The sequence below is a fragment of the Perca flavescens genome, chromosome 18 (genome assembly GCF_004354835.1).
Source record: "Perca flavescens isolate YP-PL-M2 chromosome 18, PFLA_1.0, whole genome shotgun sequence".
Classification (NCBI taxonomy): Eukaryota; Metazoa; Chordata; class Actinopteri; order Perciformes; family Percidae; genus Perca; species Perca flavescens.
In genome coordinates this window covers 24289689-24411584 of record NC_041348.1, presented here as the reverse complement: position 1 = coordinate 24411584, position 121896 = coordinate 24289689, and the positions used below count along the sequence as shown (strand labels likewise).

The window sequence follows — 121896 nt, the reverse complement described above, 5'->3', positions numbered from 1 at the left end:
CAGGGTTTCACGTCACTGTCAGTACCCGATCCGTTCCACCTGCACAATCCGTTCTGCGCATGCGCAAGATGTTCACGCATGCGCAGATGATAATACCGTTTTACGACCTGCCCGATCTGTTTCACGCTAGCCTCCACCCAAGCTAACGTTAGTTTAGCTAACAGCTAATTTGGCTAACCGCTAGCCGACAAATAACGCATGCGCAGAACGGATCGTGCAGGCAGAACGGACAGCTAGATTCAGTCTAAAATAACGTTAAGTCAAACATAATGGGAAAAGCAGGCTACAGCAAAATTAAGACTTTACAGTAACAATAAAGACAAGCATTGAGTGATTGTATTTTAAATGAGAACAAGTAAAGCAGAACTGACGTAACCGCTGTTATATATGTTAACGTTTGTTTTGAAGTTTTATTTTGAGGGTCTTTTAAAAGTTTGCATGCTGTCTCAGCTAGCAGTTAGCCAAATTAGCGGTTAGCTAAACTAACGTTAGCTTCCCAGTGGAGGCTAACGGATGGCAGACCACTATAATCACCTAGCAGTCCGCCCAAATTAGCTATTAGCTAAACTAACGTGAATGAGCTATTAGCTAAACCAACGTTAGCTTCCCGGTGGAGGCTAGTGTGGGAACAGATCGGGTAGTGTCGTAAATCATCGTACCACAGCGCATGTGCGAACATCTTGCGCATGCGCAGAAAGGATTGTGCAGTTGGAACAGATCGGGTACTGACAGTCACCTTCTCGGCTCGCCTCAGCTCGCTTGGAACCTCGACTGAGCAGGTACTAAAAAAAGTACCCGTTAGCAGGTACCAGGTACTTTTTTTTGTAATGGAAAACCAAAAAAGGCGAGTAGAGTCGAGGCGTGGCGAGTAGGTACCATGTAATGGAAAATCGCCATTTGTCAACCAAAAGCTCCACTCCATTCATAGCAGAAGTATATAGTAATCAACTTTAACCCAAAAATGTTAATCACAATAAATGAAAAATTAGGACATACAAAAAACAAAACTATCAGCTTTTTCATGCCCACTACAAATCAACACATTCCAATCATGCAACAATGCGTGCCCAGTCTCAGTTGCACATTTAAAAAAAATATATACAGTGTATCAAGTGTTTCAAGACTTAGATTAGTCAGAGAAAACACACCGCAAAGCAGGTTCAAGGCTTCAAGTGTAAAGATTTTATTTCTCGCAGCGTATTCCACAGTAACAGAAACCTTTATTTTAGGAATGTGTTATTGTCAATACAAAAACAGACAGTAATGACACACATGAACACATCATGCAGGCATCCCAATAGTTCACAGAAATGGCTCGAGGTATTGGGACTGCTCTGATGATAACTTTCTCCTCTTGCCAAGTGTTAACTTGTGCTGTAATTTGCATTTATGTTCATCTCACTCCAGTGCAACACACAGCAGGATAACCCTAGATGACAGTGATGCAAGCAGCATGGTTTATCCTCACTCTTGCTTTTTCTCCATTATTTCCATAACTTTTCAGACCTCTACTTAGCCTATTGTTTCGTATTCTGATGGTTACATTTTGTTTTCTAGGCTTCATTTCAGCTTCATTCATAATTAGCATATGATTAAGCTCATTCTGATTTCCTGATTTTGACAAATTTTGGATCCATGATATATGCCACTAATGCTGTTTAGAGCACAATCTCCTATACGGTTCAGAAAAAAAAAAATAACATAATTCAAGTCAAAGTAAAGCAAAACAGACCCCACCTGAGCCTAAAAAAATCAGGAAAGTTAATACAACAGCAGTGAATGTGAACAGGGTCTTATAAAACTTGCAGATGAGGCAACCGGTGATTGCTTGCCTCTCTTCTTTGTGATATTTATGCTTGATATTATGCAGAGTAGCACAAAAAGCTGCCACGTAGGAGTTGTTACATTCAGCCAAACACTTGGAGATTGTTGGTCCTTCTAGTGTTTATCCAAGACAAATATTTCTTCTTGCATCCAAATACATGCAGCCACTTATCTAAACTATGGAGACCCAAAGTGGTCAAAATTAAATAAATATGATATTGTGAAATGTATTATGTGAACAAACTATAGGAATAAAGACAAAATGACAATTCGAACCATTAAATTGTTAAATATTCCAGTACAGTTCAATCAAAATAGGATTGTTTTACAAAATAACAAAAAGAAAGTTTCATCACAAAGTTTTTATGAAAAGACACAGGGCAGAGCCAGGTATTTGATTGGCTGATGCTTTGCTCTGAATGAGTGCCGGTCACGTAGCTGAATCTGCCATGCCAAATTCTTTATGATCAACAATGAGATTTTGAAATAAAATGGTCACTTGGAAAAATGTCATTTTGAAGTTAAAAACAGACTTTTTGAAAAGGACATTTTGAAATAAAAAAAAAGCCTTAGAAATTACCTAAAATGTTATTGTGGCGTTCATTGATCAGAGTTTTAAAAGGAAATTGGATTATTTCATGTTTTATTACATATTGTCTGTATTTGTTCATATTATTATTTACTTCATGTCGTATTTTAATTCATTTTAATTTTGACCACTTTGGACCTCCACACCACAAGCTGAAAGTGCTTGTTCAGCAAAATGAAAAAACAAAAAGGACCTTTGACGCAATAAAACAAGTGATGAGTTTTGATAGTGGAAAAATCAAGCAAAACCAAAGTAGGCACACCTGATCTGCAAGCATCATTTGACCTACAGTACAGAATAAATCGTGGTAAATAAAAAATAAAATTAATAAAACTATAAATGCACAACTTGCGTCATAGGTGAGACACCTAATTTAAGCTACAGGACAATTAAACATATTTTGGTTGTGTTGATTTGGTCCTGAGAAACATCACAAATTCATCTTTTTTGCATTTGGCACCAATTACCCTGTAATTATTATACACTAATAAAAATTGCGCACAAAATACATTCGCCATTTGCTCATCAACGGTTTCTTACGAAAGGCAGGTTTTGAAGTTTGTTTAGCAGAGAACATTCACTAATGACCACACCATATGTAAAAAGATGGAATAAAAACTACTCTAGCAGATTGCAACGAGTACAAAAAGGTGCAAAAGTCTTTCTTGAAATGCACTTGTCTTTGTAATTTCTATGAAGGAATTGTTCTCATAGATCCAAAAGCACTGGTCTAACAGCATCTTTTTACAAAGTCCACAAGAGGTAGTAGAAATGGCTCATGTAAATAAATGGAACTGCCATTTTTTGACACGGTTGGTGGAAACGCACTACCCATTGTCTTAAAGCTGCACTAGATTTAACGTGAAAACACATTATATGAATTTAAGGTAATGAGATCTTAACTCCCATTGCCACTTGAGACTGATAAGAGAGACTAGTACAGCTTTAAAAACAAGTACCCATCACAAACAATCTGTCAAGATCAGAGGGCTCTAATTAAAAATGTGAAGAAAAAGTTTGTCAAAGTTGCTAAATCTAGCCAGTGTCTTGTTCTGTGCTACTGTATCCTGACACTGATACCATCAAGAGAGGCATTTGGTTGTGATATTTACCTTATATTGTATACTGTAATTTCTCCCAGAAATGAACAAAATATACTCAAATGAATGCGTTACACAAAGAATTACATTCCTGATTTGTGCGCTCATAGTCTTAAAAGCGTATATCAAAATTATATTTCAGACTAGTTTTTGATAAAACAGCAGCGCCTGAGAAAGAGATTAACACCATTTGTCTTTGTCATATGAAACTATGAATGTGGCCGTAATTCAGCCCCTGAGAACCTAAAATATTCTCAAATTAGTTTTTGTGATATTGTTTGGCACAGTGAAATCAAATTAAATCCTATGCAGACATTCCAGCTGAGCCTGTAAGTATACTTTTTGATCTTATTTGCTTGGTCATTATGTTCGAATTCAAATACTGAGCCTTGCACATGACGGAAGAGAACTGAAAACAAGCTGGTACACTGCAGAAGCTCAGTATTTGACTAGGACTCAGTGAGTCGCTAGAAGGCCATCTGGTTCAAACTTTAGCCTCATTCCTAGAGCAGGACGATATCAACGTCATCGTGGACACCTTGCAGTAGCAATTCGCCCTGGAAATTGACCACCTTCTTCCTCTTGGCGGCCTTCAGGGTGCCCACCAAAGCCTCGAAGATGTTGGCACACTGGTCATCATTAAATAAGACCCCGAACTTCACGCTGGTTTGACCATCAGCATCTGAAATAAGAGAGCAGAGCAGATTGATAAAGTTAGTTCCACATAGGACGGATTATTATCTTAAAAGTAGTAATGATAATGATAATAATAATAATAATAATAATAATAATAATAATAATAATAATCTGAGTCTTCATCCATCCATCCATCCATCCATCTTCGTCCGCTTATCCGGTGTCGGGTCGCGGGGGGAGCAGCTCCAGCAGGGGACCCCAAACTTCCCTTTCCCGAGCAACATTAACCAGCTCCGACTGGGGGATCCCGAGGCGTTCCCAGGCCAGGTTGGAGATATAATCCCTCCACCTAGTCCTGGGTCTTCCCCGAGGCCTCCTCCCAGCTGGACGTGCCTGGAACACCTCCCTAGGGAGGCGCCCAGGGGGCATCCTTACCAGATGTCCGAACCACCTCAACTGGCTCCTTTCGACGCAAAGGAGCAGCGGCTCTCTCCCGCTCCTCACGGATGACTGAGCTTCTCACCCTATCTCTAAGGGAGACGCCAGCCACCCTCCTGAGGAAACCCATTTCGCCGCTTGTACCCTGGATCTCGTTCTTTCGGTCATGACCCAGCCTTCATGACCATAGGTGAGGGTAGGAACGAAAACTGACCGGTAGATCGAGAGCTTTGCCTTCTGGCTCAGCTCTCTTTTCGTCTAACGGTGCGATAGATTGAATGCAATACCGCACCCGCTGCGCCCGATTCTCCGACCAATCTCCCGCTCCATTGTCCCCTCACTTGCGAACAAAACCCCAAGGTACTTGAACTCCTTCACTTGGGGTAAGGACTCATTCCCTACCTGGAGAAGGCATTCCATCGGTTTCCTGCTGAGAACCATGGCCTCCGATTTAGAGGTGCTGATCCTCATCCCAACCGCTTCACACTCGGTTTGCGAACCGATCCAGTGAGTGCTGAAGGTCGCAGGCCGATGATGCCATCAGGACCACATCATCTGCAAAGAGCAGCGATGAGATCCCCAGCCCACCAAACTGCAACCCCTCCCCACCCGACTACGCCTCGATATCCTGTCCATAAATATTACAAACAGGATTGGTGACAAAGCGCAGCCCTGGCGGAGGCCAACCCTCACCTGAAACGAGTCCGACTTACTACCGAGAACCCGGACACAGCTCTCACTTTGGTCATACAGAGATTGGATGGCCCTGGTAGAGACCCCCTCACCCCATACTCCCGCAGCACCTCCCACAGTATCTCCCGGGGGACCCGGTCATACGCCTTCTCCAAATCCACAAAACACATTTAGACCCGGTTGGGCATACTCCCAGGCTCCCTCCAGGATCCTTGCGAGAGTAAAGAGCTGGTCCGTTGTTCCACGACCAGGACGGAATCCGCATTGTTCCTCCTCAACCCGAGGTTCGACTATCGGCTGAACCCTCCTTTCCAGCACCTTGGAGTAGACTTTACCAGGGAGGCTGAGAAGTGTGATACCCCTATAATTGGCACACACCCTCTTGTCCCCCTTTTTTTAAAGAGGAACCACCACCCCAGTCTGCCACTCCTTTGGCACCGTCCCCAGACTTCCACGCAATGTTGAAGAGGTGTCAACCAGGACAGCCCCTCCACACCCAGAGCCTTGAGCATTTCTGGACGGATCTCATCAATCCCGGGGCTTTGCCACTGTGTAGTTGTTTGACTACATCAGTGACTTCCGCCTGGGAAATCGGCGACAATCCCCCGTTATCCTCCAGCTCTGCCTCTAACATAGAGGGCGTATTAGTCGGATTCAGGAGTTCCTCAAAGTGCTCCCTCCACCGCCCTATTACCTCCTCAGTGGAGGTCAACAGTGTCCCATCCTTACTGTACACAGCTTGGATGGTTCCCTTCCCCCTCCTGAGGTGGCGAACAGTTTTCCAGAAACACTTTGGTGCCGACCGAAAGTCCTTCTCCATGTCTTCTCCAAACTTCTCCCACACCCGCTGCTTTGCCTCTTTCACGGCAGAGGCTGCAGCCCTTCCGGGCCCTTCGGTACCCTGCAACTGCCTCCGGAGTCCTCCGAGATAACATATCCCGGAAGGACTCCTTCTTCAGTCGGACGGCTTCCCTGACCACTGGTGTCCACCACGGTGTTCGTGGGTTACCGCCCCTTGAGGCACCTAAGATCCTAAGACCACAGCTCCTCGCCGCAGCTTCAGCAATGGAAACTTTGAACATTGTCCACTCGGGTTCAATGCCCCCAGCCTCCACAGGGATGCACGAAAAGCTCCGCCCGGAGGTGTGAGTTGAAAGTCTGTCGGACAGGGGCCTCCTCCAGACGTTCCCAATTTACCCGCACTACACGTTTGGGCTTACCAGGTCTGTCCAGAGTCTTCCCCACCCCTGACCCAACTCACCACCAGATGGTGATCGGTTGACAGCTCTGCCCCTCTCTTCACCCGAGTGTCCAAAACATACGGCCTCAGATCAGATGAAACGATTATGAAATCGATCATTGACCTTGACCTAGGGTGCTCTGGTACCAGGTACACTTATGAGCATCCCTATGTTCGAACATGGTGTTCGTTATAGACAATCCATGACTAGCACAGAAGTCCAACAACAAACAACCACTCTGGTTTAGATCAGGGAGGCCGTTCCTCCCAATCACGCCTCTCAGGTGTCTCCATCATTGCCCACGTGTGCGTTGAAGTCCCCCAGCAGAACAATGGAGTCCCCCACTGGAGCCCCATGCAGGACTCCAGTCAAGGTCTCAAGAAGGCCGAATACTTGAACTCCTGTTTGGTGCATATGCACAAACAACAGTCAGAGTTTTCCCCCCACAACCCGCAGGGCGTGGGGAGGCGACCCTCTCGTCCACGGGGTAAACTCCAACACAGCGGCGCTCAGCCGGGGCTTGTGAGTATCCCCACCCCGCCCGGCGCCTCACACCCTGGGCAACTCCGGAGAAGAAAAGAGTCCAACCCCTATCCAGGAGTATGGTTCCAGAACCGAGACTGTGTGTAGAGGAAAGCCCCACCAGATCTAACCGGTAGCGCTCCACCTCCCGCACCAGTTCCGGCTCCTTCCCCACAGAGAGGTGACGTTCCACGTCCCCAGAGCCAGCGTCTGCCGCCCGGGTCTGGTCCGTCCGAGGCCCCTGACCTTCACTGCCACCCATGTGGCATCGCACCCGACCCCAACGGTTCCTCCCACAGGTGGTGGGCCCATGGGCTGGAGAGATGGGAGCCACGTAGCTTGTTCGGGCTGTGCCCGGCCGGGCTCCGTGGCAAACCCGCCACCAGGCGCTCGCCCGACGAGCCCGCCGTCTGGGCCTGGCTCCAGGCGGGGGCCCCTGGGCTTCCTCCGGGCAGGGTCACTCCATCTCTACCTTGCTTCTTCATTGGGGTTTTTGAACCATTCTTTGTCTGGCCCCTCACCTGAGACCACTTTGCCTTGGGAGACCCTACCAGGAGCACAAAGCTCCAGACAACACAGCCCTCAGGTTCACAGAGACACACAAACCTCTCCACCACGATAAGGTGATGGTTCACGGAGTCTTCATGCATAAGATAATTCTCATTTTTCCGATTCATTTATTAATCGTTTAGACTAGAAAAAGTTAGAAAACTCTGGAAAAGGCTCATAACAATTTCCCTGAGCCCATGATGATCTCTTTACATTGCATGTTTTGTTCTAACCTATTGTCCAGTAACAAAAGATATTGAATTTACCATGACATAAACAACATTTTTGCTGCTTATTTCACTGTCGATCAACTAATCGATTAAGCGACTAATCGTTTCAGCACTAGGTGGCTGGCTACCACAAAGACAGAGTATGAGATAAGTTATTAAAGAGTTATTGTGGGACTAAATACAATAAGTGAAGACTGAAGGCAGAACTTATCAATATCCCATGTTTGCGGTTCATTAGAACTCATGGCATGAACAAAGCTTCCAAAGCGTCCAGCGAGGACTGGCAATATATCAATATTATATTGACATCGATATATGAGGCTATACATCGTTTTAGTTTTAGGATTTTGTAATATGACACAAGTGTTGTCTTTTCCTGGTTTTAAAGGCTGCATTACATTAAAGTGATGTCATTTTCGGAACTTACCAGACTAACTGTTTTATTATTTGCCTTTACCCACTTAGTCATTGTATCCACATTATTGGTGAATATTTATCAAAACTTACTGTATTAATATTTTGGGAAAACACTAATGGTCAACGTCGACATTGATGTATTTGGTCAAAAATAGAGATATTTGATGTCTCCATATCACCCAGGTCTATGTTCAGCTATGCCAAAGTACCTCGAGATGAAAACACACCACCCTCCAATTTAGAAAAATCATAGCACAGACTCACTTTTACTGCCGAGGCGGTTAATCTCCTGCACCAGCAACTCGATTTCATGAGTGACATTCATTGTTGCTAGAAGGGAAAACAAAACAAAAAAATCAAGAGAAAAATGTATTAACGCAAATAGACTGTTTTGGCTTGCTGCTTATTTTCTTAAAGCATCAAATACATCGTGTACAGGATACATGCCACTCTCTTGCAGGGAGAGACCACAACACTAAACTCCGTTCAAAATGGTGTCATGTTCGGTTACTTCCAGGAAATAATAAAAGCCTTCTTAAATGGTCGATCTTTTTAAGAAAGGTCCATACCTTAATTCGGTATATGCCTAATCCACCATCAGCGCTTATATCAATTTACATTAAATTATCCTAACTGATATGGGCATCTTGGACCAACGATGATAATGTGTATAGGTATTTATAAAAAAAAAAAAAAAAAAGGGTAGTCATTTCTCCCCCCATTGTTATTGATTATCAGCAAGGCCATTCCAATTTTGCCAGATTAGTGAACGGATTTTGGAACTAGGATTCTCTTCTTACAAGAACACGGCTGATATGACCATAACACCAATACAAATGCAATGTTCATTAATCAGAGATACACAAAACACACTATCCTAGTCAATCTAGTTAATTAAAAAAGAAACTCGACTGCACCATTGAGATTAATGGCACAAGCAACAACATGAACAGGGCGGACTATGCAATGCGGAAATAGGTGGATTAGCACTCCCAGCTAGCCATCATAGAACACAGATCCTTATTGTAATTCATTCATTTTTAGTGATAAGTGATGAGTAAGTCATTTTTCGGTGCGGATTAATATTCACGATGCAGATATGTTTTACATACCTTCAGGTACAACAGAAAGTATTAAAATGTGCAGCAGAAGAATGTACCGGGTGAGGGAGGACCAATGGGGAGGACGGACGAGTTTCAGACTGCTAGTAACGGATGAATATGTGATGGCCAAACGATGTCATAAAAGTTGACCACAAAAAACTGTTAGAAAATGTAACATTAACGTGAATATATTTACCTTTTAACTCTTCTTGATTCTAATAAAACGATGGACGACTTTCTGGTAAATCTGCTCCGGTGGATAATGTTGATGCGTTCAATGTGTGCTCGGAAAAGTCCCTCCTCCTCTTCCTCCTCTTCCTCCTCTTCTTCCTCTTCTTCTTCTTCTTGTGTTTTTGAATGGCGGTTAGCAACCAGCTAAATCCCTCTTCTTCTTTGCATTACCGCCTTTAACTGGTATGGAGTGTGCCATTCCATGCTGCGGATTGGTTGGCTTTGGCTAAAGGAAGTCCCGCCTAGTTCCTGGGGTTCCCTGCGATGGTGACGCTGATTGGTGCGAGCTCCAGTGAAGTCCGCCTCCTGCTCAAATAGCCTGCTTGACTGGTAGTCCTATTATGTCTGGGTAGTTCAAGGCAGCTGTCAGACCTGATTAGCTTGTCTCGTTGGTGTAGCCCAGGGGTCTCAAACTCATTTTCCCAGAGGGCCACACTGGAAAGAGAGAATCCCACCAAGGGCCAGACATGGAGACATTATTGATGTGCTTTAGTTACTGCATGTCACTTTTTTTTTTTTTTTTACATTTTGGTAGCTTTTTTCCTCATTTTTGTTGATTGTGTTCCAATTTTCTTTCTTTCTTTCAGAAACCTAGTGCACTTCTTCTCCTTCTAGGGTTTAATGGTAGCTTGCACCTGTAATGTTGCTACTGCCATCTTCTGGAGAAAATTAACTCCTACAGTGTCCAGTATGTATGTATATTGTATACAGATTTGAATGTATTTGTTCAAAGGTGCTGCATGTGACTATTCAAAATAAAACACAGGACCATGTGGCTGAGAACTTCAGAAAATTTCAGTAAGTGATCTTCTACTAAAGTGGCAATTGTGAGATGTCAAAATGCACTTACACTTTCCCATAACACCTGAAGGCACCATTAAAGCTCAACTGACTTCATCGTGACACAATGCGTTAGGCTACTTCCAAGCACTACTCCATATATGGCAAGGAAGGGGGGACGCCTGCCTCTAGAAAGAAAGTTACCTTTTCTAGTCCTAAAAAAGTGTCTGGCGAAGGAGTCTACATCCAACTACGAAATAAAAAACGTTTTTTTTGTTTGTTATCAGGCCTCCAGAGCAGTGTTCATAAAGTTAACCAGTACAATAGAGACATTTCCTTCATACACAACATTCCCATCCAACGTGTAGGCAGCTCAATGTCTGATCCTTTTGCTTATTATCTCCATGTTTACCTCCCCCCCTCGCCTATATCCCTTCCTCCCCATCACTTCTTTTGCATCCCTTCTCCTCTCATTTTTATCTCCCCTTCCTGTTTTTCCCTCACCTAGGCTACTCCTGCATGACATTCCTGATTAGTTTCAGTATCAAGTGTCATGATGAAGACCTTAAGATGGTTTGAGGCATTGTCTTGAAGAGGGTCCCTGTGTCAAAAATGTAGGCTAGTTTTAACACCTTCTCAATTCCCGTTTTGTGCCTACATAGTGCATATTCCAAAACTAACCATACAGGAAATCTGGGCCAGGTAGTATTCTAACAGTAAGACAAAGTAAACACATTTATTTTGGCTGTATTGTCACTACAGTAGTGTCTCGTCTGTCATAAATTGTGTATGAGTGTAGCTTTTATTTTGAAATGACTCATCCGGGTCCCTGCCCTGCAGGCCAAGCAAGCTCCATAGAGCGAGCTCGCACTGACCGTAGCCCATTGGAGAGACGCCGCGAGACATCAAGCTAGCCGTAAGCAACCTGAGATATGACCGGAAATTTGTCGAGTTTGTTTTTCAAAACAAAAACTTTATGTTTTTTTTTTTTTTTTTTTTTGGAGCGCTTAGTAGTATTTATTTATTATCATTATCATAAAAACATAGGCAATTTAAAACACTCAGCTGAAGAAAGAAGTTCTAAGAGCTACTCTAAAAAATGTTGGCTCATCACAATATTTAGTTTTTAACGAGATTAAATGAATTGTTTTCTTTGTAAATAAAGACATGACATGTGAGCAAAAAGGAGCTGCAAGGCCCCTACTAATCTACATTTCTTTTCCTGTTTTCTGTGTAATCAAAACAGTTTTTCTATGCTGGAATACTAATTGGTTACAATACTTTGACGTATTGTAACTTTAAACACAATTACATTTTTTACAGATTAATTTTAATGGTACACGTTCCATACATTACCACTTAGCCTGGATGATGGGTGTGGGGCATTCAATGGAGATTGCCTGTGAAAATGTTATTATAACTTGGGGTTGAGTAAGGGGGGTAAACTTGCCACTATACATATTTATTTCTATGCCCTACTTGTATTTGTTTAAAATGTATATAAACACTTGACTTGCATATAGACATTGTATATGTGTTGGTCATTGTTGGTTTATATATGCGTCTTTTTCATCGACTTCTTGATAGTTTTATGTTAATATTCAGGGCCGATCCTGACTAATTTGGTGCCCTAGGCAAGATTTCAGCTGGTGTCCCTTCTATCACAGCCAATTCCACCACCAATCATTGTGTTCATACACTCAGACAAGAAACTGCATATCTTTATGTGTTCCGGGTCATTTTTATTTAAGAAACATAACAAAAGAGACTATTGATGAAGGTGCAGAGGGACCAAAACATTAGTAATGTCAATAGATTGTGATGCTGAACGAGAGCAGTGTTCTTTTCTCAATACTAATTCTAGAAAAAAAACACAAAAACAGGAGTCAGAATTCCTTGTAGTCTATACATGTCAAATGAAGCTGATTTCGATTCTGAAGTGCACGTCAACGGGTGTTTAATTTGAAAAATCCTACCGGAAGTGTTACTTTAACTGAGTAGCTTGACACTGGTGGCAGGAATGGCGGCTAAGATTACTAGAGGAAGGAACCAAAAGAAACTTTACTTCTAACGGCCCCACTGAGGAATTTATTTTCAACGACACGCAGAAACACCATCCCTTAACGGATTAAAGGGATACGAAGTGCTATAACGTGAGAATAACGCGGTAGATGTCCATGCTAAGGAGGTGGACGCACTTTGCGACTTGCTAGTTAGCTTAACGTCAGTGACACTGACTTTGATTCAAGGTAGCTGTTAGCTCGCTGTGCTACTAGCCAGCTGTTGGCTACTGGGCTTGGCTGGCCCAACAAGTTAACTAGCGTTAAGTGATTAACTGTATGAAAACATTCCTTATTTGACTATTTGAGCGGTCATCAGCTGTCGTTGTCAACAGATAGTGTTAGGGTCTTAACAGAGCGTGGGATTAGACGACAACAAGAACATTATTACTGCTGACCTAGCTGGTGCAGTAACGCCTGAAGTCTCGCCCATTTTTTGGATCCTGCCCCAGCCATTGGCTTAGGGCTAATCAACAGCCAAGTAGTCTGGTTTTCAGGGTCGATTTGTACTACGATGGAAAGTCTAACGCTGACTGATGTCGAACAGAAATATTACTCGGATTTGTTCGTCTACTGCGACACGGACAACACCAAAAAAGTGGCTTCCAATGGGAGAGTTCTTGACCTTTTCCGGGCGGCCCAGCTACCCAGCGAAGTTGTCCTGCAGGTAAGCTAGTTTCTGAAGTGTTATCATCAGACTGGGAGGCTGGCCACGAAACGTAGCGCTGCTTAGGGATATTTAACAAACTTGCCTCGGCTGTCAGTGCTGACCTGTCATCCACAAGAACAGTTTCTTCCCGACTGCGGTGGGCCTCATCAACAAGGCCCACTGACTGACAGACAAGCTCCTAAACCCACACCCACAGTCCTAATACGTTACAGGCAAAAACATCATTTTTCAATTTCAAGGTTTTGAGCTATTTTGCTTCCATAGTCTGCTTTCAGACTAGTGGGGGAAAAAAACGACATTTAGAAAAATACACATTTAGGTGTTTTATTTTTCTCCACTTTGTCTAGTTGTGTCTGTAAATTCTTCTCCTAAATTCACTAAAATGTAGCATTAGACCAGGCCTCATTTACATATTTAAACATACACATTTCAGAAAACTTGTAATGCAAAAAAAGAATGGTCTTACTGTAAATGATCAACTGGGGAAGTTCCATGGTGAGATCTATTGGTTGAAATATGTTCCCTATTCACCTGTAATGTCTCCCCTTAACACACATCGTTGACTTCTATCCCTGACCATTGCACATAATATGGTGTGACTTTTGTACATTCCCTGATTTATAGTTTTGCTTATTTTTCTGATATTGGGACGATTTTGTAGGGTTGACTATTGGTGCTTTCACAAAATTATTTACACAGTGAGATTTTTTGATAACTAATTAGTAATTGGGATATAATGACCAAGTGGGTGAAGGCAAATAATAGACCAGCTAGAGCAGTCAGGTGAATTCACAAAATGACTTCACTTGACTGTAATGCAACCCTTAAAACCAGTTAAAGACAACACTTTGGTCATATCCAAAAGCTAAGACGATATAAGTGCCAAATGCACATAACATTGGAGCACATAATGTCCTCATCAGCCTTGTGCTTCAGATTACTGCCCACTCTTTCCTGTCTTCTCACTTCATTGAAATCTGTTGTTTTGCTCGCCACTAGGTTGAGCTGACATGATGGAAATGCAGACCTGAATGTCACAGTGTCCACTTGTCAATGTGATGTATAAAAGTTGGCACCTTGCTCCGTTAACCTACGCTGTATGATAAATGCACGACTGAAGAATCGTTCAACCAGCCTTCACACAGACCTTGTAAATAAACCCACTGATAAATTTGCCACTTGTCAGATCACTTTGACGTTATGGTCACACCAACCACGATGCCATCCACGATGTTAACTGTGAGTAATGAGCAGCCAGTTCACTTGCAGCAGCTCCATTTCTTCGGGACTCCAGGTCTCTGAGCAGACCAGTATTTGCAGTTTGTGAGTCAGAATCCTGATCAAGGTCAACAAGGGGAGCTGTGCAGTGGAAGAATCAGGCAGTGTTGTAATCCTCCACTTTCCAAATGTAGACGGTGGTAGCCAATGAGACACACACGGCTACAGTGTCGTGTTGTAACAGGCGGAGAAAAGTGACTGGTGCTTTGTATCCCGACATACTCCGAATAAGTCCTTTGTCAGCAAGAACGGGATCAGTCTGCTGTGGCGGGCTGTCGGCGATGTGGCTCTCAGCACTGAAGGACTCATCTTAACGTTATGAAGTTTAACTCCCTGGCTGTTAATCGTCCACAGGTTCCTGGTTTCCGCACATTATTCATACAACCACGCTATGTACAGTATTATACACTCTCACCAAAAAATCTCTTATGTGTTTTCTGTACACATTTAAACCCCTGAGTAGTGTCTGTTGTGCCGCCCATTCTACCATTCTGGACAAATCCGGTTCAGCATGACATCAAGTACAACAAAATATGTGATAATCAGGCTTATTAGTGGCAAGACCCACTGAACGTCTGCCAATGAGCTGAGTAAATGAGATTGTTGCTTGTGCTGTTTTTTTTTTTTTTTTTGTGTGTGATTTTAAAGCAATTAAACTACATCACATTCAGTCAGTAAGTCTTTGGGAAACTTTAGTACAGCATATCAAGTGTTTACAGTGTGACAGTGCTTGTGACTACTGATAAGAAAACAATGTAGCCTCTTGTTAATGTAAACCCTAAGTGTTAGTTATATATTGTTTATTTTGTTGTTGAACTATTCCATGTAAAACTCATGAATTGACAGAAGGAAGTTTGGTCTTCTCTTCTCTCAGTAATGGTTGATATCAAGAGTTTCAGGTTACAATGTTGTTAACTGTTCTCCCTTGTCCCTGTTTGTGGGTTTAGATCACCGAGCTGTGTGGAGCCACTCGGCTGGGCCACTTTGGGCGGAGCCAGTTCTACATCGCTCTGAAGCTCATTGCCATTGCCCAGTCCGGTCTGCCGCTGAGGGTGGAAAGCCTCAACTCAGGTGAGAGTCCACTAGTTGAATTTTTAACCATTGATGAACCTCCTCTCTACACAAGAAATAACACATTCCCTCTCCGTACCATCATGTAAAACAAACCAGGTTCTCAGACAAGTGGCACTGGACTCAAAGCTTTTTGGTGTAACTAGTTCAGAATCTTGTTTTTTGTTTAGAAATTATAGCTTAAGGCATTTTAAGGAGGTCATGGGACAGTAAGCAAGGGGCCAGTATGGAAGTCTTTTAGTTTAAACTCTCAACGAATGCAGTCTTTGTTGCCTATTTGGGCAAATGTTTGTTGATTAATATCAAAAAGAACGTAAAGCTTTTTATTCTGTGTTTGATGCTCAAAACTTGCAGGCAGCGGACACATTGATTGCCAGCTAAAATAATGAAATCACAGTTCATCTTATTGAGTTGGTGTAGAGGGGTCGACCAGTATTGTTGGTGGTTCGACCCCCTCCTTCTGTCGCTGTGTGTGTGTGTGTGTGTGTGTGTGTGTGTGTGTGTGTGTGTGTGTGTGTGTGTGTGTGTGTGTGTGTGTGTGTGTGTGTGTGTGTGTGTGTGTGTGTGTGTGTGTGTGTGTGTGTGTGTGTGTGTGTGTGTGTGTGTGTGTGTGTGTGTGTGTGAGAGAGTGATGTCCTGCCTGGTTCCTTAGGCAGGACAAATCGCTCTGTGTGGGAGGGGGATATTTGTTTCATCGTTACAAAAATGTATTTGATACATTCTGCATTGTGTGGTGGCAGTAGCCCAATATTTGTGTTATCAGGTACTTGACTATAAGAGCTGTTTCTACTTTGTATTTACTAAATAGAGTCTGTTGTCTAAGCCCTCAAAGGGCGTGACTCCTCTCAGAAAACACAAGGGATTATGTTACTTGTTTGGCCTGAAATATTGCAACATGAAGTTGCTGACCATGATTTCGTAATTTGATGTAAATATAAGGAAGCACGGAGGCTACTTCCTCATAGCAAAATGGACGTGATGTACAACGTGATGCTTATTAAATTTGGGGATGTTTGGAGGACTTAAGAAACCTTTCCCTCTTAAAGATAAGGCTGTCTCAGAAGAAGTTGTTATGATATGAAAAGATGATGCTCAATCTCTATGATTTTGCACTCTACATCTTACCTTTTTTTGTCTGTTTTACTCATTTATGCTTTGCTTATTTTATTCTTGTATTATTTGGTATTGTATTATTTTGGTATTGTTTATTTTGTAGACCTTGTAGCATTGTTTTTTTTTAGCAGCGATTTACAAGATGGAGATAATAAAAGATGTTTTCAGTGCTGCCATGTTAGAAGTTAAATGTGGAAAAAAAAGCACTTGCCTGAAACGGGAAACCTGTGTTGTCAGTTCTATGGCAAACCAATAGTGAGGAATTTTTATATGTTTTTACTACTTCGTTCTGACATTCAAAATCATACAAATCCACTGTAGAGGAGACAAATGCACCATTTACTGCAGCGAGAGTGGCTTCAATAGACCAGCACTCAGTGCATGTTTTATTTTGAGGAAAGCAGTACTCTCATACTGTCCTCATTATACAGCTGTCACTCTCTTCACAAACACCTATAAACCACAGCTGATTACAACAAGTCTATGTCCCTTCTCTAGGCATTCTGGGAAATGTAGGAAGTCATTATCTGAAGTAGAAGCAGATGTGGCTGGGCGCCTGGGTAGCTCACCTGGTAGAGCACGCACCCATATATATAGAGGTTCAATCCTCAATGCAGTGGCTGCGGGTTCGAGTCCGTCCTGCGGCCCTTTGCTGCATGTCATTCCCCCTCTGTCTCCCCTTTCATGTCTTCAGCTCTCCTGTACACATAAAGGCCTTACAAAATGCCCCAAAAATAAGAAGCAGATGAGGCCAGACAAAGGAAAGTGGCTACACCAGAAAAGTAAACCTCACAGACTGATGACATTTGACAATTTCGGTGCAATGGAGAGTGATTTCAGTACTCAAGTTTATTGCGTTAAAGCACCTGACAATCAATTTGAAACTAATCTGTCCTCTTAATCCTGTGAACGGATTCCTGTCTCACCAGTCAAAGACCTGCCGCTGCCCAGGTTCGTGGTGGGGAAGAATGAGGCAGAGGCGAGGCACGCAGCGCTGTACCAGGACGCAGACGGTCAGGGGTTGTACCCAGCCTCTGCCGCCGCAGTAATGCCCAGACCACCAGGCCGGGGTTTCCAAAACAAGAAAGCTCCCCCATCGTCCACTTCACTTCCTGCCCACGAGGTCATCCAGCCGCTGGCACCCAGCATAGACCCACAGGTTAGTCGTTTTACTTTCCTCATTCAGACACTTACTTAAATACTGGCATTTTGTACTTTTTTATGTTTTATATCCTCACGTGTCTATGCACTTTTCCTTTTAATTGCCTATCCTAGGATATGGAAATACATGTATGTGAAATGAAGGTATTGGGTCAGGCTTTGGGTTAATGTTTAACGACAATCATGCCTTCTTCCCCCACCAGTAGTCCTGCAATAACTGCATTAAATATGGACTTCTATTCTCTATCTTTTGGGGAACATCATACACACATTGTATTTCCTCCTGCAGCATAACCCAGCAGTTAATAGAGATATGCCACTGGAAAACTGCTGTGTTTCCTGTGTTTTTTCCCGTGCATGTTTGTATACAGAACTTCTAGCTCAAATGACACTGAGGTTTTCTGCCGCTGTCTGTTGCAGCAGTGTGTTGCGCGTCGGTTACGTAGAACTGTAATCTATTTGATTCTATTGTGAAAAGTGCATTTGCTGGTTGCTTGAACGTCCCATATCTGTGATGAGCAGATAAAAAGCTTTGAGGCAGTATTTATTGGCTCAGAATTGGCGCGTTTGAGACGGGAAATCTTGCAGTATTTGAGATGGGATCTGCTGAAAAGTTCATAATTACACTTCTGCACACTGAACTGTTTCTTCACTGTGTGTAAACTTTTAAAGGATCGCATGTCTGAAGATGTTTATTTTCATTAAATCTGCAGTCGTTTACTGAATGCCTTTTTTTTTTTTTTATCTACATGCATATTTTATTTGTTTGATTGTATTTATATGTGTTACCAGCCCGAACCGACGTCCCCCGTGGTCTCCCCTCACCAGTCTCCCCCCACCTCCCCTCCCTCGTGGAGGAAACACAAGCGGCAGCCCAGTGGAGGGAACGCAGACAGACAGCCGGTGGTGGTTCCAACTGGAGCTGTGTGGACGCAGTTCAGAGAACCACAAACAGGTAACATCAACCGACCCCGCCACTGCAGAATAGCAGATGGTGATGATGAATTAGAAATTAATGAATTAAAAAAATGCCCAAATTCTCTAGTGTCAGTTTCTCCAGTGTCTCATATTTCCTGCTTATCGCTGTTATATAATGTTAAACTGAATATCTTTGGGTTTTATATCGATGACTAGATATCGTCTTAGATTTTGGATATCGTAATATCGTGAAATGACATAAGTCTTGTCTTTTCTTTGTTTTAAAGGCTGCATTACTGTTAAGTTATGTAATTTTCTGAACTTACCAGACTGTTCTATTATTTGCCTTTACCCACTTAGTCATTATATCCACATTACTGATTATTTATCAGAAATCTCATTGTGTAAATATTTTGTGAAAGCACCAGTAGTCAACACTACAATATTGTTTCGGTATCGATGTCGAGGTATTCGGTCAAAAATATAGTGATATTTGATTTTCTCCATATCACCCAGCCCTATTGGACAGTATGTTGGTCAGACAAAACATGACCTTTGAAGGTGTCACTTTGGACCCTGAGAAACTGAGGTGAACATTTGTCACCATTTAACAGATTAACTGATACTGAAAATTATCATTAGTTGCAGCCCTGTATTAAAGTCAATGGGAAGAGGTAAATGAATTGCTTCATTGAGAGTGTGTTTTGTAAAGTTGAAAGCAAAGAAGAGGCAGGGTTTCTTCTAGGGGTGGGAATCACCAGAGGCCTCACGATACGATATCATCCCGATACTTATGTCACGATATGATATTATTGCGATTTTAAACATATTGCAATATTCTGCGATATATTGCAATGTATTACCTTTTTTCCAACTTCAGATTTTCCCCAATTTTAAATGATCTCCCGAAAAGGACAATTTTGTCAACATCTGTTTAATCTAAAATGATAAATTTCTCTGTTTTGTCATCTCACTTAAATTTTATTGCTGCAAAATGTGATTGTCAAACAGACAGACTGACCAACACATATGTCATAAAAGATCGATACTTGGCATCTGTGTACCGATAAAGTATTGCCACGAAAAATATCGCGATACTATGCTGTATCGATTTTTTTTCCCCCCACCCCTAGTTTCTTCTCTTTTTTGGGCCATGATCACAACGGTGGAAATGTGGCAGACTTGGCAGAAAAGCCAGCACGGGCCATATTGGGTTGTTTTTGTGTGACTTCCTGGTGTTTGCAGCTTGTACGTACATGATGATAGTTGAGAAAAGCAGTTACTGCAGTTAGTCATTAGAGGAACAGAGGAGTCGCCATGTGCACAGAATGTGGTGGAGATATTACAAAAAAAACAAATGATATGAAAACGATCTTTTTAGAGCTGCAACGATAAATCGCTTAGATGATAGTTTGCAGTCCTTATCCTTTCCTTATAACACTTGCAGTATATTTATTTGTGTTGCGTGGGATGTCCTCCCTCCAGGTCCAGTGCCCGGTGAAGGCATGTGGCCGTCCCACTCGCCCCCGCCTCTGAGTCAGGAAAGCTGGGTCAGTTTCACAGCAGACACCCCGCCATCCAGCGCGATCCCAGGAATGCATCCCTCGTCAGTCCAGGTAGGGCAGTGTGACGCTTCTCTCCCTCAGTACTATGCCGGGTCAGACGTACTCTTTGGTGCAGCAATTTAGCTTTAGAATCCTCAGTTGACATGCACACCCCCTTTCTTTCTGGCCCTGACGCTTGAACATGTTGGGGGATTTACTCAAAACTACAGACTTCTGTTCATGCAACAAAAGAGGTTGCTGTCAAACAACAACCATCAGCTAATCCCACAGCAGAAATGGGGCCCGTGCTGAAAAAGAAAATCGAAAAAAAAAAAGCTTGCATACTGTTGCGACAGGAGGTAACACGATAAGTCATAAATATAGAGTATGAGAATGACTAAGGAAATGTGCTGTGTAACCATGATGGTAAACATCGTCAACCTCGTTCATCAGATGAAAAGGCGCCAACACACATTGCAAACATAGATCTTGAGATATCTCACTAACCACAGTGGGTTAGTGAGTGCTTTTACTGCCTTCGCTGCTCGACTAAAACTCAAGCAAGCAACTTGTGCGACATTGCTCAGGCAAAGCCAACAACTGGGAAGGCCTCTGTGTCTGATTTTAGACAGGCGTCATGCAGATGTTTTTAGTTTCTTAGATAATGTTATTTAATTTGTCAATTTTTTTGTATTGATGGATGGCATCTGATGATGGGCTTCTGTTTGTCACACTAGGCCAAATTCCCAGAATAATGTGAAGTCTTTGCTAGAATAAATGTAAAAACCTTTTGCAATGCAACACCACATTTATAAGAATTAGTTTAAACTAGTTTCAAGTGTGACCAGTCCAAACTGGCCAGAAAGAAGCATACAGTATACAGCCACTGAAATAACTGCACTTGAGTACATACAGGTTTTATTCTAACCTGATTTACTTAATTATGTATTTAATCATATATTACTTTAAACCAGCACTCTTTTCTTAAATGTTACTGTAAATGTCCCATGTTGTTTCCCGTAGGAAAGCACAACAATACGAACTGTGGCCTCAGCAGCAATGACCAATGAGATCCAGCGACAGTCCAGCGGCTACGACGATCCGTGGAAGATCACGGACGAGCAGAGACAGTATTATATTAACCAGTTCAAAACCATCCAGTCAGACCTCACCGGCTTCATACCTGGTAGGAAAAAGCAAACGCACGCACGCACGCATGCACACACAAATATTCAAATAAATCACCTTTTTCTTTGTTTTCCAGGTTCAGCTGCAAAAGAGTTCTTCACAAAATCCAAACTACCGATTTTAGAGTTATCACATATTTGGTGAGTCATCACTATTCTGCTGTGTTTGCCTGTCTTAGAGACATTCAGTTTAACCTGTAGATGTCTGAACCACCTGTGCAGCTAATACTTTATTTATGACCATCATTTTAAAAGTTGATACTTTTCTTTAACATGATAGGTTAGGGCAGGATGACAGTAGATGCAGATTGCAACCAACTGATTACCCCTTCCCTCACCCCTCCCTTTTCAAGTATGTATGGTGGCCTTCATGTAACGTAATAATGCAAAAGGACCTCTCTAGAGCCAGTGTCTGTTTTGTCCGTTTGGGGCTACTGTAGAAACATTACGTTGCGACATGGCGGACTTTTTGCAAGAGGACCCGCTACCTATGTATATATATAAAGAGCTCATTCTAAGCTAACAAAAACACAACTTCGGTTCTTACTTTCATTAAAATGCTATAATGGATTGGGCAGGAACCAATCATGACCAGTGTATGTTCAATAGGGCTGAGTACCGAACTCAATACTTTTAAGGCACCGACCGAATTGCCTCTATAGTATCAATTGCCGAAAAATGCCTTGTCATTCAACGCCCAATTTCAATACCTAAGGAGTAAATCTCCTCCGCGTCAGTGAGCCAATAAGCATGCAGCATGTTTCTACCAAGATCCAATAATGCTGGTGATTGGTTGCCTAACATTACATCTTGTAGAGGCATGCAGGAAAAACTCTTACCCGGCCCTAAAAACATTAGTTCCCCCAGAACGATTCCCAGCCCTAATGTTCGATATGAGATAAATGGAGAAATCAGCATTTTCTGATGAATTAGAAGCTGTAGCTTGATAAATTACATAAATGAATAATTAAAAAAATATATATCAGTGTCTGAACCCCAATCAACCATGCTGATGTTGTTTTGAAGGGGAATACAATGTTCCTGGATCATTGCTCAGTTAATTACTGCATATCAAAAACCAACTCTTATATGCTCATATGTGTAGAAGCAAACCTTAATTTTGGTTGTTTTGAGCAGGACTTGATACTATTAATATCACTCACTCACTCATAACAGTGTAAATGTGTCTGTATTCATCACAAAATGTTGTATTCAACTCTAGTGGGAACGGGCCATCTGAACTATCAAGACAAGACTAAACTTTTTGAATGATTCCGGGAAGATAAAGTCAGATTGAAAGGCATCTGAATCCATTTTGAGAAAAGCTCCCTTCTGCGGCTACAGTTGCCATCGTGACATGTTTTGTGAGGACTGCAGACTCACTGATGTCTAATGTGTGTTTTGAAGGGAGCTGTCAGACTTCGATAAAGACGGAGCGCTGACCCTGGACGAGTTCTGTGCCGCCTTCCATCTGGTTGTGGCCAGGAAGAATGGCTACGACCTCCCTGAGAAGCTGCCTGAGAGCCTGATGCCAAAGCTGATTGACCTGGATGACTCAGCAGGTATGCAGTCTCTCTCTCTCTCTCTCTCTCTCTCTCTCTCTCTCTCTCTCTCTCTCTCTCTCTCTCTCTCTCTCTCTCTCTCTCTCTCTCTCTCTCTCTTCCCCTAATTTCCCAACCTCAGGCTTCATAAAACCTGTAAGGTAACAGCACTGCACTGTGCTGACAGAAATTTGAATGTAACCTTTGCTGAGCAGCAGCCACTCTGGCCACAGACTGCACTTAAAGCAACATGTTAGATGCCTAAACGTAGTGTAACCGTAGCACAGCCATGAGGTCAACAAACTGACTGTCAGTTACACAGTAGTATCTATCTTAACTTTACTTATCAGCTATCTTTAGCTATAGTGTGCTTCCGGGGTCACTTCACAGTGTGCGACTCGAGTAGGCTACCCCTCCTGTTTGGGATTCTGTGTTCTAGTTGTTTATGACTGGGTAAGCTGCAAATTAATTGATGATATAAAATGTTTGGTCTTAATACAAGACCAGTTTAAGCTTTGCTGCAAAACTCTTGAGTGAATTGAATTGATTAAGGGTGTGTTTTAATGATTTATAAATTAAAATGTTGATTTATAAGAGGAAAACTGTGCTATTTCTTATTTCAAAAGTTACATAGTCTCACTGTAAAGACCTATACAGAAACACAGCTGATGTTTTATGCAACTTTCTGAAGAAAAAAGCCTAAATACACTTTTTCAATACTATTTATTGCATTTTGTTTACCATCTGGGCCTTTAATATTTGTATCCTTGGTTGTGGTTGTTGTGTTTGGAATTGTTGAGGAACCTGGCTAACCTGTGTCTAATTTTTGGTTTTCAGAGGTTCCTGAGCAGACTGCTGATGTTGGATACTCGGGCTCCCCGGTGGAGGTCACCCCCAGCAAGTCTCCCTCCATGCCTTCCCTCAACCAGGCCTGGCCAGAGATGAACCAGAGCAATGAGGTTCACGACACGCATACAACACACACGATCACTTATTGTATCTTCACACATACTGTGAGCTCCATGCTTGTTTGCTTTTGCTGTGTTTGCATTTGATTCATTGTAATGAATTGCTCAGGTTTTCTTAAGTGCTTTGTCTTCATCCATCCATCATGGGTTGACTGCCACTTCATCCTCTTCATTATCAAAACATAATCGCTGCTAATTCAGCACCTCTTCTCTCACTTCCTGGGCTGTGGCGATAGCCTGCTATTCTGTATGAAAGTCTGTTTTGTTTCCATGCCCACCGATGTTGTCACATCGCCACGTCGTCTGGCCATGGCTGATGATGTCAGATGAGGGCAGCGGCTCAGGCTGATGATGTATATGTGTGATGTCACTGCACTGGCTGACTGACATGTTTTTTCTCACTGTCTGTCTGTCTCCTGCAGCAGTGGGAGACGTTTAGCGAGCGCTCCTCCAGCTCACAAACTCTGACCCAATTTGACTCTAACATTGCACCAGCTGACCCTGTAAGTCAATCACTTAGTATGCATGGTTTCACCATTAATGGACAGACATTAACCCTCTCTGGATCTCCATGCCTCCTCTCTTCCTCTATCTCTCTGTCTCTCTCCAGGTCTTATGCTATTGCTATTTCGAGAAAGAGTTGATGCGCTAAATGGGATATGGAAGCGCCTTTGCCAAAAAAGTTCTGACGTAGCGAACATTTAACTAACAGGACTGATCAGCGGTTTCTGCTGTCAGCATCTTTCCACATATTCCCATAACGTGTCTTCATCTCCAGACAGCATAAAACATGGCCAATACTAGCTGACATGAAAGAACAATTAAAATTCGCCCAGTTTAACCAAATTCCTGAAGACCTCTCTCCATCTTTCTCTCGTATATGGGTTAGATGGCTAAGGTGATTTGTTTTGTTTTTGGTGGGCAACCTCTACTTCTTCTACTTTGCGTGTAGCTTATAGCGCCAAATTGTGACGAAACTTCCCTGAAGCCTAATTGTTAATTCACTCCAAACCAGTTGATGGAAACGCACATAATTCACATTTCTTCAAAAGTTTGCTTCTAATTCGCTTGACAATTAAATGGAAACACATCTTTTCTCTCTCTCTCTCTCTCTCTCTGTGCATGATGTTCTTTCAAAGTGCAGTCTGCTGCATCAGCAGTGGCCAGTGTGTGTTGTGATTTGGCTGGCTTAGCTTCTATTGGACATCACCTTCTTTTTCTACAGTGATCTCCACCAATCGCTAGTGCATTTTCAGATTGTGACAGATATATTTTTCCATTTATGGTCAAATGTTGTTAGTACTTAAACTTGTGTGATGCTTTGTCATTTACTGTTGAGGTGTCCACGTTTTTTGCCCTTCAGGCAGAATTTCTTTTCCTTACAGCAATAAATGGCTCACGGATAGCTCTGCACTATTAATCTGGCGAAATGTGCAGTATTGACGACCACAATATGCCTTATTGCAAGAGTGTGCATCTTTTTCAGATTGCTTTTGAGTGCTCTGAAATTCTGGGCAGAAATCCCAGCAAAAAGAACCAGAACAATGATGTAAAATGTCCCCCTTAAATTTTTGGAATGGACAATAAATTAGCTGTTTTTAATGAAATAACAGACGTTTTACTAAGATGGTGTGGGTGAAAGATGTATTCAGATCTTTTACTTGAGTAAAACTTGCTATACAGCATTATAAAAACACTCTATTAAGTCCTGCATTGAAAACGTCACGCAAAGGTACATATTATAATCTAAATGTATTTAAAGTATCAAGAATAAAAGTTTTCATAATGCAGAAAAATGGCTATTATCTATATAGTTATATATTATATCATTGGATTATTATTACTGATGCATAAGTGAGCAGTGGAGATCATTTAAACTATTTCAGACACTGTTGGGTACTTCAATCTATAACATAACATATTTTATAAAATCATATGTTTTGTGTGTAAAATCTTAGTCTGCATAGTAAATATTAACTAAAGCTGTCAAATGACTGTAGTGTAGTCAACCATACATTTGTATATAAGAGTTCATATTGCAATATTTCAATTAGAATATAAAAAAAATTAGTTAAATCATTGTCCTCTCAAATAATGGCAGTTGAAGCAAATATTAAGTCAAATCTTCAGATTGTTTGCATTTGATACACACGCTGTTATGTATCAAACCAATTCAACTGACAGATGTAACTCCAAATGTATCTCCTTCTGTGAAACTTGTCTCTTTCCCTTCATGAATCTGTCTGTCTCACCCCTTGTCCCTTTAATCTGCCCTTCAGGACACGGCCATCGTGCACCCAGTTCCCATCCGGATGACACCCAGTAAGATCCACATGCAGGAGATGGAGCTGAAGAGAACTGGCAGCGGTGAGACAACCCCTGGCTTTAAGGCTGACTGTCCACATCATAGTTTACAATTGCATAAAAGAATATAATCAGTTTCTGTCATTAGTGTTCAGCAGCAAGCTTTTTGAAACACAAGCTTTTTATTTGCTTATTGGCTTTTTATGGATAGCATTGTGAAGGGCTTGAAATAACTTATACGTGTGAGTTAAAGCTTATATGCAAAGTAAATGTAAACTTGCATAAGAGAAGCCATATCAGCACATTTTGGAGATGTAAAAAAAAGCAATCTGATTTTGAATGGCTTGCATAGGATTTGTGCGGTACATTCAGCACGAGTACATGTCTAACACCCCAGAACATTGTGTCTACCTATGGTAGAAAGGTTTTGGGGGTCACGTGTTTCTTAAGCTGCTACTAAAGATATTTTGGGATGAAAGTAGTAAGACTGCTAACCAGTTTCCGTTTTTGTCATCACCCTGTTAAATTCAAGATTAACTTTATTGTCCTACATCGTGGGAAATTTGTCTTGAACACTTAACCCATGCTGCAGCCATAGTAAAAACAAATAAACACAGACAGCATGCACAAACAACAGATACTGTACAATACCATACAACAGACTGTACTATGGTCCTGATGGTGTATAAAACCCAACATGGTGTCATGCAATGCATTAGTTAAACATTACTCAAAATAAATAAATAAAATAAATTAAAAAAGAGCAATCACAAGTTCAACAATTACAAATCTCCATCGTCATGCAGGCCTGTTCTGCCTTTTACTTGGGGCTATTTAGGAGTTAATAGACACTGGGATAAACGACTTTTTGAAACGGTTAAGTCTGCAGCGAGGAACTCTACCGGATGGCAGCAGCTCATATTCTGCGTACTGAATGTGGGACGCGTCGTTAACAATTCTATTTGCTTGTCGCAAAGAAGCCTGTTCATAAATACTTTGCATGGATAAGATCAAATTGACTCCACACTTATGCCCTCCCTGTTATTTCTCAAACCTTTAGACCACAACCACCCGACCAGTCCACTGCTGGCTAAACCTCCCGAACTGTCTGAAGAAGCCCAGTTACCTGCCTCCATGAAGTTTGTAGCCGCCAACACTGTAGGTGAGTAAAGGAGTGGCTTCACCGTTGCATTTCTAAAACATGTGCATACTCACCATAGGAAATTTCAATTAAAAAAGGATGCACTAGAATCATAGATAATGACTTTTTTTATTCCACACATTCTTACTTGTCAAAACCTGGCACCTACGTTACCCACAATGCAACTCGACCGCAGGCCGTTCAGTCTGAGGTTCAGGTGTGTTATGCTAGTTGCAGCTAATGTAGCTTCAGGCAGTAATGAGCAGCGGGCTACAGAGGTCTGCTAATCTCACCTTCTCACTCATACTTCCTGACTTTTTTCATTTTTAAACTTGTGTTCTTCAAATTACCTGAGACCTTACAAAAAAAAAAAAAAAAAAAAAAATAAATATATATATATATATATATATATATATATATATATATATATATATATATATATATATATATATATATATATATATATATACACACACACACACACACACACACACTCCTGTTTCTATACTTTCTGTTGTGAACTGCACATATTTGGGTTTTTAGGTCAGTACGTTGATCCAGTGTTTATGGGCTGTTGTGTTTTGTCTGCCATGAAGGTGATGGTTACAGCAGTTCAGACTCCTTCACCTCAGACCAGGAGCCAATCACAAGACAACGGTCAGTGGCTTTCACGTGATTTAAATTTTTGTTTATGGACAAGTGCTGTGGACATGTCTTTGCATATTGTATCTGTTTATCTGTATCCTTGACCAGCTTTCCACTTTGTTAACATCTTCTCTGACAAATGGCATTGTAAATAGATTAAGTATAAAAATGTATATCCTATCCCTAATTCCCCAAAACACAAATGCTTGTGTTCAGGTCTCAGTCGGGAACGTCTCCAGAGGCTCTGAAGGTGGTAGCGCCCCCTCCGCCTCCCCCCCCCCCACCCCTCTCACTCTCGGTCCTCGTCTCTCGACATGAACCGCACCTTCGCCGCCGCGTCTGCCCCAGGACAACCACAGTCCTCTACGATAGCTTACCCGCCCGCTGTGCCCCCTCGACCGCTACCCACACAGGTAAGACAGACAGAAAATCATGAGGTCTAACTGCATCATCATCATCATCATCATCATCATCATCATAAATCCTGCATCAAGTGCAGACCTTGACAATATGAAGGGGCTTCACCTTCACTTCTCCCTCTCTCCAGACGTCAGCACCACACACCGGGCATCGTGCGGAGGCAGAGGGTGCATCAGGAGGCGGAGCGGCGCTCACCACCACCTCCCCCCAACAGATTCCCCAGCAGCCCAATTTCGCCGACTTCAGTCAGTTTCAGGCCTTCGCTGCATCTGAACAGCCTTCCAGCCTGCCGGAGGTGGACATGCACAGTGAGCCTGGACAGGTGGGTTGTTGCCTCGACTGCGTGCGTCTCTATTTCTACGTCGTCGTTTATGGTTGTAACGTTTTACAAATGGTTTCATAACTCTGCTAGCCAGTTTAGTCCTGTGAGAAACACATCGACATCTGCTATTTCTTTGTTATTAAACTTTTTATTTAAAGAAAAATAAGTTATGCATGTTGCTCTTAAGTCTGTATACATGCCATTGATCAAGAAAGAAAAAGTCACATCATTACAAAAGCACCCACACTCTCTCCCATCACAGCTTAAGAATCCCAAAAATAAGAAGTGATAGTGATAACTCAAGAGTAAAAATAGAATAAATAAAATCGGTAAATATACAGTAAGTAAAATAGACAATAACCGCTGTAAAATTAATACATTTGTCTGCTCCATATGTACCTTTCTTCATTCATAAACTTTTCCTGCAAATAATGACATCTGCTATTTTATTGACAATGCCATTCTATGTTCAAAGTTTTCACAACAATGAGTGCTGATACCAACATTGAGCTGTTAACTGTGAAATAAGACTGCGTATTTTAACTTTATATCTACCAAAACAATAGCACTTAAGCATTATTTAGATGCTTTACATCCAAAGTAGTCTAAGATATTTTTATTTAGATCAAATTCCAGTGTGTTCTGATCATAAAAAAAGTAGGTTTTGATGTGTAAAAATGTACTTTTTGTCATGGTCAAAAAGGACATCTGTGCATGAAATAGTACATTTTCACAAAAAGAAGTGTGGTGTCCTTTACAATTTTGTAATCATGCTTGAATATGAATCTCACCAATTCCTCTCGCAAGAGCCATAATTCTATAGTTTTTACCCAAAGGTTTTTCATTGTCTGGTGCTGTGTTCAGAGGTCCGAGTTTGACCTGTCCTGTTTTTTTGTGTTTACAGGTGGAGAAGTCCTCCGAGGGAGCCGGCCCTTTAAGAACAGTCAAGAGTGACGGCCAAGTAGACGATCGAGTCTCAGCTACTGTCAACTCTGTAAGTCAAGACCTTCGGAAACTGTCAAATATAAACTGTATGAATGGTCAAATACTTCCAACAATTCACTGCACAGCTAACAAATATCTGTCTTGTCTTGAGTAATTATTTTTGAATACACTGTGAGAATAGGCATACATTTTTTTTTTAAATTGAGACCAGTGTCCACCCATGCAATGAGCCCTTCACAGGATAAAATAAACACAGTGCACCCAGAGTATCCAAAGAGCACCTGTACAGTAAGTGAACACAACACCAGAAAGACCCAGCAGCGCTTCCACTCTTTGTTTGCACATTTGATAATTACAATTTTTTTTAAATGTATTCCTACAAGTTTTTCATTTTTTTTATGCCACCGATTGAATCAATATTTTTGTCGACTTTTCTCTTGGTTTTGTCTTCCCATCAGGCCAAAGGTTCTGTGTCTGGTCCACTAGGGCCTCCTCCAAAACCCGTGCGCCGAAGGTTGAAATCTGAAGACGAGCTACGACCGGAGGACGAGCAACACGGTCCACAGAAGTTAAACGTCATAGCAGCTGTCCTGGCGACTCAGCCGTCCATTCCCAGGTAGCAAACTTGGTTGGTTGGTTGGTTAACAAGACTTTGGAAGATTCTGTTAAAAGTAAGTTGTTGTTTTATTTTTCATTTTTTTTATCACGCTTGAGTAAAAAGTGTGTATTTGTGTGTTTTCAGGTCAGTAGGAAAGGACAAAAAGGCGATCCAAGCTTCAATCAGAAGAAACAAAGAGACAAACACAGTGTTGGCACGACTTAACAGTGAACTGCAGCAACAGCTGAAGGTACGTAGGATTACAGTGTTTTCTTTCCGACTCCTGTTTCCACACACAAAAAAAGACACATAACTTGTCCTTTTCCAGGACCTTCTTGAAGAGAGGATATCCCTGGAAGTCCAGCTGGAGCAGCTCAGACCTTTCTCTCATCTTTAACCAACGTGAAGAGGAAAACTCAGCTGTAGTCCATCTGAAGCAAAGCTGTGGCCCTCGGCGTGACTCTCCCTCCATCCCTCCCTCCTCCTCCCACCATCTCGGCTTTCCCTGGAGCCTCCGACCTGCTGCAGGGCGCTACGTTAATACTCTACTGCTCAACTAACACGTGTATTAATCATAAACCGGAAGGACATGAGAGCAAAGTCTTGCCAAGAGGAGGAGGTGACAGGAGCATGTGGGGGAGGAGAGGGGAAGGGGGGGGAAATTTTACAAACTGGCACTTTTCAAATTTCTCTACAGAGAGGTGAACGCGAGGACAACAGCGGACTGAGAAACTGTTAGGAGTGACGGACAAGACGCTCCAACTGCGAGTGCCGTCTGAAGACAAACTGCTGGTGTCTGATGACTCTCTGAATGACTGAAGTAGGAAGGCGGAGTGTGTTTGTCGTGTGTGTGTGTGTGACCGTTTGTGTATTTGTGTTTCTGTTTAGTGACTTGAAGCTAGCAACAATATGTTTATTCTGTCTTGGGGTGCTCTGTCGCACAAAACTCCTAAATTAATAGAAGCAGTTTAGTATTTTTTTCGGTGGGAAATGCGCTTCTTCGCTTTCTTTTTTAGAGTTGGATGAGAAGATCCATATCAATCTCATGTGTGTTAAGTACAGAGATGGAGGCCGCGATTAGTTTAGCTTAGCTCGGCATAAAGACTGGTAGCAGGGGGAAACAGCTATCCTGGCTCTGTCCAAAGTTCAATACTACACCTACCATCACCTCTAAAATGAATATGTAAAAACAGAGCAGTAAAAATGACAATTTGTAATTTTGGGCAGAGTTAAATGCTGAAACTGCTGGAAATGAAGGAAAGCGTATAAGTGTATTTCCAAAAAAGTTGAACTGTTCCTTGGTCTTCTCACTTATTGGCGTACCTACTTCTCTACTGCTGATAATACCTAGTCAAAACTAGGCAATAATTGTGGAAAACAGGACTCTAAAAGCATTTCTGCTTTAAATATCATCAAAGGCCGTCTCTCTCCTGAACATTTGCCTCCTGAATGTCACCATTTTCAAACAATCTGTTAAAAAATGAATCACAGAGACATGCTGCAACACGCTTTAGAGGCTTTGAAAACATGAAAACTTGTACACCAGGAATCTGCCAGTAAGCAAGGAATGTAAAATTGACTTTTTTTTTTTTTTACTGGAGTTTTGGTGTGGTCAGTCTCTCCATAAAACATACTGGGCTACTTCTGGACAGGATTTTTTTGTGTATGTTTTTGTGAGGCCTTTAATGGCCAAATCATTATGGTGAAGGCTTTTTTCTTTTTTTTTTTTTTTTTTTTTTTTTTACTCATCTTGTGACACAAATTTAGCCCACCTCTCTCTCTCTCTCTCTCGTCTTACTGCCCCTTGAAGTCTACATATGTGAGTGTTGATGGCATGATGCGGTGAATGAATGTCTTGTTTTTTTTCTTTTGTTACACAGCGTTTGGGGTTTGATGTGACTGAATGGTTTAACTTGATGCCAAATGACTGAACTATCACTCTGCTCTTTCACCAACCACCTGGGCTTTGTTTTAAAAAAAAAAAAAAAAAAAAAAAGAAATGACAACTCTTTTCCCCTTTCTTTACATTTCGATTGATTCATTTCCAAACATAGCTGTGTGTCAACATCTCAGCTTTCTTTTTAAACATGTTCTACTAGGGTTGCTGCCGTTATTTCCCCTGTCTTTTACCTTCACCTGGATGGGAAACCATTTAGCCAAAACAGACATTTACTTGAAGGGTTTGAAGATATACCAGCTGCTCGACTGCAGGAGGCGGCAATTACTGTATGAAGAATTGTGCTGCTGATCAGTGAGAAGTTTTCCCTGTGACTTTCCGATCAGCAAAAACAAATGCACAAATCCAAACTGATGGTGCAGATATGAGTTTAAGATATTCAGCTGTTTTTTCCAATCGGGCAGTCGGCACTATGCAAGTACGGGCGATGCATCCTCACACACCACCTATACTTAGCTGTTTGTACTTGGTCATTGTCATTGGTTTGTACTATGATAGTAGCAACTGTGTGAACAGTATACTCTGGTTTTTGTATCTTAGATCTTCCAGAACAACTGCTGTATGCTTGTGATTCATTTTGCCTGTTACACACACACACACACACACACACACACACACACACACACACACTCTTGCACACACACTCTCACACTGCAAGATGTGACCCTTGCTGGGTGTAGATGAAGCTCAAAAGGACGACAGACGGAGACCAGTCAACGGAACGGGAGACCTGAATGACCCAACTGCACTTTGAACTTAACCTCCCCACCCTCCTTATTTCTTTTTGTATTTTTTTTCTTACATCCCTCTTCTGCTTTCTTTTAACATTTGCATTCTGTTCTTGTCTTTCACATGTATTTAAAAATAAGATGCTTTAAGAAGAAAAAAAAAGAAATAATGAACCACTTAAGTTTTTATTTCTTCAGTACATCCTTGAAACTAAGAGGTTTTTATGCCAGTACTCTTGAATATCCCGTCTTGTTTGGTTAGGTATTTTTAATTTTTTTTTTTATAAATGTTTTTGTCCCTGGAACTTCCCGTGTTCTTCTGAAGCCTTACTGCCCCCCCTCCTCCCCCCCCGTAAGTTGTTTCCATGGTGACTGGCTGACCTCTCTTCCTTGTTGTATCAAGGCTTGCCTTCTTTTTTCGAGTGTGTGTGAGTGAGGTGTGTGAGTGAGTGAGTGAGAGCGAGTGTGTGTGTGTGATAGTGAGTAAGTGTGTGTGTGTGTGTGTGTGTGTGTGTGGTGGGTGATAGTGAGGTGAGAGTGTGTGTGTGATAGTGAAGTGTGTGAGAGAGTGAGTGTGTGTGTGTGATAGTGAGGTGTGAGTGAGATAGTGAGGTGTGTGAGAGTGTGTGTGATAGTGAGGTGTGTGAGAGTGTGTGTGATAGTGAGGTGTGTGACAGAGTGAGTGTGTGTGTGATATTGTTTCCAGACCTGGAACTAATACCATTTAAAAACCTTCATGTTTGCTAGCACAACAGCTCCCCATTCATCCTCAAACCCTAAAGGCAATCCAGGCAGGCAGAAGCAATCACAAAGTCTTTGGTGGGATTTTGAATGCTATTTGAACCCAGATCTGTGTTGTATATTGTACATGATACACACTTTTGGACTCGTGTAAATTTGCATTAATTGCTGGCTAACAGCGAAAGAATATTCTATTTAATTCCTTCTATCTTGGCTGTGGGATCCTAGATGTTTAACTGCATGGATGTACTGTATCTCTGCAGAGTCAACTAGCAGCTGTGTGATTTTTACACAAAAATAAAAACGGCACAATATTTTAAATGCTGCTCTCCTTTACTGACTTCTTTGTTCGAGGCCCTTAAAACATGTCTTCTCAAAACACTTCTTTTTATGAGCAATGAGATACCACATGAACGCAACTCAGTGCCAAAGTTAGAACCGTTTTTGAATATTTTACGCGAGTGATTTCTTTCTGTGCTGTTTTGTCTTTTTTTTAAAGTGGACCGGGCTAATTTGAAAAAAGTAGTTGTAGCCTATGTTATTTTCTTGCAAGTGCACAGTCCTGATGAAGCAGATTAGCTGAGTTTCTGACTCTAAAATTTGTGATGTTTTTGCTTTACTAACTTAAACTGTGTTGCTTATTTAGTCACGGATAATAAATGTATAAAAATATTTAAAGATAGAAGGAACAGCCAGACACTATTGTTCGTTTAAAAAAAAAAAAAAATTCACAGCAATATCTTAGATAAGGGAAGAATTTGGTACCACAGTGACAACAGTCGTTTTTCACAGCAGACATTTTGGCCTGTTATAGTAGGAAAAGCACATGATAGCTGTATTCCACTTAATGGAGGTATTCATGCTGGCTCAATGGAAAAGCTTACTGGCACACTTAATGGAACTGAGACATCAATGTTATGAATTGCACCTGTGTTTTTCCTACTATGACAGGTCAAAATGTCTGCTGTAAAAAAAAAGAAGAAAAAAAATGAAGATGCCAGGGTAGTGGCAAGAAAACAGATGCTGCAAAATCTTTGACTAAAACTAGTCTAATTATTCATCAAGTTGTATCTCAAATCTCAAGCATAATCAAAGCAAACAGAATGCACCTGAGCTTAATTTGGAGCTCCATCACACAAAGGTGAGAATATTTAAGTTAGAGATTTCAGTTTTTGACCTTTTTAAAAGCACGTTTTTGCTTTTTCATTGTGGATTTCTGTGTGTGGCCTAAAAAGTTGATGAAATACATACATACATACATACATCTAAAACGCACAATAAGGTGTGCAAAAAGTCAAGGGATTTGAATCCTTTACAAGTCAATCCAAAATGTGTCTCAAAAGTTGCGTGTTCAACTGTTTTTACTGAAGCCATCTAAGACGTCAACTTAAAGCGACCGCCTGAACTCCTTTAAATTTAGTATTTCTACAAAGCATTTCTAATTTTGCTAAATATCTTTTATTCTTGAGATTGCAAGATCCCTTTTTAGTAGTCCAAAATCTCCATTTTGGCAGTTTGATAAATACAGTCCCTGGCCACCATTTTGTAGCATATATGTATTTTGATTCCATACATGAGAAAAGCTTTGTTTGACAAAGGTGTTAATTCCTCTTAAATGCTTAAATCAACTAACAAAATAATCCCAAATACCGGAAACTGTCAATAACACAAAGACACTGAATGGGTTTGAGCAGGTTTTTATTAGATCTGTATGCATTGCTTCATTGTTACTGTTGTACAGAGGGGCTCAAAGCAAACCTTAACATGATCAACTCTTATTTCCTAACTTTAATCTCTCCAATCGGTGAATTTAACTCCTACAAACCAACCAACTCAGATAACAGATGATCACAGATCTGTAGAAGGGAACATCCGGTCGTTAAAGTCACTTAAACAGCTTAAATTTACTCACTCTAAACTTTTACTTTAACACAAATCTTTGCAACAAACCAAATCTCTATTTCATTGAACTGTGGTGGAGGAAATATCAGTTTAATCTGCATGTGTTAGAAAGTCTAAATGCAGAGAATAAACCCTTTTTAGAGCCAATTACATATATTTTGGCTTTTAACAGAAACTCAAGCAGAAGTCCTATGGCTCCTTTTTTTTTGCAAAAGCCCAGCTCACATATGATACAAGGCCTGCTATCTACATCTACTGAATATCTTCTCTTACAGCAGGACAAAGAGCTCTAATGTAACAATATAAATATCTGAGGTTAAACTGTATCATTTGCAAAAGCAGGACTTGGAGGATTTACAACAGAATCAGTGTGTTGGCTTCAGGTTTATTTCCCCCAGGGTGTGTTTTTGAGAAATGCAGAACATTCACTTGTCAGCAGACAGTGCAGGTTGGGACCTTATTTAACCACACTGTGAAAAAAACAAAGAGAATGAGATCAGAGATTGTCAGTGATTCTTTTATATCCCATCGTCCTAAGAAAGTTATTTTTCATTCCATACAATCCATCTTTTTTTTCCCCCACAATCTAAAGTCATATAAATAAGTTACAAGGAAACATACAAATGCTTAAAGCTAGTGTGTAGTTTCTGTCTCCCCCATGAGGAATTCTAAGTAATGACAACAACACTGTCGGCTCGTCCACATGATACAAGCTTTAAGTGACAGCGCACAGTTCACACACAGTTCAAACAGTTGCTAGTAGCCAAGGAGGACATGAAAGACCTGCTCGTTGTAGCTTCATATTTACCATACAGACAAGAGACTGGTATAAATCTTCTCTCGGCAAGAAAGCAAATAAACGTGCACGCTAAAACCATTCTTTTTTAAATGTGGTTACATGTGCGTGACACTCACACGCTGGTTTCCTTGTAGCGGTCCAGAGCCTTCTGGGCCACCACCTCAGAGAACTTTGGATCGGTCCAGGGGATGTCGCCCGGCAAGCTAAAGGTCATGGGTGGATTGTCGAAGAGCTGCACGGACACGTTTGTTTCTCCAGGCTGCTTCTTCTCCCCCTCACTGGGCTTCTCATCATTGTCCCTGCTGTCCACCTGCAGTACAGGGACACTGCACATCTTAACAGCCGAAACATAGCTGCATTTCCAATACTGATATACTGTATGCTGTGCATATGCAGATAAACTGGCTTTTACTGCTCCAATTTTGGTCATTTGGATCTTTTCACTTTAGTTGAGTTATTGCTTTAACCGGTACAAAAAAAGAGAAGTAACTGTTGATAGCATAAAATCCAACTTGCGAGGTGGTCGCCAAGGTGAAAGTAAGATTTCATTGTCTCTTTAAAAGAGGAAATTGTCATGATTTACAGGTAGCAAAGAAAGCAGGCATGTCACAAATAGACATTTAGACTGGCAATCATTTGAAATAACCACTTAATCCCCAGAGTATGACTTAGTTTGTAGGAAAAATAGTTCAAATGGTTTTCCATACGGCGACGTAGGGCCGGTGGGCAAACGCTCAATATACAACTTATTCCCGCCGCATTTTGATTAGGGCCACATGTAAAAACATTTATTGAGTTCTGAGTTTAAAGTCAGAATTCTGACCTTTATTCTCAGAATTCTGACTTTTTTTTTAAACTTAAAAACAACCACAGAAACCCCCCCAGGTCTACGTACCGTCTGAACCCGGAAGATGTTGTCCTTGGTGTTGGTGTTGTTGGCCAGAGATGACACCCAGCCGAACTCTCTGTTGAGCAGGTCCAGGATGGAGGAGGTGTTGAACATCTTCTCCTCGAACGTCTTCAGGAGGCTGTTGTACTGCTGAGTGAAGCGCTCGGCCATGGCCAGCGCCTCCTCCAGCTCCTGCTTCAGTGGGCCCTCCAGAGGTCTCTTCCCGGAGCAGTCTGTGAAGGCAACATTATCACGGCGCTCGAGTGACGTTAGAAAAATCACTTTAATTGGAAATTAATCAGAGCAGCATGGCAATATGTCAGGGGGGAAAAAAACTACTTTTGGAGGTTTTACAAGTTTGGGGGAGGCGAATAGAGACTTGATACCGTCCTGATAGTATATTGTTAGTTTTCTTGTTGAGGGGACAGAGATATTTCAGGCTACAGTGTTTATACCAACTTTATGAAGCATCCCTCTGAATGTAAAATCAGTATAAACCTTATTATATTTCCCAAATGTCCCAATATCTCAAATGTAGACAATGTTTATGCTGTCAGAGGAACAATAATATCATTAACACAAAGGAATAGATTACATGATTAAATCACATTCATTTCAAGCCCTTCCTGTTTCCAACATGATCATGAATCCTTATGGTATTGCTTTAATTAAAAAAAAAAAAAATCAAATAAAACAAATCTCTGGATTTCGGTTTCCTGCATGAATGGACACAGCTGGATATAATTTTGCCCACTTAAGCTTTTGAACTGTTACGATTAGTTGTTTCATGACATCTTACATAATACATTTAATTAACAAGGATGTTATTCATATTTGATTCTGATTAATTTTTTCCTCAGTATTACTTGTCATTTGTTTGTTTTTGCAGCTTTACACATCTTACACAGTCTGTATCATCCTCATCATCTCTATTATCATACCTTTCTTGGACTGATACTAAAAAAAAGAATATACTTCACCAGAGCGTCATCTTACCGATATGCTGGATCTCTTTGCATTTCTGACACTCTTCGCGGAACTTGAGGCAGCCGGCCGAGTTGCGGCGAATCTCTCTGCAGGTCATCCTGCCGTTGCCAAACGGTTTGGTGATGACCACATCCTCGTTCACACTGCCGTCTGTGACCAGACACAAACACAGAGTTTGGAACATTTTTCTTTTTTCAAAAACAAAGTGATCATTCTAACTTTACATGCATGGTTTTAAATTAAAGGTGCCCTGCCATACAAAACCGTTTTTACTTGAATTTTTCAAAATATGTTAGGTCCATATGTGTTTGTGTTATGTGGTGAATGTGAAAATGAACTGCTACCTCCTCTGTCAGCTCTAGCCACTGAAAAGAAATAAGCAGAGAAATCAGACCAATTACAAAAGCTGGTCAGTCTGACATCATATTGCCTGAGCTCATTACTATTCATGAGCTCGCCCAGTTGGGCTGGGTAAAGGATTCTGATAGCCAGGCTCTCATTGGCTAGCTGTTAGCCAATCATATTCAAACAGCTTAGCTTGTTGAATATTAATGAGAACTGGCAGAAATTTAGCTGAGTCTTCCTATAGGCTTTCTATACCGCGCTAGAATGGCTTGAAACAAGGTAACCAAGGCATTTTTCCCACAAAAAATGTTACAGAGTCCATGGTAGAACTTCAGACATTACTACAAAGTAATGAAATACGTGTGGCAGGGCACCTTTAACTGAAAAACTCTGCAGGAACGCTGACTTTAATGGGACGGATTTTTTGTCACATGAAGTAACGTTTTAACCAATTTATCTACAGTTTGGAAACGGGTAGTTTCGGCCTCTTTTAAGCTCTTTTTTCTTTCATATTTATTTGAAAACTCACCTACTACAGTGCTAAATGTAAGACAAATTTTATAGCTGATACAGCAAATACTATTAACAGACATTACCCTAACATGACCTGATCTTTGTAGCAGCAGTGTTTGCAGATGACTTTTAGTTTTCTCGATCTAAATCTCTCTTCTTCTCTTCTACGTCTTTTTTTTTTTGTTTAAATCTACTTCCTGTATAAGAAAATGTAAAAGTTTACCTAAAAAAGATCTTTTAGACTTAAAATAACAGTCAAAAGACAAATAAACCACATGCGAAGCGCCCGAAAGCTTTCTGAGTACTGTTGTAGTTGTGATTTAAGTAGAATATGTCAGAAAATGTACCTTCGTTAGGAGCTGCGTCTGAGTCGATGTCCATCATGGAGCCCATAGAGCTGAAGAAGTTCCTGCTCATGTCCTTCATGGGGGAGAACAAATCCTGGAAGCCGTGGAACGGATTGTGGAAGAGAGAGTGAACGCTTCTGCTCCGGCGAGTGTACGGCCCCAGGAAGTTGGGAAAAAAGAACACTGGAGGGTTGTAGTGCACGTGATCAGCCACCTGAGACACGCCGACAACACAGAGAGACACGGCCTGTTAATGGAGTGCTCTGCAGTGAGTGCGCTGTTGTGTCTGTTTCACTAATGTTGACACATACAAATACCTGGGATTCAAGATCCATAATTAGGATTCACATTTGTACTTTTATCTAGGTAAAGTTTGCATGACCTTTACTTGTAACAGAGTAATTCTACACTGTGGTATTGCTACTTTTACTTAATTAAAATATTCAATTTTATTGTCCTTGACACAATGTGCAGGCACATATGTAACAAAATATAGGTCACTGCCTTTCAACAAACAGTGCACATACACAGTAGATTTAAAAAAAACACTAACATTATCAACAGTAGTTACAGACTCAGAATTATTGCAAATTACATTGTATTATAAACGTGCACATTTTCGAAATGTACTTGTGCTGATGGCATAGTATATGGAAATATAAACATATAAATGTGCCAATGGCATTGTAAACATGGCAGAGAATCATTAACGTGCAGTAACAGGAAGAGGAAGGGGCAGAGGGGAGGGACCTGGGTGAGATTTTGATGGGTAAATAAATATCTGAATAATCTTTCCACCACTATTTATATTATTTTATATGCAAAACGCATTGAAGGTAGATTATTTATTCTGTACAGAGATTCTAAAGCTTTTAATTATCAGACGTTTTTTATGACTTGTTAATTCTGTTAAATATTGTTGCCGCTTCAATGATGATCGTCTGAATTTATATATATCAGTTATATATTATTTAGGTTGTCTCTATTTAGGGTAAAAGAGATCCTCAATGAGGTGATTTGATTTAATCTCAGTGTACTGTATTCCCCTAATGTTAAAGTTAGTTTAGTTTATCACTCCTATACATACACAAGCAAATCAGTATCTTTGTGTCCAGTGTTTACCTCTCTGGTCTAACAGGTCAACCCTACCTTCATGCTGTCTGAAAATATGCTGTCCACGCCGTCGGCCATCTCGGAGTATTTTTCCTCCAGGATCCTGAGCTCTTTGCTCTGCCGCTGCCCCTCCTTCTGCAGGACGTCTATGTTCTCCCCGTTGATCCAGATGGAGAAGGGAGACGTTCTGTTGAGCACTTCCTCCAGCTGCAGGTAAAAAAAAAACCTTTTGATTTTGAATCTCAAATATTTCTACTTTTTAGCTGACTAATCAGTAGATGGAAAAAGAGAGAGACGGGATGGGTAAGAGTGTTGTGGTAGGACAGACTATTGTTTTTGTGTTTGTAGAAGTAGCTTCTGGATTTGTGCCACGCAACATCCTTACATTTCACTATTTACATGCCACTGAAATTCCAAAGTATTTGCTATGTTATGCTTGCCAGGAGAAGACACTGACACTTTTATTTGTATCTAGAGATACTACTCATAATTTACATATTGATGCACACTACACACTTACATACTCAAAGAAAAGTTGCATTAGAGTCACTTTAGTTTAAGGGGTCCCTATAAATACCCAGCAGTATTGATTGATTCTCCAGGCCATATGTAATCAATGACTTTTCAGTTATGTCGTCGGGCCGGTGCTATTATGTTCCTGCACAGAAAACTAATTGGTATGCAAATTCTTTCATTCTTTCAGCCATTAGGCCACTGAACACAAATTGTTGATCTGATCTATGCTCTTGTTGTCACTGGCATGTTGATGTGGATGCTGACTGCATCGTGTGGATTGTACTTATTTATTACATGGATGGGATAGACTGTACAAATGAATTGCGTTTTGAGTTTTCTGAATCTGAAACTGCATATATCCATTATAAAAGATGGCATTGACCAGCTAATAACTGGATTATAATCACAGCCCCGTATATATATATAATCTAGTATGAATACATGTATGTGTACATGCGATGGTCTGACCTGGCGTCCCACCAGTCCAGACCCACTGCTGCAGGTTCGGGAGTAGTATTTAACGCAGGTTTTCTTCAGGCAGGGCTTACACTCCTCCCACAGGGCCATCATGGTCTCGTTACAAACCTCCTCTTCCTGCTCCAGCTTGGCCTCCTTCTCCTGAGCCACGCGCAACGCTTCCTGTCCAGAAACAGAAACAAAGACTTCAAGAGGCAAGCTTTTATTTTGGTGGGATCCTTAGGACTTAGTGGTTATTACCAGTTATTATCGTTGCATCATGTTTTCTAGGGATCTGTATTGGCAGATTTTAAACCCTTATTCACTTCAGATATTGTTATACAGCATAAAGAGCTTGTCTTTTTCTGTTTGCCGTGTGAAAGTGTTTAACTGTTGCTTCCCGGCAAATGTTATTGGAAGCGAAGCCGTGGGATTCAGCCTTCAACTCTTGATTCCCAGCAGACAGAAGCAAGTGTTGATTAAAAGACACCTGCAAAACTTGAGCATAAGGGATGTTTGTCTGTGTAAGTGCCAGCATCTGAACTTCAGTATCTCTCAGCCGAGCGAGCTCAGTGGTCCATCTGCAAATGTTTGACTTAACACTGCAATAAAGCTCTGAAAGACAACTTTCTCTTTGCGAATTCATCTTTAAAGTGCCACCACAGATCAAATTTCAGTAAGTTTGACATTCTGTAGGTTAGAACAAAGCTTTTATTTGTTTGCGTGTAAGACACTTCTTACTACAGCTGGTTAACCAAACACTAAAAACTTGATAACACCTTGTTGGTCTTTCTTGTTCTATGTCGCCAAGAAAGTGGGTACTGTACTCAAAAAATGAAAGATATAACATTTCTTCCAGTTGCTTTGCCGTAATTTCCCATTTTGGGATCAATAGAAATCTATCTATCTTTATAAAAAGGTATATACGACTGGATGTAGCACTTTGCTGTGACTTTACAGTCACTCTGCTTTGTCAAAAAAAACACATAAATTCTTCTACAATCAGCTCTATCAGGACAAACTAAGCCTAATTCTTTTCCTGTGGATCATATTTTAACACTTACTGTCTCTATGTATGACAATTACTATCTAGCATCAGTGCTGATACTTGACACAAAACGCATCGTCAGTCATGTTTCTACCTCTTTCTGCTCCTTTGTTTTCTCCAGGGCGTCCAGAAACTTCTGGTGTTCCTCTGAAGATTTCTGCATCACGCTCTTCATCTCCTTCACTCCGTTAACGGCGTTTTCAATCTGTTTATCCAGATACTTTTCTCCCAGGAGGGAGATCTCTGCAAAAAAGAAAAAAAAAACGTATCGCATATTAATTTACTGCAGATATTCCTGTAACAGACTTGCATTTCTGCCCTCTTTGACCAAAATGATAATGTAAGTAAATTGAACAAATATGTGGGTAAGATATTTTTGTTGTGTTCTTTTTTGGTTGAACTTGATTCATATGTAATATTATTTGTAAAAAAATACCCTTTTACTTCTTTCTGCGCCCTCTGATAATGCCACATCCCCTAATTTCCATTTTAGGCATTTTCATATACACATGAAAGGAATAACACTTGCACTTTAGGGTATTCATCTTTTATTTCGTAAAAGCTTTATTCATTTCTAAAAGTTTGAGTTGTTTTAAAGGACCAGTCCAATCAAATTGCAAATGTATTGTTTTCTTTATTCAATATTTTGCATTTACTTATGATATCTAGTCATTAAGTAGCCTACTGTAACTTTAGTTTGTAGTTATCCAGGCTTTTAGATAGTTTTCTCTGAGAAAAAAAACAGCTGCTTGGTATTTAACGACTCTGGATAATGCAAAGACTTCACTTTGTACAGCTTTTACTGAGAAATTAAACAAAAACAATAACAAAAATGAAAAATACTCAAACACAAAAAATGTTGTTTGTAAATTTGGGTGAACTTAAGTTTTCTGATGCAGGTGCGGAGAGACACTTACGGGTAAGATCTTCTTTTGATGGAAGGAGGATACAGTTGGCTGAGGCCAGAAGAAGAGCCACCACGGCCAGAAACTTGGACCCCTTCTTCTTCATCATCATCATCATCATTAACATCCTCTCTGACTCTCACAGGGCCAGCAGGCAATGATGAAAAAAAACAGCTGAAAAACATCCAGCATGAATGAACAGATCTAAACTCCTGACTGTAGGGATGTTGTTATTATGCCTCTCCATTCTCCTCTAGAGGGCGACACAAGCTGTAAAGAAACCAGAAACCTACGCAGTGGAAAATAACCATCATTGCTCAGCAGTTTTCCGCCCTTGCACAGCAAAACATAAAAATAACAGCTCTGATCAACACTTATGAATAATTCAAAGTGATGTCTGCTGTATGATCATTTCCTCGTCTCTTGTTTCATTCGCTAAAAACCATCAGCAAGGACATTATCACCAAACTGACCTCAGACCAGTGTTTCCTGTGACTTTGACCAACTGTGCATTATATAAAGAGAACAGCAGGCCCTTTCTCTGTTTACCCATTTTTTTCTACTAGCGTGTGCTTGGTCAGCTGCCCGTATATTCAACAATGACAGCTTCAACAGAGACCAACTGTAGCTTTTCTTTTTTTTTTTTTTCCCGTTTGCACACACACAAGAAATAGACAGAGAGAGAAAGTCATCAGACAGATGGACCGGCCTTCTCTCCTCTCTGTGCAGCTTTCCCCAGGCAGTATACGCCTCTCAGTCTCTGCGAGTCGACTCTCTGTTTATTTCTGCAGACGGATATAATCCTCCCTTTTCCTCTAAAAACGCAGCACGGCGATCACGTCATCCTGCACCAATCCATACGGCCTTCTTTTCTTATTGTTAAGCAGTTAGGTTGTTCGGTAACACTTTACTTGAAGGTATCTACATAAGAGTGACATGACACAGTCATGACACATTAACCCTAACCCTAACCCTAACCCTAGCTTCTCATGACAAAAAACGAATGACACTTACTAAAAGAAGCGTTATGTCATAAACGTTTATGACTTGTTCATGACAGTGTCATGTCACTCTCATGTAGATACCTTCAAGTAAAGTGTAACCGATTGTTCATTTGTTTATTTATGTTATCGTCTCTTTTACATTTATTGTTTATTTCCTTTTAATATGTTTATGTTTATGTATGCACCATCCACGTGTTACTTATTTGGCAACTGATTCTGAAATGCACCAATCTTTTTGCCATTGTTTTATTTTATTATTATTATTGTTTTAACATGCATAAGACCATGAAAAGCAGAGTGGGAAAGTGAATAACACTTGGTTCATTATACTGTATAGCCAAAAGTATGCGGACACCTGAACATTACACCCTTACAGTATGCGATTGTTGCATCTCATTCTAAAACCATGGGGCATTGATATGCTGCGATAACAGCCTCCGCTGTTCTGGTTTCAGGCTTTCCACCACATTCTGAAAGCTGGCTGCAGGGGTTTGCTCCCAATCAGCCGCAAGAGCGTTAGAGGGGTCGGCCATTGATGTTGGTTGGCCTGGTTCGCAGTTGGCGTTCCAGTTTGTATCCCAAAAGGTGTTGGATGGGGTTGAGGTCAGGGCTCTGTACACGACAGTTACCGCGGACCTCACTGTGATTTCTCTTTTAGCCACATGGGACACAGCATAAACAAGCTCTTAATGTAACACACAACACTGACACTGTATTAAGATTAAGTTGATATGGGGAACCTTTTAGCAAACGGTCGCTTATTTACACATCCAGCCATTACAGAGCAACATAATCATTCATTTAGAGTTGTCCAATATTCACTCTCCTGTCAGCTCTGTTTTTGGTCTCTGCCAACTCCTGAGGGGAACAGCAGGCTCTGTCAGGCTGCTAAATGCTCCACTATTTTCACCATAGTCGCTGACTTTGTCTGTCTGCTGTTTGGTGTTGAGCAGGTAGCGTCTACAGTGGCTTTATTAGAGCTTTGAGACTGAACCAAAACAGTAAACTTGCCGGAAAACATCCACTTATGTTTAACCAGATAGTGTTGAGTTAGGCGTAGCTCATTATATTGTTCAAGCTAAGAGGGCTGTTGACCCATATAATAAGAAGTTATTGGTTTAATGTTCGATCTGTATGTTTGTGAAATGTTAAAAATAAAAAAAGTCCTGAAGACAAAATATATCTTATGCAACTTTGTTTTTCAGATTCATCCCCTGCTCAGTGATGTTTGTGCCCACCCACAGTCTCCTGTTCCTATGGAAACAAGCAAAGTACAGTATGCACAGCATGTCCATTCAACACAAAAGATGTGTAACTTTTACATGTATTTGTTACTTGATGTATTAACATACGAGTTCCAGACATTGTTTCATCTTATTCCACACTGTCTGACAGTATCACACATAAGTATATTCAGTATCGTCCTCTTCAATCTTTACATTGAAGCTCTACGATGTTTACACATAAAGACTCCATGTTTTTATAGCTGCACCATTCTGGATATTTTTTGCATCATTTAATAATAAATTATTATTATAAATTTCAGCCTGACATATTCGGCATCTTTGGAAACGTTTGGATCCCTCGAAATCCCTTAAAACTGTGGGTTTGAACAATTGATTTTCTCAGCTTTCAGATAAATCTAGTAGCAACTGTTAGAAGTATTATAAGGAAGATGAATTCAATTTAATGATGGGTATAACCTCTTTGAATCTCTGTCCTGTTAATCTGCAGTAAAAAACCAAAACAAAAAGGACTGGATGCCCATCTGGGGGCTAAAAATAAACGTCCCCCTTTCTCCTCTCTATAAAAGCTCATGTGCTCGTGTTTAACACGTACTGTGCGGCAAACTGCATCTGCTTACACAAGGAGGTTGTTAATCATGTGACAATAAGCCTCTTGCTGTAATTACATCATAGCTGTTCCAGGAAGGTTTGTATACATGGGGGCGGACTGTGACCGCTAAAACCTTTTTATGAGAAAAAAAACAACCAGAATGAGTAAGACTTGAGGTGCAGGGGGAGAAAAGAATGAGCAATGCATTAAAAAAAAGCAGACACACACAAAGACAGAGCAAGTTAAACAGTCAGAGAAAGGTTGACAGAGAGAAAGTTAAAGAAACGGAGAGAAAGGAGAAATAAGCAGCTGCGAGGATCCTGTTACACAACTGAAAGAATGCAAACCAACCCACCGTCCAGATGTTGCCTGCAGTGCCTTTCTAGAAAGTTCAGTTTCAGCTTCATAAAATCAAATACAGTAAAACATCTGCATCGGACGCTGTCCATGTCTAAAACCATATTACTGTTCTGAATTGTATTGTATATGTGTGTGTATATTACACATAATGCACATATTATATACAGTTTAAGACAAAGCTGAAACGTTTTGTGGATGAATTGCTTAAAATTTATTGGAAAGGATTTTGGTAATTAATTTATCATTTTTAAGCAAAAATCTCAAAACTTCCCTGGCTCCAGCTGTTCTTATTCCAGATGTCAACACTTTGTTTTCTTGATTGTTTCCTGTAATATCTTTGAGTTTGGGACAGTTGGTCGAACAAAACATCAAGACGTGCCCTTGGCCTCAGGGAAACGATGGTTTGATAACTGACATTTTATAAATCAAACAATTAATCGATTGATTGTGGAAATAAGCATTTGTTGCAACCATACTCTGATATATTATTATGCATGTGTTATTTATTATTCATACTTATATTAGGCTATTGTTTATGCATCATGGCTGCCAGGAAGTATTTGTGCAATTCACTGATGTAGTCTGAAGTACCGTATGTATATATTGTACGATATGCAGCTTTTTAAATGTAATTTGTTGTTATAGTTCCATTTATTTCATTTAAATAGTTCTTTATCTGCTTTCGTACCTCTCACTTCATATCTGTGGTGCTGTGACATATGAATTCAGTAAAGTTTTATCCTATCCTATCTTATCTTATCTCATTCTCTCTCTCTTTTAGAAGCTCAGACTTTCCTAATGCTAGAATGAGGAACATTTTTTTTTTATCTAATCTGGATCATCTGAGCACCATTTACAACAAATGGGACACTGGCACGTGTGGCCTAATTTTGGCCTCATTTTAAGTGTTAGGGGATTTCTGCACCCAAAGGAGAAATTAGGGTCAGTTTAAACTAGAAAATGTACAACATTTTTTTTAGAACTGTCAAAATTGCAAATAGCTATACTACAGTAGCCTATATTTGGATTAGAATATTGAGAATGTGAATGTGAATGCTGTTTCACTATCAAAATGTTCTTAAAACCCTGTATTCCTTCACTAAATTATCAAAAGTTCACAATCAAATGATATTACTTTATATTATATTAATATTGTTTATATTACAGTTAGGATTGCTGCTGGGTGTGCCTAGCCTAAAGTGCATTAAAGTGAACCAACCACAATATGATGTCATCTACCCTAATCCAGTTGTTTTGATCCAAAGATGAAGGTCACACCCATGAGTAAGCAAAACAAACATGGCCTTGTCAGCCATGAATAAGTCATCATAAAGAAAACAACTGTAGGGACCAGATTTAAAAAAAAAATATAGAATAAAAACATATAGCCGAATTAATGTTGGAAATGTCGACATTTCATAAACTTAACCTGGAAAATGCATTTCATTCTATTCTATTCTGAACTGTCAAAATAGCATCATCACAACTTGCCTTTGAAGAGACTATTTTCCTCTGCATCACCCAGCTGCAGATTCTCAAAAAATAAAAGCCCCTCTGACTCACCTCTGTTTGTTTCCTGAGACTCCAGACCGTCTGAAGCTGCTCCAGTCTCTCTGCTGCTCGTATTTATACCAGCGGATAACTGGGACGGTGCAGACGACATGTGGTTCATGCTGCCCCCCGCCGCTACAGTCAAGCCACAGCAACAAAAGACAACTTCCTGTATTACCCTTCAAAATATATCGCTATTATGAACGTTTCTTCCAAAGTTTGGACAGAAATTGCCATATAGGGGGAAATGAATTGAGTAGGTTATCTTAAATTATCTTATCTTTTCTTATCTTAGCTAGTGTTAGCAGCAAAAATTACGGCTTTAGTGCTAGCCTAGGCCTACTGAGTAACTTTGAAATTATTTTATTTTTTGGATTAATGCATTTCAGAAAAGAAAACACCCTCAGTTACTGCTGTTATTTTTTTTTAATAATTATTCTACCTTTTAATGTAAGTGTAGTTTTAAAATATTTTTAAATTCTTGTCAAGTGCCTTGAGACTAACGTAGGAAGACAACAATAAGGCTGATTGTCTGTTGCCTCACTGCAATTTGATTGGCTGTTTGCCAAGTACTTTTGTCGTAGTAGGCAGACGTTCTTTTAAAGAAGTAACTGCGGTTGATATGGATTATCTTTTATTGCATATATTTTAAAGTCTGCCTTTTAAAGAAAAACTTGCAATTAAGCACTCAGTACTTACCAGACACAGTATATTGTTATAAACAAACCGCTTGTAAAAAATAATCACATTAGCTAGTGGTTCCCCAGGGACAAAATGGCTAACTGCTAGCTTGTCAGAGAAGATGTTTTTATTTTATTTTTTTATTTGATTTGTGTATTATTATTTAGAGGGGATGGTACCTGGTCAAGAAAAGACTTTCAGGATCTCAAGCACTTTTCTGAGAGGATTCCCAAACATGAAAGCAGCAGGACAACAAACATAGCTGACATTACCCAAACTGACAGCATGGGGCAGTGCTCGGTCGGATTATCACCTGTGGTAAACTGTTCAGAAAACTGTAATATTCTGGTTTTGCATCTGTCCAAAGTAGTTGTTAAACCCACCACTTTTTCAATCTGAAAGTCACTGTATAGGTAACATTACTGTAATATACTGTTATTTACTGTGGGACTACGGATGGAAATTAGCCCTTGGCTACAATCCGGCATGTTTACATGCATGTATTCCATGTTTGTTTATTAACATGCACTGTCCCAATCAAATATATATATATATATATATATATATATATATATATATATATATATTTTTTTTTTTTTTTTTTTTTTTTTTCTTTCGTGGCCGTAGAAATGTTTCACTGAGGCTACATACATTATATAAATATGGATATATATGGGCTTTTATTTTTGGGTTTTCCTGTCGTATAGTGTAACTCTGCCTGACTTGACCGTGGTGAGCCTGAGGACTTTTCCAGAAGTTTTGTAATTTATTGGCAGCAGCATTCAGTGCTGCAGAGTAGAGAGACAAACAGCATGGACCGTGACTCAACATTAAATAATTTAACTTTCACGGTTCATAATCTTAACCATTTAGTGATTGCAGGAAAATCAAGGCTTTGAGAAGCTCCAGCTTCACTTCACTTATTTCACAGCCGACATATCATATCAGCAAAAGCACAGTTGTAATTAATATCATTAACAATGGTTCTACTAACATAAATGCAGAGCAGCCATCTTTGAAGTTATTAATTACACCTGTGCTTTTCCTGTGTGACTGTGTCATAAGGACGGACACACACACACACACACACACACACACACACACACACACACACACACACACACACACACACAGCCAACTTGTGATATTTGTTATGTTTGAACTCTCTACTGTTGAAACTGTTACGCTCTTTTTTTTTCAAGTAAAGAAACCCATTCTTTGAATCTGGCTGCTGTTATAGTCATTACAAAGTTTAGTCGAAGACAGAAAAGTTCTCAAAGTTTCCCTTAAAGGTCCCATATTGTAAAAAGTGAGATTTCCATGTCTTTTTATTATAAAACAGGTTGAGGTGCTATATAATAACTGTCAAAGTATCAAAATGCTCAATCCACAGAGAAATGCACACAGCCTGTATTTAGAAACTGTGCCTTTAAATGAGCCGTCAGGACTTCTGTACGGTTGTGATGTCACAACTAGACTATAGGTAGAAAGTGCAATGACGGTGCAGAGGCTCTGACCGTGCATTCATGGACATCGGAAAAACATTTTTCCGAGTGATAACGTCACCATTCACGTCACTTCCTCTGGGAATCAGAGGTGGGAAACTCGGGCTGAATTTTGCTAACCGAGTTTCCCAGTTGGTGACGCCTCCATCAAACGTCAGTTGTCAACAACGCGTCACCAACTGACGTTTGATGGAAGCGTCTTTGGTTCACTGAATATATTTCAATGACAATAAATTGTTTATTGTGGACAAATGCCTCTGCCAAGAAACATACACAGACATAACATGTTTCAAATTATTCATAAATAGGCCCATGTATAAAAAAACCAACACATTATCCGTGTCCTTTCCCGTTGGTTGTCCTGCAGATAACACAAACAAACACCTGTCCATGTGCTGTTTCTATGCTCGTATAAGAAAACAGCAGAAAATCTTTTGTCATTGTGGCCTCCATGTTTTCACACACCTGATGCTCTAGGCTACGGCCAACCGTTGGTGGCAGTCATGCAACAAGTTGTTATGCCAAACGCCAATATAACAGAAGAAGAATAACACGCATGCCGACCATGTGAACGCTGCCAGTCGGAAAAACAATGTAACCAAGGGGGCGGTCCCTGTTATTCTGAGGTGGCATGAACGCGCCATGAGAGCGCAGATGCAGAAGACTTGGAAATGCTGACCAATCCGAGCAGACCGTGTTTTTTCTGGGAAGGGAGCTTAAAGAGAAACGCTAAAACGGTTTGTTTCTAGACAGAGGGCGAATACAGGTATATTCAGACAGAGAGTATGAGGAAAAACTATGTGTTTGTTTTTAACATTAAAGCATCAAACATGTTATAGTAGAAACCCCAAATACAAGTATGAACCTGAAAATGAGCATGATATGGGATCTTTAATTGTTATCTTCTAGTCTTTTAGAGCATGTTTTTTGAGGGATCGATCTGGCTGTCTTGTTCCACAGTGCAAAAGCCAAATGTGACACTAGGTGGCAGGGGCTCCATTCTTATACAGTAAAATCTCCTCCATAGAGATCCCAACACTGTATAGGCAACAACTGATATTTATTTTGCTACACAGTACTTGTAAACATTTTCTGGAGATATTTAAGTCCAAAAAGAATAAAAATATTTTACTGCTGTTAACATTTCAGTGTTGTTCATGCGCCACAATGAGTCAGTTTGAGCCTGTTAAAAGCATCTCACTGGCTCCAAATAAATCAGCAATGGTGACCAGAACTAATGTGTAAAGATAATGAGGATTGAGAGAATTCTGGACTTATAAATATGAGTGAGACTGTAAAAAGCCCTCTCTATATTTTGCCCCTATGTGTGAAATTCTAGCCAGCCGTGACACAGCATCCCTTGTTTAACAGCGGCTCGGCTATTGGCACAACAGCAGCTTTAGTTGATTCAATCTATCAAACAAAGTTTCTATCCTTTTAAGACATGGCATGGAAATGTGACAGTATTTAAATTACAGTGATCATGTGGTGAGGAGTGACACCAGGCTTTTTCCTCTTTTTCCTCCCTCGCTGTCTTTATTTCTAGACACGTATTTGCTTTACGACACACTCTGAGTGGAGCTTCAACAAACCAAGATGGATGTTGTCACAAAAGAGAAAACTGCTGTTAGACAGCAGTGCAGAAGATGGGATTCTTGGAGGATCTTGCAATGTTTATCCTTTTAACCTGATTTACTGCCACACTCAACTCACACACACACACACACACACACACACACACACACACACACACACACACACACACACACACACACACACACACACTTACAGCGTGGAAACTCCTGAAAGGTGCTCTTCATCCCATACATGCATACCTATATAAAAATAACTGGCTATAGTTATTTAACAGACACATTAAGTGACTTAGTGTTGTCTTTACTCTGTCTTTTACTCTTCCGGTATTTAACTGGGTCAGAACTACAGACTTCTTTCTAACACCCCACCTCCAGATTTTTTCATTTTTAAACTTGTTTTATTCATCACACCTCACACAAAAGGTGCCAAAAACCCACAGTATACTTAAGTCTAAGTCTTAAATCTCTACAAGTCTACAGATCTGGCTGTAGCACTACCACTGATGTGAGAAAAAGGTGACAAACCATTGGCTACTAGTTCCTTTGGTTCTGTAGTTATCAGTCAGCAATTTATGTAAGCTAGATTTTAACATCACACATGCCAACAGTGCACATGTGGAGCAACAGTTTGCTGGCCCCCAGGTGTGTGTTGATCAGTGCTGACAGTTTACCAGCCACAAATCCAGTGTGACTAAACTAATTATCTGTTACGTGACCCTTTGCAAACCTGTGTTTTGCTCCACTTTATCACTGTGTGTGTGTGTGTGTGTGAGTACATCATGTGCCAAGCTGCTCCAGGATTAAATAGGCCAACTAGTGAATTGAAACCATGTAGCTCTGCAGCTAATCCTCAACCAGTGGCATGGATTTCAACAATCAACACACACACGCAAAGAGAAAAAGAGCTCTGAGTGAGCTGCTCTACTGGCTTCCGACACAAAACATAATTATCACCAGGCTTAATTGGTCCCATCGGTGGTACTTAACGACCCGTGGTTGACAGGCCGCAGATGAACTTCAAACATTTGGATGATTCTGGTATCAATTTAGGGGAAATCGTGTGGATGCATGAGTATGAAATGTGTTGGAATGTGCATGAGCCGAGCTGATTAAGAAACTTCACGTTCTGATCAAAGGATGGTGGCTTCGTGATCAAAGTCCAGCTGGCTGATGTTGGTCATTAAATTGCCTCATGGGATCCTCATTTTTACAAACTGTAGCATCCAAAGTCCAAATAACGTGTAAAGGGAAAGATGGGATGTGGCATCAAAGCCATTCAGGGATGTAGAAGCAATCATCAAGGGGGCATTAGTCACTCAGTTTACAGTTGAGATGGAGATGTAATGCCAAACAATTGGCAGCACTGAAATGTCGTGGGAAGAGAATCTACAGTATATTTACTAAAAGGAATGTTCCTTTGGGGCTGGAATGTGTTTATCTAAATAGTTTTTCTTGATTTGTTGACCATTTGTAGACTGTATACCTTGTCCTTTGTCATGTTGGCTATTTGCCTGATGAAGACCTGGTCGGGCTGGAAGTGGCAGTATATAAAGTAACATTAGCTCCACCTTTACCAGCTGCCACATTAAAGTGATACGTACGTACATTAATCTATTGATGATTACAATCCGATAATATAATATGTTATTTGAAATGGGCCATTCTGCATAATGACTCCTTTTGCTTTTGGGTACTTTACAGTAAGTACAATTTGATGCTAATACATTTTTACCTCTACTTACTTTCTACACAGTGGTTTTGCTACTTTTACTTAAGTATCCTAAATTGAGTACTTCTTCCACCACTGCTTAAGTCTGAAAAAACCCAGCAGCAGAAATATATCTACATTTTGTGGATTAGTATGAATACATATATATACACTGTATATTCAAGTGTCATAGTGAGTGCAGGAGAGGAAATGAAGGAGCTGAAACATCACAATGCCAGACCTCATCAGCTGGATGTGTGTGATGGTGAGAATATTACACCTGCTGCTAAGTCTTATACAGTGGTAGTCGAGGTTAGCAGTGAAGACTGCGAGCTTGTGTGTGTGTGTGTGTGTGTGTGTGTGTGTGTGTGTGTGTGTGTGTGTGTGTGTGTGTGTGTGTGTGTGCGCGTGTGTGTGCGTGCGTGTGCTTGTGCGTGTGCGTGTGCGTGTGCGTGTGTGTGTGTGCGTCTGTTCACAGAAACTATTTTCCTATCTCGCAGGCCAAGGCCACAGATATTCAAGGTGCTCACTCCACAATGTTCAAACATTTGTTAGCAATTAGCCTCGGCCACAAAACTGACTTTCAACAAAACACACGGACCGTCCCTCCCTCTCCCTCCCTTTTCTCTTTTTTCACCCTGTCCCTTTTCCAGTCCCTCCCTCATTTTCCAGTTTCTTTGTTCCCCTCCCATGTCTCTCTCACTTTCTTACCACCCTTCTTCTTTCTCTCCATCCCCTCTTGCTCCGTTTCCTCCCTCCCTCTCTAAAGTTGCACATGGTTTCTGTCTGAGGAGGTTTAGTTTCCTCAGGCTCTGGATGGGAGAGGTATGATGCCAGAAATCTGCAGGCAAACACACATGTTCAAAACTTTAGAGGAGCTTTGACCTAAAGCACTGATAGACGAGCAAGAATATTTGAAGTAATCTAGAAAGCAGACTGTATTTTAGGTTGCAGAGGTGCATTTTTTGCCCATATGGAATACGATTTAATGTGGCTGTATCTTGGAGTGTTTGCTTGTTGTTCACCAATTTTCAAATATGTGGAAGTAAGACATTTTTGGACTTTTGGGCCTTCTTTGGAAAACTGGAAAACGTTTCACGAATGAGTTTGCTGGCAACGTTGCAGACTACCTTTTGTTGTTGTTCCTGGACACTTTCTTTTTGAAAGAGAAACGTACAGAGGACTGCAATATCACCACTATCAAGTTGTACATCAGCAAACTAGACCACAAGTTGTTTGTAAAGGATTCTTGAACAAGGAATCATGAAAGGTAGTATATTTTTACTGATTACTTCTGATATATTGTGTTAACTCTGAGCACCTACAAATCCCATCTTCCTACTCTATTCGTACAAAAAAACATTTCTTACCAGTATCTGGTGCATTTGCCAAAATTACAAAGAAAATGTAGACGGGAACAGCATCTGTCATTGTGGCATGCAAGCAGGCACCTGCGCAGAGCACTAGTAACCACATCTGCTGTGAATCTTGGCAGTATGGATCCTGAGAAAGTGTCGGTTTGTTGTTCTTGGATGTGAGACTTTGATCAGTCAGCTTTAAATCTCTATGTGTGTGCGTATACACACACACACACACACACACACACACACACACACACACACACACACACACACACACACACACAGTCCCGTTTCATAAAATATATTTGTTCTCTAGCCCTGCCAATCTGCCGCAGATTGACTTAATATCCCCCTTTTAAAGAGGGTGAGTGAAAGCATAACATCTGAATTCAAGCTTTTTCACAACACGGCATGAAAGGAGAGCTGCCACCGGCTTTGAAGAGGGCCGGGGCTCGTACATGGTTCCCAGACGTACAGTATGAGAAGTGAAACGCTGGCAGAGATGGGGGGATACAGTGGGAAAGATGGGAAAACAGAGAGGTAGCAGAAATTAATCCCACATGTGGGGTAGCAGCTTGAAAAGATATCAAGAAGTGTTGCCATATTCATTACCGACAGTCATTGGCATGGATCTACTCCTGTATTCTAACAGTATTGTTTTCCCTTTTTAAACTTGGTGTGTCGTTTCTTGGATCTTGTTGTTATGGTGTTTCAGTGGAGTGCCATTTTAATTGACCCTTCACTAAACCCAAACAGCAATTATCCAATCATATAGCAACTGTAACTACACTCCAGCAACCCCAGCCATAGTTACTTGAGATAGCATTACTCATGATCATTTAGTCATCATCCTAAGTGCCATATTTCTCTTGTAACGTTAAATGTGAAAATTGTTAGAATGAATCGGCAATCTGATCTTACATTTTTTCCTTATTATACTTGGACAAATTGGCCCTACACAGCAATACAAGCACAAATTTTTATTTTTTATTAAACCTTTATTTAACCAGGAAAATCCCATTGAGATTAAAAACTTCTTTTTCAAGGGAGTCCTGGCCAAGAAGCAGCAAAAGAGTTACAAACATACAATACAATTACACAATGCTGTTTCTTTAGTTGGCGTTAGCTTCAGCGTAGGGTAACTACTGTGGCAATAAATTGCTTTCTGATTCTTACATGTCGTCTACATAGGTCATCAAGTGGTAAAGATGCTTACTTTTGCCCGGGACGTTGCTTCAGCTATTGCCTTTTAGCCCAATATCATGTATGTGCCCATCAAGTTTATATTTAAGATCCCTTTTACAAGTCAGCTGGAAAAATTTAAAAGTCAGCTGAAGGCTGTGTTTGAATAGTTTTGCTTTGCCAGACCTTCCTCCACACGCTGCGGAGGAGGGTCTGGCTAGTCCACACAGCATTCTGGGATGGGAGAAAAACGTGCTCTGGTTTATTGGCATTTTTCAATCACAATCGTCATGGGTGGCGCTAAGCTCCGCACGGAGCCACTGCAAAATAGCCTCGGGAAGGAACTTGTTTAGGTGGAACGTGTAATTCAAAAGTTGTTTTATTCGTGCGAGAGAAAACTCGGACAGATAGTCTAGCTAGCTGTCTGGATTTACCCTGCAGAGATCTGAGGAGAAGTTAACCATAGTCCTCAGAAATCCACCAGAGTTTAAAATTCCAGGTTACATGCTGCCAGTCCGACATGCCGCCACTACGACATGCTTCTATTCAGACATGCCGCTATTCCGACATGCTGCTATTCCCTAACCCTAACCCCTAACCCTAAGTCGGACACTCCGACAATTAGACGTCAATGTCGGAGTGGGGGTATGTCGGAATGGATGGCGGAACCCAAAATTCCAATACAAAGAAAGCAGAAGTAAACGGACATTGGTGAAAAGACATGCATCCGGTGGAATTGAGCAATCCCGGAAATGGGACGTCGTCGTGGATATAGACTCAATTCTGCCGGCAAACTTGATGGTTGAAATGACTTCCTCTGTTGGAAATTAAGGAATTATTTTTTACATAGTTTCTTCTTTTACTTAGCTTTTACAAAATAATGTAGTTGTAAGTGTTTTATTTCCGTCTGTGGTAGAAAGTTGCAAATACATGTATTTAGGTGCAGGTTAATACTCTAGTTATCAGCATTTAATAATTCAGTTGCTCAATATGTTTTTTTTTATTTGTTTATATGATGTGGGTTCTTGGGGTTTTAGTGCCGTTTTTTAGACTTTGAAGAGTGTGTAGAATTTTACTTACTTTACATGACCAATTACAGGAAATAATATCAAACTAAAATTCCAGTTGACACATTGTTTCTCTTCAATTGTGGCTCCTGTCAAGTCTTGAGGAGACTCGTAGTTTAAGCTGCCTTAAACTACGAGTCGAGGCTACGGCAAATTAACTCCGAAGAACATATACAGTACTCTCCTCAGCCAAACAGTACAGGAGGTCTGTTGATGTGGTTTCCAGTCTTGCTGAGAGCGGGTCCAGCCCTGCCCGACCAGAACTAAACATGCTGCCTCATACATTCCTGACAGGGCTGGAGAGGAGGGGGGAAGTGAGAGGAGGTGAGGCAGGTGTATGGCTGGCAAAGGAGAAGGAAAGAGTGAGAAGAGAAAGGGAGGTACAGTACACAAAGAGACGGATTTTCTTGTTTTCAAATCCACTTTTGCTGTGGCAGCGTTATAAATTTACAATCAAATTGAAAAGAGAAAAATGAGAATGTCATATTGACTTGTTCTCTCTGTATGCAGTGTGCACTTTTTCATTTATTTATTTATGCTCGCTTGGATTCACTTTCTGAAATGTTTCTGCTGGACTTTATCCTGTTGTTACACCAACTCCAGCAGCATACACATAACATTATTGAGTGTGCAGCAACTCAATACTTAATTAAGAAGGTAGTGATGTTATTAGCTTGGTTAGTGATAGCAGCTGTTTATTTTTTACTAGTTTTTCTTTACTTTTACATGTAACTTTTATACCGATAAGGCAAAAGATAAGTGGAAACTCCTGTCCATGTATAGTTCTGTGTACTTTTGGTTTTCAGAAAATTCTCTGCTTTTAACTTGGTGTCAACAGTGTTCCTGTTTCAACATAGCAATGCCCCCGCGCACAAACCCATTATTGGGTTGGTAGTAGTTATTCATAAATCCAACTGTGTGTAAAGTCCTTTCAAAGTTCTTCCTAACTAGTAGCTAGTTTCAAATTAGTGGCTAACTGGATGAGGTTGCTTCATGAAAACTTAAAAATCAAATACAATCAACTATGTACACAGGAAGTTACAGTAGCACCCATCATTTGAGCTGACCATTTGTTGAACATATAGAGTACAGGCCAAAAGTTTGGACACACCTTCTCATTCACTGTGTTTCCTTTATTTTCATGACAATTTACATTGTAGATTCTCAATGAAGGCATCAAAACTGAATGAACACATATGAGATTATGTACTTAACAAAAAAGTGTGAAATAACTGAAAACATGTCTTATATTTTAGATTCTTCAAAGTAGCCACCCTTGGTGTTCTCTTAATGAGCTTCATGAGGTAGTCACCTGAAATGGTTTTCACTTCACAGGTGTGCTTTGTCAGGGTTAATTAGTGGAAGTTTTTCCCTTATTAATAAAAAAATTTGCCAAAAGTAGCCACTACTTTGAAAAATCTAAAATATAAGACATGTTTTCAGTTATTTCACACTTTTTTGTTAAGTACATAATTCCATATGTGTTCATTCATAGTTTTGATGACTTCAGTGAGAATCTACAATGTAAATAGTCATGAAAATAAAAAGGAAACGCATTGAATGAGAAAGTGTGTCCAAACTTTTGGCCTGTACTGTAGGTATTACTGTTTTTTATAAAGTATATGTCTGCATACATAGAGAAATGTGGGTGTTTCAGAGTGAGATGTATTCACGCAGTTTAGAGTGAACATAACTTAACCAACGCTATTTGGTCATTTAGTCTGACCGTGCTAGTAAAAAATAGTTAGAGGCGTTAGAGAATATTGTACACGCCCTTTGTCCTCGAAGCCCTGTAAACCTAACCAGGCTTGTCTTTGTGCCTCAGCCTGGCGGTCCAAGATGGTTTTGGTCCTGAGAAAACACGATAAATTTATGGGATTGTGAAAATCTCCCGTTTCACTGCCAAACCACAGAAAAAGAACAATTTCTTGTAATAGCTTGTCCATAATTTCAGATTTTCAATCTGCAGCAACACATACCAGGTGTTTATAGTTTTGAGAGGAGACCACACATTCCATTCAGGGGGCACCTTAATGGCTTGGATGTCAACAGAGATTTGGAAAGGGACTCATTTGGCTTTATGAGTTGTGGTCCAGACCGCCACTCTGATCTGGAGCAGGGCCCATCTTGCGACTCCTGGTTTCACTGAAAGCTGGGACTTGCTGAGGTTCTTGAGGGGAATTTTCTGGTCAAAAGAACTTAAATGAATTAATGACAGGAACATGGAACTGCGTGACATGTTATATATATGCATCTTTATATGGAGAGGGCATCTCTATTTGCACGGACATTCAAAGTTCCTTGCTACTCACCAAGGATAACATTTTGCACAATCCCCTGGCGAAAGGAAAGTCCAGAGGGGAATAAAGGGAGGGACAGGCTGGGGAAGGGGTTTGGAAAGTCCAAAAACCCCCTGAGAGGAACCACCACAGAGGAACCACAGATGAAGTGGTGCTGATGGTTAGCTGACTCAACTACAGGCCTGGCGCTGCGCTCACAAACACAAAGGTCCAATGGCGGAAGACAATGGAGGGAGAAGGGCTGAGTGACTCCATATGGGTGAAGAACAACATCCTGATACTCTATACTTTATGAAGTTTCTAGCCTTGCCTTCGCTTGCTCCTAACCCTGTGGATAATTCTGTAATTGATACCCACATTCACCTGTACATGTATCCATATGGAACTGATTAGAAACAATCAGAAATGTTTAGAAAAGCTCTGTAAACTAACCTGTAACATGTCCCTCTCATATCCTGTGTGTGCTGTTTTATGCTGGTTGCCTTGATATTTTCATAGGTGTGGTGGCTGGTCCACTGTACACCATCTGAACCAGCAATATGCAGTACAGTATACTGACTGACACAACAAAAAGCTCCTACCTGAATGGTTAAAAATATAATGTTGCTTTGAAAGCATTTTTTGAGAGGATTTTGTAGGGATTATCTTTTTTTAGAGATCATGTATTACTATTTTCTCTTTTTCTTTTTCTGAGGTTTGTCAAATTCTTTTAGCTACATTGTTCTACTTTGTAATGGCGATTTGACTATATGCCTGACAAAGATCCCAGTTAGATCAAAACGTTGCTCTATTAACTTTAAAAAGCTAGGAGCTATCAGTACAGTGTAAAGATCTTTTATCTGATTTTTGCCAACAGTTTGGGGAAGGCGAACAATCACATATGGGTGTAATGTTAGGGTGTCAACATACTTACGGTTGTGAAGTGTAGTTCTTATTTCATCAAATACTACGTATAATGGTATTGTAGTATTTTTGTGGCAAGCAGCAGTGTTATTTTCAGTTCAGGGACCTTGACCAGTGCAGAGTGGTGAGCTGCTTTTAAGGTTAATTACAAAACCAAGGGACCAGATGTCAAAACCGCACTTAATAGCTTTATGATATTATTAGTATTCTTGGTAGAATTGGGAAATGTGGCCATGTTCCTGATCTTGATGTACTGTTATTGAATTATCCACTGTTCATTACTACATCCTTTGGAGAAAAAAAAACTCTTGAAAACCCATTTTTCAAGCCACTCCACACATCCCTACTGATTATTTACTTCTTGTCACAGCACAAGTGCATACTTGCTGCAGTGTATTCAAGCTGCGAACATTTCCATCCTCAGTCTGCCTCACTGTCTGGATAAACAGCCAAAACATGTCTAGCTTGGTCTTTCACTGCTGCAAATAATCCAAACATTTCATATTATAATTTATGTTGCATTACAGGTTTGTAATGTAGAATGTACTGTATTTCTCAATTTGTCAAGAACAAAGCTTTTCTATTGTCACAGATGTGCATTCTACTGGTTAAATGTTAGAATATGTTTTATTGTCTATTACATTCTTTTCAAGTTTCTTTACTGCATAATTTGGTCCCAAAAGACATCAGAATTGCTGCTGTTGTTTGTAAGTAGTGCATCCCAGTAGTTCCTACTACTACTACTACTACTACTACTGCTACTACTACTACTACAAAAGTAGGTACATAGGTTGGTGTATTTGTGACTTATTGCATATGTCTTCTGCTACTTCTCAGAATGCCCCTTTATATTTCAATAATTTTAGAGCCCCAAAGAGGTAAAATGATCCAGTAATCCTCAGGAATAAAGGCACAGATTAAAAGAAAAAAACTGTCCCTTGATGCAGATTGTTTAGCAAAAAAGAACACACAAATCCAAACCAGTTGGAACTTGTTGATGGTGGTTTTGAATTGTCTGATCCCACTCAGGAAAGTAAAGTGTGTTATCTGTTAAACACGTCATGAAGTCATGAAGGGCAGATGCTCCGTGTTTGTGCTTTGCTGCGCCAAATTCCTGACCAATGAGGTTGGTGATGAAGTACAACTCACTTGAAACGTTGAAACATAATCAAATTGAAGTGTAAATTTGACAAAGAAAGAGTATGCCCACTGATTTAGTAGTTCGGTGTTGCCATTGCCTGACTGTATAGGTGTGACCTGGCCGTTGTTCTGCTGCTGTCAGATCAGATCAGTTCTGCTCTGTGAGTGTTGGACAGGTCCACTTCCTCACTAACGAGACAGACATGAGGGTTCTTTCCACAGAGAGCAGGGGAAACATGAGGAGAGACAGAAAAGGAGAAGTAGGGAGGTAAAGGAAGAGAAACATAAACGAGGAGCAGCCAGATATTTGAGGGTGGATACTGATGAGGATATTTTGGAATTTCAGCTTCCAATAGCGAATAATGTGCTGACATTCAAACCTTTGAATCCAACCATTTTTATGCCACAGAAGTCCAAAAATGACAGGAATTCAGTTTTCCCCCCAGAACTGTATTTAAATGAGGGTGGGAAAGTATCTGAAACAGGATTTACACCATATGGGACATGGAAACTCTCCACTGGAACACAGAATAATGATATCTGTGTTCCAAAATTGAAAGTAGTTAACTTTTTTGGCCACTTGGGTTGAGCAGAACAAGCCGTAAACACATTTTCAATCATCTTATAAAGTTGATACCATTCCAGGAGACACGGATCAACATTAGCATTCATTTTGTCATGCTTCTGGCAAGCTGGCCAACGAAAGTCCAATATTCAGGCTGCGCGTTGGTCTTCACTCTCTTTAGCTGCTAAATTTCTGCTGTTTGTTGTTAAGCAGGTAGTGTATAGTTGGTTTATCAGAATTTGTTTCTGCTGAAACAGCTACTGTGAACCACAACAGTAAAGTCAAAGCCCTCCCCTTGTACTTGTGAACTATCATGAGATGTTTTGGCAACACCAAAGCAACGACTGAGTTTTCTGAATTTTTCACTTTAAAATATTCTGCGTGGACATGCAATTCTTTCTCACTTTCTATCTTTAACGTACTTTCTTAATTCCAGTCTTTTAGTTCTTTGAAGATGGCTGCCTTCACCTCTCCTACTTTGTGCTCTCCTCCCTCCATCATAATGTCAGCCTCAGTGTTTTGTGACTCAGACCCCTCAGCTGTTCCACCGCTGAATGAAATAAACATTCACGTCATTGTGGCATTTGTATACTTATCTAAACTTTACTAAAAAAAAAGTTAAAAGAAGATTACATCATGGGCTTTATCATTTCTTTTTCTTTGTTTGGTTGAAGCATATTTCTCAAATAACATCCCTGTTTGTGTCACCACCTATCCCATAATGCTACAGTACGTGCAGACTGTAATTTGCTTCTCACAGACACTGAATGAAGGTAAACTTTGATTACAAATATGCAGTTTAAGGTAAAACATTTGCACTAAAACAGTCGTGTAGAAGTGTGGAATACATGATGAATACAAATGTTTTGAAAAATCTTTATTTATGACAAATGATGTCTTTGACACTTTATCAGACATTGTGTGCAACTCCTCCTGGTTTTATTCACTTCCCAGACATTTTTTCTCTTGTTCTCTCCAAAGGAGAGGCCAGGCTTCTCTTCATTTTGAACTGATTATGTGGTTAACCACAGATATTGATCCACAGCAAACATTTTGGTTTCAAAAATGATTTTTTTTTTTTACTGGCTTGAGAAATGAAATAAAACTGAAAAATAAAATATCCTTTTACAACTGAATATGAACTGTAAACGAGTAAATCCACACTTACAGTTACACCAACTTTTCACTTACATAAAAACACACTAGAGGGAAGTTAAGGTTGCACAGTGGGAGTGACAGACAACACAAGTCACACTTTATGCATCTGCTCATTAGCACTTTGTATCCCTTACATTGTGTATCGCACCTTCTGATGCAGTCTTTTCTTCAAAAATCTGTGTTTTGAGCACTGCCTCTGGGGTCTGGGGTATTCAGCTTGGATTCAGAACGACTACAATGGATTCCAAACCAGCGACCCAGTTCCTTTCAAACCATCGTATGCTTACTATCTTCCAATATTTAGCCATATTTTCACCAAAATAGGTAGTAGATTATAAAGGCTGCTGTATTAACAGTGTAACTATTATTGGATGTTATCAGTGAAATGATGAATGAGCAGCTGATACCAAGCATGGCGTCAGTTCTCTGCCTGAGCTAACGTGAAGCTCATTAATATACAACAAGGAGAAATCTTGAAACCTTTCAGAGCCATCTTAAAGCTTACAGTTGTTGACTATTTGATGATTTTGGTGGAATATTCCTTTTAGATTACATCACATCTGTCTAGACTCAGTCAACACATTTTCCACATTTTCACGATCAGAAACGCCATTGCAAAGTCATTTAGCTGTGCTCATTTTCAGAAACAGGTCGGCAGTAACGTGCAACCATATACAGCGATGTTTCCGCAGTCTGACATTGTTTGCTTTAAGGCCAGCTCCTTTGGCAGTGTCAACACCATTGCAGAGTGTCCAACTGCAACCTGCCAAACCTCTTTTTTTCCTGTCTATGAGTCTATATGAATGTGTTACCCAGCTCTTTTCCTTCAGGAACAGCCTCCCCTGCAGCTCCAAGTGTTTTTGCTTCCTTAACATAAAGGGCCCTATTTTAACAATCTAAGCAACTGCATTTGTACCCCTTTAAAAGCCAGGCACGTTTGTACCTTGGTGTATTGCTATTATGATGGCGGATTTGCTAAGCAGGAATGAGAGATTTTCAGGAGAAGAAACTGATCTGCTCGTACGTGAAGTGAAAGCGCCAGTAACCATAATAACATAACAATAATACTATTTCACATTGTAATATTTTTAATCTTTTTGTGTGCTGCTGCGTGTCCCTGTGTGTGTAACAAGCATAGTGTTTGTGCGCATTTTACTAATGTGCTGTTAAAATAACAATGAAATGCTGCGCTATTGACTTTAGACCAGGTTGGTCAATGTCGTGATCATTTTCCGCTGGCTCAAGATAGCAATACGCTAAGAATGCACCTAAACACACCTCCCTGTAAGACCAGCACGCCCATGGGCGCACAGATGGGTGTAGGTGCATTTGCTATTCAAACGACGTGGGCGCTGGACGGGAAATTGACAACTGCGTTAAACCAGCAAAGAAACTTGCGTTGGGCTTTGCACTGCGCCAGGTGCAAGATAGGGCCCAAAGTGCCTGAGGTGTGGAGTTGGGTACCAGTTTGGGTGGTGTGCAGTTAATGACATCTTGCATAAAGTCCATTACTGTTACATACAGTTATGAAAACATGACGTTGAATGTATCCTTCTAGGCCTTGTGTGGTTTATTAGGCCCTCTGGTTACATTCTGTGGACGTCATGCTTCTTATTTCAGTCCTTTTGAGCAAAGAGTGTGTGATGACAACCTCCTCAGACACACAATACTCCCACCAGAATCAGCACACAAAACCAACAACTGTTCTCATACTTTCCACCACTGTGGGGCTGATTCCTCCTGAGTGAGCAGAGAAAACATTTGAGCAGAACAAAAACCTTCCTTTTTTATTGTGCTGGGATAGCAGCTTCATGCTGAATATGCTCAGTAAAATGCAGAGACTTCAGGGGGAGGCTGTGGGAGATTGTGAGGTTTGTATGATTAATGACAGGAGCAATACATCTTGTTCGTGGCTCCAGCAGAATTGGTTTCAGTCAGTTAAATGCCTTTAATTTTTTCTCTGTTTCTTTCTTATTTGGCAGACAACTATGGAGGATACGAGAACCAGCTTTTCAAAGGTAATGATCACAGTTCTATTGTCTAAGAAACATAAATGTCAACAAGTTTGTCATACGTGATCATCAGCCACATGATAAATGTGGTACAGTCAAGTGAGAAGTTACACTTTTGAATTTTCACAATCTTTTGTTAATGTTTGCCTCCCTGATCTTGCAAGATTCATCTTGATAAGTTTCAGAGAAAAGTAAATGAGGTTTAGGCATGCTTTTTCCATTATATGTTAAAGTGCTCATATTATGCTCATTTTCAGGTTCATAATTGTATTTAGAGGTTGTACCAGAATAGGTTTATGTGGTTTAATTTTCAGAAAACACCATATATTTGTTGTACTGCACATTGCTTCAGCTCCTCTTTTCACCCTGTGTGTTGAGCTCTCTGATTTAGCTACAGAGTGAGGCATCTCACTTCTGTTCCATCTTTGTTGGGAGTCGCACATGCGCAGTAAGTACTGCTAGCTAGTCAGTTGCAGAGTATGAGGGAGTACCACGCTAGCAGCTAGGCGAACATAACGTGTGTTACAAAGTGATGCACGTTTGTCACGGAAGTAAAGGCTGGACTACAATAGAGCTGTTTGGAGCAGTTTGTGAACAGTGTTTTCTGTTGGAGATGGTAAGTCCCTTTGGGGTGGACTTTGGGCTTTTTCACTTTGTAAACCTATAACGTGCACAAAAAGATATATAACAATAAAGGAAAGGGGAAAAGCCAAAAAGCATAATATGAGCACTTTAAAATAATTTTGGGACATTTTGTTTGCATTCTTTACAAGAACTGTGCTGCTGAGTGAATAATGTGACTCCCTTTTAGGTATTTCCAAAAAAATATTAACGTTTTTATATTCCATGAATATTTGGTCAGTAGTAGAACATCGTGTTTTCAAATGATCATGTATGAATTGTTTTCCTTGTTTTTCAGAGGAGGATTTCACTGGAGAGGAGGAAATGCCTTCATTTAGAGGTTAAGGACACACACACACACACACACACACACACACACACACACACACACACACACACACACACACACACACACACACACACACACACACACAGCCATGTGTATGCATTATTTGTGTATAAATGCCTGAGTGTGACTGCAATGACAACACACCAATACATTTCAGAAGGAAATAATTACTCAACTACATTTATTGATTTAATAGCTAAAGTTACAATTTCTCAGATTCAGATTTTTCTAACAAAACATCTGATAAAATATGTTGCATCATTAGAGATTAAAGTACTACTAAAGCTGTTAAAATTAGCTCCACTTCAGCCATACATCATTAAAATGCTGCTATCAGTGAAAATGATCAGATATACATTATAGTATGAAAAGGAGCAACAATTGTAATAATAGATTAATAATGTTTAAGGAACAAATGCATTTGCTCAGTATTCTATGATAGTAAACTAAATAACTTTTGGTTTTGAGCTGTAAGTTGGCCAAAATAAGTAATTTGAAAATGTCAACTTGAGCTTTGGGAAATTGTGATGACATTATATAGATCAAACCATTAATTTGGTCAATCAAGATAATAATTGGCAGATTAATAAATAATGGAAATAATCAGTACTTCCAGCCCTAATAATAATGTTACATAACATTCTAAACAGGGCCATTCTCCTATAATGAGTACTTATACTTTTACGTCTGATACTTAAGCACATGTATTGTTATTACATTGTAATATATTTATATCATCAGCAAAAACTCATAACTCATATTTCAACAAAGTTGAATAATCACATCAAGTCAAATGTAGGCGCACATACTTATCATATTCGGATCGTTTTAATTTCTGTGTATATTTAATTCTTGTTCTTCCAGGTCGTAGCAGAGGTGGCTGTATGAGGTGTCAGCAGAGCCACTCTCTCCAGCTGGCTGTCAAAGTCCTCTATGGATTTGTTGCATTCCTCATCATTACTGTGGCAGTGCTGGCTTCCCTTGGTGAGTTTTTTTTAAATTTTTTAATTTGTTTTAACAATCAGGTTAAAATCAATGAATCCTGTGAAGTAAAAGTCTCTAAGTCTCTAAACTCCCCCAGATATTATCTCCCTGACTCCCCCACAGATACACTGATCTCTAAGGTTGGACGCAGTCAACAACCCTGTGTTTAATTAGATTATTCTACCAATTAATGCTGACAATCTCCATTGAGAAGTAGGCTTGTCATGGGAAAAAGATCATACTTTTCTATGAATGTGTGGGTCTTAATAAAACACAGCCCATTTGCGGTAACTCCCATAGATCAAATGAATGTGGTCCTGGGCCCCGTGTGCCATGTTTTACCTGACAGCTGCTCAGCACCAACAGACGCTTTTCACATCACATTTTATTGGGTTTGAAAGCCGTAAATCTTTATCTTTTACTACCGTTCGGGGATCTAAAGAGTAGAGAGAGAGTGAGGCGTGGTGAGAGTGATGTAAAATCCCACAACTTAAATAAAAATAAATAGCTCACTAAAGAAAAAAGAAAAAAAGAACAGGACTACTGGTGACACCCATCCCCCAAATAGATCTCCCTATATTACACTGGTGAATGTGTGTTTGGATGTCAAAGCGTGAGAGAAAGAAAATGTGTGTATATGTGTACTGCACATAAATACATTTAAACTCCATTTTTTGTTAGTTATACTCCCAATAATATTGAGTACATCCATAGTGAGGGTAGAAGAGTTTAAGTAATACCAGCTGTTAAATGCTAGCAGGTAAATGTTTAACATTATAATGATATGACATGTTTCGCTTACAAGTGAAATGTCTGCACAAAGATGGAGTGTCCTCCTGAATTTTAATGGAGCATTTCAGCTTCCTGGGGACAAGATCAATATTTTGGGGAAACATAATTATCAATTTGTAAATGTCAACATTTTTATATAGTATATTGAGCATCAGCAAAGACAATTTAATCAACATTTACACAATACTAATGCCAACACACGTATAACATGTGCACCACCTATATAAAATCACTGCTTTACAAACAGAAACAGAACTCACATTGTTTGTGTAAACTTTCAGTGCAGCTGTACAACACCAAAGCCCTGGAAACTTAAGTATAAACAGAAGATATTTCACTTGGCTGCAACTCCCAACTGTGCATGAGGACAAGGAAAAACAGAAAAAAATAACCTTTGATTTTATGTTCCCTGCTGAACATCTGTTTTATAAAAAAAAAAAAAAAAAATAGACATTCTTCAGCAAAAATAAGTTAAGTAACAAACTAACTTGCTTCATGGAAAAAATGAAGAGTTTGGAGTAAAAATGCATTTTGCGAAGTCATAACATCCAAAGCATTAAAAAAACAAATACTGCTGGTAATGCATGTGTTGAAATCTGTAGTGGTTGATTTACACACAAACTATAAGAATACTGCTTAAGCATTGTTGCACAGAGTTTACCAAAAGCCCCGAGCCATGTTCAGCATCACTGTCACAGCAGCTAATACAGTAGAGCAGGTGGTATGTGCATGCATGTGGAAGCATTTATATATGCAAACACTATGAAACAGACATGCATTAATCCCCTGAGTCAGGGCTTAGGATGTGCGGAAGAAAGAAAATGCACATAATACAAACTTGCACTCTCACAAATGCACACTACACACACAGAACCTCATGCTCGCTAAATTGTTGTTGCTCTCTTGGGAAATATGTTGGGAGAGCATGACGTGGCCAGCTGGCTAAACCATCATTAATCAGTGTTTTGGTTACATTTGTTAGCTAATGAAAATTTCCCGTGTTTTGTTGTCAGGGCTTAAATTGCACTGACTTTCATAATACCATGTTTCTTCACTGAAATGTAATTCCTGAACTCAGGAATGATAGTATGACATTTTATAACCCTTAAACCTTTTTTTTTAACATCTTAACTTAATCAACGTTGCTGTGTCTCCAGTGTTCAGGAAGGTTGACAACCTGTCTGAGGAGGAGTCGGTCTACCACAACACGATAACGCGGGTTCAGCAAAGAATAGAAGGTGAAGTAGCTACAATTACTCACAAATGGTCTTTTTTTGGCATTTTAGGCCTTTATTTTTATAGGACAGCTTAGACTTGAAAGGGGAGAGAGAGGGACAATAACATGCAGCAAAGGGCTGCAGATCGGAGTCAAATCCGCGGCCTCTGCGTCGAGGAGTAAACATCTATTTATGGGCGACCGCTCTACCAGGTGAGCTAACCAGGCGTCCGCAAATGGTCATTTTTTTGAGTCAGAGAGACCTCATTGACCCATGTTATGGGAAAACAATAGCAATGGAAATACTTTTATGCAGAAGTAGTTAAGAAGTTTCCTAAATCGTTTAATTTACAGCACTAAAAGGGCCTAAAATTACTGTTTTCTGGCACTATAAAAATGTATTATTTGTGTAGATGTTTGAGATTGTCCATTGTTGAGAGGTTCATTCATGACTTCGACAAAACCAGCTCACCACAGGTTCCTTTTAGTAGCTACTCTGGATCTTTTTACTACTACTACTACTACTACTACTACTCTAGTGTATGTTACTCTTTCAATTGTCATTGAAACATAGATGTTCAAGTTTCCATTTTAAGATAAGATAAGATAGACTTTATTGAATTCCCTTTTTACAGCAGCTCAAAAAGTAAAAAAAATGCACACACACATCAGAATAAGATAAATACACATTCAATAGATGTTGGAAAAATATACAAAAATTATTATTAAAAATTGAGTAATAATAGTAATAGTAATATGTAGGACTATAAACACCCTTATTATATACAGACTGGTAAAACATATATACAGATTTACAGATGAGATAAGGTGCGGATGAATAGAAATGGCAAATTGCATAGTAGGAGGTGACACAGACTAATGAAAAAATGTACATGCATACTTCAAAATATTGTCAAGTGATCGCTCATGTTGCAGAAACAACCAGCAGCGCTACATTATAATGTTGTATTAAAGAGTCTGACTACTGCTGGAATGAAGGCCCTGCGGTAGCGCTCCCTCTTGCACTGAGGGTGCAGCAGTCTGCTGCTGAAGGAGCTGCTCAGGGAACTCACGGTCTCGTGCCGGGGGTGAGAGGTGTTGCCTGTGATTGATGCCAGCTTGGCTAACACCCCCCCCTTCCTCTATAATATCCAGAGGGCAGACCAGTACAGAGCTAGCCCTCTTCACCAGTTTTTTTCTGAGCACTTTAAGGCCTTCTTGTTCCTGTTGGCTTAGAAAGAGATTTTACATACAGTAATCAATCTTGTTAACGAGTAGCACAACTCATTTCACATACGTGAAGAATGTCAGGAGACTTTGATGTCTTTGAATTACACAGGAGCATTTAATGAACACTCAATCGTGGAGACGTTTAAGCAGGCAGTATACAGTTTAACCACGATGTGGTATCGTGCAGTGCTGTCCCAACTCTCTGAAGTTCCTGTCTTCCTGAAGGTGTATTTAAACTCATGCTGGAGGCGTTATGTTTAGCTGAACCTTTAAGGTAAACATTGCAGGCGCCCAAACACAGATGCTAAAGCCTATAGTTCAGCCTCTCTCTCTCTTTCTCTCTCTTTCTCTGGGAAGTATGCTAAAGTGTGACTGGCCCACCAATCTCCAAAAGGAGACAGCCCTGAGATAAAACATTCCCTTATCATGCAGCTGCCTTGATTCCCTGAATCTGTAGAGACGAACATAATTATACATGAACAGGTTTGGTTATTAGAGACTGGCCGCATATTCTCGTCCCCTGACCTGTGACCTATGATTGACCTGATGTTGTCTAAGCTTTCCCTTAGTCTCATCATACTACAACATGGTGTTTCTGGAAATTCCACCACAGATCTCACAACAATGTTCATTTAGTAGCTGTTTGGTAAAGTTAAAATTACATTTGGTGACATTTAGTAACTTCCCATCTGCTGAGGAAAATCATATGAACCTGAACAGCCACTAAATGGACCTTGTGGTCTGATTGTTTTTTCAACTACACAGACCCTGCATAAGGTCATTCATGAAGTGTAAAGTAGTACAGATGATTCAGTGTGATGTCAGGGGAGTTCAAAAGATCTTTTTCTCTCTCACACATATGGTTACCAGAAGCTCGTATATGATATACATACATCTAGAACTTTCATCCATCTGCCTTACTGTCTCTCATCTACTCTCCTTTCCTTTCACTGACTCCGTCTCTCAGGTCTGAGCTCCACCTCTAACTGTTCAGCCTGTCTGGATGTGACTCTGTACAGCGAGGAGATCAGCAGGCTAAAGAGGGAGTTTGAAGACATCCAGAGAATGATACTGGGACAGGAGCAGGTACTTTATGGTGACAGTCGCTTGTTGTGTTCAACCAAAAGCTTAAAACCCAAAGACATTTAATTTGTTAAAGTGCTCATATTATGCTCATTTTCAGGTTCATAATTGTATTTAGAGGTTATATCAGAATAAGTTTACATGGTTTAATTTTCAAAAAACACCATATTTTTGTTGTACTACACATTGCTGCAGCTCCTCTTTTCACCCTGTGTTGAGCTCTCTGTTTTAGCTACAGAGTGAGGCATCTCACTTCTGTTCCATCTTTGTTGGGAGTCACACATGCGCAGTACCAAGATCAGCAATACAAGCTAGTCAGTTGCAGAGTATGAGGACGTGCCACGCTAGCAGCTAGGTGAGCATTATAACATTATAACATGTGTTACAAAGTGACGCACGTTCGTCACGGAAGTAAAGGCTGGACTATAATAGAGCATTTTGGAGCAGTTTGTGAACAGTGTTTTCTGATGCAGATGGTAAGTTTGGGGTGGATTTTGGGCTTATTCACTTTGGAAGCCTATTACATCTAAGGAAGGAAAGGGAAAACGCCAAAAAGCATAATATGAGCACTTTAAGTTATAAAACGAAGAAAAGTAGCAAATCCTCACATTCTTTGCTTTTTAAACCTGGGTACAGCCTATGTTTACAAAAAGTTTTGATAACTAAGTCTGCCTCTTTGATCCCGGTCCCCCTCCAGGTCCTTGACCAGGCCTCCCAGACCCAGACCACACTAAAGACCACCAGCAACCGGCTGACACGCGACATGCAAAACCACCTCATGTCGATCAAACTTCTCAACCAGTCGCTGGAAAGATACCTGGATCGGGTGGAAGGCTGGAAGGAGGTGATCGAAGAAACTGAGGAGAAAATGAAGACGCTGGCAGAGGATCAGTACAACATCAAAGCTACAGCGCAGCAGGTCAACACGACGGTGGCACTCAGGTGAATGAAGAGATGTAGAGAAGAGAGAGATGGCCAAATACTCTAAACCCAGATATCGATATGTGACACATAAATTCTTCTGCTCGATTGTTTCTACAAAAATGAATACGATTTTATTCTAGATTTTATTTTAAAATTCCCTTTCAGTCACCTTTTTTGTCAGCGAAATTCCTTTTTTTAACTTCTCGTCTTCGTCATGAAAAACTAATATATTTCCCCACAATTTTCCTTAACAAAATGAACACTACTACTACTACTACTAGTATTCATATGATTTTATGAACCCGATGGTACAGTACATTATTATCACGTCTGGTAGCTACGTGTTCAGGTGTTGTGATGACCTTTTAGTGAACTGGCCAAGTGAGAAGTTAAAATCAGTGGCTGACAGCAGGCAAGAAGCCAGAGTCAAAGCTGCAACTGCAATTTTCTGACAAGCAAATCATTATTTATGAAGGCCAAGGACATTAAGAATAACAACTGGATTTCAAAAGGGCATGGCTGGGCCACATAATGCTAATGCTTAAACCTACTGTAGAATGTAGTAGAATGGAGTTTATCATCCATTGTTTTTTTAGTTGTTTTGAAATACTACTATACATATCAATGGGGTGATATGTCTTGTAACATGCACATGATTTATTAACAAGGAAAATGTGTTTTTCCTTCATTAAGGTAGATATATTTAGTAGTGGTTTATTCAAATATCTACTCATCATTTAGTTTGGGCTGCTTCCATAGTAAGTAAAAAGCTAAATAATGCGAACACTGCACCTCACGTCTTCTTTGTTCTCCTGTGCTCTCCAGTACAATGTGGATCGATGCCCTGCAGAGGAAAGCAGATGAGGAGACTCTGGTCCTCCAGAAGTTGACCACTGACTGGCAGGACTACAGCCGAGTTCTAAGCACCATCAAGTCCAACACCAGCAGCACCACGCAAACCATGCGCGTCCTCCAAAACAACATCGTAGCAGATCACCAGAGAATCACCATGTCCACTGAGGTGTACTACGACCTCACCCAGCAGGTGTGTGTGTGTGTGCATTACTTTAGGAAACAGAACAGCTGTGATTGGTAGGCTTTTAATGTAAAAACAAATCAAGTATAAATGATGACCAATTGAAAGGTTTATCAAAGAGGTATTTCTATTAAAAATATAAACTTAGAACAGCAAAGTGGTTAGTATAACATGACTGTTGTACTGTGCTGTTGTTGTAGGCTTCAGGTAAGTTTACTTGCCTCAAAGATTTTGTTACTCGGCCTTTATTAATGACCAGTGTTGGGGTAGTTACTCAATTACTCATTAATGGATTACACATAAGTTACTTTTTTTTAAGTAATGCCTTACTTTACTAATACATTACTGCGTTACTGACAAATGTAATCTTTGTGACGCATTACCCCCAACACTGTTAATGACCGACCTTTATATGAGAATTTATGGTTTGTCAATGAGGGTCCTCGCAAGTACAAAAAAATATAACATATGTCTGTATTTCCTCCAGGTGATGAACCTGCAGATGCAGCTTGACAATGTGACGTCTTTCATGGATGAACACGAGGAGAACATGCATGACCTTCACTACCATTCCAGGTAACACACGTGTACTACTACTACAACATGCGAGAGGACATTATGTTAGTGAACCGTAAAGGCTGTTTTATGCTTCTGCGTCGAATCAACGGCGTACCCCTGCAGACTCCTCTCCAAGCCCTCCGCCGTAGCTTGACGTGCACCTCCAAAAATTTTAACTTTGTGTCAAGGCAACGCAGACCGCTAGGACAGTGATTGGTCAACTCGTCCTGTGTGTTGATAGTCTGTGTTTCAAGCAGCCTACTGTGGGGAGTAGCAACATGCTAGTTCACTGACATAAGCTTTGCAAATAAACTCAAACATATTTTGGTTACAATGACGGGGTTATACGTTTGTAAAGTGTCTATATGTCAGTAACGTTTTGAAAATACCACTTCGCCAGCAAGCAGTACTTTGTGGGCAGTTGTACTAAAGTTTGCTTGCTAACATAACATAAACTGGCTGGCAGACACCTCGCAAATAACTTCAGACTTATCACCCCCTAGCGTTATGGTGGTGAAATGCACCGCAATGCAAAGCAACCCCGACGCAGAACTCTGAAAGGGTCATGACTCCGTAGGAGCGACGGCGTAGCTACAGCGTGGAGTTGACGCAGAAGAATAAAACAGCCTTACCATTTCATGCCTGATCCCTACCATTACCTTCACCTTATCCTAAGTCAAATTATAACTTTAACCTTAAAGTCACCTCTTAAGTAATGATTAATAGGTGTCTGCAAAAAAATCGATTCAGATACGTATCGCGATTCTAGCTATACCGTTTCAAAATCGATTTATAGAATTCCAAAAATCGATTAATATTTCTTTCTTTTTTTTTTTTTTTTCTTTTTTTTTTCGTTTTGTAATGGTGTGTATACCACTGTCCTGAAATTAGTTTAGCTCGCCATTCCCATAGATGGCACTGCGTCGAATTCACACTGACGCCTGGGCACTCTTGTCATAATCAAAAGAAGAACGAGTGCAGCAGAAGTAGTTTAGTCGGCGCAAACAACCGCAAACCTCACAGAAGGAATTATTCAACCCGTTCCATCCTCATTGAAGGCAAGAGTTTGGGCACATTTCGGCTTTTATAACCTTGAGGGGAAGACAGAAGTTGATAGGAATCATGCTATATGCACTCTTTGCAAAGAGAAAGTTAAGTATTTTGGAAACTTGAGAATTCACATGGTACGCCATCACCCAGAGATTAACATTAAAGATGTGGACGAACAACAACTTAAAGTACCTAACATGCCAGTCAACCAACGCACTCTTTCAATGCTCTAAACTCCCACCGAACTCTGAACGAAAAGCTCTTTTTATTTAACAGTTTTATTTTATACTTGAATGAAATGTATTTGAAAGCTGGCCAAAGCTTGGCACTTTGCAGTTTTTAGTTGCAAATGTTTTTATTTTTGTATGAAGACATATAAAGTAATAACAAACTACATTTAATGTGTTGTGTTTCTTTTAAATTGTATGTCTACTGCAATCACATGGGAAAAGTAACATTTACATACTGTGAATCTTTTTTTTAAATCGAGAATCGTTTTTGAATCGAAAATCGAATCTTGAGCCTAAAAATCGATATTGACTCAAATCGTGACATTTTCTGAATCGTGCACCCCTAATGATTAACCATGTGGGGACCAGAGTTTTTTTTTCCGATGGGAGTTGAGTCCCCACATGTGACATTGTGAACAGATGTCCCCACAACACAATCAATATATAATATGTTAATAAACACACACACACACACACACACACACACACACACACACACACACACACACACTTGACATGCAGGCATAGAAAGACAGAGCATTATCATTCAGGAAAAGTAAAAACAGACACTGTTACCATCCTCAACCGTCCCTTTTTAGGTACTATGAGAACCGGACAGGTGAGCGTTTCTCTGCATTGGATGGTCGTCTGAACTCCATCTCGATGGAGATCGACACAATCTCCTCCAGCATCAACGCCACTGTGAGCCATGTCCAGAGCATGTACAAGTACATCAACATCGAGAGCTCGTCCTGCCAGAGTCGCATGGGCAGACACACTGAAGACCTACAGGTAGTAAACACAAAAGATCTCTTTCCTCTTACTTATGTATCCATCGACAAATACACACAAAGAATGCAGGTAAGACCTGTAGTCCTGCACAGTGCGAGATTATATGTTTAAATGTTTTATAGTAAACCATATAGTACCATACTTGAAAAGTATTTTTTTTATAGAGCCAGGGGACCTTACCATGGATAAACTTCTAATGTGTGTGAGCTCCTTAAATGTAAAGTTGTGTCTGATGACCCATGTGCAGCTGGAGCTCTGATACTTCAGGACAAAATAATAAAAAGATAGCTATAGCTAGCAAGTATCTTTGATTTGTTCGTTAAAAATGCTCATGCACTTTTTCTTGATATTATTGACAGTGATGACATATCACTTAGCTTAAATGTTAGCTAAGATGATTTGTAATTTTTGACATTTAGCCCAGTCTGCCGATGAAATTTTTCGTACTTTATTTTAGCAGATTTCTCCTTCCCTTTGTCATTCATCTACTCTGCCGGTTCTTTGTCTTTGTGTTCCTACGGATTTTCTCATTTTGCTTCTTATCTTTATCTTCACATCCTCCTCCTCATACTGTATGTGCAGAACCTGAACAACACGGTCTTGCTACTCCTCCACTTGGCTGACACACTGAGACAGCAAAACATGTTGCTGAATGTCCGACTGGACGTGGACGTCAGGAACCTGTCCATGGTGATGGAGGAGATGAAGCTTGTGGATGTTCACCATATCCAGCTCATAAAGAACTTCACTATACTAAAAGGTACAGTAGATGTTGCCATATATGCAATATGCACTTTATTTTTTAACTTAACTTCACCGTCATCCTTAATAGGTGCTCCTGGAGTACCAGGGCCCAAAGGGAACCGTGGTGAGACCGGCTCAAAAGGACCCATGGGACTGACCGGAAGCAAAGGGGACCGAGGCCCTATAGGAGTCCGTGGAACGGCCGGAGAGAAGGGTTCTCCTGGGCCCAAAGGAGCACCAGGTGAATCGGGCCCCAGTGGCAATAGGGGGGCAGTAGGAATCAAAGGAGCTAAAGGGTCTCTTGGCCTGCCAGGACCAGCTGGTGAGAAAGGCCAGAAAGGTGACCTTGGCCCCTCAGGTATGCAAGGCCCCCCAGGAGCCACAGGTGCTCCAGGGATCCAGGGTCAGGCAGGATTACCAGGCATTATTGGGCCAAGGGGGAAACCAGGGCCAGTAGGGCCAGCTGGACCACCTGGAACCCCTGGACCTCCAGGTTTGCCATACCCCCATGTCCGAATCAACACCCAGCAGTGGACCGTGACTCCTGCTGCCTAAGAGACAGTAGAAAGATGGACGAAGACGTGGATTCAGAGGTGATTTGACCGGTACAAAGAAGAATTATTGATAGATAGATGAAGGAATATCATCCATTGTGACTGGAGACGCAATCATCTATTTCTATGGGATTATGCAAGACGATCAAGAACTTAATAAACAAATGCGACAAATCAAATTCAAGATGGCGCTTTGAAATGAAATGAAATGAACCAAGAGGAAGGTCGAGAAAATAGAAAACAGAATTGAACTGTTGTTGAAAAGTGAGAAAGAAGAAGGCCAGAAATGGACTGTGTTTGGACAGAATATGAACATGTTGGAGAAAACTGCCACGACACGTGTCTCATTACTACTTTTGATGAGTGTTTCCTTGTAAACAAAAGCCAAAGAATACCAAAAGACAACAAGCTTCGTCCATATATGATGACATAGTATGAGAGTTTACCAGAATTGAAACTTAGATGATGAGATTAAAAGGAATAAAATAACACATGTATTATTGAAGTCTTGCCTAGTTGAATGTACTGGAAGCGATGAAAATATTTGAGGTTGTTGTTAAGCCACCAAAGTCTCTTGGGGCATAATAAATAGGAGAGCTGTGAACCACAGATTTTGACTAAAATATTGGTGTTTTCCCATCCAGACTACTCAAAGCTTTACATTCCCATGCACTACTATATGGGCACAGAAAATATATCTCTTTGTTTGTTACATTATGTACACATTGCCACATTCCTTTTCATCCTTTTATTGGTTCTTAAAGTGTGAAAACTTCTACAGACATTTCAGAGCAGGTACTCTGAAGACATTTCTTTCATCTTCTGGGCAAAGCTGTCCTTTTATGATAAGGGTTTAAATGAATGGCCTTTGAATTTGTGCTCTGATGACCTTCGTTTTACATTGTTTGCAACATTTGCTTCTGTTGTTGCTGTAAGAGTGAAGAAAGTAACTCTCCCATTGATTCCCGTTGACACGATTGTGAAACCATTTTGGGAAATACGCTCGGGCGCTTTCAGTTCCTTGAGAAGATGGATACCACTCTACCTTATAAAAGTGGTATTAATCTTCTTATCTAGCTCATGGAAAGAAAGCAAATAAGCATATTTCGCAAATTGTTGAACTATTCATTGTAAGAGGTATGAAGGCTAGGAAAGTCATGACACTCATTTACCACATAAATGAATAACAATGTTTTGTTTGAAATAATAAACTATAAAACACCACACTATTAACACTTGTGATAGCAGAATAATGTTATGTTAATACAGTAAGAGATTTTAGGTTTTATGATACATACATAATAACCTTTTATATTACATCAAAAACGTCTTACAAAAAGGGGAACGTACTATTTTTGTAAAGCTGTGTGTTGTAATGAGATGCGACTGGCTTGCATCGAACTTCAATAAAGCTTTTTTAACACTCGTTTTTGTAAGTGTCTTACTGTACTTCCAGAGCAGAATGCTATCATTGCCCTGTAAGGGGAAAAGGAGTAACCATTAATTCAAAACACATGTCAAACCCCTCCCATTAGATTTTTGAGGTTTGCTTCTAGATTTACACTGTTGCTTTACATTAACATACTCGACAAAAATGTGCCCTAAAATGACAATTTTGAAGTTCATAGTAAAATTTTGTACATTTTTTATGCTTACGCAAAGCATTTATCCTCTTAAAAATACTTTAAAGAATATTTTAATGTGACAATCAGCAAACATTAATGTCTAAAACAGTCGTATGTGGGTGTGTTGATGTTGAAAAACAGCTGATAACCTCCTTGCAGCAGGCTGCGCTGATCTCCTGCTGACTAATATTTTCACATTTCCCTCTCATTCTCGGTGCTGGAGCATGACAGGCCTTGTGGGATGTTAGGAACCTGATATCCAACAAAAACTTCCTTCAAGAATCCACCCTAATCCTGTATTACTGCAGTCCCTACAACTGCCTGCATGGAACATTTGTCCTAAATCATTAGCTTTTTTCACCTCAGAAACCTGAAGCAAAGGCGTAAAAATTGCTGCTCTTTCTGATCTATGAAGATTAGATTTATAGCCTAAAGGTCAGAATATTTGAATGATTTATTCACACGACCATTTCTCCGCTTGTGGTGAGGGAGACCTCCTGCGGACAAAATATTCCCACATGTGGAGCCATAAATCACCAGGACTGTTGCTAAACTGTTGGACAGGGCACAGTATAACATATGTCACCACATGCAGCCACAAGAGAGAAAGCAAAGAGACAATGGAAGAAAGAGTAGGAATTTATAGAAAATGTGAAAAAAGAGAAGGAAAGGACTTTACATTCACTAAAACCCCAAAGACCAATGACTAGTGATTGACAGAATATCAAAGATTTTCTTCAAATGATTCTTCTGCCCTCACTATGCATGTAGGTTGCCCTCTAGCTAATTATTACTGTAAAATTAATAAAAATGGAAATTTGTTAGTGTGAAAAACCTTTCATGTCATGAGATCTACATCTTCCCACGCTACTTTAGTGTGTAATTTCAACATTTTATCGTATTGTCATTGAGTTAATTTGCTGTTGTTTACACACCAGAACACAACATAATGACTTTGGATGTTCTGCCATCTTTGTTGTAGCTCAAAACTAAAGAGTCTCAGATTTAAATGTGTATTCAAGATGTGGAAACAAGACTCCAACTGAGTGCTAATGTTGCTCAGTGTCTTCTGGACTTATTAACTTGGGTAGTGGACTTTTGTGTTTGTATCTGTTTTTTTATCATGTTGGTTTATTGCATGGTTTTAGTACATGTTTTTACGTGTGGAGTTAACAGATTTAACCAGGCATGTATTTACAGCCCTTTTTGCCTTTAACTCTGACAAACTGAAATTACTAATTAATTGCTATTACTAATTATTTTCTTGGTACATCAATTTTGTCCATAACACAAAGACATTCAGTTTACTGTCATAGAGGAGTAAAGGAACTAGAAAATATTCACATTTAAGAAGCTGGAATACAAAAATACTTACTTTTTCTTTTTCTTTTTCTTTACCTTTCCAAATCCCAATATTGAAGCTTTAGTTAGGCTAATCCTGATTCCATACTACACCTTGTCTTGATAATTAATAATCTTTTCAGTGCCTTTTCCAGCCTCAGCTCCATGCAGATCATATCAGTTACAGCAACATGCGGTGATTCATGTTTCAGATTGTCAGCTCGTCATCAAATTGAGGTTCACTTGAATAATATGGGAAAAGGGGGCTGGGAACCAAGGTCTGTTTAAATTGGCAGGAATCGCTTGCTAATTTCGGTTTGCTGTGTACACCACATGCTTACTGCTTAAAAGGTATATTTGAGAAAATTGCCAGTGGTCATGGGAGGGGGATTTTTGAAAGGAGCTTAATTTTTGTTTTTCTACTTACTATAATGGCTCAGCATCTCTAATGTTCTAAAAAAAAAAAACACAAATGTACGTCAAGATGAAAATCTCTAGTGTCATCTTTTGGGTAAAAAAAGCAGCAGTGTGTTTTTATTGCGGGTTTTAAAAAGACTTAATTAACCTGAAGGTAGTATGATTACTTTGAAACTACAGCAGCGAATGAAGTTCAAACATTAAATTCTACAACATGGACAGAGAGAAATGGACTGAAAGGAAGTGAAGTAAAAATGTGTGAGGAGCGTGGGCATGGTGTGCTAAAGCTGTGGTGAAAGACACCAGGCCGAGCCAGCATAAACCCAAACGCCAGATGTGCTTTCTGGAACCTCTACCAGCTCTGACTTTCCCAGGTGGAACATATTTCACTGCTTCATGTACGTTAATTTTCCCACCCCAGAGGCTTAGCAACAGGCTGAAAGCTCTAACTTCATAATTTATTTTTCTGAGTCATTAATGACCGGGATGTAACACCTCTATCCTTCTTTTCCACATGAACACTTCAATGCTGATTGGCTGTGAAGTGGATTGAGTAGCTGTGATGTACTGTAATGGAGTAATGGTTTGCACACAGTGCTTTCTGCTGACTTAGTGACGTGAAGTCATGCCTGCACATGGCTGAGATGAGATGATGAGTGAACGTTTCATTTCACATAAATTTCATTCATGTTTAGATGGTGTTTGTCACAAAATGCCTGAATGGTTTTATTGCACTATTAAACCATACAGTCTGATTAATGTGGTTATAAATGGGGATCAATGGATACTGAATTATGAACTGGACCAATATTATCAGCTATGGCTCTTTGTTCAGTCTTTCGGTTCACTACTTTGGTCCAGAATAAAATATCTGAACAATTATTTGATGGATAGTCAGGAAATTTGGTTCAGACATTCATGGTGCACAGAGGATGAATACTACTGACTTTGATGATCCTCTGCCACCTTGAGGTTAACATTTGGGATTTTGAGTGAAACGTCTTGACAACTATTGGATGCCATGAAATTTGGTGCAGACATTTATGTCCCCCTCAGGATTAATTGTAAAACCTTTGGTGAACCCTTTACTTTTCATGTTACGCCATAATCAGGTCAAAACTTTACATTACACAATACTTGACTCATGACCAAATACCTGCAAAATTAACGACATTCCCATCAGCCTCTGCTGTACTTTGTCTTTCGCTCTAATTAGCAAAACCTAACATGCTAACACATGAAACTAAGATGTTGAACATTGTCATTGGGAGCATGTTGCCATGCTAGCGTTAGCATTTAGGTCAAAGCACCGCTGTGCCAAAGTAAAGCCTTACAGAGGCAACAGAACATTGTATTATTTTCAGAAAAGAATTAACATTACTTCCTCACATTCTCACATCCAACCCACTGTGTCAGCGCTAGAGTATAGTCTGGCTACACCGCTTATTTATTCTGGGAGATGGGAAATAATGCTCTGGCTTGTTTGTATTTCTTTAAACAAATCACCTGGGCGGAGCTAAGCTTCTGATGCAGCAACTGTGCCCTTGCAAAATAGATAGTGGAGATAGCAGAAAGGGAGGGGCATCCGCCGTGTGAGAGACGCCCCGGATGTCAGGCTTTATCCCAGCAATGTGCATACGTTGACCCACACTACCAATTTCCAGACTTTGGCCTTATGATGACAACTAGAGATGGCCCGATACCACTTTTTTGCTTCCCGATACCGATTCTGATACCTGAACTTGCGTATCGGCCGATACCGAGTACCGATCCGATACCAGAGTGTCATATATTTCATTATGTTTTAACAGCTGTATACTACTATCCCTGTATGGATGTGATATGATTTCTATCTTTGCTGTCGGTCTGGCTCAGGTTAAACTCTTTGTGAAACATGAACAAACACAAACAATGAATGCCCCAGAACTTTCTTTTATTCTCCAGTTTGACAGTCAGTTATAACGGAAAAAGAACATAAATAAACTACTTTAATGTAGATTTTCTTTAGGGCTTTATTACGTGGTATCGGATCGGTGCATAAACTCCAGTACTTCCCGATACCGATACCAGCGTTTTAGGCAGTATCGGAGCCGGGAAAATCTCTAATGACAACTGAGCTATCTCTGAGCAAATTCATTCCACAATGGACTTTGATTAAAGATTATCCAAAGTCAAAATTGAACTTCCACACTGAGCTTTAACACAGTGTTGTCACTCTTAAAACTCTCTGTAGATGACAAGAAAGGATCATCCTAAAGGAACACTACGCAGTTTTCCAAATTGATATGTTCTTCCATGCCAAAAGCAAATGTGTGTATCACTTTCCCTTTTCACAGCCTCTCAATTGATACATTTTGACCTTTCTTATTTCTTTTGTGTGGGCGTGCTTATTTTTAATAGTCATTGACTGCTCTGCTTACATTTTTTTATTAGGAACAACAACACTGGAAACTAAACCCTTCACCTCTGCAGCGTTCGTACTACTCATTAAAATAAGAACTTAGTAATGCAGATCAATACCTTTTTCAGCTTTTCTCTTCTTATCTTTTAGTTTTGATGAGAATGTACAGCTCTCCATGCAGAATAGGCCTAATTGATTTATCTTGATATTTCCCTTTTAAATTGCTTGCTTTCTCTCAGCCTTCTGTCACTTTGATTCCCAGGTCACGTTGTGTAATTTTAATTATGATGACATTACATCTGTCAGGTGTGGATGGTGGCACATAGAGTAATTACCTAACCTGGACCAGCACACACACTTGCACATATGCACATAAACACACAATTTGAGACGTTAGCTAACCGTCGACTTGACAGGCCCCCAAAGAGCTCATTACGTAGACAGCTGTAAAAACACACTTGGCCTTTCACTCTGGCTCAGGTAACCATTATTCTGTGTGTGTGTGTGTGTGTGTGTGTGTGTGTGTGTGTGTGTGTGTGTGTGTGTGTGTGAGAAAGCGGTGATAACACCTGCTGCAATTTGTGTAGTGAGTCAGCAAGTAACTGAAAATAAATAAAGTCGTTGGGCCTATGATTGAAATGCACAAGTTGTGAAATTGTGATTGCAATGGTGAGGCTCAGGGTCAAGTTCAAGCTCAGGTCCTTACACCTAAGAGACACAATCGGGTAATTTATCAGTGCTTTCCAAAATGAATATTTAGTTTGGGCAAATAAAATAAATTACGTAAAGAAGGGGGGAAAACCTTTTCAAAAGTCAAAGAACTTATTCGGGGTTGCTGTTATCCACAAGTTGGCTGCACACTGGCGTTACTGTTCCCTAATTGTAGTTTCAAGATATTGACTTAAAAAAGGGCTTGGACAGGCCTTTTGAACCCCTTGAGTCACACAGCTTGAGACAGTATTTCTGTTGGCAGTGACTTCAGCGTGGAGGGTGAGGACTCGCTCAGTGCACGACAGTGTCTGCAGACAGACGATGGAGGAACAGTCTGAACCCTGTTTGTGTCACTACTGAGGTACTTCACAAGCTTTCCCTTGAAGTTGGGAAAACAGCATTCTGGTCATGGTTGTATCACATTAGAGCAGAATGCTTGCATCTGTCCTGCATGTATTTACACTTAGCTTTTATGAGATTGGTCAGCAATTTGATCCGCCTAAGACGCATGAAGTGAAACTGTCTCACTGTAATGTGAAGTGCAGCCGCAGCAAGAAGCACCAGTGCTCCCTAAACTGCAACCACACTGTCCACAACATTGAAACTTTGTTGTGGGATACCTCCCTGCTTTAGAGCTGCTGCTTCAGTCAGGTCTTTTTTCTTTTGTCTAAATTTCACTGGCTGAATGTCTGTTTTACGCGTTATTATGGATCCCAGGTAACTTCTAGGCAAGTCCCGCCCTACGAAGCAGCTCGATTGGTTGGGGTTAGACATTGACCTTGAGTGGTTAAGGTTAGGATATCCGATTGGTCAGGGGACAGGGCCTGAACAAATCGGGTTACGTTACCTTCCGTAAGCATGGACGCCTGGCCAATAGTAGTGTGTAAATGCTATTGAAGGGCGGGTCTTGCCTAGAAGTTGTGTGGGTTCCATAATAACGCCTGTTTTACTGACTCCTCTGTACATATGGAATATACTGAATATGCATGCATCTGGGTGGAAAGATAGTGTCAATATGATAGTATATCATAGAGTGCTGGTCAAAGAAAAAAAAAAACATAAATGCAGAAAATAACCTCATATATAATATGCGTGAAAATACAGACTTGCAATTTTCACATCACACACCTGTTTACCTTGAGAATCGGCCCAGCTCCTAATGCACTCACTGAGGCTGTTTTTCTTCAGCGGAAAAATGACTTGGCTGCAAAACAGCTTCCTCCAGACACTCTGAAGTTATTTCAGTAAGTAACTCAACATTTCATACAAAGACTAAATTAAAGTATTATATGTTTGTTTGCTTTGCATGGCAGCAGGGGAAAATGAAGTCTTATATTATTATAACCATGTGTTTGGAGTGAAGCTGCAGCCCAATGAGGAAGATTAAACTGCAGTCACCGGCAGGAGAACACTGGCTGATTTGTTTTCCTTCATTTTATTTTCGACACATTGATCCAACGTGTCCCGTATTGGCTCCAGAAACTGTTTTGTGAACTGGTTCAGTTTTTAAATGCTTATTTTATTGAGGCCAATTCCAATAAAAGGCTGCATCCCAGTTGAAGCCTGGCGAGAAATTGTAATGAGTAACGCCTCGGAAGCATAAATCAGAACATTACACAACACATGTGCAGCCGACATATCTAAATAGAAATGTCCGGAATAAAATAATTCTAGACAGAGTATTGTAATAAACACAGCTTTGTTATTTTTGTTTTGCCTTTTTCTACCGATATGGATTAAAAACAGCCCAACAGTCGAAACCTTTACTTTGAAAAACTCATGACTAGTTCTGTATCAACATTTCCACAAATACGTTTTTTTCAGTGTAAGCACTCTTTGGATTTAGTCATTAAGGTGGAAATTGGTCATCTGGACTCCTCTTTTGCAATCTGAAATGTTTTGTTAATGAACTACATTTGCCATCTTTGTTCTCCGGCTTTGCCAACCAATCAATTTGAATGTAATAGCGAAAAGCTCTGGGTCCTGGATATCGTCATTGCAATTTAGCAGCAACGTGATGGTGGTCTTGTTGTGGGTTGGTGGGTTTTTCTCTCATTGCTTTTTCTTGTTCGGAAAACAGTGTGTACGAGTCAGCGCCCATATGGCAGACAGCTGTGGTAACCGAGAGGACGAGCCGCAACAGTTTCTCAACATTAAAAACCAGTCACTTGGTTATTGAAATAAAACATATTTCTCTTCTACTTTGCCATTCTCTATAAACCTTCAAAAGCAATTTTTAACAATAGTTTAACTACACATCAGGGACTGTAGAAAAAAATACAATTTCATGTCACCATCTTACTCCACATTTCAATAATAAAAATGTTCCCGCTGGTCAATTATGTTTGCGTCACCACAGATAATCAGTTCAATAAGGCTGCTATGGCTTTAAACACAAGAGACCTCTTCATCCAGCTGATGCAGCAGAACAGCCCTGTCCGATGGGGAACTAAGGCTTATATCCATGTATGCTCTCTTTAAAGCCACCAAACTCCTTTGACAAAAAAAGTAATTTTAGCTGACAGAACATGGGAGTTGCTGGTCTACCACTGCCTCGATCGACTAGTTTCAAAGGAGTCTGGTGAATACAATAGATAAACAGCTTCAGTTCCCCGTCCTAAAGGGCTGTTTGACGGAAAGTCAAAGCTGTTAAAAATATTGTAAATATAGCGTACACTTGAACTGATATAGATTGTTTTAGGTGGGCCTTCTTTTAGGTGGCTAAAAAACGTTTAGCTACGTCCCCCATCCACAGCAGTACATTGCTTAGCTTTGGCCGGTACTCGTTGCCTGGCTCCGCCCTCCTACGTTCTTCCACTCAATTTTCATTTCCCTTCAGTACTCCGTCTGGGTTTGCGGTATATTCTTGGGTTTTCTCCGGCCAAATATTTGGCGGTCCAATCAGCGAACAGAGGGAGTGGCTGAGAGCGATGACGTTGAGGACGTGCGCTAGAAAGATGCGAGCGAAGCCATTCAGTCCATTGTGGCAATGCTGCCGAATATCCAGAAGTTAAAGCCCGAGCAAGAACAGTCTTTGGTGAGTTGTGTTAGTGGCCATGATGTTGTGGCTCTCGGGAAAAGTTAGATTTTCCAGCTCGCTCCGTTAGTGGTGAAGGAGTTGGCTAAGGCTAACGCTAGCGATGCTAATGCTAAATATAAGCCGATAGTTGTTGGTCTCCCCTCTTGTTGCACATGCGCATGACATACGTCACGACCAAACGTTAGCGATTGGTTATGGCAGATCCAGAGTGGCTCTGAGCAGATCCAATAATTTCTGAAGTAAACTTCAACAGAGTACCCACCTTCAAGGAAGTTAACACTTGTCAGTGGAGAGTGGCCAGCCTCTCTGTACATATGAAATGTACCAGAGTCTGGTAGGACCAGGCTCCGGTACTCCTGCCTTCTTCTCCAAATGGGTGCGTGCCAACCACCATCTACTGTAGGTAATATCTCGTACAACCCTACTTCAGTAGATCCAAACTATCCCTTTGAGACCCACAACATTTTTGTTTATTGTTTTTGTTTTGTTTTCTATTTTTTTCAAGGTTTATAATAATTAAAACATGGTGTGTTCCTTTAAAAACTGCACCCAACACATGGTCCTGTACAGACACACAGTCAGACCCTTGGTTAACCCTCATCCAGTGTTTTTGGTAGGAGTTGCAGTATAAAATCCTCTCCTCATTTCCCTCCATGTGTTTAGAATAACAGAAGTGCAGCTGCTCAAATCACTTAACTCTGCTCTCCCCTTTTCTCTGTTTTATTTCAAGTGAAGCAGTGCCTCGTTCATTCAGCACAGCAGCTCTGTCAGAGGAGGGATGTTGGCCATTACAAATTTAAATAACCTCTTCCCTGTGTTATGTAACTAGGCTTCCTACCCTGCCATACATCTGGGTTCTTCAATACTGTATTTCTGCCCTCACTACACACATTAAACATAAACATTAGGAGAGACACACATGTGCACAAAATTAGTTGGTTTTCTGGGTTTCATTTGCAGATGTAGGGAACAAAAAAAGGCAGGAAAACAAATTGATGTGTGCTTAATAACATCACTCATAATTATGTGATGTAATGACTCTTGGTGACAGATTTACGGCACGTTCCGTCTTTACAAAGAATACATCTGATGGTTTTAGTTCCTGACCAACAACATGTATATTCTACACTTGCATAAGAAGAAAAAATAACCTAAAAGTCTGAATTTGTTGTCCAAAAAAACAAATGTTAATACCAATTTGAATCTGTTTAAACAGTTTGACTTGTGATTCATTACCGATGGTTTTGGAGGAGAGAATGAGAGGGAAAAAGTTAAAACCATACATACGAGTTTGAAGTTCATCCCCTGCCTGCATGGAGTCATAGGAATGCCATAAAAAAAGTATAAATCTGTTAAATATTAAGAAATAAATGTGGAAATAAGTAAATACAAAATGTGGAAATATAAATAAAAATAAAATACAAAATAATAATTATAAGCAATTTCATTTATGTTTACATTTATTTGTGAATTTAATATAATATTTATTTAAATTTATGTCTGCATATATTTATATTGCTTTTCTGAGGTTTCTTCTATATATATATATATATATATATATATATATATATATATATATATATATATATATATATATATATATATATATTAATAATGTATATTGGAACCAGATTTGCTTACTATTGGCGTTTTTCCACTACTAGTACCAGCTCTACTCGGCTCAACTCGACTTCGCCGCTGTTCCCCGTTTTTCCATTGCAGATTTAGTGCCTCATGCTTGGCTGGTTGTCATAGCGACGGTGCAGTAAACTGCCGTGACCTAACGCGACACACACACAGAACGTCAAAGGTGTGTTGTTGTTGCCACAGCCAGAAGACACATGTCGCTTTCACATCACCTTTTGGTATCGGCTCAGCTTGCTTGGAATCTCGACGGAGGTGGTACTAAAAAAAGTACCTGTTAGCAGATACCAGGGACTTTTTTTCGTAAAGGAAAACCAAAAAAGGCGAGTAGAGTTGAGGCGAGTCGAGCAGGTACCATGTAATGGAAAAACGTCATATGTGTTGGTGTCAGAACAGTATATGTACTGCACAGTTTAAATGTAGTAGGGGGAAAATTTAAACAATAAAATTTGACAAACAGGATTTGTTTTATGTTAACGAATCCATTTCAACAAAGATATTTATTTCCATGGGGAGCAGATTATGGCAGATCTTTTAATGTGACCGGGCCTTAAATGTTCTGATAGCAGTTGTACGACGATGCGTTTGTGGGAGTCAGTGGGCGTCTAGCAACTCTGCATTGGCCATTGGCGAGCAGAAAAAAAGAAACTCTGGCCGGGCCAATCACATTCTGTATAGAGTCAGTGGGCGGGCTTATGGCTGCTGCTGCTGGCGAACAGCGATCTTTTGAATCGGCTTTGTCCGCGACTCTGGAAGACTTGGAGTTGAGCTTTTCTTTGAGAAAAGAACAAAGAACGACACTGAAATCATTCTTAAAAAAGGAAGATGTGTTCGGAGTTTTGCCAACCAGATACGGCAAAAGTTTAATCTATCAACTAGCTCCGCTACCTTCTTCGTTGCTCTGCCTGGTTGTAGCACTATCCTATCGCGTGCAGAGGGAATTTGAAAGACAACCGTTTATCCCGCCCCTCGGATTGAGCCCTGCCAATGGTGAGTTCCCAGACCCTACATCTTGATGTGGGTCTGGCTTGTCAGGCTAGTCCCCGGGGCAATCAGAGATAATTATGGGAGGTTTATAATGTCGGTGCCTGAAACACATGTAAACATATACGCACACGCAACCACCAACCCACCTACACAACAGATTCTTCACTCATTCACTCATGTAAACAGAAAAATAAAACACAAGATTTTTTTGGAGTATTTAGGCTTAAATCTTCTTAGTTCTCAAGAGCTCAAAGTATCTATATCCAGAAGACCCTTTTATTCTTCAGAATGATGGATCTTTGCTGAAAATCTACTGTACAGAAAGACTAATGGTGTCCCAAACTGAGCCTTTTCCTGCTGGTAATTCTTTTTGTATTGCATCACAAATCACATCTTCCCTCTTTATATTTGAACAGCTTCTTCTCGCTGTCCAAACATTCCTGTGACATACTCACAGGAACGTCCCCTTTGAGGCCTCAGCAGACCTGGCTCTTATTAACATTTGGAGACCGTTCAGATATTTGTATCTGTGATTCATCGAGAGAGCACACGGTTACCCTGGAGCCTGCTGAAAAGTCACGAGTAGAACTGCTGACACTTCCTCTACTCAAACTGATGCTCCGAGAGGATTAAATAAAATGTTGGCCAACGTTTTTTGGCCCCTGCCTGACCCACAGAGGCTTTATTACGCTGTCAAGAAGGTGTAGTAAATGAGTGCTCAAGTGTCACACCTATCATGTCAGAGGTGCACAATACTAACTAGCTGATACACAAACAAGATCATGTATCCACATATATGGAAGCAGAAAGAGGCAATATTTTTCAGGTTCAAACTTTGTTTGAGGTGGGTCTATGTACTGTCTGTTGATTTTATTCTGGAACTCCAATCCAAGTTTTTCCAATAAAATAGTTTTCTTTTCCTATCACTGTTTGGCATTCAAGAACAGCAGCCAAATCCAGTTTGCGAGAGGAAACAACAGATAAGTAGTAAAAGTGTTTTTTGTGTAATATTTTTCATCTCACCCATGGTCTCATTTTTAACCATACTCGGCAATGAGTGGAGTAAATGGGGGGTCAGAGCTCTTTTATCTCCAGCACCTTTACTGTAGATAACCACAAAATCATAAAAAATGTCATGAAAAACTCGCGCACAAACAAGCGGCTGCCAAAATTGAGGAGCAGGAGCACACATGCTGAAAATAAAATATGATCTCACAGGACTTCACGCCACAACATCACCTGGTATGTGTAAGCTGCAGGTTCTTAATAAATCTGACCATAAACCTGAGTGCAAAAATTATTTGAACTAAATGTGGAGGATGCCACTGACCCGGTAGAGCTACTGCAGTCAATGAAACAGCAATAAATATTTTTTTATTTTTAAATATTATGTTATTGGGCATTTCTGCCTTTAATCACCAGGACAGCATGAAAGGGGAGAGAGAGGGGGAAGACATGCAGGAAACCTGCCACAGGTTGGATTCAAACCCCCAACCTCTGCATCAAAGGAATACACCTCTTTATATGGGGCACGCTCTACCAACTGAGCTACCCGGGCTGAAACTGTAATTTTTAAGAGGATGGTCTATGCTGTTTTAATGGAAACATGGTGGATGGTTTTAATTTAGTTTCAATAGTTTGACTAATCTATAAGATGCTCCATTATCTCAATACCAAGGTGCTGGAGGAGATAGTACCGGTAATATTCCATACATTCCATTCCATATTGTGCTCATTTTCAGGTCCATACTTGTATTTTGGGTTTATAATAGAACATGTTTACATGCTTTAATGCTCAAAAACACATTATTCTTCTCACATTGTCTTAATACATCTGTATTCACACTCTGTATGAAACACTGCGTCCCCCCTCTGGAAACAAAGATGGACATGGAAATTTTGGACAACTCAAATTTCTTTGAGTTGAGTCTTTTTTTTTGTGTGACAATTATCATATCCTCTGCTGGGCTCTTTATAAGGTATTACAGTAATTGTTATTGTTGCCAGGTAACAGAGCTGTAATCTAGCTTGATGTAGATGACATCATTTTGAAAACTGGTGAAACCCACATCTTCACCAGCTGCACACAGACACAACATGAAACCAACGAGGGTTGACCTTTTGGACCCCTTGTGGGTGACTGGTTTGCACGCACGGTGAAGCATGTCTGTATGCAAGAACACACACGCACACACACACACACACACACACACACACACACACACACACACACACACACACACACACACACACACACACACACACACACGCTCTCTCTCTCTTCAGGCTATTTCATTATCCAACAAAAGCAAACATTGCTGTTAAACACAGCTTGGTAAAAAGTTTGTGTGTGTGTGTGTGTGCATGAACATGACACTGTGCTCTGGTGTGAGGTAGGTCAATATGGCCGACACATGGGGTCAGAGTGAATAATTTCTTTCTTGAGATGTGGAGACAATAAATGCAAGACTAGTTGTGGTATTTGTGTGTGTGTTATCACAATGAGAAACAGCGACATGGTTTACTGCACTTGCCTGTCCACACATGTAGATGGCAAGGTGTGTGTAAGTGTGTGTGTGTGTGTGTGTGTGGTCCTCTTTTAGCATTTTTCAACCACCAGCAGATGTTAGGGTACACCAAGGGGGTGGTGGATGCTATTTCCATGTTTTCAGTGTGTGTGTGTGTGTGTGTGTGTGTGTGTGTGTGTGTGTGTGTGTGTGTGTGTGTGTGTGTGTGTGACCGCTACAAGGGTGGTAGAGGTTATTGCGACTGGAAACCTAGCAGATAAAACAACATGTCTAACTGAGACCACCTCAGACCTCACTGACTCTTCCCTAAACACACACACACACACACACACACACAAGCTGTGTGCAGACCACTTGGCACCATGGGTAATTTAAAAAAATGGTTTCCTATCCTACAAGCCCTCTCATTTTGCTGTAGGTAGAGGATGGACTATGGAGAGGTTGACAACATATTTCCTACACAGGAACACACACACACACACACACACACACACACACACACACACACACACACACACACACACACACACACACACACACACACACACATATACACACTCACGCACACATCAATGACAGTGCTGGAGCTACTAGTATTACTGTCATTGACAAAACCACCAAACACAAAGTTAAAATAACACATTTCATTTCCACAGAAGGAATGATGATATAATATTAGGAAGCAATCAAAAGGAAATTTGCTCAAAATAAATATCAATTAAATAAAACAAGCATTCAAACAAGGTCAAGGAAAGAGGACTACATTTCCACCATAAGTTCTGTTTTTGAGCCAGTCGAGCCGACGCCCTGCACCACAGAATGAAACCTTTCTTTCTCGCTTGTTCAGGTGAAAGTCCTCACTAATACTCTATTTCTGGCATCCTGGATTAAAGGTTTTCCATTGGAGAGCAGCCATTATGGTAGACCAGACAGGGACCTCTGGCTGTGACCACTGTGTGATTATAGAGACCAATGCAGGAGTTTTTGATCATTTATCTACTATCATATTTCAACGTAGTAATAATACTGTAATATCATTGTGGCAGCTGTTATCATTATAAATGGTAAAAGTAGTGAGAAAAATGGAACAGTAATACTAGTCAGAATAATAGCAGTAATATAGCATTTATTAGCAGTACAGGAGTGCATTTTATTCAGCCTGTTAAGATTTTTCCCAGCATGCTTTGAAACAGGTGAAACGTCTAAGTACAACAGGAGGCAGCTGGACCATCTGGGCAATGACTCATGTTTTCCAAACAGACCTGAGAACAAATACAGCTACAGATATTTACAAAGGATTCTAAGCATTTCTTCTAACCGTTTTTAGCGTTTACAGCTTTAGGATGAAACTACTAACTCATTTCTAACTTGCTCGAGTGCATCTTGGGAAACGCAAATGTTAATGGGAAGAATAATATCCTCCTTTTACAGCAGTAAAATACTGGAAATGAGGAAGGGGCCGGCTGACTTTGGGGTCCAGTAAAAAGCTGAACGACACATATTGAAGACATGAATTATGGGAACTGTGGGTGTTTGGCAGGACATCTCGTCATTTCCCCACATAAATGTGAAATTAAATGTCAGTGACAGTGCTGGACCTGCTCCCTGCAGGGGAAGTCTGTCCTAATTTGTTCTGTCAGACCACTCTGCCTCTCCCAGTGTCACCGCCAACACTTTTAATGTGGCTGATTGGGCCGACCCTTTGTCCTTTTGCAGTGTCTCTTGACAGTTTTTATTTTTTTTATCCTGTCATTTTAGATGCTGTCATTCCTTTTCTGTCCTGCAGGGGTCACCCAGCTGCCCACCTGCTCCAAATTCCCTCATCAGCTCCCCTCTATATTTACTTTGAGCAATTGTTCCCGCAGCCTTTTGTCCTCTTGTTCCTGGCTTGTGGTGACCCATTGACTGACCTTACCTGGACGTCCGACTGCCTGCTTGTTGCCGATCGCTGCTTTGAACAATGACACCGTAAACTTTGCTTTTACCTTACTTGTTTTGTCTACATCTCATGCTTTTAAGTTGATTTTACTGGACGGTTAAAATTTGTTTTCCCATGAGCAATGATGGAAGTTCTCAGATCTTTTTACTTTTACTTTTACTAAGTAAAAGTAGCAATACCACCGTGTAGAAATACTGTTGGTAAAAGGACTGCATTCAAAATCAAAGTACAAAAGTATAGGCATCAAAATATACTTAAAGTACCAAAAATAAGAGTACTCCTTATGTAGAATGGCTCATTTATTATATAATTGCAGTATAAATATTGATGCATTAATGTGCACAACATTTTACTTACTTTACATCCTGCTGGGTAGCTTGTGAACTTCCCCCTGGGGATCAATAAAGTCTTATAATCACCTAATACATAGTTTTTTGGTTGATTGTATTTTGTACTATTAATCTGAATCTTAAATGTAACTACCAACTAAATCACACTTTCTTCTCATCACTGGAGGAGCTCTCTCATTTGACAATAACTTCATCAAGCTCCAAAGTGTATGCAGGTAACAGACATCCCCATAGGGCAATTCTTGAGTATTCATTGTTTAATCTTTACACCAGAATGACACATTTACTCACTTTACTGAAGTACACATTTGAGGTACTTCTACTTTACTTGAGTCTTTTCTTTTTATGCCACAGACATCAAAAGCACATGTGTTACATGTTTTCTGAATTGTCTTCCAGCATTTGATAGAAATATTGGGTCTGTGTATATTTGCCAATATCAAGTAATAAATATGTGAGAGAATAGAATAAATTGTCCCCGGAGCTGCATGTTGTCGTAGTCTTGCTTGTTGATGTGGTGCTGATCATGCATCTGACACTGTCACTGTTTTAGTGACTTTGTTTTGCGTTAATAACTGATTTAGGCCTTGGACTGTTTGTGTATGAATTGTAAGGTTTAATAGTGGAGTGAGACTACACAACTAACTTTAGCGTGCTTTGTCATTCTCATAAAGAATAGGCTGCTCGAGTCCCAATGCATTCATATAGACTGAAACAAATTGTGTCATCATTAAAATATATAGTAAATAAGAATATAATTTCATGGTAGTCTTAACATATAAACCTACATAATATTGAACTATTCAATATGAATCTGTTGTTGCATTAAAAAGTCAAAGACGTTCACTTCCAGGATTGCTCCGGTGCCACCGGATATTCCGTTGGATGTCCTTCTTTTCGGCTTGATGTCCGTTACCTTCCGCTTTCTTTGTGTTGGCATTCTAAACTCCGGTTGATTGATGAGGACTATGGTTAACTACTCCTCAGATCTCTGCAGCGTAAATCCAGACAGCTAGCTAGACTATCTGTCCAATTTGAGTTTTCTGTTGCACGACTAAAACAACTTTTGAACGTACACACGTGTTCCACCAAAACAAGTTCCTTCCCGAGGCTATTTTTCAGTGGCACCGTGGCTCTGTCCAGCGCATAGCACCGCCCATGATGATTGTGATTGGTTTAAAGAAATGCCAATAAACCAGAGCACATTTTTCTCCCATCCTGGAATGCTGTATGGACTAGCCAGGTCTTCCTCCGCGGCGCTGTGGAGGAAGGTCTGGAAATGCTAGACTATCTTTCTGTGACTTCTAGGGACTGCTTTTGGCTCGGTCTGCTGAACAGCGCGACCAGTTTTGTTGCTGGATTTGTCGTCTTCTCTGTGCTTGGATTGATGACTCAGAGAGAGGGTGTTACTGTCGACACTGGTCGATTCAGGTACAGTAAATTCAGAGATTTTATCATATGCAAGATCTTGGTACATGCAAAGTTTAATGCAACGTTCTAACATGTATAGCTTTATGGTATCAAGTCTCTCCTCGTTCACTTCACAGGTCCAGGTTTGGCCTCCATCGCTTACCCTCAGGCAACAGCTATGATGCCTTTGCCACAGTTCTGGAGTGTCTGCTTCTTCCTGATGCTTCTTCTACTGACTGTTGATACACATATAATAACATTTGTCCTATTGAAAAATATTTGTTTAAGACACAAATCAAAAAGTCTATTTAATTTTGTCCCCAGTTTGTGATGGTGGAGACTTTTATCACCACAGTGAGCGATTTGTTTCTGAAGTTGTTTCGTGCACCAGTGAGGCACGAGATGTTTGCCTTCTTCTTCTGTCTCCAGTTTCCTCATACATCTTACCTTGGTTACGGAGGTTAACACTTGTGTTGTCCTCCCGGGTCAAAATTAACACTCTTTTAGACACTTTATTTTTACCTTTTTGATGCTTTTTTTTCACATTTTGCTTGCTTATTTCAATGTTTATTTCCATTACTACAAGTATCTTCACCACTAGAACCAACTCATTTACATTAGTTTTACACTCATTTTTTTTGTTGGAATTAATGGTCAATAAACCTCATTTATATGAAATTATACCTAATTTTTGTGTAAGAAAAAAGCAGAAATGATGAATGATTTGGACTAATGGTTAAATTCAGAGGAATGAAGGTAATGGATAGTCACAAATATGTCAAAGTTTAGTTAGGATAATTCTATGAAATTGAATACAACACCCACAATTCAATGAAAGTAGAGATCTGATCCTTAATGTCACTTGTGAAGAGTATTGTATGGAACCATCCCTGTTATTTCAGGGCAATTTAGTTGAAAGAAACCCAAATTTCTGATATAGAAACTTTGAAAACGGGTCAAATTTGACCCGAGGAAAACAGGAGGGTTAATGAAACATATTTACATACAAACAGAAAAAAAAAAATTCAAGAATTGTAATTGTATTTCATTTAAAAAAATCTAATCTTAAGTATTTTGTTTCAAATCTTGCTGCTTTAGACCCACTCTGCTGTTCTCATGGTGCCCCTGTGGGCAGCTGGACAGAAAGGTCAGTGTCCATCTGGCTCAACTGCTCCTTCCAGGCAGTGCTGCCTGGAAGGCGCCGTTGGGGCCAAAAAACACCGATAAACGTCCATCTGTTAGTTTAAACAGTATGCTGTAGCAGACAATTCTCATTTTTGAGATAATGAAACTTTACTTCTATCACTCAATATGCTGCAAGTGCAGCTGTTTTTGGCATTGGTTCGATCACCAGGTCCAAAGAATGTAAACTGGCCCAAACGGTCTCCTAAGTGTTTATTCCCGTGTTCCAGTGTTTGTCTGTCCTTCGTCGTCCTGCTGAAGATCCAGCCAGGCAGAGTAGAGAAATGGGAGAGGATCGAGCCAGGCAGAGGAGAGAAATGGGAGAGGAGTAAACAACTGTTGAACTGAGGACGTCTGCAGTGACAGCTTAATGTGACCGGCAAAGTCAAATTAACTAACTTGACATTTCAGCTATCATACTCTATGTAAGCTATTTGCAATCAATGTAGCAATGTATGATGTATGTTTGTTACAATAAAAAACAAGATGAACAGATAAATGAAAATAATCATTGGCTGCATGCTGAGCTCCAGTGTTGTCCTAGTTACTGGAAAATAGTAATTAGTTAGTTACTAGTTACCTCATTAAAAAGTAGGTTAACTAAATAAAAAAACAATGGGTTCCTGCTTCTTCCAAATATAGCCTACCAAATGGTTTTGACAGACCAAACATTTTGGCCCTGTCTATGATCTAATGTTTTAATAATTCATATAATTGATGCAACTGTGCTTTACTCCATTACCTCTTTATTTCCTTTGAATCCATGTTGAAAGTAACGCAGGACTTTAGTGTGTAAAAAGTTCACTGGAATGCAGGAAATTAATTGTCTGACACTTAAAATCCCATTGGGGGGGGTAGATGGAGACTGAATTTGCATTAATGTCAAAATAATACTTTCTTCAGCTTACGGAGTAAATTAAAGCCCCTAAATCTCCTAAGTGTTTTCTCTTACTCTTGTCATAGCACAGGCATCGTAGTCCTGATAACTCAATACAATTGAAGGTAGCCTCAAGTCTGTACCACAATTTCTTTTCTTTTAAGAATTTAAAGCTAGAGAAATGTCTAAATACAGTATGTGATATCGAAGAGGTTACTGTACAAAAAAAAACTCAAGTATGTATAAACTACTCTCCACTGCAACAATTATATAGTTTTGCTTTGTAGCTTTAATGACCTGAAAATGCTATTCTTGGCATTAATTGTGGTAAGACTTTGTGCATAAAGTGACTGTGTGAAAGGGAGTGCTTCTGTTATGATTTATTTTCCATACGGGTATGCCTGCAGACAGCTTCTAATTAGCTGGTGGATTCCACTGTCTGTCAGTAACAAAAAAACTAAAAAACAGAGTCCAGACACCAGTTTAACGTCCACAACAAGCAGAGCAAAACATTCCTATTTTACGACACATTTTACAACAACAAAGTTGTTTTCCACAGCCAGACTCATTTATTTTTTAAAGCACAGCAAAGCATGATACCGGCATTTCAGTGCATCTTGTAACATGACAACTGGGAAAAATATAAATACTTAGATACTTGAATCAAAGTCTCTTAAATAACGCTGTGTAGTATCTAGATAGAATTTCTGCACCACCTTGTGTTGAAAGAGCAGACTTTTAAAAAAAAGATGGCTGAACTGAAACATGAGATTTTTTTTACATTCTGCATAACTGCATGCACAGTGATCTCTTGTGGTTAGATGATGAAGTTAAACGAATCACATAACATGCAAGAAATATACGTTGGTTATTTTCTGTACCGTATGCATTCATTTAAAGGTATATTCTCATTTTCAGGTTTATACTGGTATTTTGGGTTTCTACTAGAACATGATTACATGCTTTAATGTTTAAAAAAAACTAGGGCTGTCAATCGATTAAAAAAAATTAACTAATTAATTGCACAATTTGCTGTAATTAATCGCGATTAATCGCTTTTTTAAATTGAGACTGAAGCTTATAATAATGGATATTTAAATGCTAAATCACTTAACTTTGCAAATATGAAGAAAAAAACAAACAAGGAAAGGTTCTGCTAAGTTCAGAATGTTTAATATCTTTCAGAACAACAGCAGCAACAATTTGGCTTAGTCCTGCTGAAGGCTGCTGAAACGGCTAGAAACTGTCTGACTTGAGAGCAGATTTTTGTCACCGTCCCCGGCTGCTGTCGCCTGCTCTCGTCTACTTTACAGGCGAGGCGCAGTTCAGTCGGCGGCAGGGCAGTCGGGACTCACCCGGAAATGGCGAGCGGAGTGAGGTGACTAGTCTCTCAAAATCTGACGAAAATCTTCTAAACTGACCTTTGTTGAGCTGAAATGAAGACAGATTCAGCCACTGCAAGGCCTATTTCTCGCTTAAAATGTTTTCGGAAACATGTTTCAGTGAACTATCTTAGTACAATATGAGATCGTATTCTGAACGGCCGCCATGACAGTCTGGCTCTCAATATCCGGAGAAAACAAACCCATGTGACGCGTTCGTCCAATCAGCTGCCGGTTTTCATTACTTGGGCAACAATACAGAGTAGCGCCGCCTGCTGTTATGTAGACATATTACGTTTCTCAGCCGCCACATGAAGTAAACAAACACAGCTGCGTTAATTTCGTTAATTTTTTTTAACGAGTTAAATGAACGCAAAAATTAATGCAAAAATGAACGCGTTAATTTTGACAGCCCTAAAAAAAAAAAAAAAAAACATTTTTATCATACTGTCCGTCAGAGACAACCCTCTCTCTGAAACACTGTTTTAGCGCCTGTCTCTTTAAGGTCCGTAAAGGATAGGATCAAAAACTACATTTTGACAACCTAATCAAATTCCTTCATATTTATTATAAGCCTATAACACTGATGCAACACTCTTTTACATTTTTAAAGCTTTTGATTACATTACTGTAGGATAAACACAGCCTCAAATGAAACATGGGAATCATTTCCTTGTTATTCTTTTTGGTTGTTCCGCAGTAGATGTTCAGCCTGCAAAAACAAAACATTAAATATTAACTGCTGCCTCAATTCCGTCATATTTAACAAAGAGGCGCCTATGCTAAGTGTAGAAGGTCTACCGTATAAATACCAAAAAGTCGACGGGGTCCTCTGGTTTGATCTTGGAACACTCTAACATGGCCTCAGTGAGCGAAGGCATCACATTCTTCATGAGATAGTTCCTCAGAGGAAGAGCGTGAGCTTCCAGCAGATCGTGCTCCTGTCTCTTCACCACGGACAGATTCTTTTGCTAATCAAAAAGAAAACAATTTAATTGACTTAGTATTTTTCCAGTCATTGTTATCTATCAAAGTACCCAATGTGGCATGGTAATATATCACTACCATCTGTGTATAATACAACACTTACCCACTCCTCATACTGAGTAGCCATCTCGGCCAGTGCAGCTTCATTCCTGCGTTTCTTCTCAGCCGCCTCTGCAGCCACTTTCTGCTTCCTCTCTTCCTCTTTCTTTCTGTCCTCCTCTTCCTGCTCCTCTGGACTCGGGCCATAGTTCTTCGGAATCCCCACTATCTCAGTGATCTTCTTGAGAACATCGGTGTACTCTGAATCACCTGTGGTGACCTCTGGAGGGGAAAACAAGGCACAATTAATGTTAAGTGAACTGTCATGTTAATGTGCAGTACCAGTCAAAAGTTTGGACACACTTTCTCATTCACTTGAATGGGAAAGGGTGTAAAACATTTGACTGGTACTGTATATTTTCAAACATATGTTAATACAAAAAAAAAGTACACCCTAAACCCAAAAATTATCAAACAATAATTTGGTGGCCCTCCTGCAGTAACGCTAAGGACCCCCTAGGGGTCACGGCCCCCCTGTTAAAGATCTTTGGCCTCGGACATGATCATATAAAGTGGAACAGACACAGACAGACCGGCACAAATGTGCATCTAATAATGACCAAACTCTCACCTTTTCTACAATTTCATTTTCTACATCTGCGGTCATTTCAAATAACCGTTTGTGGTCTAATATGAGCTACGTGTCTTTGAAGAAAATACCTATGTGTTCCGGGTGAATCTCAAGCTCATCAAAGTAGTCCAGCAGGGTTTCTTCAGCCGTACTGAGTTGTCTGTATCTTGTCAGACGAGGGACAAATTCCTCCTGGGTGTAGCACTTTTTCTCTGCCACACTCTGTGGAAGTCCCAGAACTCTCTTTGTCAGAAAATCATCTGTCGCATCGAGGACAAAAACATGCTCTGCAAAACATAAAACAAGTAGAATAAGAAAGTGCTTCAGCCAGGATGGTTTGCATTATTACAGGTATATGTTTGGCACGTTCTGGGACTAGGATTATTTTACATAGGATTCCTAGTTTCACTTTCAGTGCCTGCTGTGCTGTAAGAATTAAATGGCCTGTCATCAACAACCTGGAGTGATGTTCTTGTTGTACAAAGGTTTTTCGCATGGCATCAAATCCTGGTTATCCATATCCTCATCTGAAATACAAAAGCGCCACATCAACATTAGTGTAGTCAATATTAACAGACATACAGTAATTGAATGAATGGACTTAAACTTACCAGAGAAAATCAGCTTTGCTTGCTCATAAGTCTTGGGGAAGCCATTGAGAACAAATCCTTGGTTTGTGCATGGCCTTGAATTTAGCTTTTTTTGCAAAATGTCAAAAACCAGATGGTCAGCCAGTTGACCTAATGGACCAACACAGTCTTTTAAAACCCATCAATAATCCAACCACAGATACACCAAACACAAAGGTCTCAATATTATGACCGATTAAAGCACAACCGCCTGACCCAGATTGTTAGGACAATTTAAGCTATGGTTAAATGAAAACTTAAATCTTTCAGAATTTATTAAAAGCCCCAGTTAACACACCATTTCCTTCCCATCACAATGACTAAACAGCAGAGCTGTTTCTGGACAGGTTGTGGAGTAATAACATGTCTCTACCTCACTTCTATTATTGTCATGATTATCATTAGCGTAAAAGTGTGAAGTAATCCAAAGGCTGCTTTAGTCAAACATCCAAACCACAACTTAAAATGCCAATGAACCAGAGGATTCAAAGGTTCCCTAACTAACCTCCGTTCATTTCCCTGCTTGTGTTAAAGAGTTCCAATTCCTTCTGTGCAGCCGCCACTTCCTCTTCACTGACATTCTCAGGGTTCCCTTCATTAACTATCCCCACCTGTAGCATATGACAAAAAACACGACAAATCAACTATGAGCACGTATTTGTAATCAAAACTCAAATTACAAAAAAAAAAAAAAATCCACATGAGGGCAGTGAGAGAGTAAAAAATGAAGTCTGGTAGGCGAATGCAATCCTTTCATTTATTCCACTGACCAGTTGTGTGATCTTTTCCTCAACGACTTCTTTGATCTTGATGTGGTGTAGATGGTAATGACTGCAGAGCTTCTCTGCAACAGTGGTTTTACCCACAGCTGGAGGTCCAACCAGGCACACTCTGATTGGCTAAGGAAATAAATGGTGGAAAAGAAATCATGGCAGCATTTATCTGGTACCAAAAAAAGCTTTCATATTAAAATCACATTTATTGTGGCACGTGTATTAGATATATTTCTTTTTTCATTTGCGCTTCTAATTTTAGTTTACCTTGCTTATGTTGTTGCTATTATTATTAATATCACTGGGTGGATTGTACAGATATGTATATAAAAACTACAAAAACAATCACAATAATATGACAATTGTACTGCACCGTAATGTACTGTAAATTAAGAGAATGAGTTGCAAAAATATCAAAAAATTCTTTCTCCTATCTGTATACATTAAAACAAAGAGGACTCTTGTATTGTCTTCCCCTTTAGAGTTGCTGAACAAGTCTTCCAGTGTATCAGAGGCTGCCTTCAAGTCTTGTAAGTAATATCAATTAAGTGTCTAATTTAAATAGCTTTAAACACTCACAAGTAGCTGCCTGGTGTCTCTGTATTCTTCCACAATGCTCTCCATGTTTTCAACCATCCCAGCTTCAGACTTCCAGCGGAGACTGAAGGAGTCTTTTATGATAAAAGCATCCAGGCGGAGGTTGATATTTAGGTACTCCAATTCCTCTGGCTGACGTGAGAGAGGACACATCATATCAACACAGTATTTTTTAGATTCAATATGTACTGAAAAAATATTCAATTATGTGCCATGGAGGGCGGACAACGTTTTCATACAAGCATCTAGAGCCACTAAAGCTAGAAACAACTCTGATACTAATGTATGTGTGTGTTGTGTCTTTACCCAGTTGTAAAATGTATATTTGTGACAGTTACCAACTCTCACTTAAAGTCAAAAGACCAAAAATTTAGTCTTGAGCCAGCGCTGTCATCCTAGATCCTAGAATAGTTGTGTCAGATAGAAGATACTTTTTCAAGGAGTAAAGCCTAATCCTCCATTTGCAATAATCCTGACCAGATTCCAATTTATTGAAAATAAGAAAAGCAAATTACATACTGTACCTTAAAAGCTTTCATGGAGATGGCGTCCTGCTGTGATAATTTGTCAATTTTTCCTGGCCCAAGTGTAGCGCTTATCATCTGAAAGGTGAAAAGACATAAAATAATTTATCTCCATTTTGTCTTTGCAGCCCACAGTCGTTCACAGTAGAAGGATATGAACACATGGAGACGGAGAGAAGACGTGTAAAAAGGTCCCCATCTGGATTCAATTCAGTCTTGGGTCACCAGACAGACCCACAGTAGTGTTTTACAAAAATCTCTTACTAGTTTTCTTAAATGTGTTGCTGCATTCATGTTTATAACAAGGTTACCTTTACAATATCCTCCAAAGTGTTTTTGGAGTCATCGACCGCAAGAATGTACTTTGACTTTGGTTTGAGTTCAATGATGTTTTGGATCACTCTGAAACAGGAAAACAAGTCAGCCCTGCAGTAATTATCTCAAAAATGAAATGACAGCATGTACGTAGGAGTATGTTAAATTAAACCACCCTCCAAGGTCGTATACGTGAATCATGGGGATGTGATTTGTGCCCTGTCCAAAGAGAGGAACTTTAGGAAACTGCATCAACCAAGCCACCTGTTTCAAAATACAAAAAAACATTTCACAGTAGATGATATTGCAAATTAGGCATGCAGTGTACACACAGACATACAGTATAGAGATCACATTAAAATCTACCTTGAAAAAGTAGTGAAAGAGGTTCTCTCCCTTTCCGTACTGAACACCAGAGCCTACAACATATCCAGTAAGCTTGTTCTTTTTCTGTAAGATTAGAAAATCACACAGAATCCATGGGGTTTAAAAGGCATTTTTCTAGTTTGTTACATTTACATTTATTTTTCGCATTGCTGAAGTTGGGACAAAAATAATTACATTGTGTAACTGCTACCATGCTGTTGGAATATTCTAGGTATGTTGAACTTTTCATCCCAATAATGTACTTACAACTCTACCCAGTTTGAGCACAACTTTCTCAAGATTATTGTGGTTTTTGAAACTGGGATGCGGCCTTTTTCTTCTGTACTCTTCCTCTGCTGGCATAACATGTGTTTCTTCCTGAAGAGAGAAATTATAATCACATTGGTTGTGTTAAATATTCACAGGACAAGTTTGCCTACATTTTCCTACAGGCTCACCGGATTCTGTGGCTTGGTCATGGCCCAGGTCATCACGCTTGAGACTAAAATGAACATTTTCCGAGACTTGAAGTTCCCCATCTGGTCATGAAGGGCTGTTTGTAAAAGAAGGGGGGGAGGGGGGAGTACAAGTATGATAAAGAAGATCATACTTAATCCAGTCTGCTGAATAGTAAACCTACTTAATCCCTTACCTGTGATTGCCCATGTTGCTTCTTCAATCTGCTGTTGTGTAGCACTTTCTGAGATGTTGTACACCACTATGTCACACTCCAGCAGGTGCCCAAGAAGCTCGTCTCGAGTTGGTGACTATAAAAGAGATCATATACCCAATTATAAATAAGTCTGTGCATTGTCCAGAAATAAACAACATTTATATAAAGTTGTTATATAGTCCCTGCGTGCACACACAGGTCAAAGTAGCAATGCCTGACTCACCGTGTACTGTTCAAGTAGAAAACTTTGTTTTTCATCTTTAGTGGAAGGAGACACAGTTCCCACTAGTTGGAAAGCAGGTTCACCTCGAGGGGAAGTCTCTTCCGCTTCGACTTCCTCAGAGGTCTCTCCGGCTACGCATGATGTCGATAAAAACTGTTAAGTAGGTCAGAAAAATACTGTAAAACCAATGGATGACAAGCCATTTTAAATTAGCAATATACTTAGCTCTATCTAACGTTAACGTTAGCCAACGTTACCTTAGCGATGTGTTCGGAAGAATATCTGTCGACGTCGTTGACAAAAATACGTTTCGGATGAGTTCGTTTATTTGTATCTCCCATTTTAGAGGCGAGAATTTTCGGTTGTAAATGCTTTTGGCTTTTTGTAGGAAATATTAACTTAATAACAAAAAATATGTTTGTTAAAGCTCTCACTAACGTAGCAGTCTAGCTAGTTGTTGATTTCTGGCATAGATTTCTGGCTCCGTTGCTATGGACTCATTCCGGTTGCTACGGTTCAGCCAATGAAATGCTACGCTGAGAATGCGTGGGGTTGACACGTTACGCGCACACATTGACATATGCGCTCACACTGTTGCAGAGTCTAGTTTAAAACGGCTTTGATCTAACGTCAAGCTCTGGCAATATGCTTTGTATTGTCTTTTCTTTTGTTCCTGTTTTGTAATGTATATTATATGTATCTGTGTGTAACTTTGTACAATAAAGAATTGAAGAAGAAAAAAGATTTATAGTCAACACTAAATATTGCACATTGTAACATTTTAGTTGCCCATGTATGCCTCATGGGGTAATTGTTGCATTGATGTAAAGCCAAAAGAGAGAAGATTGGTGTTACTGTCTTGCCATGTTGCAGTTGATGCTGTAGCCTATGATATAGTGGACTTAACATGAAATATGCGTTATTGACCTTATTGCACCATTTAACTAGTGACTAAAGTTATCCAAAAAAAAAGTAGTGGAGTAGAAGTATAAAGTTGCATAACATGGAAATACTCAAGTAAAGTACCTCAAAATTGTACTTAAGTACAGTACTCAGTTACATTCCACACTTTTGTCACTATTCCTATGTGCGCGCGCAAACACACACACACACACACACACACACACACACACACACCTGTAGGCCTTTATAGCCCATCATGGACAATGGGGCGCTGACATGGAAACATTTAAAGCACCCCATATATTTATAGAGCTGACTTTATCTGGGAAACTGCTGGCAGTGTTTGATGGTGTCTGCTCTACACAGGTCTCAGCACTCAGTAAAACACACCCTGTCATTTATTCAAAGCACAGTGATGTCAAAGGGAACTGCTTCATGGATGGTTGTTAATCACCATGTATAGTACACCTCTAAATTTTATTTAACCAGTTCTTTTTTTTTTTTTAAATGTGCTCCATTGAGCCAAACTCCTGTAATTCCTGAAATATCATGGGATGCTGAGTCGTGTTTTCCAAACAAGGGAAGTCAAGGAATTTGAGAAGTCAGGGTATATATGGGAAATGTATCAAAATGCAGCACAACTTAACTTTGGTGAACAAAATAACCAGATATTTCTCTTACGAGTTAGTAGAAATCAAAAACAGAGCTAAAAGAGAGTGAATATTGGCGAGAAACACAGCTTGAAATGAATGATAATGTTGCTCCATAACTGCTGGATGTGTAAATAAGGAACTATTTGCTAACTTGCCATATACTTTTAGGTGATGCCAACATTTGGTGGAAAAGTCATGAAAACAGAATGTTTCTGCTGTCACATTTCTAATATCTTCCTTCTGTATAATGATTTACAATTACAAAATAGCTGCTGATGTGTTTGTACCAATAAACATGTCAAGCAGCATGCAATTTGTCAAACGCTTTGGAGCCATCAGCTGTTTTCAGCAGGCATGTGGCACATTACGATGACGGCTGTTGGTGCCAAAGACAACATTGCATGTTCATTGTCACAGAGTCTATTTCTGAAAGTTACTCCTCTGAAGTGATGTTTTGGTAATTGTAATCCTCTGGTGTTATGGAAGTGTGCAAAACATGCAATCAGGGTATCAGTAGTTTTAAACTTAATAAAACAATACATCTATTTATTGTCTGGAATTAGTAACAAATCGAGACAAATGTGTGAAAGTACAGTAACTTAACTGAAAGTAATCAGCTTGATTTCAGCTAATTTTACTATTTTGACCTCGTGATCACATGTGGAAGAGTTTCTTTTTATTCAAATACCAAAAAAGCCTAATTTCTGATATGTTTGTACAAAGTTGGATTCAAAAGTCTTTCAGCATCAGACCACTCTACTCTATGTGGCATTACATGCACCATGCTTAATTCTCCTGTGCTCTTTCTCTAGTCATTCCTGCTAAAATATGTATTGTAGCATTCTCAATGGTAAACAAACCACTGTCGAACTGCAGGACTTTACTGTTAAAAAGCAATTGTTGCTAACAGCTGCTGAATTGAGTGCATGTGGTGTGTGTGTGTGTGTGTGTGTGTGTGTGTGTGTGTGTGTGTGTGTGTGTGTGTGTGTGTGTGTTGGAGGAGGTGGGGGGTAAAGTGCAGAGGGGGCAGCTGTCAAGACAGGCAAACTGTGTGCTTCCTACATGCCCTTATAAGGACGAATGTCCCTCAAACCATGACCCATTTAAGACCGATATGCTTTATAAGTCCTGGTGATAAAGATAGGACGGTGCCAAAAAGTGCTTCTTTGACTTGAAGGGAGCTGTTGACAAAACACAGCACCAGTTTCATCCAAAAACAGGATGAAACGGATGTTTCTGACTCCTACTCTCTGCTCAACAATGTGCAGCAGTTGTTCCTTTTACTGAACTAGATAGTTAATATGAGTTGTTGAAACATGAACTGTTTGGTTGGTGTAAATCTTATCAACTCATTCAGAATCATGAAACTTTGTCATTGTTTCTTTGTTGTCATTTCTGTGTTATTCACCAGGGAATGAAGAATATTTAGCTTGTGAAACTTCTGATTTGGGATTTGTGGCCTGTAGAAACTTGATTGTTGTCAGTAGTCACACATAACTAAGTAAACTTACTCAAATACTGTACTTACGTACAATTTTGAGGTACTTTTCTTGATTTATTATACTTTATACTTTAACTCCACTACAATTTAAAGGAAAATATTGTACATGTATTTAACACCTAACATTGCAGGTTACTTTTTAGATTTTTTACAACCAAAACATATGATCGGTTTATAAAATATTATGCATTGTAATAGATTAAACACCCAACAGTATATGAAGCAGTTCTAAATGACTTCACCAACCAACTACAATATTAAAATACCACTTACTTACATATGACATAATAATCAATATCAATCTTTTGATGTTTGAATTTGATCTTTGCTTACTCACTTGCATTAAAGTACATATTTTAATGTATTTTTATAGTGTGGTATTGTTACTTTTTACTCCAGTAAATTATCTGAATACTTCTTCCACCACTGACTGATGTTGCAGACTATTAGAGGGCTCCTAAAGGACTGTGTTTATTCACTATCTCTACTGCTGTTACTGTGGCCAGAAAAACAATACTGAGTTAAGATATAACCTAATAACATTAATCCATGTGTCCAACTTCAAGAACAGGATCGTCTTTTCTACTTCAGCCTTCTCGATTGTGAGAGATTTTCTGCTTTCTTCATTCAATGGGAAAGTGAACTGAATGTCAACATTTTTTATCATTGTGTTGATTTGTTTTACATGACCTTCTTTACAAGACATAAAACACTTTGCAGACTTCAATTCACCCAAAATTCACCCAAAACTGTATGAATAGTTATCAGTTGGCAAAGATGTATGAAATGGACAAGTAGGTTAGTAGCGTCTCACTTTGAGGTGCATTACGGCACACGGCTACGAATGGAATACTTGAAAGTGTTAGGGGGTATTTACATTCTTATTGCACTCACAGTGTCCCGATAGGTCTCCAGCATGGGGACGTAGGCACTGTGGGGGCAGTGCGAGGTGACGAATAAGGAGCCTGAGCTCTGGCCGCAGTCTGTGGCGACATGCAGCCGCTGGTACCTGTTACACTCCATTTCCCTAAAAGGAGACACTGGAGCCAATCAGAGCTCAGAACCAGCACTCGTCGCTCCATGCACAGGCCTTCCCAGGGATCTGTCGTCTGCTGGAGGTCTGGGCCCTGCCCTCAGCTCCCACCCTCCTCTTACAATATTGCCTCTCAGCTGTCTGGCATGTTTTTGCACCCCCCACACCCCACCCCCTCCTCCTTCTGCACACATGCCATGACACTGGCAAAGTGTCACAGGCAGGTTCCCCTAGACGGCTCCTTCACCAGCCAGCTCAGACAAGATCTCAGATTACAATCGCACCCCTCAATCACCCACCTCCCCAATGCCCTGCTTGAGCTTAGTCATATTAACACATCCTTAGGGACCTGAAGGAAGCCCAACAAAGTACAAGTGTGAAAAAAGATGTTGCTATGTACTATGAGGAAAGAATCTGAACTTCTCTTGATGATGATATTGCAGTAAAGGGTGTTTTTGTGTCCCGATCTCTCTGTCACATAAATTTAAAAGGCATACATTTATTCTTAAAGAAAGTAATTTGACACCTAAAATACAATTTAGATACAGCACACTAATGTAAAAAACCATATATAGTAGTCTCAAATGTGCATGTGGCGATTTAAGGATATCTTAGAGCTCCTTAATAACACTATTAAACTGTAATGTAACCATTTGTCCATTCAAGCCTTCATAAAACTTCTGACTAATCTGCACTACTGTCCATTGCCTTTCCTCTCCAAGGCAACATCTTTCCAGTTTGATGGAGTCCCTGACACAGGATCCACTTTACTGAACCATTTTGCTAAGCAGCACTTAATTTGGGCTTGTGTGAACTCCTGAGCCCGCCCACCGGCCCCCCAGCCTCAGCATGCTGGGACATATTTAAGGACCCCCTTGCAGCATCGGCCCTTTGTCCCAGAGGAAACTCCAGTCTTGTGGTTACAACTTGGTGAGTCCCTTTGCAGTCTTCTTTCATTTCAGCCGTTGTTGTTTTTTTGGACCTTAGGAATCAGGAAGGATGAGCCGTTGCTGCTGCTGTAGGACATTTTACTGCCACAACATGGATTTTTTGTTTATAGTGGTTTTAATTTCTGAGATCAGAGCTGATAATGTGTTGTTTAGGGGCAGATGAGGGCTGAACATAAGAGAAGGGAAAGCTGAAAGAAAGAAAGTTCAGAGAGTGTTGCTAAATATGGACAGATCATCCAGCTTTACAAACAGTGACCTGCACTCTGCAGACTATACGAAATACTCTGAGGGATGCAGGGATGGGATGCTTGCTGTGATGTGGCAGCCATGAAGCTCTAACTCAACTCAGATACAATCTAAAGAGAAACCTATTAGATTCAATCAACACTGATATACTTTTTGATTAAATAGAGTATCTTAAGTTATACTTTTTAAATATCAAAAAGAACCAAACATCTCAGTGTGTAACACAAAATGTATTTTCACGAAAGAGATGAAAACCCTCTGAAGTAGCATATAGCCTTGTGAGAAACTAAAAAGTCTTCGTTGGAACCCTAAATAATTAAAGTCGAGTCTGCCTATCCTGACCAGGACATTCTTAAAAAAATAGATTATTAATCTAATGGAGGCTTTCCTGGTTAAATGAAAATGAAAAGCAAGTCATTTTCCTGCATCAATAGTAGCTACTTACATGAATGCAGGTTGGTACACTATGGAAACCTTAGAATAAAAAGGACCTCTTAAATTATTTTGCACATAACTTATTTTTTCTATACTTTTTTTAAAATATTTTTAAACAAAGTTTAAAACCTTGAAATTACATTATTATGTTTAGCTGCAAGTATACTGTCAATAAGGTTAATTTGATGTTAAGTTGAAGATATTCTGGTCAGAAGAACCAGAACTAACTTATAGCCTTAATGAATGGCATTGATTTGCAAAAGTTTATATAAAATTCAACTATATCGGCCTGGTGAGGACAACCTCAGAGGGGGAATGTAAGAGTGGACAGATAAGATAGATGTTTGATTTTCCAGAGATGCTCAGTGGTAATTTCATAATTGGCTCATTTAGAGTTTTGTCAAAGCACAATTTTACTGCTTCGTAAGTCTCATTCGCAGTTGAGGCTGAATTCCATGACAATATTACCGAGAATGGAACAGCAGCCATTTAAATTGAACTTACTGTACAGAATGAGGAAGCCTGTATGAAGAGGGGAGGGGAGGGGGATGCAGGATGCACTTGGGATGCAGGCTGTGTCCAGAGATCCTGGAAGGATCAGAGCACATGGTCTGGCTCCAAACAGAGGAGAGCTCTATGTGGCGACAGCTGAGGAGAACAGGCCTCCTCCTGCCACTTGTCAAAAGACACACCGCCTCAGCTGTTAACTGGCCCTGGAATAATGATGAGATACAGAGGACAGGTTGTTGGGGCAAAGGAGGGTGACAGGAGTCCCGAGGCTTTAAATAGACCTAGGAGTGTGTGTGTGTTTGTGTGTGTGTGTGTGGGGGGGGGGGCAGCTTTCAGGCAGCTGTGAGGAGATTAGAGCACACAGAGGTGTCTTCATACTAAACATAGTGCTACAGTGTTTATCAGGATTGCATTGTTTTTGTTTTTTTCATGTTAAATATGAATTAAATGTAAATATTACACTTGATAGGGATATTATTTCCTGCAAATATTCCACTCGATTAACTGAAACTTTGTTAATTGTTTTGATGTAAACATTCCGGTGGATATTAAAAACGATGTTTTGCCTGTGTTTCCATCCTCTGTCTTGTACACAAGGCCAGCCCAGAACAGACCAAACATGTGTGACGACGACGAGACCACCGCCCTGGTGTGCGACAACGGCTCTGGCCTGGTCAAGGCTGGGTTTGCTGGTGATGACGCTCCCCGTGCTGTCTTCCCATCCATTGTTGGACGCCCCCGTCACCAGGTAGGAATTCTGAAAGACCCACAAGCTGCTAAAATGTTACATCTTTGTAGCTTTGTCACAGGCTGTCTGTATGGGTCTGTGTTGTTCCTGAGATACAGATGTGTTTGCTTTGCGTTGTCAGGGTGTGATGGTGGGTATGGGTCAGAAGGACAGCTATGTGGGAGACGAGGCCCAGAGCAAGAGGGGTATCCTGACTCTGAAGTACCCCATCGAGCACGGCATCATCACCAACTGGGACGACATGGAGAAGGTGAAGAAAAAGAGCAATATCTTAATATCTCTTTATTTATTACTGGAGCCTAGCTCTGAGTCATTTTACTTCTATCCCTAACATAGTCTTCACTGTTCCTGTTTCACAGATCTGGCACCACACCTTCTACAATGAGCTTCGTGTGGCCCCAGAGGAGCACCCCACCCTGCTTACTGAGGCCCCCCTCAACCCCAAGGCCAACAGGGAGAAGATGACCCAGATCATGTTTGAGACCTTCAACGTCCCTGCCATGTATGTGGCTATTCAGGCCGTGCTGTCCCTGTACGCCTCTGGTCGTACCACCGGTGAGTCTCTACCATAAACTCCATGACTGTGGAACATCGCAGGTCGATAAAATACACACACTTTATGTGTTGTCTTCTGACAAACTGCTGCTTTTTGTGGACAGGTATTGTGCTGGACTCTGGTGATGGTGTGACCCACAACGTGCCCATCTATGAGGGTTACGCTCTGCCCCACGCCATCATGCGTCTGGATCTTGCCGGTCGCGACCTGACTGACTACCTGATGAAGATCCTGACTGAGCGTGGATACTCCTTCGTCACCACTGGTAAGAAAAGCACCAGCAGCTAACTGGAAACACAAATTGGATGACTTATAAGATTAAGAAAGGGTTTTCTGGAGGTTCATGTTACACACTATGTATGTCACATGGCAACATGGCAACAAGTGACAATTACAGGCAGTGGTGGCAGAAGCAGGCCTGCTACTAGTAATAATACTACATTGTAAAATACTCTACTGTAAAAGTCCTGCATTCATCATTTTACATAGTAAAAGTATTGTCAGCAAACATACTAGTACTCTTTGACACCTACACCCTCAAATTTGAGGGCAAGATAGTTAGCTTTTATTTTCTTTAGACATTGATATCTCCACATTGGCTAAACGTATTTTTTACCATTCAACCTGCATTTAGAATCTCCCTTTATTCATTTGCAACTTGAACTGCAAAGATAACCCTTACCAATCTCTTACAATTTTATATGAAGAACTTAGGACCCTGGGAACATGGGGATGAACTCCCATAAGCCACTGGTCATAACAGGCCAAGTAAGGCCATCACAGCAAAACCACTGAGTTTATATAATTGAGCAAGGGTGGGTTTTATTTCTCATGAATATTAATTCAACTTTTCATTTATAAGGGAAAGAATGCATTATTCCATATTTTAAAAGTTTCAGTCTTATTTTAACATTTAGGCTAACCTTGAGCTAACATAACTGGTCATACCAAGTATGGCATGGCAGCATGAACCCCAATGTATTAAGAAGAGTTATACTTTTTATTTGTAAGAGAAAGGTGTTATTTTTTTCTTTCAGAAAGCTGTTTGTAGATTATACACCATGTGTGATTAATGAACTAAACTGTGATTGATTTTCTCCCTCCAGCTGAGCGTGAGATCGTGCGTGACATCAAGGAGAAGCTGTGCTACGTTGCTCTGGACTTCGAGAATGAGATGGCAACCGCCGCCTCCTCCTCCTCCCTGGAGAAGAGCTACGAGCTGCCCGACGGTCAGGTCATTACCATCGGCAACGAGCGTTTCCGCTGCCCCGAGACCCTGTTCCAGCCCTCCTTCATTGGTGAGTCACAACAGCTGATAACCAACACTCAGCAGCTGTGAACACCACACATTCTGCAAGTCACACAATATCTGATCACGTTCCATACGTACATTGAATGCGAGTTTACTTCACCTTGCGGCCAAAGGGAAATTTTTTTCTTTTTGAAATTAATAATAGTATTTTTTTTTAAACTGAAATTCCACAAAAATAATGTAGCCTGTTGCATTTTTGATATTTCAGTGCCCTCTTTTAAAAAAATTGTATGGTAACACTTTCTCCTCTCGCCTGCCCAGGTATGGAGTCTGCTGGTATCCATGAGACTGCATACAACAGCATCATGAAGTGCGACATTGACATCCGTAAGGACCTGTATGCCAACAATGTGCTATCTGGTGGAACCACCATGTACCCTGGTATTGCTGACCGTATGCAGAAGGAGATCACTGCCCTGGCCCCAAGCACAATGAAGATCAAGGTGAGCTCTCATCGACCAGCACTGACTGGTTCAATCAGGTTGACAGGAAGTGTCTGAAGCTCAGTATGTTGTTAAATGCTCTCGTACCAACCTGTACCTCTTCTCCTCCCTGTAGATCATCGCTCCCCCTGAGAGAAAATACTCCGTCTGGATTGGCGGCTCCATCCTGGCCTCCCTGTCCACCTTCCAGCAGATGTGGATCAGCAAGCAGGAGTATGATGAGGCTGGCCCCTCCATCGTCCACAGGAAGTGCTTCTAAATTTCCAATCCAGCACCAAAAAAACAAAACAACCAAACTACACCAGCCTTCCATCCATATCTGTATTTCTACTGTGTCTTTTGTTGTATATACATGTTCTGTTTTAATAAAAATAGTTGATTTTAACAGTAACAGTCTGGAGTGTTGGAGTCTCAATATACAGGTAGTGAGCATGTCCATGAACATATCAGATGGCAATATGCCTGTTGATTCAGCTCTTAAATGCCTTTAAAATGTGTGATTTCACTTTTAATAGATGATCTTTCACTTTTCCACTTAAGAAAAAAATAGTCTTTCCTCTTTAAGAAAATATTTTACCATCAGGTGCTGGAATTAAAGAATTTAGATCTGTTTGCAGATTATTATATGCCCAAAGTGCATAGTGGGAAAATACAGTTTTCCCCAGATCTGTCCTAACCCGGGGTACATACGTACATATCTACTGTATGCATTTTTAGATTAATCCATTCTGGGAATTGTTTTATAAAAGCTCAATTTTGGAACATGGAAAAAAACTTTGTGGATGGAAGAAATGGAAAGAAAATAGTGTGTTTATGGACGTAGGAGGCCTGGTGTGACTACTCTTTATGAGTGTTTCACAGCTGAACGACTTACTTTTGCTCTTATGCTTATCATGACCAATACTTTACTACAAAAGTTAAAGTCAATTTTAGTTTTAAGTTAACATTTCATATCTCCCACCTTCCCCATGTGCCATGAACACAACACTTTCCTTTCATTCCTCCACACCTGGGCCACAGGTGATATGAATGAGCATTATTGAGCCAGTCTCCTTCATTCACCAGTGATTTTACCAAGTGAGTAAAGGAGATTGCGGTGTTTCAGTATAAGGTTACTGAACTGCGTAGTTTTTATCATCTCTCAGTGAAATTGAAATCATGAAGGTTACAGACAATAATGTGATTCGGTTTCACCTTCAAGTTATTTATGGGATAACTGTGAAGAGCTCTGAGAAGAAAAAGGAGAGACTGTTCATCGGTGGTACAAAGCTCTTCGGTGTTCCTCTGGAGATTTTACCCAGGCAATACATTCCTGTGTTTGGACTGGTACCCTGGTGAGTAGTAGTAGGATTAGAAAGTTTCTGATATTAAACTGTGACAACAGGTCAGAGATGAATCCTTTGTTTGATCATGTTGTGTCTCAGCTTTTTGGTGGATGCGTGTTCATTTCTTCTGGAGCGTGCTGGGACTGTAGGCCTGTTCAGAAAGCCAGGCTCTCTTCCTCGCATTAAGACCATCAGGGTGAGATTATAACCTATTGACCTTTTTAAAGTGATGGTTCAGAATAATTTACCCTAGGGTCCTTTGCACCATGACCTCGAGCCAAACACCCCCCCAGAAGCTTTTTTCACCTGGGTCGAACATTGGGAGAGTTAGCGTAGAGTAGCGTTATCAGCTGAATAGCTTAGCGCAGGGGCTAATGGATCCGAAGTGTCTCTTAACATTACCCCACTAATAATGCCCGAAATGATACCAAATGTCTACAGTAGTACAAATAGGTTATGCACTCATAAAACGATGGATTGTAAAGTTTGTAAGTACACCAGAAGTTGTAAATAACACTTGCCTGCTGGCTTCTGCTCTCTTCTGCTGTTGTTGCTGCTGTGAGACGAGTGCTTAGGGCCGTCTACAAATTACAACACCGAAAAGAGATGCAACAAAAATATTTATTAATTTAACTTATTTTTTAAAGTAAGTGCTGTAGAATAACTAGCAGGAGACATGTTATAATTGAGGTAAGTTTGGAGACATTACCTTATTTAATCATTAAATTAATAAATATTTTTGTTTCATCTCTTTTCGGTGTTGTAATTTGTAGACGGCCCTAAGCACTCTTACTGCCCGGTAACCGCAGCAGCAGCAGAGAGCAGAAGCCAGCAGGCAAGTGTTATTTACATAAACTTCTGGTGTACTTACAAACTTTACAATCCATCGTTTTATGAGTGCATAACCTATTTGTACTACTGTAGACGTTTGGTATCATTTTGGGCATTATTAGTGGGGTAATGTTAAGAGACACTTCGGATCCATTAACCCCTGCGCTAAGCTATTCAGCTGATAACGCTACTCTACGCTAACTCTCCCAATGTTCGACCCAGGTGAAAAAAGCTTCTGGGGGAGTGTTTGGCTCGAGGTCATGGTGCAAAGGACCCTAGGGTGACATTACTCTGAACCATCACTTTAACTAATGGAAGTTCTACTGGAGCAATATTGCCATCTGGTGGTTTGAGCAAACACTGGTTCTGTATCTAATCTGTTGTGGCAATATGTCAATAATGTTGCCCTCCTTGTGTCTATTTCAGGCCAAGCTGAATAGAGGAGAGGGGTGTCTGTCCACAGCCCTGCCCTACGATGTTGCAACACTCATCAAACAGTTTTGCAGGGAGCTGCCAGAGCCTTTGTTCCCCCTTGAGCTCCACGCAGCATTGCTCAAAGCCCAGTCGCTGTCCAACCTGCAGGACCGAACTTCAGCCCTCCAGCTACTGTCATGTTTGCTACCTGCCAGAAACTCCTCCTGTCTGCATTACCTGTTTGACTTCCTCTCTGCAGTCTCCCAGAGGTTTGAGAAAAATGTATTGTGGGGAAAGCTTGTCTTTAAAAGCCTAAAGAGATTAAAGTATCACATTATTTCACAAGAAAATGGGGAAGAGTCAATTTGGTGTAACAGAAATAGATTTATGATTTGTCATCCCTGTAATCGTCTTGGTACCCCTTTTTGATTTATCGAGAAACCCCTTGATGGGGTAGTTTTGACCTCTGGTTGGGAAGTTGTCTGTGAAGTGATAGCAAGTATAAATGGCTTAAAATTATGGGCCATTTCCTTTTTGTTTTTCTTTTTCCCTTTTTTAAAGTATAAGTTTAATGAGGATTGTGTTCTTTACACAGGATTCCACACATTTTTAATACAAATTTAATTTCTCTAAATGTAATGCACTGCTGTCAGATGTCCAGAAAACTTGATGACCAGCTCCAATCTCGCTATAGTCTTCGCTCCGTGTCTTTTACCGCCTCCCAACAAGGCAGAGATGTCTGAAGGGCGACTGGAACTCCGAGTTCTCGTCCTACGCACGTTCATTGAAAAGCCTCAGTTATTCGGTAACGAATCATTCTGTCTTGACACTTTCATTTAGTTAAGGATATATATTTACGGACTGGATGTCTGCAACGTTTATTTGCTTTAGGTGTGATTCCTAAAGCTGTAATGGACAGTATGGAGTTTCTGATGGATTTCCATTTTCTGAAAGATACAAAGAGAGGACACAGAAAAAGACACGGTTTTAAAGGTAAAACATATAACATATTACAAAAATGGAATAGTGCCACTAGCTTTGTCTTACCTGAAAGCCTCCTTTCATTTCATTTGCTCAAACACTTGCAGTGATACGTTCTGTGAAGACGATGCCCTGGGTTCAAGCGAGGTCGAAGGTCGGGCCTCCGGCCTCCGAGCAGAGCCAAGAGTTCACCTCAGGAGACGGACCATCACTCAGGAGAAGCCTCGGCCTCGAGACTTTCCCCAATGTCCTGCTGTTTAGGACCTATATGCCTCACACAGGTAAACGCAATATGAAGAAAGAAACAGGCTGTAACGATATAAAATTTCCCATTTTTGTACAGAATGTGGTGATATTAAAATTGTTCATAGAACAAGATTTCAATCCTGCAACGACTTTGTTGGACAGTCACAACCCCGTTGGCAAAGATGCATGCAAGACCCTGCAAGAGAGACTAAAAAGGTAAATTATAAAAGCATCTAATTACTTAATTGGCAGTGTTGAACCAATGAAGTAATTAGAGAAGGGAAATGGGAGATTTAAGACATGTTGAGAATGTGGTTTCTACTAAACGTGAAATTTGGGATTTTCCAGTTCTTTATGTGCATTTTTGGTAATACCAATGCTGCTCTGTTAACAATTACTCACTGCAAAAAAAAAAATATTGAACTGTTCTTACTAGTTTTAGGGATTCTAAAACTGTTGCTGACCCTTCTTCAGTGGCTTCATGTTAAAAACTACAACCTCCCCAAATCTAAAACAAGTAAAACTGAACTTTTGGTTTGTTTTCAGAGATCTGCGTTTGGTTCATTTCCCGAGGTTCACCAGAGGACACGATGCACAAAGCTCTCCTGTGCTCACTGGTGTCGGGAGACTACAGCTCACACTTAGGAGAAAGTGCTTTTCAGTGTAAACTTGTAATAAGAAGTTGTCATGTAGGCTATGCCCCAAGTTACTGCAGCATTTAAGGTTATATCTGATCTGGTTTATATTTATAAGGTGGTTTAGTGTCTTAAATCAGTTCTTAAGTTTTAACATTCTACATTTTAATGAATTTATGTATTTGACTATTTATTTCACACCAATAATGTGTACTTTATATCAAGTGAATAAATATATTTTTTCAAAAGAAATCTCTTTACCTGCATGTAATATGTATATACAGTATATATTACAAGTAATCAGTTTATTGTTGATGCAAACTAAAGATTCAAACTCAAAATGCCTTTTTAATCATTAATCTTTTTTTAATGGGCTATGAAAGTTTAAGAAACAGCAGAAATATAAAGAATTATTAAAACAAGTTGGATAAGCCAAAAAAGGCTAGTTTGTAACCTGATTTCATTTAATTTAGCCTAATGTCATCACAATGCATGCTGATGAATAATTTATCACACTAACCACCTAAACAGATGGTTGCAGATGATGATGGTGAAGATGAGCTTTCTTCTCAGATATGTTTTAAAAATGACTGATATATGATCCCAGCAGCAGAGACTTTCCTTTCGGCTCGTCTCGGTTCAGCGTTTTAGTGAGCCAATAATGGCCATAATGTAACAGCCAATGAGAAGAGAGGAATTTTGGTATCTTAGCAACTCCATCTGAACCGTGAAGTGAGGCGGATCGCATCATCCTGCGAGGTTGCGTTATGAGCACTTCTGCTGACAGTGGAAATGGGCCTAGTAGTTTTTTCTTCAAAATAAAGTGGGAGAAAATGAACCGGGGAAAGGAAAAGGTGTATAGGCCAATTATTTTGGAACAAGAAAGCATTAAAATCCAAATGTATGCTAAATCAACTTAATAGGAATTAATGTCGGCGAAAATTGGCGAGAAACATTATGCAATCACTTTTTTTCATAGTGTTTGTGAAGCAAGCTTTTATTCTGGACACCGGAAACACACTATTTTCTTTTGGCCAGCTTGCTAGAGGTCTCTCGCGCAGTACGCAGGTCCAACCATCAGCAACAACACGGTAAGAACAGATAAACAAAAAATCCTGTTTTGGTCATTTGTGGTGTTATCTCACAATATAAGTGTACATGTCTTAGAAAAACGTAATTAAATAGTTTTTATTATAATTGATGGTGTTTTATCCGTTTAATAGACATATAGGTTATTTATAGACTATTTCATCGGCCTTGGCTCTGTTTTCAGAGTGAATGGCGCACCTTCCATTTACAGACCTTTTTATATCGTTTTGCGGTTTCTACACAACAGATAACATGAAAGCATCACTCTTTCCATGTTATGGCTTTAGCTAATTAACCTGTCATGTCACGTGTCTAACAGCAAATGCAGCTGTGTTTGCACATGATTACTGTCCACCTTTTGTACGGTAGGCTAATGTTTTTCTTCGGCAGATGACAGAAATGGGCTCGGCGGCGGTTCGGTTATCGTTGCTCGGCTTCCTCCTGTGCCTGCATGTCGGCAGAGCTCCAGCCCGCATCCCCCGCACGGCGGACCAGGTGTCTGAGGCCGACATCCAGCGGCTCCTGCACGGCGTCATGGAGCAGCTGGGCATCGCACGGCCCAGGGTGGAGTATCCCGCACATCAGGCCACAAACATTGTCGGGCCTCAGAGCATACAGGGTATGTTAGGTGCTTTTAGAGTGCTTTTTTTATTTTTATTTTTGTGAAACCAAGAAAAAATTGCCTATTCTATAGCATAAATTATAAGGGAGACGTGGACAGTAGATGGGGATGCAAGTGCTTGTCAAACACATAAGGCTGTAGCTTATATATGTCAATTTTTTTTTCTCCTTTCCCTCATTCTGATAAAACAACAGTAGCCTAATATAAAAATAACACTAACACTGGATACAAACAACCCATTGCTTTGGGTTTGATTGTTGAGCCATGATTGATTTTCTAACATGAAATGGACACAAAATTAAGTCAATTTTGGCAGGGATATATTCTCTGTATTTGTCCCACTGTATCATCTGCCTTAATTCTGTTACCTTTTCACTTGAAACAAGGAGTGTACGGAGAGCAATGTACACACATAATCAAATTATATTTTACATTGTTTTATCCGACTGACAGTCCAAAACTCAAAGATATTCAATTCACTATCACACACAACGAAAAACATTGAATCCTCAGGTTTGACCAGGTGTAACCAGAGAAATGTTTTTGCATTTCTGCTTTTAAAATGTATCGATTATCAAAACAGTTGCAGATTAATTTATCATTTATTGAGACCCATTCAAATGCGTAATGCAAATCTCAGTGATCATTTCTCAGGGGTTATATGCAGACAAAGATGCTATAGAACCATTGATGTCTATACTTGTATTCTGGAGCTTTTGTAGTGGTTGTAATGCTTGTTGATCTCCACAAGGTGGTGCTCACGAGGGGCTGCAGCACCTCGGCCCCTTTGGCAACATCCCCAACATTGTGGCCGAGCTGACCGGCGACAACGTTCCCAAAGACTTCAGTGAAGATCACGGCTACCCAGACCCTCCGAACCCCTGTCCCCTGGGAAAGACCGGTAGAACATCTTGTTCGTTATTGATTCACATGCTAATGTCTCAGGATAAACTTTAGGGCAAATCTTGCTGTTAATACTACAGTACTGATTCTTTCTGTTCTTTATTGTATTCATTTGCTGTTTTTGGACATTCATTTCTGTGCCTCATCACACTCACAGCAGCAGACGGCTGTTTGGAAAACGCTCCGGACACAGCCGAGTTCAGCAGAGAGTTTCAAAAACACCAGCACCTATTTGACCCAGAGCACGACTACCCAGCCCTGGCGAAGTGGGTGAGTACAGAGTAGGACTGTAACTAATTTTTTTTTATTATTATTTTTTTTATCATAGATCAATCAAATTGTGAAATGTGCTCCTTAGTTCCCAGCGTTTTAGATTGCTCATTTAGTCCAAAC

The 121896-nt window shown here is 40.1% G+C and overlaps 7 protein-coding genes across 8 annotated transcripts in view; 4 read left to right on the top strand and 3 right to left on the bottom strand.

Moving 5' to 3' along the window:
* Positions 1–1159: 1159 nt before the first annotated feature.
* Positions 1160–9763, bottom strand: abracl (ABRA C-terminal like). 2 transcript variants are annotated; one of them, XM_028605994.1, is made up of 4 exons: positions 9539–9704; positions 9352–9443; positions 8504–8569; positions 1160–4195 (listed from the first exon to the last, which is right to left on the bottom strand). In XM_028605994.1, the coding sequence occupies exons 3-4, from the start codon at positions 8562–8564 to the stop codon at positions 4017–4019; spliced, it is 240 nt and encodes a 79-aa protein (XP_028461795.1). In that variant the 5' UTR covers positions 8565–8569; positions 9352–9443; positions 9539–9704; the 3' UTR covers positions 1160–4016. The 2 variants fall into 2 exon arrangements, with proteins under 2 accessions (XP_028461795.1, XP_028461794.1); XM_028605993.1 differs by lacking the exon at positions 9352–9443 and having other exon boundaries at positions 9539–9763.
* A 2584-nt stretch (positions 9764–12347) lies between these two features.
* On the top strand, positions 12348–32234 carry reps1 (RALBP1 associated Eps domain containing 1). The gene is given in 20 exon segments (XM_028605386.1): positions 12348–13080; positions 15309–15432; positions 17475–17704; positions 18499–18661; positions 20110–20240; positions 21192–21354; positions 21433–21496; positions 22763–22917; positions 23734–23855; positions 24287–24367; positions 26144–26231; positions 27229–27330; positions 27906–27966; positions 28171–28230; positions 28232–28367; positions 28502–28696; positions 29601–29690; positions 30100–30257; positions 30384–30489; positions 30568–32234. Coding segments are annotated over 20 exon segments (2451 nt in total). The 5' UTR covers positions 12348–12927; the 3' UTR covers positions 30637–32234.
* Positions 32235–35346: 3112 nt separating this feature from the next.
* Positions 35347–48352, bottom strand: clu (clusterin). Its single transcript, XM_028604940.1, has 10 exons — positions 48249–48352; positions 43498–43659; positions 42675–42823; positions 41545–41715; positions 40597–40767; positions 39448–39661; positions 38252–38392; positions 37262–37488; positions 36483–36676; positions 35347–36037 (listed from the first exon to the last, which is right to left on the bottom strand). The coding sequence occupies exons 2-10, from the start codon at positions 43610–43612 to the stop codon at positions 36025–36027; spliced, it is 1395 nt and encodes a 464-aa protein (XP_028460741.1). The 5' UTR covers positions 43613–43659; positions 48249–48352; the 3' UTR covers positions 35347–36024.
* A 6083-nt stretch (positions 48353–54435) lies between these two features.
* scara3 (scavenger receptor class A, member 3) lies at positions 54436–79002 on the top strand. The gene is made up of 12 exons (XM_028605637.1): positions 54436–54995; positions 65384–65419; positions 66333–66374; positions 67248–67367; positions 69317–69397; positions 71573–71691; positions 72386–72630; positions 73438–73657; positions 74136–74224; positions 76086–76278; positions 76861–77038; positions 77111–79002. Exons 1-12 carry the CDS (start codon positions 54989–54991, stop codon positions 77575–77577), a joined length of 1797 nt encoding a protein of 598 aa, XP_028461438.1. The 5' UTR covers positions 54436–54988; the 3' UTR covers positions 77578–79002.
* A 20956-nt stretch (positions 79003–99958) lies between these two features.
* On the bottom strand, positions 99959–105658 carry LOC114573351 (adenylate kinase 7). The gene is made up of 18 exons (XM_028605510.1): positions 105425–105658; positions 105168–105320; positions 104924–105038; positions 104730–104824; positions 104539–104649; positions 104272–104355; positions 104081–104169; positions 103902–103992; positions 103591–103668; positions 103049–103198; positions 102467–102595; positions 102202–102307; positions 101679–101807; positions 101526–101594; positions 101157–101354; positions 100501–100718; positions 100223–100381; positions 99959–100122 (listed from the first exon to the last, which is right to left on the bottom strand). The coding sequence occupies exons 1-18, from the start codon at positions 105506–105508 to the stop codon at positions 100087–100089; spliced, it is 2094 nt and encodes a 697-aa protein (XP_028461311.1). The 5' UTR covers positions 105509–105658; the 3' UTR covers positions 99959–100086.
* A 4427-nt stretch (positions 105659–110085) lies between these two features.
* Positions 110086–114848, top strand: actc1a (actin alpha cardiac muscle 1a). Its single transcript, XM_028604965.1, has 8 exons — positions 110086–110187; positions 111996–112146; positions 112268–112396; positions 112506–112701; positions 112806–112967; positions 113809–114000; positions 114276–114457; positions 114573–114848. The coding sequence occupies exons 2-8, from the start codon at positions 112018–112020 to the stop codon at positions 114714–114716; spliced, it is 1134 nt and encodes a 377-aa protein (XP_028460766.1). The 5' UTR covers positions 110086–110187; positions 111996–112017; the 3' UTR covers positions 114717–114848.
* Positions 114849–115451: 603 nt separating this feature from the next.
* Positions 115452–121896, top strand: part of scg5 (secretogranin V) — an 8953-nt gene continuing 2508 nt past the window's right edge. The window contains exons 1-11 of the mRNA XM_028604641.1: positions 115452–115791; positions 115882–115978; positions 117040–117296; positions 117681–117832; positions 117919–118020; positions 118116–118289; positions 118380–118470; positions 118801–118915; positions 120348–120597; positions 121352–121501; positions 121661–121773. Coding sequence (XP_028460442.1) covers positions 115616–115791; positions 115882–115978; positions 117040–117296; positions 117681–117832; positions 117919–118020; positions 118116–118289; positions 118380–118470; positions 118801–118915; positions 120348–120597; positions 121352–121501; positions 121661–121773 — 1677 coding nt within the window. The 5' untranslated portion in view covers positions 115452–115615. The remainder of the gene's footprint in view (positions 115792–115881; positions 115979–117039; positions 117297–117680; positions 117833–117918; positions 118021–118115; positions 118290–118379; positions 118471–118800; positions 118916–120347; positions 120598–121351; positions 121502–121660; positions 121774–121896) is intronic.

Excerpts from the sequence above, each read along its gene's own strand:
- LOC114573351 (XM_028605510.1), bottom strand. The coding sequence starts at position 105,508 with ATGGGAGATACAAATAAACGAACTCATCCGAAACGTATTTTTGTCAAC. Across the intron at positions 104,650-104,729 it reads TGACCAAGCCACAGAATCCG|GAAGAAACACATGTTATGCC; the intron begins GTGAGCCTGTAG and ends TTCTCTCTTCAG. Across the intron at positions 101,355-101,525 it reads CAACAAGAACATCACTCCAG|AGCATGTTTTTGTCCTCGAT; the intron begins GTTGTTGATGAC and ends TATGTTTTGCAG.
- scara3 (XM_028605637.1), top strand. Across the intron at positions 66,375-67,247 it reads GGAAATGCCTTCATTTAGAG|GTCGTAGCAGAGGTGGCTGT; the intron begins GTTAAGGACACA and ends TTGTTCTTCCAG. Across the intron at positions 69,398-71,572 it reads GGTTCAGCAAAGAATAGAAG|GTCTGAGCTCCACCTCTAAC; the intron begins GTGAAGTAGCTA and ends TCCGTCTCTCAG.
- clu (XM_028604940.1), bottom strand. The coding sequence starts at position 43,612 with ATGTTAATGATGATGATGATGATGAAGAAGAAGGGGTCCAAGTTTCTG. Across the intron at positions 40,768-41,544 it reads CTGGACTGGTGGGACGCCAG|CTGGAGGAAGTGCTCAACAG; the intron begins GTCAGACCATCG and ends TTTTACCTGCAG. Across the intron at positions 39,662-40,596 it reads TATTTTCAGACAGCATGAAG|GTGGCTGATCACGTGCACTA; the intron begins GTAGGGTTGACC and ends GGCGTGTCTCAG.
- actc1a (XM_028604965.1), top strand. The coding sequence starts at position 112,018 with ATGTGTGACGACGACGAGACCACCGCCCTGGTGTGCGACAACGGCTCT. Across the intron at positions 112,397-112,505 it reads ACTGGGACGACATGGAGAAG|ATCTGGCACCACACCTTCTA; the intron begins GTGAAGAAAAAG and ends CCTGTTTCACAG. Across the intron at positions 112,702-112,805 it reads CGCCTCTGGTCGTACCACCG|GTATTGTGCTGGACTCTGGT; the intron begins GTGAGTCTCTAC and ends TTTTGTGGACAG.
- abracl (XM_028605993.1), bottom strand. The coding sequence starts at position 8,564 with ATGAATGTCACTCATGAAATCGAGTTGCTGGTGCAGGAGATTAACCGC. Across the intron at positions 4,196-8,503 it reads TAACCGCCTCGGCAGTAAAA|ATGCTGATGGTCAAACCAGC; the intron begins GTGAGTCTGTGC and ends CTCTTATTTCAG.